The 118,464-nt window shown below is 49.2% G+C and overlaps 3 protein-coding genes across 3 annotated transcripts; 2 read left to right on the plus strand and 1 right to left on the minus strand.

Moving 5' to 3' along the window:
* The first annotated feature begins 10,121 nt into the window (after positions 1–10,121).
* ZNF469 (zinc finger protein 469) lies at positions 10,122–22,631 on the plus strand. Its single transcript, XM_029283216.1, has 6 exons — positions 10,122–10,782; positions 10,837–16,578; positions 17,812–18,236; positions 18,576–18,933; positions 19,078–20,987; positions 21,639–22,631. Exons 1-6 carry the CDS (start codon positions 10,122–10,124, stop codon positions 22,629–22,631), a joined length of 10,089 nt encoding a protein of 3,362 aa, XP_029139049.1.
* Positions 22,632–36,262: 13,631 nt separating this feature from the next.
* Positions 36,263–100,745, plus strand: ZFPM1 (zinc finger protein, FOG family member 1). The gene is made up of 12 exons (XM_015811394.1): positions 36,263–36,388; positions 37,877–37,933; positions 41,539–41,686; positions 65,567–65,698; positions 71,237–71,314; positions 86,698–86,831; positions 93,227–93,332; positions 95,193–95,402; positions 96,426–96,650; positions 97,073–97,168; positions 97,863–98,018; positions 98,482–100,745. Exons 1-12 carry the CDS (start codon positions 36,263–36,265, stop codon positions 100,743–100,745), a joined length of 3,732 nt encoding a protein of 1,243 aa, XP_015666880.1.
* Positions 100,746–112,590: 11,845 nt separating this feature from the next.
* Positions 112,591–114,696, minus strand: LOC107283476 (thyrotropin-releasing hormone receptor-like). The gene is made up of 3 exons (XM_015811395.1): positions 114,314–114,696; positions 113,574–113,994; positions 112,591–113,001 (listed from the first exon to the last, which is right to left on the minus strand). The coding sequence occupies exons 1-3, from the start codon at positions 114,694–114,696 to the stop codon at positions 112,591–112,593; spliced, it is 1,215 nt and encodes a 404-aa protein (XP_015666881.1).
* Positions 114,697–118,464: the final 3,768 nt, after the last annotated feature.

Raw genomic sequence — 118,464 nt, forward strand, 5'->3', positions numbered from 1 at the left:
TAACAGCAAGTGTAAACATATTTCTTATACTAAGATGTTCAAGCACAGCATATGATATGTAAATACACACATTCAATGCAGTTATAATAGTTTCATATACTTGGTCAGGTTCTTAACAATAATCCATTCCTATAGGTTATACAAATAATGTAAAGCAATATTGCTTGACCATTTGCTGTAAATGCTGTAAATCCCAACAGTGGATTCCTTGTTTGCTTGAGAGGTGTGGTGCTGGGTAAGAAACAGAATAGGCCCAGAGCAGAAACCTACAATCTGGATGGAAACACAATATTTCCAAAGAAGCAGATGGAAGCCAGTTACTTAAGAACTTGGTAAACTAGTCGCTGGATCCGAACAAAGCAGTAAAAATAGCTTAGCCCTTGCTAAGCCAAGAATAGACTTAATTTAGCTGGAGGGTTGCAAATTCAGCATTGCCAGAGTTTAGTCACCAGGAATCTGTTAGTGGGACCAGGCTGCGGTGAGGTGATCTGGACATTGATAGCTGAGGAAAGGATTCCTCCCACTTTGGCATAAACCAGAGCCCATGTCCAGCCATTTCCATCTGTAGGTTCTTGTTATTTTATTCCTGAACTGTCTTCCCCCACCTGGAGCCTTCCAGATGTGTTAAGATTGTTCCAACACATCTGGAGGGCACCAGATTGGGGCAGAGTATGCTTTCTCCCTCCCCACTTCCTTCCACTGCTCAGGAAAAGAGAAGATGGATAGATGGATGGGTGGATGGATGATGATAGATAGATAGATAGATAGATAGATAGATAGATAGATAGATAGATAGATAGATAGATAGATAGATAGAAGATAGAGAGATATGATTGATAAATGATAGAAGATAGATAGACAGTTACACAGATAGTGATAGATGATAGAAGATAGAGATAGAGATAGAGATAGAGAGAGATAAACAGTGATAGATGATAGAAAAGAGAGAGCTAGAGAGATAGATAGTAGGCAGATAGACAGAGGCAGGCAGGCAGGCAGATGTTTGGAAAAGCAGCTGCCCCTTCCAGAAGCTTGGCACCCTCCCCCGCCTGCCTCTGGATCGCCAGGCCCAGCGTGCCGGAAGCCTCAGCTGAAAATACTTCTCTGGCATGCCTCGTGCCAGCAAAAGGAAAATATTTTCACAGTCCCCATTCTTTGGCCCTCTGAAATATTCCATTTTCATTTTTCGTGGGATGGAAGAAGAAAAACACACAGGGCTTCAAGGGAGGGGACTCGGCCTGCCGGGGAACGGAGCCGCCCAGCCAAACAGTGGCTGGGCTTGTCTGGCTGATGAATATCGGTCTTATTCCGCCGGCCTCTGGGATGGACGTCGCCTGTTTCCAGAAACCCCAGGCATCCCTAGCATTTCCCTTCCTCGGATTTTTTTGGGGGCAGGCCGGTCTGTGGCGTGCCATTGTCAGAAGACGTGGGTTGCGTGAAAGGCGGGCTCTGTGCTGCCGGCCCTTGGGGCAGCTTCTGAAGACGGGCCCGGCTTGGCTCGGCCCTTGGCTGCACGAGAGATGCCCCCAGACAGATCGCCCATTCAGGTTCTCTTTCAGGGATGCTGAGGAGGGGAAACTGCCAAATGGCCCTCCCCTTCCTGATCTTCCTTCGGCTTCCACCGTTTCAGCCCATGTTTTGCAGGTTTGTGTAAGGGGGAAGGGGGCAAGGTGGGGGCAGAGGTGGCCATGGGAGCTGCCTCCTGGGCCCAGGGCTTCCCCAGACAGCCCCCCCACCTCTGCAGGCTTTTCCTGGCCGGGAAGGATTCCCACTCCTTGGCCTCCCCTTCCACCCAGTTCCGGGGATGACTGGCAGAGCAGTAAGGAGCAGAAAGGCTTCTGTGCTATCTGGGAAGCCCCTTCCTGCCGCTTGCCCAGGTTCGGTCTTGTGAGTTAGACTGGGGAGTTGTCAATCAAGGTGACTTGAACCTTGGAAAGAAGCCCCCATCCCACCCTTGGACCCAGGGCCCTCCAGAAGGGCTGGCCTGCCCATCAGAACAATGGGGACCCTAGTCCACCGTATCTGGAAGGCACATTCTCTGAACATCTAAAAGTCCTTGTACTTGGGGGATCCAGTGCTTGCTTGCTCCCTCCCTCCCTCCCTCTCTCTCTCTCTCTCTCTCTCTCTCTCTCTCTCTCTCTCTCTCTTTCTCTCTCTCTTTCTCTCCCTTCCTTCCCATGTCTTTTTCTTTTTCCATTTTTTGTTCTTCTCTTTTCTTTTTCCCTTTTCCCTTTCCTTTTTGTCTTCATCTCCTTCCCTTCTCCGCCCTTCCCTTCTATCCTTTCGCACAATATTAGTGGAATGGCCCAGTGTGTGTGTGGAGGGGGGGGGGTTGTAAACCCTAAATCTAATTTTATTTCAGTTACATTTAATTAAAACTGAATGTACTTGATCCTATTCTTCTCCAGCTTTCTATTTCATAATTCCTTCCCTCTGTCTGGGATTCTCAATGGGAGAAGCTTTGGGAGCCCTTCTGCTCCTCTGCGGCAGAAGTACGAGAGTAGCTCCTTTTATCTAACATCCTCCCCACCCTTGTCCTGCGCGCGTCCCTCTCTCTGCCCCTCTTTGCCCCCACCCCAAACATCCCTGATCGGCATCCAGTGTCTCTCTCTGGCTGTGGGTGCAGGAAGCCTCCCTGTGTTCTCTCGAAAGTGCTAAGCTGCATTTATCAGCATTTAAGCCTGGCGTGGCACCACGCCAGCCTTTAAAAGTTGGATTTGGCCCCAGCATTGAGTTTCAGCCAGATGTGGCAGAGCTGGCAAGTTTAGCAGACACGTGGGGCACGAGGAGTTTGCAGGACGGAGCTGGCAGGGCAGTTGACGTTCAGGGCCAAGCAGCAGGCACTGCCCAGCTCAGTGGCCCTGCAGGATTAATTTGGAAGAAACCGATCAATAGAAGAGCAAAGAGGACGGGGGGGAGAGAGAGAGAGAGAGAGAGAGAGNGCCTTCCCCCCCCCCCCCCCCCCCCCCGCAGACACTCTGGGTGCCATAGATTCAAATACTGTTTTTCAAAGGGAGAGGTGATAAAAGAAAATCAGAAGTGGGCTTGCTGCAAATTATTTGGGAAAACAAAAAGGGCTTCTTTAAGTAGGGAGCAGAGGAGAATTTGAAGAGGTGTGTGTGTGTGTGTGTGTGTGTGTGTGTGTGTGTGTGTGTGTGTGTGTGTGTGAAATGGATCGTATAAAACAGAGATTCCCTTCTGCAAAATGTTTGTGAAAGTTGTAAAGGTGATACTAATGTATACGTTGCACTGGATTCTTTTACAAGCATGAGCAACCTTTAGAAACAATTTGCAGAGTGGATGTTCTTTCTCTTTCTATGTTTTGACAGTCCAGTCCAGGTTCTGGGACACCAAGTGATGAATGTTCTCCATCCCCTTTTAGCGTTCCCTGATAGAAATGTCAGGTCCACGATCTGAGGGGCTCTACAGGGAGGTCACCTTGATCTCTAATCCTAAACTTGGCCTGTGACATTTCACTTTCTCCTTGGTTAGAGTTCCTGATGCATAAATTCCATCCTCTGATGAAAGGGGACACGTATTCGGTCATTCCAGAAATGCCGGGCAGGCTGGAATTCATTCCTGTCCAAAACTGACTGATTGTTGTTAAACAGTGGAAAGACGCTGCAAAAGCTGTAGAAAGGAGAGAGGCTTTTTATGCTTTTGTTTGAGGGTTCTAGCCACATATCCTGTCCCACTGGACAATCCTGAAACAAATCCATCCCCAGAAGTTTGATTTTGAAAAGTTTGACAACTTTTACTCCTACAAAAGGAGGGTAATTCTCCAATTAACAAAATAACAGAATTGGAAGGGACTTTGGAGGTCTTCTAGCCCAACCCCCTGCTTGAGCAGGAGACCTATGCCAGGGTGGGAGGTGGGCTGTCCAACTTTGGAACTTTAAGACTTGTGGACCTAAACGCAACAGTTAGGAGTTGCTGTTAAGAAGACAAGCAAGGCTTAAAGTCCTCTGCAGACTTATGGGGGAGTCAAACTTGAAGCAGAACTTCCTATGAAATTCCACCTGGAAGACTTAAGTGGGCGGGAGGAATAGTATCCTTGTATTTCAGTGCAGTTGGTTAAATTAACGGACTGTTGCAAAAGGTTTCAATCAACGGAAGATTCTTTCCCTGAATGGACAGCTCCATTCACAAAATCTGGGATTAGATCAGTTTCAGGATTGTCCAGCAGGACGGTTTCATTCTTCATTCCAAACCAGGAAAGAGAGGCAGCATTCAGCCGGCTTTGTCTCCATCTGCTGGAAATTTGCACAAACTCAAAATCACACCAGGCTGTTTCTCCCAGCCTGCCCTGTCCCATTGCTGCCCAGTGTTGCTTGATCAGATATGGAAACCAAAGTTGAAATAAGTGGAGAAGGTTTGGCAGATGCGTTGAGGCTGGGACGTGATGGATGCACGTGATAAACCTCTAAGCTGTAGGTCGGTGTTGCTCACTCTGAGGCCTCCAACATTGGTGCTCCAATAACCAGACTAGCTGGGAATTCTGGACATTGTAATTCCAGCATATGGGGAGGGGAGGAGAGAGATGGAGGGGAGAGAAAGGCTGGTGTGAATGCAGCACATTTGATTTGATGGGGAATTGCCTCTTCTGTCCATCTTTGAAATTAAAAGTTAGGTTAGACTACGGGCAAAGGGCCCATCATAGCAACATCAGTTCTTCTGTGTTTTAGAAGCCAGCTCTCCAACTCTGACTTTCAACATTTCCTTCTTCTCAAACTCTGTAAAAGTTCTTCTCCAAACAGATGTTGGTATTTGTTTGCTTTTCTTTCTTTCTTTCTTTCTTTCTTTCTTTCTTTCTTTCTTTCTTTCTTTCTTTCTTTCTTTCTTTCTTTCTTTCTTTCTCATATATAGCCACCCATCTTTAAAACAACTCTGTGCAACTCATCGCAACAAGGAAGGGCCTGTTGGCCTCAGAGCCTGGCATCTGTTTTATGCAACAGGCCCAGTGAACTTTGCCTCCTGGGCACTGGAAGTGTGGGGCTAAAAATCAGGGCTTACTGTGATCACCATCAGTGGAACATCCATATCCTGAAGCAGTGTACCCGAGCTTTCCAAGACATAAAGAACATCCTTTTGATGCCGCTTGGCACAAACATGGATTGAGGAGGCAAAACCTACCTTGCCCGATAAGCAATTTCAGAATCCAAGTGCAAGAACAGAGGGGGATCCTATCTCACCTAACTAGATTTATTTCTCCTTCATTGTAACCGGACAGTTAGTGGCAATTGTTTATGTGCATCTTTGGAATAAGCACATATACTCTGTACGTGTGTGTGTGTGTGTGTGTGTGTGTGTGTGTGTGTATGTGCGTGCCTCTGAATCCTTGTTGGTCCTGGTGATTGTGTGGACTACTGTAGTCTCGGCTGTTTTCCTCATGTCTCCTAGCTATGTAGTATTACAACTCCCATCATCCCCAGTAGGGGAGATTGTACGAAAGATGCTTTTGCTGAAAAGGCAGATTGCAAGCACAGTCACGGCTTCACTTAGAGACGGCTTTGATTAACAATCCAATTGCCAGTCACCGTCGTGGTCTCTGAGTGAAGACTCTCTGTAAAACAGAGGAACATGGACTCCATTGAGAGAGTCCAGAGCGGAGGTCAATTTGATGTGCACAACCATGCTGTGAGATGGCCGGATGGGGAAGAAGGGGTGACCATCGGTTGCTGAGTTGCACTCGAGTCTCCCCAGCCCCACAGTGGGGGGCAGGGAGTGTTGTGTTGTGTTTCTGCCCTCCCCACTGGTCCTAAACCCTGATCTGTTTGGTGATGCGATAAGCCCTGAAACCCGTGAGGGGATAAAGGCAGCTTCCTCTTCAGCGGAGTGCAGGTCTCCCTCCCAACCCAGCTTTGGCTGAAAAAATCCAGATCACTGCTGCTAATTGTGCGCAGGGCGTCCGAAATGTAACTTTTTTCCCAGCAGCCCTTTCGCCACACTTACGAAACAGATCATTCCTCAGCGAATGGCAGGCTTGAGAAGCAGAATTATGGACATTTCTTTTCTTTAATTGATGCCAAAATAATTCACTGTCTCTCAGCATTGGGGTTCAGCAAAGAGGGCCGTAGAAGAGACGGGCAGCAGCTCTTTTTCGGGTCCAGAAGTACTCAGTTGCCTGGCATTTGACTGAGGGGATGCTGCAACAGTCCAAAGTCTGAGGACCACTTATAGGTCTCTTTTTTCAGTGCCGTTGTAACTTTGAATGATGGCTAAATAAATGGTGGTAAATCATGGAGCACTTGTGCATGGAAAACCTGTCAAAGAGCAATGTTGGCACTGCCACGAGGGGGCTTCGTGCCCCTTCCCTCCCTTTGCCCTGAAATGCCCTTTTCTGTGGCTGCAACCAGCCTCGCAGCCAGCTCATCTGTAATGCCACTCGAACTCACAACCGACACCCCAGCCCGTTTGAGGGGCGTTTGAGGCTGGGGTCGCCTTTAGCCACCCCAGGTCCTTTTTCGGGCACGTCCAGCTGTGCAGCTGTGGGAGAATGGATACTCCAACCCCCTCCCCACCCCCACCCTCCTCGGGGCTCAGCAGAGGCTGCGATGTGAGGCTGCAGCCCCGGCCAAGCCCAGTGAAAATTCCTGACATATTTTTCACCTTCCTTCCAGCCAAGAACGGAGCCTTTCACGGGAAGTGAAGCCGGGAGCCTGCAAAAGCCGAGGGACCGAAGCCTTCCAAGGTATCGCTGGCTGACCTGGGGAATCATTGGTGCGGGGGGGTCTCTTCCTTGCCCCCTAGGCCCATTTTTATTCTTCCCTGTGCTCCTATCTCGCCTCCCCATATTTTCCACCTTCTCTGAGTACAGATAGTCCTCGACTTACGACCGCACCTGAGCCCAAACTTTCTGAGGCTAAGCGAGACATTTGCTAAGTGGATTTTGGCCCAGTTTACGACCTTCCTTGCCACAGCTGTGAAGTGAATCGCTGCCATTGTTAAGTTAGTGACACGGTTGTTAAATGAATCCGGCTTCCCCCACTGAGTTTGCTTGTCAGAAGGTCGCAAGAGGGGATCCCGTGACCCCAGGACGCTGCAACCGTCGTAAATATGAGTCAGTTGCCAAGCCCCTGAATTTTGATCGCCTGGCCGTGGGGATGCTGCAACAATCGTAAGTGTGATCGTGTCGCTTTTTCCAGTGCTGTTGTAACTTTGAACGGTCACTAAATGACCTGCCGTAAGTCGGGGACTACATGTAAAGACTTTATCCCAAGCCATCCTGCCTCTCTGCTGCTTTAATCCACCTCACCAGCTGTCTGGAAGCATTTTTTCCCCCTCTCTCTCTTCCCTCCTCTCTTTCTCTCCTCCTCCTCCTCCTCCCTCCCATCCTTTTTATTTTTTGCAAATTAAAAAATGACAACAACCCTCTCGGGCCTTTTAAAGAAGAAGAAACTGAATGTTTAAGCTGTCTAGACACCACAGAAGGATTGGAAACGGCACTTTACAAGAGAGGAAGCAATTCTTCATAACCTTAAGCCAAAGTTTTGGAGTCCAAAAGCTTCTGTTTAACCTGCCTGGATATAATTTATGGCTTGATGAACCAGTTGCTGCTTCTCTAGAAAGGCGGATGGAAGGGAGGCCGTCTCCTCCCCCAGCACCCCGCAGGGAGACGGAGGGAGGGGGAGAGCTTCTTTGACTTCTAAGGTTGCTTTCCTTGAGTAAGGAAGCGGAGGGAGGGGGGGGGTTCTTCCCCTTCTGAGCCAGACCCCAGTGCCCTCCTCAATTCTCCTTCGGTGGGTGCAGGAACCTATTGAAGTCAGACATCTGGCTGAGTTAGGCTTAGGAGATCCTGGCCCAGAGATGCTCGTCTGTCTGTGATCCGGTTCACACATTGCACCTAAGCCCAAAGGTCATGAATTTGATTTGAAATGCTATCCAACCTCGCCTTTCAGGGAGGATTCAGGAAACCACAGTTAACCAATCCATGGCTTAGCCTGAGGCAGGATTCTGATAAGCAAGACCAGGTTTTGGGGATCAACTTTGGTGACTAGGAAAGGGGAGAGATGCAGCTGAAGGCAAAGCTCCTGCTTGGCTTGCAGGAGATTTGTATCAAATCCCTGCTCGAAGGAGTCAGGAAGATCTTCTGGGGCCGGCAGAGTGGACGCTGCTGGACTTAGAGGGACAAGAAGCTTGCCTTAGTTCAAAGCAGATTCCTGGGCTCCCTCTGTTTTTATTTTTTTGCTTTTTTAAATTTCTGGGACCTTTTTCCTGTTTACAGTCTGTGCTTATTTCGGCTCTGTTCCCATTTCGGACAGTTTTTGAACTCCAGTGCCTGAATCAGAAGCCAAGCAGTTGTTTGTTTTGGTTCCTTTTGCTCTAATGCAAAGTCTGTGATGTAACCATTGTACATTTCTTGGATACCAACACTTTTTTTTTTAACTATTCCCAAAATGTCTCCTCTTTGCAGCTTGATTAGGCCTAGCTAGCATAAGGGCAGCCCTTGTGGCCTCAGCTGGGGAATCTTGGCCAGGAATATCCTTGCAAATTTAAATTTAATTTCGATTTGAGCAGCCGTGAGTGGGCCAACCATTACCGTTTTCACTGGGGCATAAACCATGAATTGTGGCCAATGCTGACAGTGATAGCATCAGTGCTGGCTAACAGGAAGGAGGAGCCGGGGGTCTTTCTCCGCTGCCAACCCTCACCATCTGGAATTTTATTTGGGCAGGCAAGCGTGAAAAATTTGGAATTTGTATTAAAAAGTACATGAGAAGCAATGAGTCTCAAAGGGGCGCAGAAGATGGTTTGAGGGAGAGCGGAAAATAAAAATAAAGAGCTTCTCTCTGACAATTGCTGGCTTATTTTTAAGAGTTAAATTAATTGCTGGAAAGGAAGATTGGAGAGACACAAACAACTCCCCCCTCGGGGGTGTCTCAGAGAGAAAATTCTTCTCCTCTTCCTTTTTCCTAGGTTCCTTTTCCTGAATGCACCAATTTTCTCAGATGCGGGGACACGACGTGGCCTCCATAGGCAGCCCAGCCTCCCCACTCCTTTCGTGCCCCTCAGTCCCAATTATCCCTGCTTGGGACGGGAAGGCTGTGCAGAGAGTGGTGAGGATGGCTGAGAAGATCTTTGGCTGTTCCCTCCCTCCCATCCAGGACGTGGCACAGAAGCGCTGCTTGAGCAGGATTGCCCTGGTGGGAAGGGGGAGCAGGAGCCATAGAAATACACCCAGTCGGGCTTAGGAAATCAACGCTGGGAGGCAGAGATTTTGCCTGACAATAAGCCTGCAGGCAGAACCCGTCTGTCATCCACCGTGCCAGGAGAAATATCTGGTGGGGCGAAGAGAAGGGCCTGCCACAGCACTCCGCCGGCTCGCCTCAAGGGGCCTCTCTCTTCATCCTGCAGCTCAGCCCCTTTGCTGCTCTTTCAAAGCGCTGGTCTCAGGGTGGCTCTGTTTCACTCTCCTTAGCTAGGACAGGCTGAGCCAGAGTTAACCTAGGCACGGTTCAAGGAATAAACCATAGTTTCCTGGATTTGCACAATAAGCTAAGCTGTGAGTCCTCACTGACTAAGGCTTGCATATTGCCCTGTGTCCAAAGCCATCTGAACAACGGGGGGGGGGGGGAGGAGAGCAGGTTGTGTGAATTTATGAATGAAGGCAAATCTACGTGTCCCAGGATAGTGTTGCAAGATCCAATTTGGGTTGGTCAGCAGGGCCAGAGGTTTAGTCTTAGTCCTCCTCAGGGAAATTCTTCTTCTGGCAGCCCAGACGAATACATCTCTGGTCCCAGTGACCGATCCAGATTGGATCTGGTGTGAATTTAGTTTAAGAGTCTGTAAATCTTTGCCTTAGTTCTTTCTCCAGAAGTCAGTAAGAAAATGGACTTTAAGCTTTGAACAATGCCTGATTATTGTGAATCCAAACTTTCATGGGGCCCAAGTCTCACGTGGACTTTCTGTCTTACAGGTCTCCCGTGGAAGGATGTGATGAGTCCTGCCCGTGTAGCCTCCGCAGAGCCTCTCCTGCAGCCAGGATGGACAGAGGAGCTGTTCAAGAGGCGGCGATGCCTCCCGGCCCCTGGAGAAGAAAAGAGAATCTAAAGGATGGGGAATCTTTGGGCTGAGGAGCTGAAGGAAACAGGCTCTTGCTAAACCTGGTCCTTAATGACATCATGGGAGAAACCCAGCATGCTTATGCCACCCGTGATGTTGAGACTGGTGCCCAGGACAACGTTCTCAGCTTCGAGCCGTTCAGCAAGAAAGATCCGGGTGAAGTTGAAAGCAGGCTGCCCGACAGCTCCAAGTCAGAAGGTCAGAGTGGGAGCCATAATGGGACTGACTTGGTCAGCAACAAGGAGAAGGAGCCTCACAGTCAACGGGAAGCTGTGATCCGCCCCCAGAAAGCAGGCAAAATAGACTTCAAGTCCCTCAGCAACCGCCCCAGATTTCCTGGGGCCGGCCCGTGGGGTGCTGCCAAAGGGAACCCCCTGTCTCCCCCTGGAAGGAGCCGGGCAAGAGATAGGAGCAGCAGGCGGGCAGGGAGGAGCGAGCGGGGCCATCAGCAACTCTACCGGCTCACCATCAGCAATGCCAGGCCCAACCCCACCATTGGTATTGCTTATCCCCAGCAGAAAATCACACCACCCAAAAAGGTTGAAGCTGACCGAGGACCGGTCTTGGGGAGCTACAGGTTCCACGTGCCCAGCCTCCCCGAAAGAGATCTGAAGCTCCCTGAAGAAGAGCTGAGCTTTGCCTGCTGTTTTTCAGAGGCTCCCACCAGCCACATCTCCAGCAACTATACCTCACAAGCCACCACTGCATGTCCAAACCATGGTTCAAAGATACAACCACTGGTTAGTGTTCTTCCTAAAAATCCTGGCACCAAAGGGCAGCTCCCTTACCTGGAGTTCCAAGCGAATGGAAGTAACTTGTGGCCTTCACCAGAGAAAGGCTACCCTGGTGCTAATAATGGACTCCCGAAGCCGAGCCCGCATTGCTTAGGACCTCTGTCCTTCCAGTACCCCTTCTCCCCCTTACCTAGCTCGGCCTCAGATCCATTCCAAGGTGAGGCTGACCCCCAAGACTATGTTGACAACATCTCGTTGGCCACCAGTCAGGCTTCTCATGGTGCTTTTGCCTTCCATTCTTCCTCCCGGGACTGGAAGGAGGAGGTTCTTGGCAACGGCTCCTATGACAATGTGGAGAGCAGGACGTACGGGCTGACTCCTCCCCCTGCTCCATTCCACCTGCCACAGACGCCGGGACACTTGCCGTGCTACAAAGGAAGGAATGGACCTTCCACTGACCACAACGGTGCTATCTCTCCTTCTGGTGCTATTGACCAAGTTCCAAGCACTTTCCAAGAAAACCAAGCTGTTTTCCCACCCAGTTTACATGCCTCGAGTACGCCAAAGGCCGTGGGTAAGAGGCATTCGTCTTTGTCGAAAGACGGCGTAGCTAGTCAAAGGATACTGGATGTAGGCAGCTCTCTACGAAGGAACGGGCTACCAGTTACTCTCCCGCAAGTGCACTTTCAAAACAAGGCTTTCAACGAAGCGTCCAGCTTGGTGCCTTTTGAGAAGAGCCTTTCCAGCAGCGTTCAGGCCCACCCCCGGCTCCTGCAGGCCTGGGAGGGAGGCAAAAAGACTTATTCCCCCATGGAGCCAAGCTCAGCGGGGTGTCCCAGTCCAGAGGGCAGCCAGATCTCCTTTGGGTACCATTCGGGTCTTGGCAAAAAGGCCTGGCAGCATCTGCCTCTCACCTGTGGGGTGCCTGGCCAGAATAGACTCGAGCTGTCCAGAAAGTTGGCCAGCCAGAAGCCTCTTTTCCCCCTCAGCACCTCAGAGTGGGAGGGAAGCAAGAAACTGCCCCAAAGCCCCACCAGCTATCCCAGTAAAGCTCTGGTGGCCGAGGACCTGTCCCCTCAGAGCTGTAGCTCAGCCAGCAGCATCTGTTTCGAAGGTTCAACAGATGTGGAGATGTCCAAGAGCACGACTTTCTTCCTCAGCGTAAGCCCAGCACGGCCTCCCATCCCCTCTCACCACCCACCCAGTCCCAGTTTAGGATTGCCACCATCTACCTTAACTCCATCCCCAAAGGGGTCTCCTCTCCCGTCCCCCACCCCCAACCTCAACAGCAGCTGTTCCTCTCCCTCCCTCACATCCAGCAGCCCTCCAGGCCACAGCTTTGAAGATGAAGCTGCCTTGGCTGCCTCCACCTTCTTCCACCACCAAGGCCACCACCCAAAGGATGGCAGTAAACCCTTCCAGGCCTCAGAGCTGCTGGGGGCCAGCTCAGTCCCCTACCAGATGGCCAGCCCCATCAAGGCCTTTCACCAGGAACTCCTCTATAAAGGTGTCTCCGTGGACAGCCATTTCCCAAAATCCAATGTGGAGGCTTCCAAAAGGTTCCCAGAGGGTTTTGAGAGTGAACTGCCTCCACCACCTTACCCATATTCCTCCTCCCGTCACTTCCTGGCCAGCTCACTGAGCAGCACAAGTCTTGACCAGCTGGATGTTTTCCTGACTTGCAAGCAGTGTGATCAGAACTTCAGCAACCTTTCCTCTTTCTTGGAGCACCGTCAGTTCTGTGGCTCTCACGTGGTCCTCCAGGGTCAGGCCAAGGACTCTTCCCGAGGAGCAGAAGTCAAGAAGCAACATCATGCCTCTCCTGAGTCTGCAAAGCACACCCAGACTAGTCTGGGGGTGCTCCTTCCTCCAGATCCTCATTTGCAACTGCTTGCTTTGAACAAGACTATGGACTTCCTGGTGGACATAGAGGGTAAAGGTGAATCCAGAGATGATCCTCTGAAACTGAACCAGCTCAATGGCTTTCCCGGAAGCTTCTTGCCACTCAACACTTCTGACTTGGAGATCGATGATGCTAAGCTAGACAGTTTGATCACTGAAGCTCTGAATGGACTGGGATACCAGTCGGATAACCCTGAGATTGACAGCAGCTTCATAGATGTGTTTGCTGATGAAGACCTGGTATCTGTGAAGGCCACTAATGCTGGTGGGACACCTTTCAAAGCAAAAGAGAACTTGACTTTAGGGAAGAAAGCCAAACATGTAGGCATGGATGAAAGCGTGAAAATGCTCAACTGCTGTGACAACCATCCTAGTGGGGAGCTGGCCAAAAGTAGAACATCAAAGCAACCTACAGAGAGAGGAACAAACTGGCTTTCAGACTTTGGAGAAGAAAGACATGAAACATTCAAGAGCAGAGAATTGCCTCTAAATAAAGCCCTGGAGCCAACAATATTTGGGGCAGCAGAAGATGACACAAGTGCCCAACAGAAAGCAGGGAAGAAGAACAGCCGTGGTCCTTTGCTGCCTATGAAGCAGGGGAGCCAAACTATGTCAGATTTGAGGCTGACCAAGAACCTTCCCTGTGCTTCTCCAAGAAGTGAACTCAAGCCTGATGGAACTCACAGCTTGGCAGAAAGTACCACGCTGTCCAAGAAAGATGTCAAGAAGAGGAAGCTGCGGAGTGGCAGTTGGAGCAAGGAGCTTATCCATAAAATTGTCCAGCAAAAAAACAAATTCCATAAATTGCACAGCCAGAATAGCAAAGCGGTGTCACTTTCCTTGCTCACCAACCGGTTACTTCCAGAAACAAAGGACAATAAATTTTGTGAGTATGAATACATGTCAGAATCAGATGAAGAGAGGGTGGAATACGCCAAGCGACACTGCAGGAGAAAGCTGGGCTCCAGATTCAGCGGACGGCTCAGAAGCAGTTTGAACAGAAGGAACCAAGGAAGAGGAGGAAGGGAGAAGGGGACGGAGCCAATATGGAGGTATGGTCCCAGAAGAGGACAGGAGGAACCCAAAAGACTTGCAAACAAGGAGCTGGAAAGGACAGATGGTCCTGTAGCAAGAGTGAGGAGGAGAAGCAGTCGGTCCTCCACAAGCAGTTGCCAGAGTCTGAGCATGTCCAGTGAGACCAGCAACAGCCCCCAGAGCACTGAGAGGGGGGATTCAGACACTGAAAAAGAAACTGAACAGAGGAAACAGTTCCTGCAAATTTCCAGATGTGTTGGACCACTTAATGTTCCTGAGAATGAAACCATAAGAAGAAGCCACAGTATAGGCTCCGACTTTCCTGGAACGCCAAGTACGGTTGACCCACCTCAAACTCAGCCAGTAGATAACCAGAAATTTCAGACAGACAATCCAAGCATTCCCCAGGACACTGCCCTGAATCAAGATGAAGGTGTGCTACAGAGCAGAGAAAAGCCACATCACCCTGAGGCCACAGCTGGAAAAGGTCCCACCGTGGTTCTTTCTCCTGAAGGTTCTGACCAGTACCATGGAGCCTTCTGTTGTGACATTGAAAAGCCAAGGATGATGCCAAAAGATGCAGATGGGGCAGGAGGCCATCACTGCCCCCGATACGCTGCTAATAAAGGAGGGATCTTGAAAAACCCAGTGGAAGAACTCACTGGTTCTCCTTCTGTAGGCAAACACAGCATTCCCAATGAAAAGAGCACCAGCTATGAACAAGTGGACCTCAAGGACCTGAAGAACCAGCAGGAACTCATTATGCCAATCAGCTGCTTCAGTGACAATCCTGGGAGCAGAGAGATCCCTGGGAAAGGTGTCAACACATTTCTGGATGCTGCCAATGCATTTTATGACTGCAAAGAATTATCCCACAGCTACGAGACACCAAGTCTGTTCTTGGGGCCTGCAGCCATGGAACCTTCCCCTAACGAAAATGCGTACTTGTGTCAGGGAGACTTTGATGTGCCCTCGTTCAAAGAGAAGCATGATGGCATCCTGGCCTGTGAATCAGATAATGCCCAAAGTAAGGTCCCCTCACCGCTTAATTTTGATTCATCGTCAGTATTTTTAGAATTCCCTATAGCTGAGTTTGATGCCAACTTATATGACAGTGTGGCTTCAAGCAAGAATAATTACATCCCCTTTGAGTGTGCCAATCATCAGCTTAGCAAGATAATCCCCTTTGACCAGCAATATTCGTCTTTTCTGCCAGAAAAGGACTGGACTCTGATGGAGGATGTGTCTCCCATTTTGACAGAAGATACGCCCCAAATTCCTAGACTGTCTGTTGAAAAACCAACAGCAAAGAGGCACTCCAGTGAAATCAACCTGTTGTCTCTATCCAACCAGCTTTCTGATTATAATGTGCCTTTCATGAGTGGTCTATCAGAGGATGAGTTGGAGATTAAAAGGTTGGTCACTGAGCTTGAAAGCCAGTTGCAAGCCAACAAACTTACTCTGCAGGCATCTGAGGAAGACCAGGCTTCAGTAAATCACATCAGCATGGAAGCAAAAGAATCAACTTGTGAGCTTTTGTCTTTAAGACTGAACCAGGAACAAGATGGCAAAGGATTATTTCTACTGGAGGCTGAGTATGAGAATGCAAAGCTTCTTTCCACAGAGCCATTCAGCTGTGAAAATATAGCAAATGAGAAAACACCCCTTCCAGCTTTGGACACCAAGTATGGAAGTCCCAACGACCCTTGGCCATGTGCAGGGTCATTCAGCCTGTTACGGTCAGCCCCAGATTTGATTCTAGTTGGTCCTTTTAGCCCCCAAGGGCACCAAGACAAAATTGCTGAAAATCTGAAGGATATTGAAATCTCTGCTGAAGCTGACTTTGGGGAAATAAAAAATGCATCTACTAGAATCCTGCCAGATTCATGCCTTGAAGAGGTATCAAGCAGCTCCAGAGCTCCAGACTATCCTGAAGAGGTTATACAAAGTCCTGATTCAATCTTTCCCCGGTCTCTGGAGGACAGTGATTTAAATTCACATGAGAATTTGCCACTGAGACCAGATGTGTTCCCAAAGCTACTCTCAGAGGAGAAAACATGTGATAGCCCCACTGAGTTAGAATCCTATGGCCATGAATTTCCACAGTTAGATCCGGAATTTGACTTGCAAGACACTCTAGAATCAGATGAAAATTTGTCTTCTAGTGCACAAAACAAAAATCCAGAAACTCATCCACCCGACAAACTAGAAACTACAACTCTCTTCCAGAATAATGAAGATGAGCATCTAGGTAATAATGAGGAGACTGGAAGTCAAACAGTTTGCCAGACTTTAATGCTAGATGCCAAAGCTGACATTGGAGACAACCCACATTTTGATACGTTGACTTTTTCCAAGGAGGTGGATGGAGAAGTTGTGTTCAAGTCCACCACCCAAGAGAAAGCAGGTAACCCTCTGCAGCAGCTGCAGTTGTTTGTGGCCAGGACAGTTAAAAACAATGAGGAAGAGTTGGTGAGTTCATCACTCCCAGCTCAGCATCCTGTAGCTCACCTGCCCTCATGTCAGAGCCTTCCTCCAGAGCCAGAAGAGGAGCTTATGGACCAACAGCAAAATGAAGAAGTCGCCAGTGGCCCCATGTTGGGGAACAAGAGAGAGACTCTGTTAAAAAAGACTGAGAAACTAGCTGAGTTTCCAAACAAACTGCTTTCAGAGCCAGAGAAAGAGACAGAGCATTTTGATGAATGGGCCTCAGATGTCTCCAAAGACTCAGCCCCATTGAATCCAGCACAATGCACTAATGTTGTCCAGCAGCAGCACTTAAAGGTTGAATGTCTGGAAGTGAACGGTGGTGCTACGCAAGCAGATGATATCTCCCTGGAGTCCGGTGACCTCTCTCCACTCAGCAACTCAGAAGTAGCCTCGGTGCTAAGGGGGGGAAGAACGCAGCAGAGTCAAATTACAGGACTGGCAGGAGGGGATCAAGAAGAGAAGACCTTGGCATTTAGAGACTGCAGAGAATCCCCCTTAAGCCCTTGGTCATCCGAGAAGAAAACGCCACAAGGTGCTTTATCAGCCATGCTCCAAGTACATGTTGGCTCTTGCACTTCTTGGAACTCTGGGGACGAAGAGTTGGGGGCTGCCAAAGTCCACCAGGTGGGAGAGAGTGAAGATCAGCTGCAACATCTGCAACTTAACATGTCCTTGACTCCTATCTATTCCCCTGAAAATCAAACTGAGGATGCTCATCTCCTGCAGGGAAATGACTTCTCTTCAGCAAATAGCTCAGGTTCAACAGAAGGTCATGAATCGGAGAAGCAAATCAACTACTACGCAGAAGCCTCTCAGGCTGGACTTTCTCTGGATGTTGGCTTTGCTGATCAGAAAAAGGTGCTAAAAACAAGAAATACTATAGGCTCTGACTTTGGAGGGATTCAGTCTGAAGAGAGCACCAGTCAAATCACTGCAGCAAGTCAGCAAGTTGCCTTCCTTGCGTGTGGCTTCCCCTCCATTGCAGAGAAGAATGAAGTTCCTAAGCAGAGCCCACCTGGAGAGAAGGGATGTACAGAAACCCTTCCATTCTTCCCCTCCTGTGATGCCATTTCTCATCTGTCCCCAGAGATGCCTGGTGCCCTGGTTGAAGACCTCAACCATGACCTGCTGGAACCTCAGAAGAAGGTCCCTCTGGGTTACTCCTCATCTCTCTGCTCCAGCAAAGCAGCGTCTTCTACTGCTAAAACAAACAGATCTTTAAAGTTGCAAATGATTGACTGCAAATCTCCCAGAAAGCTTCCTCTGAAAAGCAAGAAACACTCTGAAGAGCTCTCGAAGCATCAACCCAATGAAGACAATGGCATATTTTCTGTGAGGGGTGAACCCAGCAGTCCTCAGGCAGTATCCATGCATGATATCTTGCTCAACCAGCTTCCATCAGGAACTGATTCTGTTGAGCTCAGAGGTAGAGTCTGTAATGAAAATGTGTCATCAACATCAAATCTCCACGGGGCAAAGGACATCAAAGGAGGCCTCCCGGAAGAAAGTAAAGATCCATGTCAATCGGGATATTTCCAGAAAGATGTTGATGTTCAAGTGGTGCCAGTTGTCCTTTTGACTAAAACAGCTGGTGACACTAGTCAGATTCCACCAAGGGGATCCCTAAGTGACCCACAGGATCTAGAAACTAGAAGCAATTTGGAGAATGAAGACTCTGCATTGAATGAGAATGTGAAAAAATCATCTGACTGCATGGAAGAATCCATTCCTGAAGACCAAATCTTAAGAAATGATCCTAAGGCTGGACAATCAAAAGCAAGGAAGAGGAAAGGGTTGCAGTTCACTTGCGATATTTGCTCCACTTCTTTTAGATCCAAAACTGGGTTGATGAGACACAAAGCTGTGAAACATCAGAAGAAGGATAGTGTTGCGTTGCCTGATGACAATTCAGCTCCCTTGGAAAAAGCATTAAAGACAAGCAAAGTGTTCCCCAAGAAAAGCATAAAGCCCTTCACCCAAGAGAAATCTAGTAACTCAGAGCTTTCCAAAACTGTAGGCCGGTCTTTTTCTAAAACCTCTGGAAGGCAAAAGAAGGAACCAAAGGCACAGAGCCAAGAAGGTATTAGCAAGGAACCCAATGGCCCAAATGCGATTTCATTGGACATCGCTCATGAATTCCAAACGATAGATGAAAGGCAACCCATCAGCTCACAAGCAGAGAAATCAGATGGGTCCGAAATCCAGTCTAGAAAAAACACAAGTACAGAAAAACTGATCAGATTGGTCAATATCAAAAGATCAAGGAGTTGCACAAGGCGAAAAACCAAGGAAAAACCGAGGCAAACAAAAATGACGTCTGACAAAAATGAGATTGCCGTCTCTTATCTTCAGGAGTCTGAGGTCCCTCCAGTTCATTGTAACACCACTGGCATCACTAATGACCACAGTCTGACCACCGTCACAGAAGAACCTGGGGATGGGCCAGAAGAGCAGATCCAGGTGTGTTTGCCATTGCTGCCTCAGCAGTCCTTGACCAACGAATTGGAAAACACTGTTGAGAAAATGCCTTCAGCTCAAAGGACAGCTGGACCACCCCTTCCTCAGAATGCGGGGGGCCATAGAGAGGAAGGGGAAGAGCTGGGACAAGAGGAGCATAGCCAGGAGAGATGGCCAAGTGGATCTGTGAAAGGAGGTGAGGATGAACTGAACCAGAAGCCATCAAAGAAGGGTTTCTCAGAAGAGATGAACGGTACAAGTCAAAATAGCCCATTGCTATACCTCACGAGCCCCAATACGTTTTCACCATCCTGTCCTCCTGGAACTGCTTCTGAAACAGGTTCTCCTAAACCCACATCTGAGAAAGCATCGGACGCTCTTTGTTCTGCGACTCCAGAGCCCTGGAAGAGGGAAGAGCTGCAGCCACAGAATGGGGAGTCTGCTGTTGATCCTGCAGTCAAACCAGATCTGCCGAGCTTGTTTGATGATGACTCCACATTTTCACAACTTTTCCCCAGAAATGATGAGTTTGCCCGTAGAAAATGCACACGTGTATATGGGAAGCGCTCCAAAAAGCCTAAAGCTGTTTCAGAGATAATTGCAAAACCAGAAGGCACACCAGATCCTTTTACGATCCGCATGGCTTCTGATCTTGGTGAAAACAGCTCCTTCTGTGTTACCCGGGAAGATCCTTGTGAATATGACACGATCTCCGTTGATGATGCTTTGATGCTCAACATGTGTCATGGGAGTAAAGCAATGAGCGGTGATGTTAATTCCAGACCTACCAAAGAGACAGCCCAGCAACTGGATACGGGGCAAAAGGAAGAAGTTAAAGATTTGAAAAACAGCAGTGTCTTTCTGTGCAAAGAGAGTCCAACTGGGTCTCTTCCATGCTTTAAAAGCTGGAATAACCTGGAGAAAGCAACAGAAAATAATTCTTCTGAGGGGCCATTGCATAACTCATCCGTGCAGCTTCCTTATGGGCATTCAGGAGCAGAAGACAACCCAGAACTTCCTGACCTGAAAGAAAAGTCCTACAGCACTAAGGAAAAAACATTATCTGCGTTCCCTACCATTGACATGGAGATGTTGAACATGAAATTTGAGACGAGTGATGTCTGTTTCTGCACCACTGGAGAAGATCAACTGAGTCCCACAAAGCATGACGAAGGTACCTTAGGTTTCAAGCGAACTTCACTGTTGCAAGCCAAGCCTGTAAAACGTAAGCTAGAAGAAGGGAAGACGGGGAAAACCCGTAATGATTTAAATCTCAAGAATAAAGACAAGCAGTATAAATGCAAAGTCTGTTTCCAGTGGTTCCTGACTTTAGGGGAACTGGACTTTCACAAGCTCAGTCATAATCCCTCCCCTCCACCAACATGCTACATGTGTGTCCAGAGGAAATTCAGCTCAAGGGAACAGCTGAGGGACCACTTAAAGGAGAAACACGCCAAGAACAAGGCTGGCCTCTGGGCCTGTGGGATGTGCCTGAAGGAAATCTCTGATGTCTGGATGTACAATGAACACTTGCGAGAACACGCCACTCAGTTTGCCCGCAAAGGCCAGGCTCAGAAGTCGGTCTTGGGCCTTGCTTTCAGTGAAGAGGATGCTGCTGTCACTCATTTCCTCAACTCCATCATTTGCAGAAAACCCAGCAAGATTTCCAAGCAGGCTGAAGGAGGGAACGGAGCACCTGCTGGCAGCGAGATCAAAGGTCCCAAAGAGTTTTCAGGACAAGAGACAGTGGTCCAGAAAGACTTGCCGGAGATCCCCTTCAGAATCCGGCCACCCACAGCCTCCCTCAAAGTCCCAGCTGTTCCATCTCCTGACCCAGCTCCCAAGGTCGAAGGGGCCCAGAAGTCGGTGCCCATTCATCCTGAGTGCAAAGACCCCTCTCGAGATTGCCATCACTGTGGGAAGCAGTTCCCCAAGCCCTTCAAACTCCAGCGACATCTCGTGGTCCATAGCCTGCAGAAGATCTTCTTGTGCCACAAGTGTCCCATGTTCTATCAGGAGACCAAGGAGCTCCGGAGCCACCTTAGCCAAGAGCATGAAATAGCTGAAGAAGCCGACATCAAGCACACCACTCTGTATGCCTGTGAGCTTTGTGCAGATGTTATGCATGTCATCAAGAAGTCTTTCATATGCAGCACTTGCAACTACACCTTCTCCAAAAAGGAACAGTACGATAGACACATGGAGAAGCACCTGGTGGGCAGCAGCAAGACCTTCCGTTTCCGAGGTGTGATGCGGCCAGGGCCCTTTGCAAAGTATGGGGAGGAGGGCATCAAAGAGGAGACCCGTGTAAGAGCAGAAGCTCCAGCAGTCAAAAAGAAGAAGGTGTCCCACCACCACAACTCTCCTGAACTAGCTTTGCCTGTGCACTTGGATGGAGCCCAAGGATCTCAAGAAGGTAGCCAGTCTCTGCTATCTGCTGTTGAGGCTCTGTCCACAGCCACTAGCTTGGCCGTGCCCCCTTCAGCTCAGCCCCCTAAGGAAACAGAAGGCCTAAAAAGGGATTTCTCCAGTCCCCTGGCTGAAAGGGGGACATCTCCCCTTCACTACCTACTCCCATCCCTTCCTATTGAGCCCCAAGATGACCCAGGCAGCCCAGAACACATTACTGCACTTTCTCCAGAAACATGGGCACATGCAGAGAGCCCTGGGGACAACCCAACTCTTTTCTTAAACTCACCCAATGCACTTAGCAGTGATCTTGCCAGTGTATCACCCAAGAAAACAACTGCTGCCCACGAAAAGCTGTCCCTGGCTTATCTCTCTGAGAAGCACAACAATGAACACAACATTCCAGAAAAGACAATAGTTAGCAGAAGGGTCGAACACGATATAGGGACTTGGGAGAGCCCATATTTAGAAGATCTTGCCAGCAAGGTGCCCAGGTTTTCTCCTGGAAATCTGGGGTCTTCAGAATGTAAGTGGTCTCCTGAAATACAGTGGAACAGCAATCCTGATCTGAATGGAACAGCTCCTCAAGAGGCTGTGAACAAGTTACATTTGCCAGAAACCAGTTTCCCTGAGTTACCTCTCAAGGACAAGACGTCATTGTCTACCCTAAACCGGTCTGCCAAGGAGGTTCCTTCCAAGAAGGTCATAGGTGGTCAGGCCAATGCTGAGGACACCCCTGGCATCCACTGCTCCCTAGATGGTGCAGAAGAGGTTCAGATGTGCCCACTCTTGAGAGACAAAGCTTTCCCAGAAATGGACACCACTGCTCACCCCAAAGACACCAGCTCCAGTGTTGGCGCGAAAGAGACAGAACTCAGTTTGGTCCGGCCGGTGAGTGGCCATCTGCAAGGCGAAGGGGCGAGTGCTCAGTCAAAGAACCACCATTCCGAGCTGAACAAGTTCCCAGAAAGACCGGCTGCGAATCGGCTGGCCAATCCTCACCCCAAAAAACCAAAGGAACACAACAAGTCCTCCCATCGGGGAAGCCCGGCCTCTCGAGAGAACATTGAAGGAGATGGCAGCAAAAAACGGAAAGGCCGGGTCCAAGATTCTGTGAAGGGTGACAGCGTCAAAAAGGCTGACTGGCCCACTACTGAGGCATTGGCCTTTTCCCCTCGACGGAGGGGCACCCATGCCAACAAACAGGCCCCTAAACTCAAGGGGTCTGTGACGGACGGCCAGGTTAGAAAGTTGGGGCTTGACCAAGGCTTCCAGAAGAAGGTGGAGATGGGCCAAGCCAATGGAGAGTTGAGGCGCAAGAAGGAGATTTTGGGGAGCAAAGCCCTCTACCCCCTCTTAACCAAAGACCCCTCAGCCTCCCTGCCCAGCTCTCTGAACCGCCGCAGAGCTGTCCAAGGTGCTAAAGTCCCCACTTCCCACAGTTATAGGACAGCTGAGTCCCAAACTCACCTCCTAAACCAACTATTTGGGCAGAAATTAACTAGCTTTAAAATTCCTTTAAGAAGAGATACTTCTGAGTAATTTATGAGTGACTTATGGTGATCCTTCGCTGCTTTCATGGGGCTGGGGGGCGGGGGGGGACAGAAATTATCAAAGCATTACATTCATTTGTGTAGCTCTGTTTCTCAGTCTTGCTTAAATGAACTTGCACTGCAGACTCTCAAATAGTTTTTGCTTTGTGTCTTACTAATCTACTTTAATTCACCTGATTTATCATGCAAAGGCTAGAACTTTGATGTTGCCGATGGTTCGTTCTCGCGGACTAAAAAACGGTAATCGCTTTGGGCAGAGCGAAGTGTCAAGAGAAAATGTTTTATGGCAGAAGTACTGAGGTTGTAAGGGTGCCTTGCAAATCCTGGGCCCTCTTTCTGTCGGTGTCTCTCTTATCTTTGGATAAAGAATTTGAAGACGTGAACTTCATACCAGAGACGCCTTATTCATGAGGTGCAGCACACTGTAGAAAGCATTGGTATCCCCCCCTCCCTCCCTCCCTCTCTTGGAGGCTTTGCACAAATAATCCTGAGTGATTTCATTTAATTGGGAACCAGCCTCAGACAAGATACTTTGAAAAATCATTATAAAATAAGCAGGCCACAATTTTGACAGACAGCCCTTCCCAAGAACGTTGTGTTGAGGGTGAATTTGTTCATTCCAGAGACTCTGAAATTGCTCGCCTCTCTTAGACCACTGTGTAGATGTTGCTGAAATGTTGTTGTTGTTGTTGTTTTAAAAAAAAGAGTAAGGGGTGTGGGCCCTTTAACCTAGCTAAACTGCACCTTGAAGATGTATGACAGAGTTGAATATTTTTTAAAAAAATATTGTTTTAATATTTTCCAGTGAGAAAACTGTGCCAAGACCACTCCTACTCCACATAGTAAGGCTTTCTTTGGGGAAAAAAAGAGAGAGGTTTTTTTTAGAAAAGCAACCCCCCCCCAAACCTAGTAGTTTTTAAAGGCTTTCTGTATCAAGGTAGTTGCTAAACCTGGTATGGCTTTACACTATACAGTTAAGTGGTGCTATTTTTTATCGTAATGTGAATTCTAACAGGAACACACACAAGCATACACACACGCACACAAACACACAAGTTAAAAGAGGAACGGAGGCCTTTATAAACTGACACGCGGGGGAGTGTGGTTGCGAACATTGCCCTGCAGTGCTCACAACTCTGCAGTGTGTTTTATAAAGGTTTAAATCCTGAGGTTTAGTTCTCAGGGTAGTTTTGGAGGGTCTGGGTCAGTGTTTCTTGATATTGGATCACTTTATGAGGTATGGACTTCAACTCCCAGAATTCCCCAGCCAGCATAGCTGGCTGGGGAATTCTGGGAATTGAAGTCCATACCTCATAAAGTTGACAAAGTCAAGAAACAATGGTCTGGGCTGTTTTTGGAACCTCGGTGGGGGAGAAAGAGCAGAACAGTGCACTGACGCAATTTGGGGTTCTCCCCCAGAATACTCTGCATATGTCTTGCAGACTAAATAATGTTTGCTTTTAAGGTCTTTTTTTTTAAGGAATTAAATGACTTTATCTTGTTAATATCTACCTTTACAGTTCACTGTTTTTTAAAAAGTTATACATTTGGGTGCAATGCATTATGTTAAAAAAAAGTTTTTATTTTGATATTTGTGAGAAAGCAGAGGAAAGTGATCATTTGGACTGTTTTTATAATGTTGGTTGGGTGCCCTTTGGACCTTTCTTTTAATATTGTCAAATAAAATAAGGGATGCGCATACAAGACGGTACTGTAAAACGGGGCTGAGATTTATGCTCTCAAATATAGTCCAATATTTTCCCAGAAATTTGTTGGTCTGTGACGTTTTTCTTTTTTTTAAGTATTTTTTTTCTCCTATAAGGAGATTTTACATAGATGTGGGGGAAAAAACACCACAGAGTAAAGAGAGTAAAAGAGTAAAAAAAGGGAAGAAAATATAAAGGAGTAAAAGGAAAAATGAAAGATAACAAAACAAGTAAATGAAAATATCTTTAAAAAGTGACTTCTGATCTCTTTCACAGTTACCACTTCTCGTATTGCATAGCATGGTTCCCTTCTTCCCATGAACAAACCTTTTAAATCAATACATTCCCAAATCACGTTCATTTTTGTTCATTTTCAGCAAAAAAAATCCATTTGGTTTGCAGTTCTTTTGGGAATGAGAACCGTCGTCTCCTCCAGGCTGCTTCCCTGCTGAAGGTCTTTCAGTGGAGGCTTTTAAGGCTGTGTGCTCAGCAGTGAGCTTCCCTTGTGAACAGGCTTGTTTTAAGGAAAAGGCTTGTCCACTTGTGGAACTCATTGCTACAGGATGTTGCAGCAGCACAACCAAGTAGTAAAAGAGGTGTTCAAAGCCAGTCTGTACCTGGGGCTGCCTGGCTTTTCAGAGGCAATTGAGAATTCTGATAAGCATCCATAAATCTAGAAAGAAAAACACCAAGAAGCAAATCTCAGCCAGTCCTTTGTGTCTCTGACCAGGCAAATTCATAATCAGTTAACAATTTGGAGCTAATGGGTTGGGACTTGCTCCAGAAGTTCCAGTTTTTCCTTTTGGCTGCTGCTGAACCAGATAATAATAATAATAATAATAATAATAATAATAATAATAATAATAATAATAATAATAATAATAATAATAATAATAATAATAATAATAATAATAATAATATGCTTTCTTCAAGCATGGGGTTCGCCTTGAGAGCCCAACCTGTTGCAAAATGAGGTGCCTGCCTGGGAAGAAAAAAACCCCCTCTGCAAATAGAGGTAGTCTTCAACTTACGACAGTTCATTTAGTGGCTGTTCAAAGTTATAATGGCACTGGAAAAAGGGACATACGACCGTTTTTCACAGTTACAACCTTTGCAGCAACCCCAGAATCATGAGATCAAAATTCAGATGCTTGGCACCTGGTTCATCTTTATGACAGTGATCCCCTTTTGTGATCTTCTGGCAAGCAAATCCATGGGGAAACCAGTTTCACTTAACAACCGGGTGACTAATTTATCAACTGCATGATTCGCTTAACAACGGTGACAAGAAAGGTCATAAAATGGGGCAAAACTCAAAATTTTAGGCTCCATTGTGGTCATAAGTTGAGGACTACCTGTATGAGCCACGAGGTCTTCCTTGCCCGGGGTGCCACTCTCTGGTTGGCTCCTTCATAACCCTAACCCTCTTTTTTGGCATCCACCTGGCTGGCACACAGGACCACCCTGCAGCCTTTGGGGATGCGGGCCGTTTTTTAAAACTCCGGCCATTGGCTCCCGGGCAAAGACCAAGACTTCCTGGGCCATCCTGGTCCTCTCTTTATGCCCTCGAGGTGACCTCTGCAGGCACATTCCCCAAGACTGGGAGTTGGCAAAGGCAAGTCACGGCAATAGGATCCCTTTCATTGCGACTGCCATTGAAACGTTTAAGCGCTGTCAGGAAGAGATAGCTCCTCGCTCTGGGCTCGGATCCGGCCACTTGGGGCTTGTAACGAAAACGGCAGGCTTAATTTGATTAATTGATAGAATTGTTTTCCAAACCGTCCCTTTGTTTATGGTGGCTGAAAGTGCTCACCGCCCTGTCTTTCTGCAGAGTGTTGCAAAGCAGAGATAAAGCAGTCCGAAAATAATTAGGATGGCTTAATTTAGGGAAGGGAGGGAGGGGAGAAAGAACTGGAAAGATGGCAAGGAAATGAAAAGGGGCTCCTATTTTTTGGGCAGTGGAATTGAAAAAGTTGGACCCCCCCCCAAACAGCTCCCCCCTTGCTAAATTGCAGCGCAGATGCAAAGCGAAGGAAGGTGTGTGCCCGATTCTTCCAGCTTTCTCTGGCACTAAGTGGTTTGGAAAGGAGGGCTTAGCAAGACTGTTTCTCAGCAGCCAGTGAGACAGGAAGGCGGATGGGTCTCCTGTTCCTCCTCTTATCTGATTGCGTGCTTGTAACACCAGGAGGAAGGATCTGCCCTGCCTGCAAACCCTCTTCCATGGTCTCCACTTATGGAGCCCTGAGTAGAGTTACTCGTCCGCAAGGAAAAGGCACGGGGGATTCACACAACATGCATCACGGGTCATGCAAAAAGAAAGGGTCGTTGTGTTGTGTGAACACCCTAACTCATACAACAGGTCCAGGCCACTACCCAGGATGGAGCAGGATTTAGTCTCCAACAACTCTGTATCTTTAAGGAGCTAAAATTATTCTCCCTAATAGTTGGGTTGTGCCTTCTGAAAAAAAATAAATAAAAGAGAGGTCCATCAAGTTAGGCATGCTCTAGGAACTTTTCCTCTGTGGCCTTTTGAGTTTTCTGCAGCCACATGTAGTAGGAGTGAAAGAGTAGAAGTGGACAGAGAGCCAGCTGGATACTCTTTGTAATAGGGCCAAGCACTATCAGTCCACAACAGTGATTGCCAACAAGTGTTGGATGAAGAGAGAAGAGGGGTTTTACTCCCTTCCCTTCCCCTGGTACGCTGGGACCCAGTTGAGTTAGTCCACAATTCTGAGTAATTAAAAGTACCTGGTGAAGTTGCCACCAGATGGGGCTGGGAGACTGGCCATGGACTGAAATGCTTTTGAAAGGAGATTGAACCCAGAGGGGGTTCCAAGATTCTGCGTGCTTAGTGCCTTTGATAACTCCTTCCTCCACAAACAACGGACCTCTCTGGAATGCCAGCAGCCGGGAACCTCCAACGGACCAGGGCTTCACGGATGGCTCTGGTGTTCTGGAGACCTAGAACAGGGTCTCCAAACTTGGCGACTTGAAGACTCGTGGACCAGTGAGGAGTTCTGGAGTTAACATCCACAAGTCTTAAAGTTGCCTAATTTAGAAACCCCTGACTTAAAACAGGACTAGTTGAGCCCTTTACCAACTCTAATCTGAAGGCTCTTTTGATCTCCTGGTGAACTTAAGACCAGGTGAAGGGAGGCTCTGATTATTATTCTGCAATTTAAGTTCTTGCTAAGGGGTTCCTTTGCAAGTAAAACAGAAATGCTTTTCTGAATGCGTAAGGTATGCGTCTCTGTTGAATCCAGGCCTAGCTGTTCCGTTCTGCACAAGTCGGTGTCACTTTTTCTCCCCCTCCATTACTAGGATAGGTTTGATTCCATTGACATGGATTTGGGGCAGCTGAGATCCCCTTTCCAGACTGGCCAATCCTTATCCAGGGTTGCTTATTCCTCCTTCCCCCACCCTGCCTCAAGGTCTGTCTTGTTGCATCTGATACATGATAGGGAGATTTCCAAGACCTCTTGTGATTGCAAGTAATCGGTCTAGACCTCAGCTCTTGCTTGGGGAAAGAAAAAGTCCAGTGCATCAGTCAGAACCAGCTCCCTAAAGCCCTCAGGTTTGCTGAGCTCCACTTACAGTTGAGTGCTTGAGATGGATTTGACACTCAGAAAACAGCAGGATGCCAGCACTGTAATTCCAGGGAGGAAGCAAAGCAGGACGACTAAAAATCAAATGCAGATTAATTTCAGCTTTTCTCTGCATAAGCATTGGCTACAGGGGGCGAGATGGGTAAGGGGAATCAGGAGATAACCTGGATCGCCAGCTAAACTTTCCTAGTAACTGAAAAAATGCTGGTTTTCAAATCTGCCAGGCTCTTCACAATGGCTCAGTTAAACAGTCAGGTGCCTAAACTCGGATGAATGGTTTGCCAAATGCATCTGTAACAGGAGACATCTCATTTGTGGCTTGGTCTCTTAACCCTCGTTATATTCTAATGTGTACATCCTCTTTCCTGTATGTACCCATCTGTACATACAGAGGAGAGAGTGATGCATTTGTAATGTTGGGACTCCCAGAAAATCTGGAGAGGCGCCTTGGAAGAAACCAAACCAGGAAGGGTTCTCTGAGGTCTCCAACTGAGAAATAGCCTGCCCAGCCCATGGAGAGGGGCCAGGCCCACCTCGCATGGTGCCCTCATCCTCGTACATGTTGCAGTGATCAGAAGAGGTTGAGTTGTTCTCAACCGTTGCATCCTAAAGTCTTCCACTTCCATGGGAAAAGGGTCATCGTTCTCCAGGGTGTCATGTCAGGACAGAGACCCAAAGAGGCCATTTAGGCTACCCAACAGGTGAGGCAGGGAAAAGAGACAGCCACATCTTTCTGGGGGGGTTCAGTGAAGTGGGCGCCAGCCACTTGCCAAGGCTGTGGGTCTCGGCACTTTCAGGAGGAGGCCCAGCCAGCAGAGGGCAGACTTGCTCTCTCCATCCCTTTCCATTCATTTCTCCCTTTTTGGAAGCAACTCATCCAATGCCATCGTAGTATTGATGAAGCCTGCCCTTTCACCCCATTTATTGGTCGATCCTTTTTGTTCCCATTTTTGTTCCTTCACGCAGTGTGCCCTTCCTGCCTTTCCCCCCCTCCATCCAACAGACGAGCAAGATTTGCGCAAGGACTAAACAATTACGTTCCTCCTAAGCAGTTCCAGGGCCGTTTGTTCCCCAACGTATTTTGGGATGTCTTTTTCAGGAAGCCGAAAGGCAACTCATTCTTCCCTGCCTTTGTCTGCAATAACCCTGGCCTCTTTGTGCAGTGCACCACCAGGGACAGATTGGTTTGGCCTGATCTGTTTTTAACAAAACCAGTGCTGGCTTCTAGTTATAACTTGGTTTCTAGATGTTCGCAATCTAGTTTTTGATTATTATCTTTTCCAGCATTTTCCCAGATATTGATGGTTGTTAAGAGGCACCTGGCCTCTTTGTGCAGTGCACCACCTTAGGCACACCAAGAGTGTCTCTGACCATGTGAAGGCTGCATCTTCCTCTGCTGTCTACACCACAACATGCCTGTTCTTGAACAAGCCCCCTCTTCCCTTACCTCATGCTGGCTGGGGAATTCTGGGAGTTGAAGTCCACAGCTCTTCAAGTGGCCAAGGTTGAGAAACATTGTTCTGGAGCACAGAAGCCATGCCAGGAAGTTGGGATGGAGGTGGGGTGTGTATCAGCTGACCACTTCCAACCCTGGCCTGACCATTGCTGTCAGTTGGGTTTGGCCAATGTTCAGCCATTTTCTCCCTTCTTTCTTTCTTTGCCTTAGGATAGTCCCCTGCTCCGCCAATCTGCTCTTCCCCTTCCTTGCCCTCCTCAGCTCCTCCCAGCCACCTTTCTGGATCCTTCTTAATATCGTCCCTGATTAATTGGCACTAATACAAATGTACACAGTTCCATAAAAATATGCCGTTTTGCACACAATGGGGATGGCGATGGCTTGTGTATTATCTCTTCTCTACAGGCATGTAATTCAGTCTGCGGGAAAACATTCTATTTATTGGAGTGCAATATGAATCTCTCTACAGACACAGTCAAGCAGGACCACGCACTCTGATGCATTGGCATTCTCTCTCATATAGAAATGGGAGGGAACATCAGTTGTGTGAGTGGTGATGGGATGGTGGCTAGGGGAAAGGACTTATTTTTCTGGTCAAGGCATAGTTTTCTTCTTGTGGTAGTTGTGTATATGGGAAGATCTGGCTCATGAAGTTCTCTTGAGAAATCTCTAACTGTAGAGAAGTTAGAAAGGAAGAGCTTGACATCAGCCAGGTAGACTCGGCTACCATGGTGATAAGGACACCATCAGAAGACCTGAAGGACCAGGTTGGGTATCTATCCTCCCGGAGGTCTGCCTACATGGCTCAATCAGAACAGAGCTAGAAGGAACCTTAGAGGTCTTCTAGTCCAGCCCCCAGCTCAAGCAGGAGACCCTATCCAATCTGAGACAAGTGGCTGTTGAGTTTCTTCTTAAAAATGGTTTGTCAGCCAGTTACAAATCCATCTGGTGGTGATGTTGTCTATCCCACATTTTTCTAGCTTATAGAAGTAGTAGGTTGTGGTCTACTTTGTTGAATGCCTTTACTGAAATCTAAGTATATTATGTCCATTGCATTTTGCTGGTCTGTTTAGTCACTTTGTCAAAGAATGAAATCAGATTGGTTTGGCCTGATCTGTTTTTAACAAAACCAGTGCTGGCTTCTAGTTATAACTTGGTTTCTAGATGTTCGCAATCTAGTTTTTTATTATTATCTTTTCCAGCATTTTCCCAGATATTGATGGTTGTTAAGAGTCAACACGGACTTAATGGCACATGATCAATCAGTCAGTCTCTGGGCAGGCAAGCCATGCATTTGCCCGAAGAAATCCATAATCCTGAAGAAGTAGCTATGGGCTTGGTGGTGGTCTCTGAGTTTGCGTCTTTCCTGCAATTGTTCCCAGGAGGGAAAGAATAGAATAGAGCTGGAAGGGACCTTGGAGGTCTTCTAGTCCAGCCCCCTGCTCAAGCAGGAGACCCTATACCATTCCAGACAAGTGACTGTCCAGTCTCTTCTTAAAGACCTCCAGTGATGGAGCGTCCAAGCAAGCTGTTCCACTGGTTGATTGTCCTCACTGTCAGGAAGTTTCTCCTTAATTCCAGGTTGCTGCTCTCTTTGGCCAGCTTCCGACCATTGTTTCTCGTCCTGCCCTCTGGTGCCTTGGAGAATAGTTGACCCCCCTCTTTTTTGTGGCAGCCCCTCAAATGAAAGATCAGCGAGCATCAGGAAAGCACACATCTCCCCCCCCCAGTCCCTCTCTGCCCCAAAACCCTCCATCCAAGCTCCGAGCACCCTATTTTGCTCAATCCTAGTTTAACAAGCCAGGCGCGCCAGCTGCCACCCATCCCCAGGCGGAGACTTTCTCCAGGCGTTCAGGGTGTCAATCACCGTCCGCCCCGCCCCGCGCGCCGTCGGCCCCGCCCCTCCACTCCTCCTTTCTTCCCCCGGGCCGCCCTATCCGGTGGGCGTGTCCGGCCCGCCCGCGGCCGCCCTATGAACTGGGAGCTGCCTGGCCGTAGCCACGCCCCCCGCCAGCGTTCGCCGCGCCAGCTGCCGCCCGGGCTCCATTGAGAAAAAGCGCGCGCGCGCAGAGGGCAGGTCTGGCGGCGGCGGCGGCGGCGGCGGGAGGAGGGGGCGGAGGAGGAAGAGGAGGCGGAGGAGGAAGAGGCGGAGAGCAGCCCGAGCAGGGAAGCCGGCGGCCGGTGCCGGGTCGCCAGCAGGGCGCCGCGGAGGGAGCCGGCCAGCCCGCCTGCCCAGCCAGCGCTGCCTCTGCCCGCCGCTCACCCTGGGAGCGCCGGGTGGGCATGAGCGCCGCCCGCCTCGCCCTCGCCCTGCCCCTGCAGCCGCCGCCGGAGGGACTCGGAGCCGCCGCCCCGCGATGTCCAGGAGGAAGCAGAGCAAGCCCCGGCAGATCAAACGTGAGCCCGCCTTTCCCCGGCCCGCCCGCCCGCCCTCCTCCCCCCCCCCTGGCCGAAGTTGGTGGGGGTCCCGGCTCTGTCCGGGGCGGGGGGTTCGCCTGGGCTGCCGGCGCCCCGACACCCGGACGATCCCCGCCGTCCCCACCGAGAGCCGCGCCAACTTTGCCTCCGCCCGCCCCGAAAAGCAACTTTAACTGCTGGCTCCGTTCGGGGGTCCCGCCGGCGCTGCCCCTCCGCCCCCTCCCCAGGCCCGGCGCGGCGGGGGCTTCCTGGCGGCTGCCCGGAGCAGGGAGGGGGGCCGGGGCTGCGGCTGCCCCCCCCGCTGCCCGCAGTGATTGACGGCGCCCGTCCCGCTGCCAGGCAGGCGAGCTGGGCCAGGCGGGGCCGGGGAGGCGCCCCCTTTTCCCCGGGCGGGGGTCGTCCTTGGCCTGCCGCTCCGCCTCTGGCCGCTTGCCCGGCGCGATCGCCGCCCCGATAGAGCCGCCCCGATGAGAGCCGCGATAAGCCCTTAAAATATTCCTTTCTGCGAGCCCCGCCGAGATAAGATCGCCCTGTCGGGACGGGCTGAAATTACGATCTTATCTCGCGCTTGACTCACTCCCGTTTCTTGCGCTGGGAAGTTTCATCTGGAGGGACTTTTGCAGATGAGAGAGGGAGGGAGAGGGAGAGGAAGGAAGGAAGGAAGGAAGGAAGGAAAGAAAGGGCGAGAGGAGCCGCGTGGAGCGAAGCGTGCGGTGGAACTCCGAAGCCGGCACACGGCAGACCTTAAACCTGGAGAGCTGATGCGGGAAGCCACATCCATCTGGGGCCCTTCTAAGCGCGCCTCCTTTCTTTGCCTCCTTTGTTCGACCTGACCCAGAGAGAGCCCACCTGAGTGGGGGGGGGGGTAGCCTCCCGGTTCCCAAGAGACCTGGAGTCAGGCTTTTCTCTTGGCAGTTCCTGATAAAATCCCTCTTGCAAAGATGCCAGGCTGACCCGGAGTTTCTGCTGTGGGAAAGCAGGTAGAGGGGGCTGCGGAGGAAGCGGGGGGGGGGGAGGACGGGGTGGCGGTGCCTTTTAGTATCAACCAGAAAAACTTTTCCACTGGCAGGTTTGTCTGCTTTTCACGTCCCTCCCTCTCTCTCTCTCTTTCTCTCTCTTTCCTTCCTGAACAGATCTCCACATTGATAAGGCCGATTGAGATCTCTGGATAGTGCAGTTCACCCCCACCCCGGTGATAATGCGCTTTTATCTTCACCAGGGGAAATAATTGCCATTCTAAGCCGCATCTACCTGTTTGCCTGCTCAGGTGATTTGTTCCAAAGATAAGATCCAGGCAAACTTTTTTTTCTTCTTCTTCAAAAAATTGGATGAAAGTTCTTCTTGTCCTCCATCCCCACCCCATTTGGATTCCATTAATTGTTTTCTGGATCTCTGGCTGTTCTTGCAATATTCCTTGCTTCTTCCTTCCCTGGGCTGATAATGAAATGATTCTCTGCCCTGAGCCAGATTTGTGTAATCAGGTAGATCTAGTGGATTGTTCTCAGTGGATTAAGATGAGATATTGGGGTGGGGGGCACAGTAAAGGTAACCCCCTAACAGAGGGCATCTTCTGTCATACAGGGTGGGGGAAGTGGCAGGACTCTAAACCAGAGGAAAGGCTGGTTTATTTGTTGACGTATAAATTTAATAATACATAATAAGCTCCTTTGTTTATGCTGCTGTCAGGCCTAAGCACCTTCTTCCTGGTAGTTCAGTCCTGGAGTTGATGGACACCTGAGAATTTCTGGGTTTAACCCTGACTGGAGTCCCCGAAGAAAGAGTTTGCAGAGGGTTACCTTAACCACAATCTCACCCACTTTTCTGAATGTCCACCGTACGCTGAACCACGTAGTAGGTTAATGTATGTTTGCAGAACAGGTATTATGCTAAGATGTTGGGTGATTCCGTATGTCAAGGCTGACCTGATTCAGATGTCGCACACTCAGCTGCAAGGTGTTTGCTTTCGACTTTCCATGAACCCGGCATAACAAACCATAATTGAGCTAAGGGTGTGAGTAGCACCAAAATAATCCCCACGGCTGATGTTTGATGCTTTGGGGATTGGTTTCTCTCCCCTTCTCTCCCCCCCTGGCGAGTTGGAAGTTGTTGGGGATGTGAATCAACCCCTTCAGCTCAAGAAAGCTTCTGCCTTTTAACTGAATGAGTTGGAGAAGGTGTTACTGGCTGCTTTGGATTGGGGGGGGGGGGTTTGCATTGGTGTAAGACACCGAAGACTCTGAGGATCTGGAGCAGCAGAAGACCCTGGCTCCTCCTGGGGTCTCAGTCCTTCCTTCCCAGCAGGTCTTGTGCTGCTCCCCTCTTTCGACCCACCTCTCTTCCTCTTTCCCCTTTCAAATCTGCTTTGCCCAGCAAGAGTTGTTAGCTTCCTCCCAGCCACATTAACTGGCAGCCCTTCCTAGCCAGCCCTGCCTGGCCACCTCCGCTTCCGAGGGAGGGGGCAGAGGGGGATCCGAAGATGGATCGGGCCCTTTGTTGAGCCAGGCAGTTCTGGGCTCCCAGCCTCTGCCTTATCCAGCCGCTTTCTGGAAGGGAGAAAGACCAAGGACTGGGATTGGGGGCCAGAGAGGGGTAGCCCAAACCAGTGGGGGGAATGCGGGGGGGGACGACCTCTGGCTCCGGGGCCCCTTCCTGGGAAATGCAAAGCAGGAAAATGCACGCAGAGGAGAGGGGGAGAGAGTTTGGGAAGGGGAGTTCTCATTTTGCTTGTTTGTGTTTCTTGTGTCCATCAGAGTAAAAGAGCAGCTGCCCCTTCCTTGTTTTGGCCAAAGGCCCGGAGGAGGTCATCTGGGTCTCCTCGGCTCAGAGCTGCTGAGTTGCTTTGCGGGCTTCCTGGCTGTGCTTCGGTTTGGCCGAGGCTCCCCCCCCCCTTGCCCGGTGCTGGATGTGAGATGCTGATAATGTTGAAAGAATGGGAGATCGTTTTCAGAGGGAGGAAGTCTGTGATGGGCCAAAGCTGATTAGATAAGGATCGGCTGCTGGACTATATTTAACCCGTGAGTTGGTGCCATTTTATATTGGATGGCTGGCGAGATAGGCAGCTGTTTGTTTGTCCTTGGAGGGATTGTGCCCGTTGTCCGAAAACACCGGATTCCAGGATAAATATCTTCCTGGCCCTTCCCTTTAGAGATGATCACGTCTGCCTGTCCTGGGACAATTCACAGCAGCCCCCCCCTTGAGATAAAAATATTTATCTCTTGGTGATCACCCATGGAGAAGACTTCCGCCCTTGTCCCGGCCACCTCCTAGGACCTAGGCTTTGAAAAGAGCTTTTGGCCCTTGACCAGGGTCTCCATGGGGAGCATCCAACCAGCCCTAATTTTGGTCCTTCCTGGAAGAGTAAATCTCAGAAGGCCAGGCAGATGTTGCCATGTGACCCGGAGCCTCCTTCCAAAATTAAGTCTAATGGAGCATAGGAGAATCAACCCTGTCCTAAGACTCCCCAGTCAAGACACCCCCCCCCAATCTTCTCTCCGTGGAAGTTCAGTAAGAAAGATTCTCCCTAGAAGCAGGGGTCTTCAAATAGCGTCTTTATATTTAGTTCCTGCGTAATTTTAATTGTTCCTATATTTGTAATTGTTTTCATATATTGCTGTTTAGTAGCTGTAAGCCATCCAGAAAATGAGATGTGTGGCATATAAACTTAATAGTGAATAAATAATAAATCTTCAGCTTCTAGAACTAACTCACCGGTTTGGGGTGCTTTCAAGGGAAAGGGGCACGGGACCAGGTTATTTGAGGGCCTGCCTGCTCCCATCAGATCTGGCAGGAGACCCCTGCGCTGGGTTCCATCTTTTGGAGTGGGGTAGAACCCCTCTTCTCCTCTGGTACCCACCCACTCTTGAGAACCCCATCCCTCCAAATATCAGAGTGGCCCCAAACCTGCCGGCTTTTTGCAAGGCCTTATAGATGGACTTTGGGATCCAGATGTGCAGCAGAGCTCATGCAGTGATTGTGGATTAGCTGCCCAGTCCTGAATTTGAAATGGGGGAAACCCTAGACCTGGAAATAAATAAATGAACCAGGAGGAAGATCAGCTCAGCCTGGCTGTGAGGGGCTGGTTAAATCAAGAATTTTGTGTTGGGACTAACAGCTGCAAGATTGATCAAGCTCTCCTGCGGGTCTCATAGAGGGAGTGCAACTCTTGTGGATTGTGGGGATTCGGGGCAGGTTCCTGAAATGAGTGCGGTCTCCCATTTGGCTAAAGCTCACCTGGCTGGCAAATTATTATTCAAGACATTGGAGACCTGGTCCAAGAACCTGGAGCTTGAAGGACATGTGACCCGTAGCATCTTCTTCGAGCAGCTGCTCACATGAGCCCACAGCCTTACCCATCTGCTTGGGGCACCCCTCCTCCTCCTCCTCCTCCTCCTCCTCTCTTTCTGGGGAGTTGAGAGAGAGTTATAGAGAAAGTAGAATGGAGGATGTCGGCTGGCCCCCTGAGATTAGGCTGCACCCTGATTGGATTCCCAAACACCTCATGATCTCTCCTACGTCACCTGTGGGACCTTTCAGTGAGAGCAGTGGCCATGGAGAATGGAAGGTATCCTTCCAAACCTCTGGAAGTCCCAGGTGGATTAGTCCAGAGGGTACTAAAAAGGTACTGAGACCTCAAGAAGCATCTTCCTGTGACCTTTTTTCCTGCTTCTCCCTCGGGCCCATCCCTGCCGCCTCCTTCCTCAAGGCTGGGTGGAGATTGGGACGGCTAATCCCTCGCCCTGGGAGAGTTGAAGGGCTTCATGAGCCCCCTGCCTGGTTTTCCCTCTCCTGAGGACCTTCTGGGCCCATCATTCTGCCCATGCCAGGCTCTCCCAAGAAAAGGGCTCCATCCTGATCTGGGCACAAAGATCCCCCCACTTATTTCTGGAATATGGGAAGAGGGTCTCACAAATCGTGACCAAAAGAAGCTTCCTGGCTAATTTCTTCCATGACTTGTGTGGACAGAATGGGAAGCTGTTGCCCATATGCTGGTGGTTAGCCATGTTAACTTGCTTGGAGGTCAGTGGGGCCAATTTGGTGACTTTACACACACACACACACACACACACACACACACACACACACACACGGGCCCTCCTGTGCTGCAGGTAATCCAAGGGGCAGGATGCCCACTAGCAGTTTGGCCACTCTTGACTCGGACTGCTGCTTCCTCCAGGGCTGGAAAGAGTTGAGTTGTAGCATTAAAGGCTGGTGGCAACTGGAAGAGGATGGTGGTGCCACCTTGGATGGAGGGACCAAAACATCCCCTTAGGAGGATTTTTGGTGTTTTTGATTTTTAAGGCCCCTCCCCCTGCAGTTTTGCCCTGGCAATTTGATACCTTGGCTTTTGGGCGGGAGAAAGAAGAGAGGAATTGCTGCCATCTGCCCAATAATTGTCGCCTTAAATAGGAGAGCTGCCCCCCCCTTCCTGTTAATCCTCTGTCTTCTCTTTCTTCTCCTTCCTGATCAAGTTTTTGCTCCCTTTGGAGGAAAAGCTTCAGAACAGCATCAGGACGCATCTGGCAATATTTGTTTTGTTTCCTTCGCTCTCCCCTCCTCTCCAGGCTCTTTTGTTCTGCTGCTTGATAGATGTGGACAGCTGATAATAGTAGAAAAAAATAAAAAATAAAAAAAGGGCCAGGAGCTGATTCTCAGCAGAGATAGCCGGTTACATTTATTAACTTCAAACATGGGCGTGTGGGCAGAGGAGGGAAATGAGGATGCGGGCGGCAAGAGTCGGTCCTGGGCTCTTCAAGGGGGGGTGCTGATAAAGCCTAGAGGGCGATCTGCTTGCACTTGGGGGGGCTGTGCTTGGGGAGGGGGTATCTGTGTGTGTGCGCACGTGCTTGCAGGGTGTTTTCTTTGCACACCACAATGGGCACCCCAATTTGGCTAGGTGGGTGGGGTGAAAAAATGGATGCATTGGAGTTCAGTAGAACTTCTCTCTCTCCCCCCTCCCCCACTTTCGGCCCCCTCCCTTCCGCTGTCGCTTTCTGCCGAAGAGATTGGAGGTGCTGATAAGCTGAGTTCTTGATCTCTCCCCCTGATAAAGATGGCAGAGTCAGATAAAAGGCGCTTTATCGCCGCCAAACAGATGGCAGAAGGATTGGTCGGCTGCAAGAACAGAACCTGGGAAGGAGAGCGGGGGGGGGGGAGGATGGGGGGGCATGGCAATTTGTTCCATTGCCAATGTGATTAATGCAGGCATTTTAATGATCGGATGGAGGGGGGGCTTTCCTTATGCTCCCTCTGAAATAGATAGAGAGATATAAAAATATTCTTTTTTAAAGGCTCTTGCCCTCCCTGGGTCTGTTTATCAGCCCCAGATGTGACTTGGTTCAAAGTAAGCTTTTAGATCCTAATCAGTGGTTCTGCTAAGTGTAGCAAATGTGTCTTTATAATAAATATTACATAAACATTAAAAAGAGGGCTATCCCCCCTCCCCCCCCCCCCAACATCCAGGGTTGGCAGTGCGCTCCAGCCAGCAGGATGGGCAACCAGAGATCTGTGCCTGGCTGCTTCTGGACTGGCTCAAACTCTGTCTGGCTTGATTTGAACTCACCTCTAGATATTCATTGTGGGTGTGGAGCTCCTCCTGGACTTGTGCAAAAAGTCCAGTGCTCAATAAGAGGGGCAAAGCGCCCACTTAGCCTGGCACTGGCCTCAGTTGTGGCCTGAGAAACTTTTTGCCCATGTCTGCAAACCCGGGAAGCGCTCCAGAGCAGCTCCTGAGTTTGGACTTACCGGGCCCTCCCGGATCTTTTTGGCTTTGCTCTGTTAAATAAGGAAATAACACCTGGAATGTTTGTCCTCCTCCTAAAGTGGGCTGAGGAATTCTGGGAGTTGAAGTGCACAGGTCTTAGTTGCCAAGTTTGGAGACAGACCCCTGGATTAGAACCATTGAGTTGCACACACTATGAATTAATATATTCCAAAGACTTTGCTGCAAAATGACCGTTTTAAGCAATATTATAAACAAGCTTATAATCCTCCAAAGCCAGCTCCTCCCTGTCTTTTCTTTAATCCTCGAAATAACTGAAATGAACTCAGAAGGAGATTATGCACAGGCACACACAAATATATGTGTATAAAAGTTGCCCCAAGTCTACCAGGGCTACAGAAGTTGGCATCAGAATTGGTTCTAGTACAGGGTGGCACACTGCCCTTGTTTTATGACCGTGGAATACACTCTGTCCATGCCCAGGACACCCCATTCTAAGGCAGCACATGTATGTCCCGGAGCTGAGCTGGCTCCCAACCTAGAACCTTGTTTGCTCCCTTGGTGGTTCTCAGCCACCCTGCCCCGAAAGGGCTTTGTGCTTCTTTGCGAGGGAATATGTTTGTTTTGCATGGAGTGTTTGTCTTTTCTTTTTGCAAATAACCAATCCAGCAGCTGTTTTTAGCTTACAACCCTTCCTTTCTATTTTGGTTTCTGGCCTGCCGTGGGAAGTTGGAGTGTTTTTGTGTCGTAATGTTTGTGACTCTCTTTGTTGACCGCAGCATGTTCTTTACAGCATGGGATGTTGCATAGCAAATAATTTTGTGCAAATAGCTAGCATCCTTTTTTAGGGGGTCAAGCGAGTGGGGTTCAAGGATGGGGAGAAAGGAACTGGTTGGTAAGCAAGTGGCTCTTTTTTCCCCCCAGGCGATAAACACAGGAATGTTTCCCTGCGTCTCTTCGGCTCACATTTATGTCTGAAAGTGTGAATTTAGCCCATAGTATTGATGGCAGTAATGAGGTGCTAATTAATACACAGTGGGGTGGGTGGCTGCTCCGGCTTTGTGGAGCCGGCTGTTTTTCCTGCACTGAGTGCTGACTTCACAGCTTCCTTCGGCAAAGGACCTACAAGGAAGTTGAGGCTTTGTCAGCAGTCTCAGCATCTTGCAAGACTAATGCAGACTGGAGGACACCCCACTGACGAGGGCACACGAAGGACCAGCTTCCCAATGTTTTGAGGCTGGTGGTGGGCTGGAGCTGAGCTGCCCAAATGACAGCTTTAAAAACGGGGCATTTTTGTTGGTGAACTTACGGTCCTGAGGCTCAAGAGTAGGCTTGCAGTGGCAAATTGTGTCCAAGGTGACTAAGCCAAGGGACCATACTAGACCTGCTGGTAGAAATCCCTCCTCCAGCAAAGTGGAATTTGGAAGGGATGAGGATTGGAGGCTTTGAGAATCTGCAGATTTCCTTGCCCGACCTGGGAGGTTGTGAAGGCTTTCTAATCATCTGTTGGATCTGACAAGACCTTGTTCCTAACATAGAACAAAATGAGGAGGTAGAATGGATTTGCATCTGCAGATGGAAAGCCACTTGTAGATGTTCTGGTTTATTGGGTTTTATAAATCCTTTTTAAATAGAAAACCAGCAAGCCTTTCTGCCTTATGGGCTTATTCCCTAAATGGATGGAGGCTTGTTAAATGTGTGTGAATCTTTAAAAAGGGGTTGGTCTCCTTATTCTTGCATTATGTTTTCTGCCTGTGGACTGGAAGGAATGTTTCATTCTGATTCTCCCAAAAGGCAGATAAAGCGATAAAACCCTGTTTCTGGGCTGTAGCATTTGGATGTAGGTTGAATCCTCTTATGCATATGGATGTGCATGCACAAGTACAAATTGTGTATGTGGGTGGGTGGGTGGGTGGGTGGATGGATGGATGGATGGATGGATGGATGGATGGATGGATGGATGGATGGATGGATAGATAGATAGATAGATAGATAGATAGATAGATAGATAGATAGATAGATAGATAGATAGATAGATAGATAGATAGATAGATAGATAGATAGATCGATAGATCACTATTTGGTTGACTTAGCAACCACATAGCTAGACTTTTTGAAGATCTGTCTCCAACCTTGACCATCAGGTCTTCCAACAGCATCCCTATTGTCCTTCTTACTGAGGTCATCCTCCTTGCTGCTGGCTGTCCTCTTCAGCTCTTCTAACTTTTCCAGTGTTAGAAATTACTCAAGAGAACTGGGTGAGCCGTACACACCCATCACAAGAAGAACACTATTCTGGAACCAGAAGAACACTCTATGTCCTCTCCCCTGGAATACCTGTCCTTTATGTTTCATGAGTAGGAGGAGCTGGCTTTCATTTGTCAGAATGAGGTCACTTCTTGGTTTCTGAGGTGTTCAGACTAATACAACTTTACTGCTGTTTCTGCTGTTTGGGAGGCCACAACCTCAGTTGGCAGCAATGGGAAGGAGCACAACTGATGCAAGCTGGGGAGGAAGACAAACACTCTTGCAGGTTGGATTAAAAATTTGTAGAGTTGGAAGGGAATCATCCTATCCTGTTTCCTGCAGTGGTCAAAGCAAAAACTATGAGAAGTGGATGATGGCTGAATGTTGGAAGTATCTTCCTATCTTCAGTCTCCGTTGGCTGCTCCGCAACCTTTAGGCTTCTCCAGCTCTTTGTCAGTCTTCTGGTCCTAATCATCCAGACCTGAGACCAGGAGTCTTTCCCTGTTGTGGCTCTCCTACAACTGGGAGGTAGGCTGCCTACACGAAGGGAGGTCTCCCAGCCAATTGATTGGTAGCCAGCCCTTGATTCTACAGCTTTCTTCCTCCGCCCTGGGAAGGATTCCTCTGTACCTTCTTTCTCTTCCAGCAAGCAATAAAACCCAAAGAGCACAGAAGGTGTTTCAGGGTGGAGGTTTCAGCCTCTCCTGTGGTGCTCTGACCAGCCTGTCCCTGGCTTTTCTTTGTAGCCATTAGCCTGGAATGGAGTGGGAGCTGTTGGCACGGCCACACTGTTGCTGCTGGCCTGCCCGGCAGCAGAACTTGTCCTGCAGAATGACGAGGAGGTCCTGCCCTTTAGCAGCTTCCTGGCACCAGAGGTGCCTCGAGAGTTCAGATGTGGTTGCTTCCAGGTTGGGCAATGGAATGTTTACAATTAGGGCTGCGTGGTTTGGAGCGGCAGAGAGAGAGAGAGAGAGAGAGGATCTGGCTCCAGCTTGCAGCAGTGTAAGAAGCCTCCTTAGAAAACGTGGGAAGACACAAAGCCAGCAAGCCAAATTTCACAGGTCGCCGTGAGTGATCTGGTTTGTTCTTAATAAATAACTCTTGCATGTTTTGTTATTTGGCACGTGGCTGGGTCCAGCTGCCCACACAAGGCTGACTGTGAAACGCCCGTCCCTTGGGAACCCTGTCCAGATCCCTCTTCTCCCCCTTTGGCTTCTAAAATTGGAGCAGGCGTCCTCAGTACCCCGTCAGGCTGACTCGCGATAGTGCCTTGGTTTTCCAAGTGAGCTGGTGGGAAACTGTGCTTGGGGGGGGCACCGGTTACCAGCAGCAGTATGCAGATGGTCCTCGACTTATAACCATAACTGAGCCCAAAGTTTCCATTGCTAAGCAAGACAACTGAATTTTGCTCCATTTTACAACCTTTCTGGCCACCGTTGTTAAGCGAATCACTGCAATTATTATGTAAATCCAGCTTCTCCACTGATTTTGCTGGTCAGAAAGTCGCAAAAGGCGATCACACGACCTCCCACCCCCCGGGGACACTGCGACCGTCATAAATAGGAACCAGTTGCCAAATGTCCGAATTTTGATCACGTGACCATCAGGGTGCCGCAGCGGTCATGAGTCACTTTTTTCAGTGATGTTGTAACTTTGAACGGTCACTGAATGAGTGGCTGTAAGTCGAAGTTATACCTGTATACAAAACTGTGCCTGGCCTGGACCCTGCCTTCCAAGCGTTTCTCTGCCAGACAGGAATTGTATAGCACACGTTTGCAGGATGCCCAGCTGGTGAGGGCTGCGTCGGATGTGCCCGTGTTTCGGTCGGTGAGAACCCTCCCTTCCCCTGCTTCTGAGTCACCGGCCACCTAGGGAGCAGCCTAATCCTTTGGGCCGTGGTAGGCGAGGTGTAAGAGCTTCAGGAAGAAGCACGGATTGTACCAAAGCAGAAACCTGATGGTTATCTTGCATCTTCTGGTGGGTCTGGCCCGGCACTGAAGCCTTGGCCAACCAGCGCTCCTCTAGGGATGAAGCCCCTTGGGGGTATTTGGGGGCAAGAGCCAGTTGGGTCATTGGGGAGCCCTGAAGCCTGGCCAAGCCGACTCTTTCCAACTGGGATCCCCGTTTGACACATCCCTAAAACGGTAAGCGATCCAGGAGGACGTTTTTGTATGTAGTGAGAGGCAAAGAAAGTTGGATATTTACATTTTTGCTTCTCCCAGTGGAGTCTCATCCTGGCACTGGTCAGAATCTCTTTGCCAATCTCAGAGTGTGTCAAAATAAAATCACATGGCATTTTGGGAATATCTACTGGAAGTTTCATGCAAGAAGTTTCCAGTGATTCATGCTCATAACTTGCAACTGGGGTTTGAAATCCAGATGTTTACCTCGTGTTTTCATGTCCTTTTTGACCTGAGCCGGAAGCCTGTCACAAAGCAATAAGTGCAGGCCGGAAAGTTGAATTTGAATCTGTGTGTGTGTGTGTGTACACTATTTGAACTAGTCTGTGATTGCCACATTAGAAGCAATGTGCCTGCCCATTAAAGCAGATCTGAGTCTCCATTTTCTGAGAGAGCGTTGGCAAAGAACGCTGCATAGATTAGCTGGCAGATTTCCTAACTGGCAGTTTTTTCAACTCATTCACACAGCGTACTGCAAAGTTTAGCTCGCAACCACATTTTCCTGAATTACAGATTGTCACAATTCTGCCTGCTAGTCTTCCAAGAGTAGAGGCCAGTCACTAAGTTCCAACAAGCCCAATTTCAGCAACCCTATCAGAAACCCTGATACCAAGCCACCTCTGATCGTCCGATTAATTAATGCACATATGTGATTCCTGGCTTGCCGGTGTAAACTTTTTGCTTTGTGGGCTGTTCTTAAGGCAAGAAGGTGGCAGGGTAGGGGGTCTCTCTCTCTGAGGGAGGGAGGCCTGGTGACCAGTGGTTGGAGGAGAGGCTGGTTGAAAACGCATCTTTTGTGTGGAGGAGTGAATAAAGAGTATTGTATTTCCTGCTTGCAAAGCAGAAGAAGAGCAGATTCCTGAATTCAAAGTGAGTGATGTATATTATCAGTGAAGGAAAGAGACGGGTAGGGCTGGTCACCTTTAGGTTGGTGAGTACCTCTTGAGGGGACCCCCTATAAATTTATGTTTAAATTTATATTGATTTAGAATATTTATATCCTTCCTCCCTCCCTCCCTCTCCTTTCTTCCTTCCTTCCTATCACCACAGTCTCAATGGTGCAGGAATTGCAAGTAATATGAGTGTTTATAAAAGAAATTTCTAAGGCTAACCAATTCCAAAATGAATGTGGGCAGCTGGCAGCTTAAAAAAACAAAAAAAACAAAACAGAAGATCAGGAAAGGACAAATAAGTCTGAAGAAGACATTCAGAGTAAGAGGAAGAATATGTGAAATACTGAAGTCATAAACAGCATTAAAATAATTTGAACTGGACCTCTTTTGATTCACCAGGAGCTCTCTGGAGTAACTTGGTTTTCAGGGTTTGGGGAAAGCTGACACAATGAGCCAACTGTACTTTATTATTAAGGTTTAAGGCTGCTGGTAGTTTATTTTAATATATTAAAACATCTACAGTATAATGGTGATTATGGAAACAATAAGGCTGAGCACTCACGGCCTAGGCCAATGCATGGTTTTTTAAGCCCCCTCCTAAACAGAACTACAGTCCCGGTGACAGGCAGTTCCATCCCCTAGATCTTATCTTTGGAGATGCTCAACAGGGGGGTCTCAACCGTGCTCACCTGGAGGGACAGATGGCCCTTCTGTTGTCTCTGGAATGGTGGCATGACTGGACCAGTGCTTTGATTTGGGTCTCAAGGAAGAATCCCATCTCTTGATTCCTCTTTGAGCAGTGGAAGAGCCCCCACATAGCCATAGGATGCTGGTCCTGCACAATTTCTTATGGGTTTCCTCCCTGGGCACAGCATTCCCCATAATGCTAGCAGGCATCTTGAAAAGATCCTGCCTACAACTTGGTCCCTTCCCAGTGGAGGCCATGAAGGCAAGGTGAAGATAATGCCAACTAAAAGTTTAGGAGACTAAAGTATCTCCCCTTTAACGAAGCTAAAAGGGATCAGGAAGTCCCATGACTCCATAGACTTGAACTCATGCAAATTCTGGAAACCTTTCTTACTCCTAAAGCTACAAATCAAGGTTGTCCATTCCAGTTGGATGTGCAGAAATTCAGAAATGGTGGTGATTTTTTTTAAGGGGCTGGAGAAATGCATGGAGGATCAGGTCCCCATAGTGTTTCTACTGTTGGTGGCTGTGTTTCCTCTCTGAATACCAGCCTATGGACTTGGAAGACCACAGGGAAAGAGGACAGGATCTCCCCATCCATGTTGGTGAGCCTCCACATGCCTCTGGTTGGCCAAAGCTGGGCTGATCAGCCCTTGATCTGAATAACTTCAGAGCTCTTGCAACAGCTCTAGAAATGGGTTCACTAGACCTTCCCATAAGACTCTCGATTCCCACATTCACTAAGCCGATTCCCACATCCACTGAGCCACAATCTGTTGTAACAGTAGTTGTTGAAAGTGCCACAATAGCTGGCTTCCCATATAGAACCAGGGCCAGACCAACCATGCTATGGCTTTCCACCATATGTGAGGACAGCCATTGTGCTGTGACATGGGAATGTTCCTTTCTGCGATGGTGTGGCAAAATTTCCCAGGTTGAACAGAAACCCAGCTGTCCAGACTGGCCATTTGGAGTAAAATGGCTATGGAGATTCTCAGTCCTCCAGGTTGTCCCACAGGTGCTTTTTCAGGAGGCCACTGGACTTTCTTTGTTTTTCTTTGAAGACGTTTCGCTTCTCATCCAAGAAGCTTCTTCAGCTCTGACTGGATGGTGGGGAATGGAAGGATTTATATTCCTTTCAGACAGCTGGTCATTTGCCTTCTTTTAGAGTCATTGAGGCCACTTGGAGGTTTGTCTGTGTCCTCAGGGTCACCTGAGTGGTGCAAAAGGAAGTGGAGCCTTCTTGGAACTGCTGAAAGGATTGTGTCGTAGACCAGGGGTCCTCAACCTTGGCAACTTTATGACTTCTGGACTTCAACTTCCAGAATTCCTCAGCCAGCTTTGCTCAGGTTTGTTGACTGAGGAATTCTGGGAGTTGAAGTCCACAAGTCTTAAAGTTGCCAAGGTTGGGGACCCCTGTCATAGACTGGAGATAGGTGATGTCATATCCCTCCCCCTCTGTTGAGGGAGGGCTGTTCAGTTTTGACATAGATGGCCTCTTCTATGCAAATGACCAGCTGTCTGCAAGGAATATAAGTCCTCCCCTTCCCCACCATCCAGCCAGAGCTGAAGAAGCTTCTGGGATGAGAAGCAAAACGTCTTCAAAGGAAAACAAGAAAGTCCAGTTGCCTCCTGAAAAAGCACCTTTGGGACACTTGGGAGAGGAAGAAAAAAGATGACTCTTCATTGTTCTGTAGCAACGTGTTTTGGGGAAAGGATGAAACAGAGAGAGGAATGCAGCTATTGACCTTGGCTGGAATAGGGTTAAGGAATGAATGTTTCTGAGTCATCCCAGATAAGCCCACTGCCTCTTCCTCCTCCCTCTCCCTCCCTCCTCTCCAAAATATCTGTTATCTCCTCCCTTCTCACATCAACGAGTTTGGGTGACATTTCTGATTTGCCAGCGCAGAAGGAAATGCCTTTAATTTGTTAATAATCTCTCCGACTATTGCCCTGATGATTGCTTATTATGAAAGCTAGCACATTTTCTCCCTCCCCCCCCCAAAAAAAATCTGGGACTTAGCCAAAGTCGGGCGTGGGTGTGCATCGGCCAAAGCATCCCTTTTGTGAGACTGGATACCTCAGTGGGTGAACAGGCTGCAGAGGCTGCCTGCAACTGCGTTCGTTGCGTCATGCAAAGGGCTGGATTTACAGCTGGCTTAGCATCTCGTCTGAACCTGGCCAGTTATGGGATATTCAGAGTTAATCAAATCTTCATTTAGAAATCAAGCCAGGATGTTGCACGATGCTGAGAAAGCTTGCATGCACCTCAACAATCTGCCCCAAAGTCCTGCAGCGTTATAGAAGTGAATACTGATTTAATTTGCATCTGAATGCAATTAGAAAGAGGTCAGAATAAGTTTCCTCTTGTCCTGTTAGCTTTTTGGGGGTGGCAGCCAGCTCAAAAGCCAAATCTGAACCCGGCGCTCAAAAATGATGAAGACCTCTGGCTTATCCGAGCATGTGAACATGTTTTTTGACTTGGGAGCAGAGTAGAGGTGAGCTAGTGCAGAAATATCAGTGTCGGGATGCTACTGCTGATCATCGGCCGGAGACGCAAAAGCCTGTTACTGCTGCAGAATTAAGTGGCTGGGATGAACGCCCTGCACAGGCAGTTAGGTTTAGCAGCCAGCGTCAGGATTTTAGGAGTCAGTGTGGTGTGGAAAGGGAGGGTGCTGCGATTAGGGGTGCAGCCGAATTGCTCTGGGAGATTTTGGACCTGTTGCTGCTCTTCAGCCCAGCCAAATACTGAAAGGAAGGAGCTAATCTAACTTGGTATAAGCCACCTTTTTTATACTACTCAGTTAAAGCAGGATCTAGCAAGTTCAGAACAAGAGGAAGGGCTGCTTAAGGGCCCCAAGAATGGCAGAATTGGGTGTCTTTTCTTCCTGCCCCCAATATTGGTCTGGCTTTGGTCATCTGAAGACTTCCTTCAGCCTCTCTGTTAAAGAAGGAAGCCGATTGGTTGGCTGTGAGGCTGGCAAAAGTTCTCGATGTTTCTGTAGGCCAAGCTTCACTGGATGATGTGGGAGGCTGTTTCTCCCTCCAGACAAAATGTTCTGTGGGACCCCAGACCCCACCCCACCTGCAAACTCCATGACTCAGTTAGTGCCACCTTATCCAGGATCTCCTCCACTGATTCCTTTGAATCTTCTTCCAGAGAAATATCTTGGTTAGACAGCAGCAGCAAATTGCAAAACAACTCTTTCTGCATGAAAATGCCCTAGGAAATAAAGATGGGTAGGCAAAATGTTTAGATGATACCGCAGGACCCACGGTTATTTCTCAAGTGTGCTTGCCACTTGTTCCTTTTTAATAATGCTGTTCTTTTGTGTGGTCCCTTGGTTGTTGTGGCTGTGGTTGCTTTCTTCCTGCCTTCTCTGTTGTACAGGCTCCTGGAGATCCCTCTGGGGAAAAGATGGGGCAAAGGAACTGCTCCCACGAGCCCACAGGCAGCACCCTGCTCAGCAAGCTTGGGGAGGGTGGAGAGAAGGGGGGGTCTCTTTCCTGTGTCCAAGCAAGAGGAGGCGAGGGAGAGAGGGATGGTCATCCAGTGGTGTCCCAGCACTGGCCAGTCAGCCTGGCCTGGTGAAGGTGTCACTGGCGTAAGTCTGCCCTGGCGGCTTGGGTCACTGCTGTCAACAGACAAAGATGGAGTAGGCCCCAGAGACCGGCAGTCCTTTCCCTGCCTTCTCATCCAGGGACCTGTCTGGGAAGGGAGTTGTATCGGCTGAAAACTCTCCAATGTACAAAGCAGAGGGGAGGCATTAGAAGCAGTGGTGGGATTCAGCCGGTTCACACCAGTTCGGCAGAACCGGTAGCTAATTTTTGGTTGCCCAGGCCCAGAACGAACTTCCAGAAGCGACATCCAGACAGAGAATTGGTTGTTCACATATTTGAATCCCACCACTGGTCAGAAGGTTGTGTTGCGAGACGGGATTCTATCACTCTGCCTCCCTTGAATTAGCCCCAAGGGGGGAATGTTTTTTCAGACGCACAGCCAGTCCAAAAAGTCAAGATGGCGGCCACAGCATGCAATGAGAGCTGCACAGGGGGCAGGGCTGCTCCAGGTGGACAGTTGCAGCCATTATCTTAACTTTGTTGACCTCCCTCTCCAGATCTGAAAGATCTGAGCAAGCTCTTTCTCTGCCTGGTTTAGCTGTTCGGAGGAGTGAATAGGTCTCTCGCCTTATTTGGAATCTCCAGGAGTTGGGGGGAAGGGATACCCCAAGTCTGCTTTCCACCCCTGAAGTACTGGAGATGTTGGAGTTCAGCTTGCAGGGTCCTCAACCAGGTGGCCTCTGAGGTCCACCGGGGTTAAATAGCACCAAGTTGACCACAGCAAGGAAGATGACTGGCTAAGGGGGAAGCTTCCTAGTGGGGTCATAGGGAGAAACAAGAGCGGGGCTCTCTGGAGGGCCCCCAGTTCCAAGGGCCAGCAACAGTTTGGCCTCCATGGGATCCCCTGAAACAGCCAGCCAGCTGATTGGAGACGTCTCCCTTGTCTTTACAAACCAGCCACGCTCCAAAGAAAACCGACCTCTGGCTTTGGGGCCATGCAGGAAAAGGAAATGGCCCAGCCCAGGAGACAACAAGCAAATGTCCAGGCAAACCTGTTCCTTTGCTTGGCCCTGCGTCTGGCTTGACTCATCGGGTTCTCCTTCCGGCACAGCTCCCCCCCCCCAGCCCTGGTCCCCTTCGCCCCTCTTTTCCTCCCTTCCCTCCGTCTGTCTGCCTGCCTGTCTTGGGCAGCTGGAAGGAGCCCCTGGCGCTCCTCTCCCCAGCCAAGGCCCCTCTCTTCTCCCTCGCTCTCCCGTGCCGGTTTCAGCGGATATGATAATGCGGAAAGTTGAACTGCCCATTACCGCACCACTGATGGGTGCATTGATAAGGCTTTGATAATGGGGGAGATTAGCAGCGCTCAGTAGCCAATCGCTCAGCCCCTTCCCCCATTAACATTCCCCACCACCGGCCGGCTGGGAGCTGCCGATCTCCTCCATTTCCACTCCTCCATGAGATAAGAATGGAAATACTGACTTCATAGCTCACTGATTAAAGTGTCTGGATTTCTTGATAATACACAGATAAATTATGTTTTTCAAAAAGAAGGTAGGGACGGAGTGGGAGGGGAAGGGAAGGGAAGGGAGGAAGAGCCTTGAGTCCCTTCTCGGCTCCCCCTGCCTGCCCCCCTCCCTCCTCTTGTGCTCTGCCCCACGTTCCCACCCGGCATCAGGGCTGGCTCTGTTGTGGCTCTGCAGACACTGGCAAGATTTTGCAAACACTACAAAGAGAGAGAGAGAACATGGGCCGCCTTTCTGCTGGGGAAGGGGTGTGTGTGTGTGTGCGCGTGCCTGTGGGTCTGGGTCTATGGGTGTGTATCAAGGGTGGGTGTTTAGCAATGCAGGGATTGCATCTGAGAGATACAGAGTTTTGCACCCTCAAGGGCACAAGTGCAGCGCCTGTTGTGATTGGACACCGGTAGTCATCCCATGGAAGACAAAGGAAACCTCACTTCCTTCCATGTGGCAGTTCCAGATCTTCTAGTAAAGGACCCATCCAGGAGATATGGATCCAGGCTGGCTTCCTTTCTCCAAACATTGTCTGAAATGGTATAGGCTCTCTGCTTGAGCAAGGAGTTGGACTAGAAGACCTCCAAGGTCCCTTCCAACTCTGTTATTCTACTATATGGTGGGAACACTGAACAACTTTCCCAAATCTGGCCTGGCACCCATTTCCCCTCCATCCAGAAATATCCTTGGCTGGTCAGGATGGAGACATAGCCAGGCATCAAACCTCAAATGGCAAATACCCTCTCAGGGCTACCCATAAATCCCCAGATTTGGCATTCTAGATGGGATAGTTTGGCTGTTGCTTGGGAGGTTTCCTCCTCCTCCTCCTCCTCCTCCTCCTCCTCCTCAGAGAAAGGAAGGCTAAGTGTCTTTAAATCCACAATCAGACATGAGATGCACCCAGTTGCTTACTTTTTATGGGCTGCTAAAGTCAACCTGAAAGCCAAAAACGAGCACCCTGGACCAAAGACTTCAGTGATCTGAGACTGGAGCTATGGCTGAGACCTGGATCCCAAGAAGGTCCGTCTTGCAGGTGCAGGATGAGGCCTCCAGCAGGCCAGAGGTCAACAATCTTTCCAAGCTGCCCTAAAGCTGTAGGAGAAACCTCTCCCAGCTTGGTGCTTTACAAATGCATTGGAGCATAGCAAACCTCTGAAGGCTATCAAGTTGGGCATCAAGCTAGAGAATTTTTTTAACAACCAAAAAAAAAGGTTCTCTCAAGTATGACACAACTTTAGAGGGTGAAGGTGCCCCTAATCCTGGCCATTTCCAAGCCTCCCCTCTCTTTTCCACCTTCCCTGCCCTTTTAGAGGCACAGATCTTGGCTGCGTGGAGATCTCCACAGTTTCATTTTGAATGCTTGCAGCACCTTGTGAAGGCAAGGGTACCTCTGGACTTGCCTAGAGAGTCCTGAAGCTCTGAATATCGATTGCTGAGCACGGGTTAAGGGTAAGGCATCTGCCATGTCCTACCTTGATATGTAGATAAAGAAAACCACAATTCCATGCAGCCTGCCCCAGGCTTCCTTCCGAAGACTAGCAGAAGGTTTTAACCTCTGGGGCATCCTGATTTTTGAGGCGGGAAAGAGTGGCTTGGCAGACCCCTTATTTTGGGGAGAAAAAAAGCAATTCCTTGGGTCCTAGAGTCCCTTAAGGAGATGGGAGAGGATCCATTTGCAATCCATCTAGAAATGTTTCTTTAGAGCAGTGCTTTGCCATCTTGACTGCTGGAAGAAGGGCAGACTTCAAAGCTGGCTGGGGAATTCTGGGAATTGAAGTCTGCTCATCTTCCAGCTGTTAAGATGGCAAAGCACTGCCCGAAAGATAATCCTTTTTTTTTTTTTTTGGGCCTTTCAGCCAATCTTTGTCACACCATGCTTTAAGGCAACCTGCAATTCCACCTTTGACTTCCCAGTGCAGGAGGACTGTGTGCCTTTGCAACCCACAAATAATCCCTTTGAGGGGCCGTGGGCTTTATTTCATCTTACAGCACAATAAACCCAGGTGGTATTAAGCCCGCTGACCTTTGCAAGCAGGCCCTCCCATCTGCGATGCTCTCCCCACTAAATTTTCTAACTAAAGAAGGAACAGGATAAAGTTCATTTCCAACCCGTTGCCCCATTCCAGCCGGGCTGTTCCTTCTCTCCCCCTCTGCTCTTTTTTAAAGGAACTGCGATAAAAAGCAGAGATAAGTCCAGGGCTGTTTTGTGTAGGAGTTGATATCTTTGTTATCTATCTCTCTCTTTTTTTTTCACTCTCTGAGCAGCTCTGTTGTTTTTTACCCTTATCTCGCTCCACCAAAATGCCAAGAACACAAAACACACAAACCCTGGTGCCTTGATAATTCATGGAACTGGTGATAAAATGTTACCATTAAATTAAAATTGTACATTATTTTTTTTTCTTACCCCCCTCTTTCGCAAATGAAGTCAAAACAACTCTGGGAACAAGGCACATCACACACATACACACAGATCATGGGAAAGGAAGGAGAGGGGGTTTGTCCTTAATGTGGACAAACATCAATATTTTGGGGGGTTGGAGTGTAAAGATCTGGATTAAAGGGCCACAAATGAATATATTAGGAATAGCAAGTCTTGCGTTCCAGCCTCACAACATCCTTGTAACCGGGAGTGTCTTTTTATATTTTATTTGAGGAATTCTCAAATGTTGGGTTTTTTTTCTCCTAATTCTCTTTGCTTCATATCTGTAATTGCGGTATACAGAAGCCTCAGGCTGGCAGCAGGGAAACAATGGGAGGTGCCTGTTTGGGGAGTTGGCATTTCCAGAAAAAGGTGTCTCATTATTTTTGGAACTAAGGGGAGAAAAGCAGAAACTCTTTTAAGCACCAGAGACATTTCTATTCATTATGAGGTCCTAAAGAAATCTCTGTGAGAGTTGACGCCATTACATTGTTTTCCATGAAGCAAATTTGCCACCCAGAGTCACTGCAACAGGGAATGGGCAACATATAAATTTAATAAATAGAAAGATTGCACATGCCATCTCTGAACGGGCATCTTTCAGACCTTGGGGGCTTGCAGTTCTCAACATCTTGGAAGATGTCCCAACATACATGTTGGGTACCAGTTATGGATATAGAATTGAGTTGAATTCAACAACTTCCCTTGAGGGGGGGGGGGGTGCAGCCCCTGGGCACTGGTGTCTATGAAGATTCTCAATTATCCAGGTCATGGCTGTCCCGAAAGTGCTTTTTCAAAAGGCAGTTGGATTTCCTTGGTTTTTTTTCCTTGAAAACATTTTGCTTCTCATCCAAGAAGCTTCTTCAGTTCTTTTTGGAAAAGCACCTTTGAGACCTGGGCACTAGTGTTATTCTAGGATTCGTGTGTGGTTATAAGCAACTTGCCATCTGAAAGGCTTTGTTACAGCATTGGAGGCTTTGGAGGGGGAAGGGCACGTGGAATAGATTGGATAGTGTTGATGATGGTGTTATCCATTCAGTCCCGTCCAGCTCCTGGCGATTCTATGGGCCAGGTGTCTCCACGTCTCCCGATCTTGCACTACTACTTTGAGTTGTTTCATGCTCTGGCTTGGGGGCTGGGGGCAGCTTTGATGGTGTTGGACAATCTGAGGAGCATCCAAACTCTGCTCCATCCATTAATCCATTTTGCTCAGTTGGTCCTCCCAAGGAAGAGAACCCTGGGCTTGAAAAAAATATATCAACAATTTGATGTTTGCAGGATGGGTTCAAAGGGAAAAGACTACAGGGTGAATCTCTCTTCTTTCTGGCTTCTCTGCTTCCTCCCTGAATCGCAGCCTCCCCATCTCCTCTCCCCCACCCTCCCCCACCCAAGCCTTGCATTAAAAGTCGCTTCCGATCCATCTGATGTGCCGGAGAGCCGCAGATAGCTCCATTAGACTCCTTTCCTCCCTTAAAATCTATCAGGGCCTTATCGGGGCCCCATCTGCAACGTAAAATCACTTCCCTGCTATTGGCCTGCTGTTTTCTTTCTTATTATTCCTCCCCTTTGCCTCTTGCCCCTTCTCTCCTCGCTCGGCAGCAGCGTGACACCATGAAGCCCCCCCCTCTCCCTCTCTCTCACTATTAGTATTAGGAATCGTGTCCCCTGAAGTGAAACAATCTTTTGTAATCTATCAGTGGTTTATCGGTCCTATCTGAGAGCCGAGAATGGCCGGCCCCTGAGATGGCGCCACACTCAGCCCTGATAACGTTACAGAGTTCAATCTGTGATGAATGTTAAGTAACTGCACCCGTCGCCCGATAGGATGTGGACTTGGCAGAGGGAAAAGCTCTGCCTGAAACCAATCTCCTGATAGCAGGAGGGGAGCTGCTTTTTCTCAGCCAGTGCTCCCCACCCTGTCTCTTTCCTCTCCCCAGAGCTTTGGGGCAGGCGGGAGGCTGCGGAGGGGGACCAGCCAGAAGTTCAGATCTTCTCCTGACCTTTGGCCACCATCTTGTCTGGGTGGCTCTCAAGACAGGATGGGTTCCAGGGAATTTTCCTGGGTTCCCGGCTCCTTTCTTGAAGACTTGAGCCGGAAGGTCGTCAATCGCAAGCCTGTGTCTTCTTCCCAACTTTGGAAAGCTTCCCAGAAGGTCTCAGCGTGGCTGATTTTGTGGAAGGAGCAGACACAGCGCAGTGTGTCTGTGGGGAGGGTGTGAAAAGAGAGGAGTGGGAGGCTGCTGGCATAGAGAGAGAAGAAAGCATGTCTACTCTAACAAAGAGAAGGACCAGGGGTGACATGATAGCTTCCAATATCTGAGGGGCTACCACAGAGAAGAGGGGGGGGTCAACTTATTCTCCAAAGCACCAGAGGGCAGCAATGAATGGAAACTTATCAAGGAGAGAAGCAACCTAGAAATAAGGAGGAATTTCTGATGGTGAGAACAATTAATCTATGCTGGCGGGGGAATTCTGGGAGTTGAAGTCCACCCATCTTAAAAGTGGTTAGGTGACCCTGTCTTAGAGTCTAGAAAAAGGTCAGCAAGTGACAGCTGTCAACGCTGCTAACATCGGATGTTTTTGCATTGACAACAGCTGGAAATGTAGCCATCTTTTACCTTTTGCTTTTAGAGTTAGATGATGCTAGGAGGGGGGATGTGAACAAGAGTCCAGTTAGACATAACAACACTAAACCTAGTGTGAGAAACAAGGTTATTGTAACCAGAGCTGATAAGGAATTGGCTGACATCTTTATTCAGATGACCCCAATTCCCTAATTCACATAAGTTGACATGATGCTTGAGCCATGATTGTGCCTTTCAGCAGACATCCCATGGCTGTTCTTCACTAGGTAAGAAAAAAGGGTGCACCTTTGGAATAACACATGTAAAAAGGCAAATGTTTTATACATTCACTAATTTTAACTTTCAGGCAAGCCGAGCCTTGCCAGCATCCAACATTCCTCCACTTCACCTCTAAGCATGAATGGTTTGAAGGTGGACTTGGAAATCCGGAAGAGTAAGAATTAGTTTTTTGGTCTGCCATTTGATGAAAAGAAGATAATGGTTCTATGACAAATACTGATTGGAATCTAGTGATGGTTGATCCTTTTGTGCTCAGGAAGTGATGTTGTTATTTGGGAGAACCATGGAGGGTTGTGTCCTCCCTGAATTTGATTTAATCCCTATGAGATGCTTTCAGTTGGGTAACCATCAGAACTTGTAGCGAGATTTATATATCATGGGAAGAAATTCTGTCTCCAATCACGTTTGGGAATGGAATTGTTTTTTTTCAAGGAGCAAGTGGTTTATTAGGTTGCAATTTATTAATTGCAAATATAAGCCAACATCACTAGTACACTGAACCGGGCCAACCATTAACCAGGTTTAGATCTCCCAATCAGTAACTGAGTCATTTGGCGACCTCCTTGAGTCTCCCTTTCTCCTGGAAGGGTCTGGCATCGCATGAATCCTTGCACCTACTGGCAAGGCTTCATGACCTCATCACCATCCCCTTTGCCATTGGCCTACCTAGAAGGTTGCAGCAGGTATGACTTGGTCCCTACAACCAATCCGTGTTGAGGAGGTGGGTTCTGGGCAGCTGGGCATGAGTTTGAGAACAGAGAGCTTTGCTTTTTCAGCTGCTCATTTTCTCCCGCTCTTGACTCCTCCGTTTTGGCAATCCCACAACACAACACATTGGACCGCCCTGGGGTGGAAGGCCACCCTCACCCCACAAGGATTAGTTAGCCTCAATTTGCATTGTTTTCTTTTCTTTTTGATGTTCCCAAAATGCATTAACCTCCAAAGTGACCCACTTAAATGGGTTGTGGGAACCAGGCCATCTGGTCCTAAGAAAAAAAACGGAGTCAAAGCTAGGATGGAAATATTCCCGTTGGGGAAAAAAACAGTGCTGTAAGGGAGCAGAGGGAAGCACTGAGGGTGAGACCAGGTGGAATATTTGTAAGTTATGGAAAAACAGCTGGTCAGCAGGGTTTGGGTCTTGAAGCCCTTCCAAGATGACACCAAACATGGGACCCCTGAAGGGGGAGAGCAGTGAAAGACATGGATGTTGCAAAGCAAACCTTCTCCCTTCCATTTGTGGCACGTTTGTTTTCTGGGTATGCATGGAAGGGAGGCTGTCCTGTTGTCGCAGGGACCCACATAGTGGCAGCACCAATTTGTTGTCTTCAAGCTTGGCAGATCAAAATGCGTAGATGTTAAGACAGAGGAACGATCTTCGCTTCTGGGATGGGCGTCATCCGCGCATTATCAGTTGCTCACACCAGACCGATAGGAGCATATTTATCTTGGGAAACGTTTTCAAGGGTTTGGAGAGGAACAGGAGAGCTCGGAACAAGCCAAAATGCTCGGTGCCAATGCTGGTGTGATCATGATTGGAAGGGGCGGGTGGTGGTGGTTCATTCCCCCCCCCATCAATGTCTCCCCCCCCCCCCAGGAGGCTCAAAATCCTCATTTGGCTGTCATGTTTTTCTCCATTTTACTTTTGCTTCATTGAGAAATCTAAATGTTCCAAGAATACAAGGCTGTTTTGCTTACCAGGCTGTGCATGGAAATAAATGAGGGGGAGGGGCTGCTAAGATGGATAGAGCTGTACCTGTTGAATGTGAGAAATGGGGGGAGGGATGTTCAGCGCTGTGCTCCTAGGGATGCAATGATGGTCGTTAGTATGAGGACCAGTTTCAGGTCAGTTTTTTCCGGGCCGTCATAACATCAAATAGTGGTTAAATTATGTTGAAAACTACCTGTATTTTCCATGCTGGGGGGGGGGGAATATCTTCATAGGAAGAAGCTTGGGTTCTGCAGAAGGATCACAGCTGTCCCATCAAATTGGCTCATAGCCAAAATGGAGAGAGTTGAAAAGAACAGGAAGGACAAGGCCCTTCTTCTCCTAATATATGTTGACCAAACTAAACCTGGACACTTCTTCTTCCTCCAAGGAGCATATTTTGGTATGTGTGGAGATATTCAGATGCCCAAAACTCCTTCTTGTTAGAATTTAGAATCAGAATAGAGCTGGAAGGGATCTTGGAAGTCTTCTAGTCCAACCTCCTGCTCAAACAGGAGACCCTATAGCATTCCAGACAAACGGCTCTCCAGTCTCTTCTTAAAAGCCTCCAGTGATGGAGCACCCACAACTTCTGAAGTCCAGCTGTTCCACTGGTTAATTGTCCTCACTGTCAGGAAGTTTCTCCTTAATTCCAGGTTGCTTCTCTCCTTGATTAGTTTCCATCTATTGTTTCTTGTCTTACCTTCTGATGCTCTGGAAAATCAGTTGACCCCCTCTTCATTGTGCTATCATGTCCCCCCCCCCAGTCCTTCTTTTCTCTAGACTAGCCAAACGCAAATCCTGCAACCGTTCTTCATATGTTTTAGTCTCCAGGCCTTTAATCATCTTTCTTGCTCTTCTTTGCATTTTTTCCAAGGTCTCGACGTCTCTTTTGTAATGTGGTGGATGCAGGTATTCTAGGCGTGTTCTTACTCTTCAGACTCATCATCATCTAAAATTCACCCCGTGTGTGTTGAACTTTCTAAAACTTCATGCATCTCCTCCTGCTGGCTTCTTGGGAGGTGGGCTTGGTGTTAGAAATGGGGGCCAGTCTCAATTCTACAAATCCATTATGCATCAGGTCAAGAGGATCCTTTGAGTTGCCAGGAACCTATGGCTAACCCGTTTCACTGGGGAATCCTAATTTCTCATCCCGCTTCTGAGCCACTCCTGGAATTCCCAGCCAGGATGACCTCCCCCTCCCCTCTTGAGAAAGGCTATATTAATAGCCTTCAAGGGTGAGAAATGTGTCTTGCTCCTCACCCCCCCCCCCAGCCTTAACAGTCTTGCTGCCTCCAGAGGGAAGGGAAAACCCACTGTGGGCAGTAGATTTCTGATCCTTAACAAAGTTGGCATCCTGTGGCCTCTTATCAGAGCTGTGTGTCTGGCCGAGAGCTTTTATTATCTACCCAACATCCCTTTGGTGGTCTCCCTTGCTGTCTGTTCATTTACCCATCTTTAACACAGATAGGCATGTTGTCAGCACTAAATTGATTGGTCCTGGGCTGCTTCTGTGGCAGGAGGCCTCATTCAGCAAAGGAGCAGCCTGTGGAATCATGGACAACCTCTTGATCAAAGAGGCCTTGAGCCTGAGAACCCAATGGTGTATCTTTAATGTTTTGTGAACTGAACAGTTTTCAGACAAACGTGGAACACCAGTGTCCTGCTCGTGATGTATCTTCCACTTTGCAGCTACCTTTGATCAACTCATCTCTTTAGTCACATTCTCATTCAAAACCTTGTGTTGTCTCTTTGCTGTCAACAAGTAGTGTGTGCAACCCACTGTCTCCCAACCCCCCCCTGCTAACACTAATTTAATAAATTGATTTAGTTTCAAGATAGAAAACCCTCAATACGCCTTCTCAGGAGCGAGAACTTGGTCCATCGAGTCTCCTGGAAGGAGCCAGATTTTTCCACCCTGCTTAGATATACTGAGAATTGATCTTCTGTGTAAAAAACATTTCTCTGCTCAGTACCAGGCTCTCAGAAATACCATCCATTGTGTAGTTTTCTTCTGAAGTGGCTTCTTGTTCTTCCTTTTACAGTTCAGAAGGACAGTCCAGGGATTGTTGTATAACTCTCAGTTGGCTTGGATCGTACCTTCAACCAATGTATCTCAATCTTGGCCACTCTAAGATGAGTGGACTTCAATTCCCACAATTCTGGCTTGGGAATCCTGGGAGTTGAAGTCCACACATTGTAAGGTGGCCAAGGTTGAGGAACACTGCCTTAAATACTCCTTAAACATTCCTGGATTGTTTGGTAGTGGCACTTGCATGAAGACTAAACATAAGTGAAGGCACTGTCAACTGAAGCACTCACAATTTATTCAGAGAAAGCTAGAAGCTTCAGATACTGTTTAGCAGACTTGCAGTAAACTTGCAATTTCTTTCAACACTCTACAAGTCAAGTAATCAATCCAGGAAAATTAAGCCATTTGGGGCTATACTTCTTATTTGGATTGGGGGGGACTTGATCATTTGAAAGTTCTTTCCCATTTCCAAAAAGAAAAAGGAAATGGATTAATGTCTCCAGAACAAGAGGACACATGAGCCAGCCCATTTCCCTGATTGACTGGTTGACCCAAAATGTCTAGACTACGCTCGTACAGCCCAGAAAGAATTCTGCTCTGAAGAGTTTGCTAAACTTCTTATCCTAGCAGGGAAGATCTCCACTTGTACTGTTTATACAACAACCACACCTTAGGACAGAGGCAGATTAAAACTTATCTACTACAGAACAAGGGAGAATGTATTCCATCTCCGTCTTTCATTTCACGTCAAGCCACCTAAGATAATATTGGTCATGTGGGGGAATTCTGAGCTTTGCTGAGAGCTGGGCCAAGCCAAATGGGGCAGATACAGGAGAGATGTTGAGATGATGGCCCACCTGATCAAGGGAAGGTCAGTGGCCTGATGTTTTTCAAGGGGGAACCCAATCTGAAGTCGTAGCGATGGTGGTGGATCATGTTTCTATCTCACCAGCTTACAAGTTTGTATTGGTAGTGGCCAAAGTTTCTTCTGTTTTCTCCTTGTCATAGTCTTGGGAAGGAGTGCCCTCTCTGAAGTTGCAAGACTGAACTTCAAACCTGTATTTCTCTCCTACAGATTGCCCTTATTTTTGTTTGCTAATTGGATGAGAGTAATTAAGAATAGCAGCTCTGGCTTGGGGTGATGTGAATGGATAATTAAGGCAACTCTGCTGGAGGGAGGGGGAGAGATTCCCAAATCCTCTTCTCTCTTTTCCCGTCCATCTCTAAAGCAATGTTTCTCAGCCTTGGCAACTTTAAGATGCGTGGACCAACTCCCAGAATTCTCCAGCCAGCAGAATCCTAGGAGGTGAAGCCCACTCATCTTAAAATTCCCAAGGCTGAGAAACACTGATGTGAAGTCTGCTAAGCCATCCCATCAACGGAAGAATCTTTGTCTGGTGGGAATGACCTCGGATAACTGCTGGGAGCAAGCCTTCCTTCTCCCCGAGACTTGGCTTTATCTCTTAGGGGAGGGTATATCTTGGCTATCACAGCCCTGCTCTGCTTGTGATCTCCACGTTCCCTTCCAGAGAGAAGCCGATTTTCATGTTGAAGCCTTTGCAGGGACGGAGTAGATCCTTCAGCCTAACGTTTCCCACCAGAGGACTTTGCAAAACCAAAGGCTTTTCTCACCCCTACAAAGCTTCCCTCAAATTGCTCCCCCCAAAAACAGGTGCTCTGCAGTCCCAGAGACATACCGTCCCCCCCCTCACCTCCTAGATGGGGAGGGAGAAGGGGAGTTCTCAGCTTTGGCATGGAGTGGCTGCCTCCCCTGATCTCCAAGCTGGTGGGAAAGTTTGAATCTGTTGCTATTTTCTATTCTTATCACTGCGTCTTATCTGCGAGTTCTTGTCTGCAGGCTTGGTTTGGGACTGTCAGGGTCTTTCTCTTGGCAGCCTGGAAAAAAATCCTCCCCCCTCCCTCCCTCCCCCCCTCTCTCCAGATAGATTTTTTTTTTTAAAAAAAAAAAAAACTTACTGGATAAATGAGAAAGATCAAGAAAGGTTTATTGTTCAGGCGACAAGAGAAGTTTGGTGTGAATGAAATGATTAATTAAATTCCTAATAGAGATTTGGAGTGAACATCTACCTCCTCCAACGTCCTGGAGGAGACATTTCATGCCAATAGAATAGAGAATATTTGGAACTCAGTTGAACTGTGGGGTCCTTGGTGCCCTCTGAGTTTGGGGGTTTTCGTTCACTTCATTCATCATTACTTAACCAGGTGACACCATCAGTGATCTGGACTCCCCTGTCCCACCTTTTGTGGGGCAGCCCCTGATGGTTTTTCAGAGAGGAAGGACTTGGAGCCAACTCCTGGCTCCTGCTAGGTGGAGAGACCCACTGAAGTGGGAGGGGCACCCGAGGGAGGTGGGGCACCTGAAGGCCCCGGAAAGGGAAGAATGGGGTGGAAAGTGGAATCCTTTCCAGCTACAGGCACAGGATGTTGAGGTGTGTAGTCCGACACGTCTGGAACAGAACAGGTTTCCTGGAATGCTGTTCTTGGCGCAAGAGCAGTACTGTATTTTAAATAAAATGCCTGGCTGTGTTTATAGGAGAGAAAAGGAGCTGCCTTAAACCCATAGTTTGATTTCAGTTGGCACCTTAAGCTGAAGAAAATCTTTGATTATTCTTTCATTGGTGAAAAGAAAGGAAAGGAAATATTGACACAAATGCCCGTGTCCTCCTGGACAGTACCTGGTTTCTCTTTAACCCCCTCATTTTAAAAGAAGACAAAACCAAGATTTAACATACAGGGTGCCCCTTTCTTCCCCACTCGGCCGGCATTCTTAAGAGCCACCCAGTTCGCCCCCACGAGGCTTTTTTCACCTCTCACTGTCGTCCCATAGCAGAGCCACCCACAAGCCAGCCATTCCTTCGCAATTAGGAGCTGAGGAGCTAAATAGGAATATAAATGCAAGTCCTCAAAATGCCTGTTTTCAAGGGAATTATCTTGGCTGTCTTGGGTTGACAAGCCACCTTTTTTAGTGTGTCGCACGCTCGGTTGGCGGTACCTTTTGGACAAAAAGGGGAAATTGTTCATTCGAACTGGCCTTTGTGAAGGTTTAGAAAGGAGCTGGAAGGAAGGCTGAGTTGACTTGCCAGGTCTTGGGAAGGGGGCAGAGCCTTGTTTCCCTTTATTGGGGGACAGATGTATGAACAAAGAGTAAAACGCAGCCCTGTCTGGGTGTCGGAAAGAGAAAAAGGCGTGCAGAATTCTCGGTAAAATGTATTTTTTTTGCGTTTTCACATGAAGAGGTGTTTGGGAGAGTCTCCTGATGAACAGTGTGTATCTCACTTCCTGAATTTGCAATTAGCCCCATCTTGCTTGTTTCCTACCCTGGAAAACCAGATTTTCCATAACTCTTGAATCCTCTGAATTCTAAAGTTTTTGCTACATTTTAGGATACCTTCTTTAAGTTATGTAGGATTTGAGGTAAAGACTCAGTGAAACACACCAACAAAAAGTTATGTACAAGTTAAATAACCTGAATTCTCAGTTTTGGCTGAAAGGGGTGAAAAGTTTTATTTTCTCATCCAAGACTCTAGAGCTGCTAAGCTGAGTCAGACTGAAGGGATCACTGATAAGAACAGACCGAGATGTGAGTGGGTCCCCATTCCCAGCAACAGTGTTTTCTTTTCAATAGGAGAATTGGCTGTAAAACAGGGCAGGGGGCACAGAGGTGAGGAATCAGATGTGCCACAAGGAAGGCCAATAGCAATAAGCAAGCAGAGTTCGTTGTTCTGTCCCAAAACAGTTTTAAAGTCTCTGCTCTCCATCACTGATTTCCATCTCCTTCAACAAGGGAGATGGTGATAAAGAATAGGTAGCACTGATGTTGTTTCCTAGTTTGGTAATAAAATGTCCGCAAGAAAACCACCAAGCTCAGAGAGCACCAAGGACCCCACAAGAGGTAGCATACAAAGTCTTCTTGAGGTACTGGGAAGTTTTGCAAAAGTGGTTTTCTAATTATCTTTCAAGAACTAGCCAGGTTTGACCCTGATTAACTGCTGAAATCAGCCAGAGTTGGCCAGGTGGTGGGTGCAGCTGCTCTGACCAGAAATTAAAGGGAATGGCCTTGTCCCAGATCCATCGGATTCATCCTAATAGCTTGTGGGACTCATCTCTCCTGCCCAGGAATGAAACCCCAGGGCTTTGCAGATACATAGCACATATTCTTCATCCAGGGTAGACGTTCTACCCCAGAGCACAGTCATTTGGGGATTTTGCAAATGCTGGGCTTCTCCTCCCTCTGCATATGGACACATTCCCACTCCTCCATCTCTTCCCCCCTCCCCACAGAGTTAATGGAAGGGGCAGAAAGCCAGTGAGCATCTGCTGGGGTAACTTGGCCCCATCATCTCAGATTTGCCCCAGTTCTCCCTTACAATGGCTGCAATTTAAAAAAAGAAAGAAGGTGGGGGGAAGGGAAGGAACCCCAGTTTAATCGTCTGAGCGGGAGAATCTGGGAAGTGAGTGTGTCTCGGCGCCCCTTCCCTCCCTGTAAAGCCAGCCTTTAGTAATTCAGTTTTAAAGCATGAAAAAAGGGAGTTGATGAAATTCCACTATCAGCACTGAGCCAATATGCAAAATATCTCGCCCAAAATCAAATAGCTATTATGTTTTCATTTCCATTTCAGCGTATTTGCTTAATGAAGAATAGACAGATCAGGCTGACGGAGGGAGTCTGCATGAAGTGATAACTCCTCTAGGCTCCGAGCAATCCCGTAGACAAGATGCCCAACTTGGCTCCCTCCCTCCTTCTTCCTCCCTTGCACCTCTTCCACACTCTTCCCCTCTTCTCTCCCCTTTGCCTGCCTTCCTCTCTTCCAAAGGAAGAGCCCAGCTTTGTCTAGGGAAGCTGGGGGTGGGGGTGGTGTTCGGGGTGTGTGTGACAGAGTCTCTGGGTGCATATGAACGCAGAGGGGACCTCTGGAATAATAGCTTTCTGTTTTTCCCCAAGGAAAAGAGTTGCAAATTTTTTATGTGGGTTCTGCCAACCTGCCAGGGTTCTTGGTTGAGTTGTATCAGGCTCCCCAAGAGATTCCCTGATTATGTAGCAACAGTTTTTAAGTCATAAATTATAAGCCTCAAAGGGGTTACACGTTGTGTGAAGTTGTGGTTTTCTGGATAAGCCACAGTTTGTGGAGTTAACTTATCAGGCTCGGCCATAAATCACAGATCTCTAACTGCATCCTGGCGGAAGGCGAGGGGCAGGTCCAGCCCCCCACGTAGGAGTGGTGAGACCTCAGTTTTTCCCTTCGGAAGTAAATAGAGATGTCAACCCCTGGACCTGGGCAGTTTTTCAGGGCACCAGGGGATCCCTCCATCCACCCCTTGGCCAACCTCTGGACCTTTTGCTGAACCTTTCTGCATCCCAGTGTTTGTAGTGTATTTCCTAGGCTTCCTTCATGGCCAAAAGAGCAATAAACTTGTTTTCAAAAATCAAAGTGGGGTTGAAGACTATAACGTACACCAAGCAAGGGGGTTCTATGTTGGGCAGCGAAGATGCCAGGGGGAGGCGTTTTGCTCCACTTCTAATCAGCCTGTCCCGTCCTCTTTCTTGAAAGGAGAAGGTCCTGTACCCTGTAAGGATGCCACTTGCCCCTCGTGCCCCCCCAGGAAAACAAAGCTCCCCCCCAAGAAGCAGAGAGAACCCCCGTGCCTTTTTCCAGACCTCAGCCACTCTCTGAGACTTCAGGCATGTATATTTACTCCGCCAGAACAAAGGCCCCATAATCTATACAAAGCAGACAACAATGAGCGTGAATAAAGAGGCTGCCAGAGAAGAAAAGGCAATTTATTCTAATGCTACTAATTTCTGTTCCAGCACAATTAAAAAAGCTCTGATAATATTCAGAAACAATCGCGAGCTAACAAATCGTTTCTCTCACTGTAAATTCGTTAGGCTAATTTTTTCTTTCACGCCTTCACGCTCCTGGTTCTGATAAAGTTAACCCGCTCGGTCCTTCCCTATTTCTTCTCTTGCCCGCTCCCCTTCCCCAGGGATAGGGGGACAGATAGAGGTAGCCGGAGGGCAGAGGTTAGAGACCCCCACGGCCCCTGGACCAGCATCTCCCCAGTGAACCTGGCTCAATCTGGCAATAACTGCTAGCATAGCTGGTTTTGGACTCTTCAGATCAGAGACAATCTTGTTTGGGACGCCCTGATGCTAGAAAAGCTTGGAGGCCTTGAGAAGACCCATGTTCCCTGTCCTTGGAATTGTGGCCCCCTGAGTGCCAGCATTGTCTATAGACTTGAGGAGGATTGAAAAATATTTTTCTTCCTGATTATGAGTTCCAGTCCTTTAAGGTTCTAGATCGGGCATGTGAGCCTTCTTCTGAACTATGAAGCCTGGTCCATTATGAGGTCTATCTGGAGGCCTTCTTTAACAGCATCCTGCCCTTGCGATCATTGTGGTGCCCCATGTTGCTTCCTCGTCTTGCCCTTGCAGCCCCAGTTGCAAAGAGTGTGTGTGTGTGGGGGGGGGTGTCAGTCTTCCCGATTGGCCATATCAGAAGCAAGGAATCCGTAAAGAAACCGAACATGTCAGTAGCCTTCACCGTCATGTATGTTTGGGCATAATGCTCCCTGTCTCTTGAGTACTTTTTTTTTTTATCAAGTCTTCTACTGCCATGACCACAACCTGTGTGCCTCCATTCCCTTTTGACATGGCTTTAAGCTGTAGCTCTGGGTCCTACATTTTGGCACCATTGTTCTGATGACGCCCCCTCAGAACAGGTGTGATGCCAAGATAACGTAGGAGTCTTGCAAGGCTACCTTTAGATCAGGGGTGCCCAATGTTGGCAACTCTTATGACTGTGGACTTCAACTCCCAGAATTCCCCAGCCGGCCATGCTGGGTTTTCAACGAGGCGGGATCGGCCCCTAACCTAACTCCAGTCTTTCCGTTGCTCCTGCAGGCGCCTTGGGTGAGATGGACGAAGGAGCCGGGGGCCCTCTGGAAGACGACTGCCTGTCCGAGAAGGAAGGAAGCACTTCAGATCATGAAGGATCCTTGGAGGGCGACTCTGCCGGGTCCCCGGGCAGCGAGAGTGAGTGCCTTGGCTGGCTTGCCCGGGGGGGGGAAGGAGGGGGGGCAGTTTACCCATGCCCAAGAGCACCCTTACGACCACAATTGGGGCCAAAATTTCCACTTAATGTTAAACGGGTTTTGCCCCATTCTACGACCTTCCTTGCCTCAGTCATTAAGCGAATCACTGCTCTTGTTAAGTAAGTCACACGATTGTTAAGCGAATCTGGCTTCTTCCCCATTGAGTTTGCTTGTTGGAAGGTCGCAAAAGGGGATCACGTGACCCCGGGATGCTGCGACCGTCATAAATACGAGTCAGATGCCAACCAGCTGAATTTTGATCACGTGATCATCGGGATGCTGCAACGGTTGTTAAGTGTGAAAGGCAGTCGTAAATCACTTGTTTTCAGTGCTGCTGTAACTTTGAACAGTCGCTAAACTACAGTTTATAAGCACCTGTAGTGCTCTTCTACGTCTGCCATCTGCCCCTCCCCCAATATATTTTGGTGTTTTCCCGGAAAGGCTCCGGTAGAAAAGTCCAGACGGACGGTCTCCATTCCAAAGAGAGGGACAGTCACTTCTCCCGGTAGAGGCTCTGGGGATCCTGAGTTTCCTGAACTATGACCTCCTTGCCGGGGGGGAGGAGGGGGCAGCGGCTGCCAACGGCTGCCCAGGATTGGCGGCACCGCAGTTACAATCGATCCCTGCCCTTCTCTAACAAAGCGCCCGCGTCTATTGTGGCTCCTCCTGGAAAGACGGCCAGGGGAGTGCTGACCTCGGACTTTCCTCCTCCTTTGCTCAATATTTCCACTTGCCCGCAATTAACAACTTTGGCAAGTAAGGTCGTAAGATGGGGCAAAACTCACTTAACAACGTCTTGCTTAGCAACATAAATTGTAGCTGTAACTCAAGGACTATGGATTTCTTGTCCCGCTCTGGAACTATCTTTCCCCCCCTTTGCGTTGCAAGACAGTCACACTCCTAATCATGGTGACCTTTTGATCCGTCAAAGAGCCATCCCTCTCCTACCTAGGGGGCTATGCATGCATGTGGCTGGACCGTGGGAGTCGTGTGTATTGCATGCAGAAATCACGAGCAAGCATGCCTCATTTATTGTCCTTCACCCAGCGGTCAAAGCGGGTGGATATTTGGGCAAGTGGGCATGGGGTTTGGGGCTGGGGGCTGGGAGGAGGCTTGTGAAAGGCCAAGGGTCAGGCTCAGTGGCAGAGTTCGATCCACCCAGCTGGTCTGCAGAAGGAAAGTGGGGGGGGGCTTTATCGGATGTCAGAGCTCTCTTCAAAAGCCTCTGGCGGGGGTGTGTGAGAAAAGAGCCACAGAGAAATCTCTCCCTCCCGGCTGAGCGGCGCACCTGGCACTAGCGCCGTGATAAAAGAAGGCGATAGTGCGTGATAACGGGCCGGCTGCAATAACTGTTGCTCCCGTGGTGCATAGCAAGAAGCTTTCAGCGGGATGGATAACAATCAATATGCCAGCCACTTTGATTTATAGCCCCAAATAATGGGACTTTTATACCCGCCGATTGATTTGATATTAATCATCGCCTCCCCACCCTCGTCACCTGTATTAATAATAATGGCCCGTGCCCGTTGACGTCACGCACGCACACAGACCCAGCCTGCTAGGTGCCGTTTATGGGGCCTGTGGATTGGAACAAGCCTTCGAAAGGCAAACATGCCCTGTGCCACTAGTCTTTCAACTGGCAGGTAATGGTGAGAATAATGGTTCTCGGTTGTTCTGAGGGCAGCCCAGGTAAAACTGGCCCAGGAAGGGGCTTCTCCTTGGGGTCAACCAGCCGAGGGTGGGCCTGGGTTGGGGGCAAGCCCAGCTCCCGTACTCCCTAGGTTTAACAGTTGACGCTCTCTTGTTCCTGGTCTCAAAGTTATTGAGCAGGAGCCTCCAGCCTTGGCAACCTTAAGACTTTGGACTTCAACTCCCAGAATTCCCCAGCCAGCCTGGGGAATTCTGGAAGTTGAAGTCCACAAGTCTTAAAAGTTGCCAAGGCTGGAGGTTCCTGCTCAGTAGCTTTGAGAATTCTAGCTAGACAACCTGGAAGTCACAGCTGATTCTGCTCAACCAGTTCTTCACTTGTGCCCACTAAGATATGTGTGCATGGGGAGAGGGTAGTTATCACAGATCTTGTACTGGTGTATATGTGTATGTGTGAGAGAGAGAGAGAAGTGGGAATGGACTTCCATGTGGCCATTCATCAGCTCCTTCCACTCGCTTTCTGGCAATTTGTTCTCTGGAGAAAATCCTTTCTTCATATCTAACAGCTTCAAATCCTGTTTTGAGAAGTTTCAGTTGATCCTCCTGCTATTTTAGCACTGCAGTTGTTTTGGAGATAATCCTTTAACTGCTAGGGGAAGCTTGCATGATCGTTGATTTCTAAGAGTCCTCCCCAAATTTGTTTGTCGTTCTGTTGTTTTGTCTTATCGTGGTCATCGCTGTTTTGAAGTATTGTTAGCCATCCATGAAGGGGAAGGATGTGACCTCTGCTGTGGCTTTAGGACTTGGTGGCCCTCAAAGTAGGCTTGATAAGCTTGTTATTTGTGAACCAGAGGAAAAGCATAACAAGGACACAACTCCTTCATCTTCTTTGTTGACCAAGTACCGTAAATACAGAAACCAAAACAAGGGTTTCTTTTTTTGAAATTGTGGTTTTGGATCATCAAGTGCAACCCAAAATGTTCTTAGGAAGCCATAAAATACAGGTAGTCCTTGACTTACAGCCACAAGGGAGCCCAAAATTTCTGTTACTAAGTGAGACATTTGTTAAGCGGGTTTTGCCCCATTTTACGACCTTTCTTGCCACAGTTGTTAAGTGAATCACTTAATTCCTTGGATCAAGAAGGTGGTTTCTCTTGTTGTGGATCATGTCCTGAATGAGAGCACTAACTGAGCATGAAACAAATGGGGCTTTAAATCTGTGGTTCCTTTTTGATTCCCACCATTTTAGGGGCTGATCCCCAAAACCCCAAATTCAGGGTCAAATTTCGACAGATAATAATAATAATAATAATAATAATAATAATAATAATAATAATAATAATAATAATAATAATAATAATAATAATAATAATAATAATAATAATAATTTAATTTATACCCCGCCCTTCTCCTCACCGGACTCAGGGCGGCTAACAGCCTTATAAAACCACAATACAATACATATCTATATTAAAACCAAATTAAAAGAANTCAACTGGCAGGTAATGGTGAGAATAATGGTTCTCGGTTGTTCTGAGGGCAGCCCAGGTAAAACTGGCCCAGGAAGGGGCTTCTCCTTGGGGTCAACCAGCCGAGGGTGGGCCTGGGTTGGGGGCAAGCCCAGCTCCCGTACTCCCTAGGTTTAACAGTTGACGCTCTCTTGTTCCTGGTCTCAAAGTTATTGAGCAGGGGCCTCCAGCCTTGGCAACCTTAAGACTTTGGACTTCAACTCCCAGAATTCCCCAGCCAGCCTGGGGAATTCTGGAAGTTGAAGTCCACAAGTCTTAAAAGTTGCCAAGGCTGGAGGTTCCTGCTCAGTAGCTTTGAGAATTCTAGCTAGACAACCTGGAAGTCACAGCTGATTCTGCTCAACCAGTTCTTCACTTGTGCCCACTAAGATATGTGTGCATGGGGAGAGGGTAGTTATCACAGATCTGTATATGTGTATGTGTGAGAGAGAGAGAAGTGGGAATGGACTTCCATGTGGCCATTCATCAGCTCCTTCCACTCGCTTTCTGGCAATTTGTTCTCTGGAGAAAATCCTTTCTTCATATCTAACAGCTTCAAATCCTGTTTTGAGAAGTTTCAGTTGATCCTCCTGCTATTTTAGCACTGCAGTTGTTTTGGAGATAATCCTTTAACTGCTAGGGGAAGTTTGCATGATCGTTGATTTCTAAGAGTCCTCCCCAAATTTGTTTGTCGTTCTGTTGTTTTGTCTTATCGTGGTCATCGCTGTTTTGAAGTATTGTTAGCCATCCATGAAGGGGAAGGATGTGACCTCTGCTGTGGCTTTAGGACTTGGTGGCCCTCAAAGTAGGCTTGATAAGCTTGTTATTTGTGAACCAGAGGAAAAGCATAACAAGGACACAACTCCTTCATCTTCTTTGTTGACCAAGTAAATACAGAAACCAAAACAAGGGTTTCTTTTTTTGAAATTGTGGTTTTGGATCATCAAGTGCAACCCAAAATGTTCTTAGGAAGCCATAAAATACAGGTAGTCCTTGACTTACAGCCACAAGGGAGCCCAAAATTTCTGTTACTAAGTGAGACATTTGTTAAGCGGATTTTGCCCCATTTTACGACCTTTCTTGCCACAGTTGTTAAGTGAATCACTTAATTCCTTGGATCAAGAAGGTGGTTTCTCTTGTTGTGGATCATGTCCTGAATGAGAGCACTAACTGAGCATGAAACAAATGGGGCTTTAAATCTGTGGTTCCTTTTTCATTCCCACCATTTTAGGGGCTGATCCCCAAAACCCCAAATTCAGGGTCAAATTTCGACAGGTGTCCTTTAATACCTTCTGTCTTAAGGTGCTTCATGCAAGTTCAGTGCCTTTTGTTTTCCTCCCCAGCTCCCCCCCCCCCCATTTTTCTGTGGCATCTTTCCTGATCTAGTGAACAGAAAAGCCTGTTCCTTCTTGTGGGGGCTTTGAATTGGCATAATAAATAATCATAATATAGGCGTCAAGGATTTTTCTCACCCTGTTCCTGTCTGAATCCTCCCTTGCTTGGCAGCCGACTGTCTCCCTTCCGAGGCCTCTTATTTATTTGTTTATTTGGCTCCAGGTTCTTTCCTGAATCAAAGCCAAATATTTGCTGAGGGTATATTCGTTATATATTAAGTTTATAAGGCCACCCAATTCCATAAGAACCCCAGGCAGCGGACAATGATAAAAATCACTGCCAAAGAAAAGAAGACATAAATAGTTTCGCATCAATCTTTTTCCTGTGGGTCCTTAAACATCAGATGGCCCAGTTCTTCTCAACATCAGAGTCCTAGCCCGGGAGGTGGACTGCATCAAATCACAGTGAAAGTGGACAGATGATGGTTTATTAGATGGAGAAGTGACTTGGAGAGCAGATGAGCAAGGGAAAAAAAGTTATATATAGCTTCCTTTTCTTTATAAAGTTTTTTTGAAAGTGTGGCCCCCATTCTAAGGTTCCAGTCTCGCCTGATGTACAGTCCTCTTCTAAGAAGTGATATCTAGGTTGGGAATCTCACCTGTTGTTTGGGAAAACCAGCCTTATTTTTCCTAGCCCCTTTAGTTCTACTTCCTTAAATCATTTCCTGCAAGGAAGAAGAAAAGGTAAAGGAAACCATGGGAAGACTAAGGAGGGACCCTAATGGGAGATGGTCCTTCATGGTTCCATGCCTCATCTGGAAAATATCTGAAGGCTTTGCTTTCTGGTGCCCACCGCTAAGCCTTTATGGGCCCTCTGGTTGAGATGAAGCCAGGCGAACAGCTGAGCAGGAATCTCCTGCCCTAACCACTGATTGTATCTTCTTTGTGGGTTTTGAAATGCGATTGTGATGTTTCCTCTTTTGATTTCAGGGGCCGAGTCCAAAGAGGAGAATCTAGAAGAGTCAGATAAGACACAAATGCCAGAGACCGATCTGTGGATGGGGCCAGGTAAATCTCCTCTCTTCGCTTTCTCAAAAGCACATGGTTCTCGGCATGGAGCATGACGGGGAGCATGGAAGCTGCCTGCCACATCCAGCTTGGTTCTGCCTGACTTGGTTCTGCCCAGCTGTGAAACTTTATACAATACCAAGCTTTGGCCTATGAATTATCTTCCCAAACTGATATTTAAAAGCCTCTGTTCACTTGTTTGGGACAGCTCTGAAGGAAGGGGTCCCTTTTAAGAATCAACAGACTAGAATGGGAGAGTTAGGGGAGGAAGTGCCCCATCTGATTGCTTTCTCCCACATCACTGATCATGACTGTTTGTTTTCTGTAACTGGAGGCACATCAAAAAGCTTCCAAACTCAAGCTAGCTTGGGAGCTGTGACTATCGTGTGACTATGCTAGTTCAGAGGTTTAGGGAAGCCGGATCCTGCTTTTGGTGTTTGGTTTGGACTTTAAACTGTAGGCTGACACGGTATGCGGGGAAACGGTTGGGCGTGCCAGTCTCCATCTGTTAACAGAACAGTAAGGAAGTGTAAAAACAGAAGTTCAGATATATGTGAGATACGCAGTGGCTCCATTCGGGGTGATGGGCACGGTAGCTTGGATATAAGTGAAGTAGCTTGGAGCAGCTCTTGTGCCTTGTGAAAGTGTGTGTCTCTCTCTATGGCAGGAGATCTCGGGCTCAACCAAAGCCTGACGATTAAGGCTGCCTGTAGAGTAGACCAAAGGGAGTGGAAGGGACCAGGGATCTGGTTGTCCATTGGCTGCTGTCATCACACGGCACCCAACTTGTAGGCAAAGGGTCCTTGGAAATGCCTGCTTGTTGGAGAGCATCTTTTAATGTACCACCCAAAGGTCAAATGTGGTCCTTGGTCCACAAAAGGATCCTGACACAACCTTCGTCTTATTTGAGGACGCCCAACCTATATTGAGCCAGGCTGTGAAAATGTCTTCTTTCCATCTGGAGCCATAGCTGGACACCAGAGGTCTCAGGACATTGTGTGGGCCAAGTCATTTGTCTGAAATGGTGTAGGGTTCCTGCCTGAGCAGGGGGTTGGACTCGATGACCTCCAAGGTCCCTTCCAACTTTTTTTTAATTATTATTATTATTATTGTTGTTATTATTATTATTATTATTATTATTATTACTACTACTACTACTACTACTACTACTTTCCCACACAGTTAAAGGCAGCTCCTTGTGTATTTCTCCATCTTTTTCCAAGCAGCTCAGAGAAAAATGCTTGGAAAATGCAAGGTTCTATTTTACCTTAACAATAACTTTGCAAGACAGGCTAGGCCAAGAAATCAAAGAATAGCCTTACAGCATCTTTGAACCTCTCAAATCATATCATTTGCATGGATGAACATGCATGCATTTGTACCCACATCCATGTTTAGTTCTTCTTTCATGACTGGTTAAAAAAAAATCTATGCTCACCTAAAATTATTTACAGGGCTTATATACAAAATGAAGCCAACAGAGAGAGAAGGTTCTCCTTGCAAAAGTCAAATTTGCTCCAGTTTCTGCTCTAAGAGCTTGAATGCCTCCATCTGTTGTTCTCATGGGTTTTGTTTCTTGAAAGGAAGGGAGAATTACTAAGGAGACCCCCCCCCTGCTCCTCGTTCACCCGGGTCAGTTCGGAAACACACCCAACCTAGAGATGGCTGGCGTGGAGACTCCTTCCATGGCCTGAAGGCATTTTTCCACTCTTTCCCCAGCTGTTTTGGAATATCTTTTCTCCCAGCATTCCTCTGCTTTCCCCTTTTCTTTCTTCTCCAACTCCCCTTCTCACATCTGGCTCCTAGTCCAGGAAGGGAAACGAGTGTTCGCAACCTGGCTGATACCCTTGGCTCTTCCTGGATGTGTGTTGACCGGAAATAGATCTGCAGAAAGTCCACAGCTTCTCCTTGGTTATCTGCTCTCTCCCATCCCTGACCTTTGCCCTGTGGGAGCCAAGCCTGCTTGGCCCCTGATCGTCGCTGGTAGTGATGGTCCTTGGCCCACATGCCAGGACGTCCTTCCCACCACATTGTAAGCATCCTGGAGGACAGCAGTTGGCATTCCTGGCCCCGGTGGCTTTATTCTTCAACCAACAGTTTGTCGAGTCTTCCCTGTTGACTGAATGCTCAGTTTAAGAATCTTACCTTCACTGAGGATGACGCAAGTGAAAACTATCCGGCCCGGGTCCAGAGGGGAAATCCCATGCTTTTCCCCCAGGGCCAAGCGCCACCTGGGAGAAACAAGGAAGAATGAATGGAAAGGGGTTGCAAAATCAGAGAGGGAGGCTCAGTGTGCTGCAGGCGGGAGAATTCTGGGAGTTGAAGTCCACACATCTTTTAATTATACTTTATTAAATTTCTACCAAGAAGAATAAGGAAACTGAAAAAAAACGTAGGGAGGGGCAAAGTGTAAGGGGGAAAGGAAGAGGGGGAAAAAACAACAAAAAAAGCAACTTGCATCTTTCTTTGATATAGTTACAAATATAAAATACATTCACCTTTTGATCTGAAGTTCAGTAATACGCCGTGTTTCTATCATCAGAAGCAATTGTAATGGGCACAAAATTAATGCAGCGCTTCTTTTGGTCTCAAGCAAAGAAGTCCAAAGTGGTTTCCCCTTAGAAGCAGAGCTGAAATCCGCACATCTTAAAGTTGCCCCCGTGGAGAAAGACTGGCATAGATTGTGCCACCTCGGTTGGAAATGTCCCAGAGGATAATTCTCTGCTGGGACCCCAAAAGGCCCCCTGGGACCCCAAAAGCCACCGGGGCCGAGTTAGTTAGGACCCCTGATATGTTCAGAGCCCAGTCCTTCCCTGCTGGAGAAATCCTGCCCTCCTGCCTCACTGGTCTGTACCTTCCCTGAGGCGGAAAGCAGGCCTAGAAAAGGCACACACACACACACACACCCCACTGCCGCGACTGAACCCCGTTTGGCTCTGTGCGTTCTGCATGCAAAAGAGATTTTATTATCGCTCCGTCCAGCCCATCTCCACTGCGGTAATTGGAGTGATATTAATTTCTGTGTGGCTGGGAGTCGATCTTGGTCCGGCGATACGGGGGTGATAGAGCCCTTCCTTTCTGCGCTAACCGCCACGATAGGCCTTCTATCAGTCCCCGTGCAGGCAGCGCACTTATCAGGAGGAGAATGGCAGAAAGAGGGAAGGAAAGAGGAAAAAGAGGACACTGTCAGTAGAATTTCTTCTTTATCTGGCAGGATCCGCCGTGTGTCAGCTCTGGCAGGCAGGAAAGGCTTGGAGACACAGAGAGCAGGCAGGGCAGCTGGGAGTTGGGCTTCTGTTCCTGAAACTGGCAAGTTTGGGCTATTCCAAACCTTCCTTCCTTCCTACTTTCCTTCCTTCCCTCCCTCCCTCCCTTCCTTTTTCTGATCTTCCTCCCTCCCTCTGATCTCCCTCCCTCCCTTCCTTCCTTCCTTTCTTCTCCCTCTCTCCCTCCCTCCCTTCCTTTTTCTAATCTCCCTCCCTCTTCCTTCCTTCCTTCCTTCCTTCCTTCCTTCCTTCCTTCCTTAGCAGCCTCACTCTCCTTGCCCAAGTTGGCAGAGTTCAGCACAGCCTCCCTCAGGGGCAGCAGCTGTGGGGAGATGCCTCTGCAGCCTCTGGAGAGCCCTGAGGGACCAAGAGTGCGTTCTCCACTCCCAGTGAGGTGCAGCTCCAGCTTGGCAGCGTCTTATGCACCAAGTTCTTGAGACTACTTTTGGGTGCCAGCTGTGGCTCCCCTTTGTCCCGAGAAAAGTGCCACAGATGGCTTGAGGCTGAGGACTGCCTAGGCAATTCAGACCCATTTGTCTTGGTGGTTGGGCTCTGCGTTCAGGTCCGTCTCCAGATGCGCCTATCCGGCCAATCACAAATATTCTGTTGCTGCTGCTGCTAGGATGAAAGGACGAGGCTCTTCTCTGAGAACTGCCTCGTGTCTGCAGAGAAACAGCTGGATATAAAGCAAGTCAAAAAACAGGCACATAAGCCAGTCAGGTCATCAGATGCACCTGAAATACAAATCTGAGTGTTGGATGGGAAGGGACAAGGAGGTCTTGGAGTAGCTACGGGTGAGGAGAATTGTGTGGAACCTCCATGTTCAGGGGAAGTCTATCTCTAAAGAGCAGCTCATTGGCGGCCAACCCAAAAGCACTTTGGGTCCCTCTCCTGAGTTGGCAGAAGCGGGCCAGAAGAGCCTCATTCTGAAGCCACCTGCCATTCATGGGGGGCCAGGTCCCCTTGTTCCCCGATGCAGCCGTCCCTCTCCAGCCCCAGCAGCTGCAGCACAGACCGGGGGGGGGAGCGGAGAGGGCAGGGAGAGTGCTGTGCCGCCGCTGCCCGCTGTGCCAAGCATAATGCAAGAGTCAAGGGGGAGGAGAGGGACGGGATTATTTTTCCCTTCCCTTTTTAATCTTCCGTTTGACCTTGCTCGCTGGAAGGGTCTAGGCTGCTTTAAAATTCCGATATGCAAATCTGTGATAGCTCCAATTTATAATCCTCAACTTGGGCACTGTCGCAGCGGATGAAACAGCCTCGTGCCTTGGTTTCCCCGTCCCTCAGGTTGGCAGCTCAGCCGCTGGAGTTGTCCCCAACCGGGAGGGGGGGCGCTTGCCTGCTCCATCTCGGCCCCCCGGGTGGAGCTAAGATGGAAAGAGGCTCCCTTTGCTTGGAGCTGCTTAGCATCTTCCTAGAGAGGCCCCAACAAGCCAGCAGGGCTGAAAAGAAAACTGGGGTTCCAGTAAGCGCCCCGCTTCACTTTCCCCCTCGCTGTAGAAAATTCAAGGGGTTCTTGAGGACCAGCTCTTGCCTGGGCTTTGGGAAGAATAGAAACCAGGTGCTGGTGGGGCTTTTGGGTCTGGGCGGTGCTAGATTTCATGTGTGAAGATCTGCATCTAGCGATAGTGGTTGACTGATGGTTAACCGCTTGTCTGAAATGGTATAGGGTTTCCTGCTAGAGCAGGGGGTTGGACTAGAAGACCTCCAAGTTCCCTTCCAACTCTGTTATTCTGATTTGACCCTGTCCAGCCTGTTTGTACCATTTCTGAGCTCCTCAATACTGGTTCATAACCTGGGCCAAGTTAGCCGTGCTTTCCAATCAGTTGAACGTTTAATTCAGTCACAGCCTGTTGGTTGAATGGCAAGAGGGATGGAGAGACCCAGGTCCCTTTCTCTTTCACTGGCACGTTCAGCCAAGGTAACCACACCCTTCCTCTTCCTCCTCCTGTCACAGCTCTTGACAGATTCTCGTTCATGGCACACCTTTCACCTGCTGCCAGTTCAGGTGAAGTCGAATTTCTGAGGAGCTCAACTCCTGATGACTCATGGATGCATCTGCGTAGTTTCAGCTTTCTGGGATGGTTTTCAGGTGCTCGGCCTAGTCTCCAGGTTGGGATTCCCTGGTGGTCCCATCCAAGTATGAACCACATTAGGCCCTACTTAGCTTCTGAGCTCAGAAAACACCCAGTTGGTGCTGCCACCTCTTGAGATTCTCCCAAATTACAGGATGCCAGGGCTGAAGAAAAGGGGGGGGGGGGGTCCAGTGGGCATTTTGCCCCCATTCTGTCATATGAAAAGGGATTTGGACATAGACACAGTTATTTTGCATGTGTGCTAAGTGGTTTAATTTAAATCTGCATGTCTGTAGAGATTCTCAACCATTCATGTCATGGTTGTCCCAAAGGTATTTTTTTCTAAAAGGCAAGTGGACTTTCTTGGGTTTTTTTCTCCTTGAGAATGGAAGAAGCTTCTTGGATGAGAAGCGAAATGTTTTCAAGGGGGAAACAAACAAGAAAGTCCAGTTGCCTTTTGGAAAAAGCACCTTTGGGTTAAATCTACACGATTGTTTTGGGGAACAAAACAAATGTTTCTGTAGCTTGTTTTTTTTTTTTTTTGAATGCAGCCATTTTTGAGGTGATGGCCCCCACCCTGCATCCTTGCCCAGAAAAGTGTGGGAACCAGTATTCTCTCTCTCTCTCTCTCTCTCTCTCTCTCTCTCTCTCTCTCTCTCTCTCTCTCTCTCTCTCTCTCTCTCTCTCTCTCCCTTCTCTTTCTTTCTTTCTTTCTTTCTTTCTTTCTTTCTTTCTTTCTTTCTTTCTTTCTTTCTTTCTTTCTTTCTTTCTTTCTTTCTTTCTTTCTTTCTTTCTTTCTTTCTTTCTTTCTTTCTTTCTTTCTTTCTTTCTTGTAAGCACCTGCACTAAACGTAATGGTGCTGGGCTGATTAATTGAGGTGCCTTTTAAAGGTGAAAAGTGCCTGTTTATCAGTTAATGGAACTGATCCGTGGACCGAGCGTCAGAGCCCTCCCCTCCAGCCCCGTCGATCTCAAAGGGCAAGGCGATAGCCATCTGCTCAGCTGCCCCACGGAGCTCTTGGGAGGCGGGCCTCTCTTCCATCAGCAGGTGGGAAACTGAGGCAGGGAGAGGGCTGTTTCAGGGGGGGAGACCTGGGTTATGTGTCCCTGGAGCCCATGGGCCTTCCTAGGGTGACCAAACAGGGGCGCTCCAGGCTCCCCAACTCTTGAGTTAGAGGAATATGGGAAGAGTTCAGCTTTCACCCCCACACACATGCACATACGCACACAACACAAAATATCCAGGGGATGAAGTGTGTGTGTGTGTGTGTGTGTGTGTGTGTGTGTGCTCCATTTTGCCTTTTCAGCTAAATTGCCGCATCCCGCTAAGCCCAAAACTGCCAGAAAGTCTTTGTCGTTGCTATCTCCTTTAAGCCCTGTGTCTTTTTTTCTCTTCCTTTCTCCAACTTCTATTTTTGCCCCATTTTTCACTCCCCCCAACAAACTCTCTTTCCTTTCTTTCTTTTTTTATCTCTGTTGTGACTCCTGTCTGAGTAATCTCTCTCTGCCTGAAGTTTTCTATGCAAACCTCAAGGTTGATTATCAGGTGGCCCAGTGGAGAGAGAGGGAGGGGGGCAGGACGGCCCCTTCTGATGGACGGGGCGGGTTGCGTTGCCCATGATTCTCTTGATAAGTGTGTGTGTGTGTGTATGTGTGTGTATGTGTGTGTATGTGTGTGTGTCTCTGCACACCACTTTCTTCCTCTTCTCATTGGTATGTGTGGGTGGGAAAAATTATTCCAGCTATTTTTCTTTATCACTTGTAACAGAGTTTTACGCTAGATAGTTATATTTGTTTTAGATTACCAGGGGGGAAGAGAGCCAGGCAGTGGGAGCCTGGTGCATGCTGGGGGATAACGTGGCCTCAGTCCACCAGGCACGGGATGTTTAACACACTGCCACCCACCTTAGACAGGCTGCCCATACCCTTGAAGGGCTGGCACTAGCCAGGGTGGGACAGCCCACTATGGACCCCAGTAGCCATGCTCTGCTTAGCCCTCTTGTGAGGTTCTGGCTGGACAGAAAAACATGGATGGATCAGCCAAGGTGCCTAGAGGGGGCATGAACTCCCCCCCCCCGGCCATCTAGATGAGAAAGTTGGAGGCCCAGCGGTCAACGGAGACTCCAGAGTGGCCCCATTCTTCTAGCCTGGCCATTCACAGCATCAGGATAACTGCAGTCCCAACTGCCGCATCTCTGACTCTTTCTGGCATGCAATGTTCTGCCAACCAGTGTGGCATGGGGCAAGCCAAAATGGGAGGGATTGAGCCCCCCCACCCCGGTTGAGCCTTTTTGTATTTCTGCTTCCTTGGCTGGAACCCTGCTCCATGCAGGTTGAAGGCTCCAGGGAAATCCTCCAAGCCCACTTGGGATCTTAGGCCAAGGACAGGAGAAGGCAGAGGGCCAGCAGCCAGGACGATTAGCCGGTGGCATCAAATGGGAGGAAAAGCCACCGAGGGCTGCTCGTTGGATGAGACACAATCGCCCCACCCTGGCAGGGGAGATAGGATCGCTGTTGCCAGGGTATCACCAGCCTCTCCCAAGGCCATCTCCTGCTTCAGGTGATGCTATCGTCCAGAGCGTCCGTTGATGAGAATTTCTCCCAAAGGATCTGTACAGGGGGTGGGGTGGAAACTGAGCAGGGCTTGGAGAAAGAGAGCGAAGAAGGACACCCCAATGATCGGTGGGGGGATGTGGGGGTTCCTTTAGGAGATTGGGAGGACTTGGCAGGTTGAAAATTGTGGGTCAAGCTTGAAGCCAGTTGAGGGGAGAGGAAGGAGGGGACACAGGCCCAACCAGAAGCGTTCAGACCTCCTGTGACCAGAGGGAATCTGGCTTGGGGAGAAGGAGGGGAGAGCCTCTCTGCTAATCAAAGGGCCCCATGACCGGTGGGTCTGAATGCAGTCATTCAGATGGCTGTCCTTTTGCTCTGGGTTCTTTCTGCAAGCAGCCCTCTTCCCTCTGCCTTCCCCACTTCTTAGCAGCCCCCATGCAATATTCCCTCAACTTTCCTTCTGCACTTCACTTCCCTCTTCTTCACTGGAAAACCTTTCCTAAGACCCCTGGCACCAGCAGTGTCCAACTGAGAGCCTGTGGAGAAGGAGGATAAACACACACACCCCTCTCAAATGCGTCTCACTCCCATTTCGCTTTCCTCTCTTAGGGAAAAATAGAATTGAAAGTTCTTTGGCAAAGCAAATCCTCTCGGATTTTGCAAAGCCTTAAAGAAGAGTTTGCCAACCTCGGCCACCTTCAGAGGAGTGCTGGGGAATTCTGGGAGTTGATGTCCACACCTCTGAAAGTTGCCGAGGTTGACAAACACTGCCTTCCTTAAGAGCATCAGCGTGCGGACACATTTATAACAATTTCTTTCATGAGTAGGGCTGGGAAGAAGACTCACCTGGATTAGCCTTTGAGAGGCTTTCTTGCTTTATAGCCCCCACCCCAAAATTGCATGTGTTGTAATTTGGAGAAGCGCCTGCCGGCCCCCAGCCTTTTCCATTCTCCAAAACAACCCTGCCTGGCTGCCTTTGCAGTGCAGATGTAGCACCCCTCGGACAGGCAATTCTGCCTCCAGCCCAGTGTGCAGAGCTGCCCCTGGCGAGCTGGACCTTGGAAACGTGAAATGTTTTTTCCTGTCCTGGAGCCCCAGATCCGACTTAAAAGTTGTGGCCTTAAATCATCTTGATCGTGCATTAAAAAAAAAAAAAACAATCCAGGGCTGGGCTCCAGCCTTGGCAAGGGCGCCCTGATGCCGCTTTCTGTCCCCTGGGATCGACCCTTGGCCTAAAATTCCTGCTTTTGAGTTGGTGCCGATGCGCGCTGGGGGCGGAGAGACGGGCCTCGGTTGCTACACAGGCTTGGTAAGAGCTCCTCCATTAATGGGGTCAGGGTTTGCAGCGATAAAGATTTGCTGTTGTTAACTGTGTCAAAAAATCAATAAATCCCCAGCGATGCTCGGTTGCGATAGCAGGAGAGAAATCCCCAATAGCAGCTGCACGGGCTTGGGCGCATGTTGGCTAGGGAGGGGGGGGAGATGACGCTTTTGCCGAAAACAACCCTTTCCCGGAAGCAGAAGGAGGGCGGCCGAGGGTCTGGGGTACGCCACTCTGCAGCCCTCTTTCCAGCCCTCTAGACCGGTTGCTCTCTGCCAGCCGGGATGCCCTTTTGAAGCAGAGAGGAGAGCATGGCGAAGCAGGTACCCATGGAAGGCAGTCTGGACCATCGGCTGCCCAGTTGCCCAGGTGAGGGACAAACTCTGCCCAGGGAGAGGAAGTGGGAACTGGAGGGGGAGCACGAAACGGACCGTACTTTGCCCCGCTGGGCCACCTTGCTGCGTAAGCCTGCGAGGGTGCGAATGTGCTTCCTTTCAGGCTGGCACCATGTGTGGCTGCGGGGCCATCTTGATCGGCTGGAGTTGACTCTTTTTGTCCTTGAGCCGCCTGGCAGTCGGGAGGTGGAGAACTTGTGTTCAACTTTGGCGCTTTTTTTGGCTCTTCTCCGTTCACAATTAACCGGGGTCAGAAAAGACCATTGCGATTTGGCTTTGGGGACTGAATATCAGAGTGTAGCTCCCTTTGAGGTTAATTTTCCAGGAACAAGATGCAGCTCATGGCTGGTTGTGGGTCTACTCAGCATCTTCTGCCTGGTGGGCCACCGGCTGACCTCTTCACCCGGAGAAGAAAGAGGAAGGGTCTCCCCAACCCCTCTCCTTTTCCTTCTCTTGTTTTCAGAACGGATTTCAGGGGTGAGGGGTGGGGGCTTCAGTTATTCCAAGTATTGCCCCTGATTATTTGGGCAAAGCTGGGATAATCCCTTGAGCCCCTTGAAGAGATTTTTCTTTTGTGAAGGGAGGTGAAGAGTGAAGGCAACGGTGGTTGCCGGCAGCTTTAAAACTCTCCCAATCACCCCCTCCATCTTATCAGGCGATTGTGCGTCATTTTGCTAGTTGAGTTGTCAGGATTGTGTGAGGGTGTATGTGTGCTTTAATGTTCCAGCTGCGCCGGGTTGGCTGTTTCCCAGCTTCTAAAAATTCAATCTTAGGAGGCCACGTTGGGTTTTGCCCTTCATTCACACCCAGCAGGACAACCCATCTTCCAAGACGCAGTCCTGAGCAGCCTCTTATTGACTGTTCCCCAGCACTGGGTTCAAGTTACCCTATTCCTGGAAGCTTCCCTGAGCTCTTCTGGTTTTGTTCTGAGGTTCCCCTTTGTCTTTTGTGGTACTAGCTGGAAGTTGAGTTCTCCCCATTGAACTGATCAGTAGGCAGAAGAATCACTACTCCTCGTTGTTCAAATTATGGGCATTTGCTTAAAGCTAAGAGAGGGTGGCTGCTTCAGTTCAGACAGACAGAGTGGTGTGTCAATTGAAGAGAATCTTTGTAGTTCAGGATTGAATTGTGGGGATCTTGGTGCTCTCTAAGATTGATTGCTTCCTTGCAGACGTTTCATTACCCAACTAGGGGACATCATCAGTGCACTGATGAAACGTTTGCAAGAAAATAACCAAGCTCAGAGAGTACCAAGAACTCCACAGAGTGTTAATGGCAGTGGGAAGACCCACCACCAGAGGATGGCTAGTCTTCATAAGCTTCTGAGTTCTTCTCTAGTATTTGGCTGAGCTTCAGCCAGACCAGGAACACAATAAGATTATGACGGTCTTTTAAAGTCATGTCATGGATTGTAATGAACTTGGATGAGGTTGAGTGGATGCAATTGTCCTATGCAGGACTGGGGGCGTGGGGGAAGGGGTGCAATGAGATTTGAGAGTCTCAGTGGAGATAGTTCCTTTGGATGCTGGTTTTGGTTGCTAATTATCTCTGCTTGCATAGCGCTTACAGGGAGCAATCTAAGAGAAGTTGGTCTTCTTTGTTTAGGGGGGGCACTGAAATTTAAAGACAGGATGAGATGGTAAAGGAAGAAGGACCAGAGGTTCTTTAGTAGGCATGAGAGGACCTGGTTTTCTGTTTGACTCCAATCAAATGATAAAGTTTGGCAGGTACACTTGCCAAACCTTTCCTCGTATGCTTTCTGGCTGGATAAAGTTGGCATGGCATCCAATTCCCAAAATTGGTTCACAGCTGATCCTTTTGGGGTTAACAACAGCCAAGCTGATGGGTTGGGCAACCTGGGCTCTCCTGCAGGCTGCTGATGTTCCCGGCGTCCCTCTCCTTTGGCCAGGTGGGCTGGAACTGCTGGCAGTTGTAGTTGAGGGCCATCTGGGGGGTGGCTGGTTTCCCAGCTCAGGGGTGGCAGTAGGTGAGATCACACAGAGAGGCCACAGAAGGAGCCAAGTCTCCTCCTATGAAATGCCTGGGGTCAGTTGGTGAGCAGCAGTTGGAAATGGGCAAAAGGGCAGACTTCACATGGATGTTTACTATTCTGGCATTCAGGTTCTGCCGTTCTCCTAGGACAGTGTTTCTCAAGCTTAGCAACTTGAAGAAGTGTGGACTTCAACTCCCAGAATTCCCCAGCCAGCTATGGAAGAGTTGAAGGCCACACATCTTCCAAGTTCCAGGTTGAGGAACGCTGCTCCGAGGGATTGTGCCATTCCACAGGATGGAGAAGTAACTCCTGTCCTTTTCATCTTCCCAATTCTTGAGGTGGCTGAGAACCCCCCTATCTGCTCCCAGGCTATTGTTCATGTTGCAGCCCATCCCCCTGTTCCCCCTCCCCATAGAGTTGCATTGTCTAAATGATACAAATTAGTCACATCTGCAGTGGATGGAGCTAGATTGGGCCACGGAGGAGTTGTGGGGAAACCAGAATCTCTAAGAAGGTTCATCTGGATGGTGGATGCAGACAGAATAACAGAGTTGGAAGGTCCCAACCCCCTGTTCAAACAGGGGACCCTAAACCATTCGGGACAAATGGGTGTCCAATCTCTTCTTAAAAACCTCCTGTGATGGAGCACCCACAACTTCTAAAGGGTAGCTTGCAAGCAACCCAACCTGGGTCACGATACAGTACTTCTGAACTGCTGGCTAGCCTGCGTTGGGTTGGGCCCACATCCCCTCCCAGCCTCGCTGAGGTCTCTGGGCTCCAAATGCAGCCACGGCACCCCCTTTCCAGCGAAGGTCCTTCTGTGGAGGCCCCCAAGGGACGCCAGCCTCCTCAAGCAGCATCTCCTCGCCATCTTTCCTCTTCCCCTCCATTCCGCTTGTAACTTCATTATCGCCGGCACACAGACCGATACCAGCCCAATTTGGTTAATGATCCCGGAGATAGGAATTATTCTGATAACTTTGGGCCAGCTGGCTTTCAGGAACCAATCGGAGGGTTGCTTGGCCAGGAAGCTGATGGGGAGATAAGATAAGGGCAGAATTGTATTAACCTGCCGGGTGGTGAAACTGAGCGCCAGCGCCACCGATCCCGAGATTAGGGGCAGCCAGACGCAGGCGCACACCCGCCAGCCGGAGGGGGAGAAATGGACTTTGTTCCTTGCGATAATCGACAACATTGTTTTGGCCATTAGGCCTGGCCAAACTATTAATTGATGTGTCCTGATCGTGGCCAGTTGATCCGGGAGGCGGTGCCTGGAGGAAAGCTCAGATGGGGGCTCTGCCTGCTCTTTGGAAGTGGGGTCCGTCCATCTTGGTCCACCTATCTGTCTGTCTGTCTGTCTGTCTGTCTGAAGTCCAGGCTCTGCAGAGATGGCCCTGAGCTAGAGACCCTGGGGTAGGAATCAGGAATATCCAGGCCTTGCTTTCAGGCTGAGGGTCTTCTCAGCCAGCCATGTTGGTGCCCACTGACATACATGTCAGCCCACCATCAGGAGACCAGCACTGCCCATTGTGCCCCTTCCTTCCTCCCTCCCTCCCTCCTTCCCTCCGCCTGCCTTTTATCCATCCATCCATCCATCCATCCAACCTTTCTCCTTTGCACACTAGCAGAGATAGAGGGAAGGGGGGAGGGAAGGGAAGGGAAGGGCCCCTCCTCTGGGCTAGCCCTATTTTTGTCTCCTTCTGTCTGGAACGGTTGCCTTCTTTATCAGCCGCCGAGTGTTTTCTCTGGTGAGGATTGATACACAGAAGATGCTCTGCTCTGACATGGAAAGTGTCAGCCAGAGGCTCTTATCGTCCAGCCTTGGTCTCCTGACCCAAACGAAGCTGATTAGCCAGCAAGAAGCCGAGGGAGGGAGGGAGCGAGGGGGCTGCTGGGTATCCCAGGAGCCGGCCGGAAGTTGGAGCTCCCAGGCAAAGTGGGAAGTGTCTCCTCCGGACCTGCCCGTGGCAGAGATGGAGATCCCTACGCACTGTTGCAAAGGCCCTGTTGAATGTCCTCTTTCAAATAGGGACACAGGGTTGCCTCCATTTTCCTATAGAGTTCGGGTGGGGGGCGACAAGGATCTTTGCTTTACAGGCTTTGGGTAGTTTGGTGCACCTCTTGAGTCTACAACCGTGTTTCTCAAGCTTGGCCACTTTAAGGCAGCTGGACTTCAACTCCCATAATTCTCTAGCCAGCATGGTCCTGATGAGACTGGCACACCCTGGCCAAGATGAAAGTTGGCGGTGCCCATGAGGTGGGCAGAGACGGCTAGCTGTGGGCCCCCTCTCCCCCCTTCTGATAAACCCTGGCAGTGGGGACTTCTCCCTCCCTTCTTTTCTTCCCCCTTTGATGTGGGGAGAGGAGAAATCTGATCTCAAGGATTTGTTTCCCAGGCAGGTCAACGTGGACCCCCAACCAGCCCTCTGCCGTGCCTCCGTCCACCTCCTTCCCCTGCAGAGGGTTTAGAGAAAAGAGGGGGATTGCAAGAATGCTCACCCCTTCCTCCTTTCCCAGATGTGGAATGAGGAGGGGGAGGTCTTGCTTTAGCCTGCCTTGAAGTATTGTTTAACTGCCATCTTATCAGCAGGCAGCATGATGGAGGTGCAGCTAAAACATTTTTAGGCCAGTCTTCCCAGCCAATTTACATGTTATCTCCCCCCATTAAACCAAGAGGCTTATCAAACCATCAAGGCTATTACAGCTCCAGGCTGCCTCAGCCAAGGGTCCTAATGAAGCCTCAGAGAGGCTCCCTTTTCCATGGAGAGATGCCAGCAACTTTGTCCCCTCCCCAAGAAAACCCCTCTCTGGCAGGGGTGTCCAACCTTGGCCACTTTAAGACCTGTGGACTTCAACTCCCAGAATTCCCCAGCCAGGCAGGGGTTTCCAATCTTGGCCACTAAGACCTGTGGACTTCAAGTCCCAGGCATGGCTGGCTGGGGAATTCTAGGAGTTGATGTCCACAGGTCTAAAGTGGCCAAGGTTGCACATTCCTGCTCTATGGAATAATCGGAGAGGATCCTGAAGAATGGGGTCCGAAGCAGGATTTGGGGTGGGTGATCCCAGCAAGAGGGTGTTCCCCAGGCAGAGCAGAGAGCGTCCTTGGGCTCTTTGCAATCTGGGGCTCTTTGGTTGGGTTGATAGAGCAACCTGCCAATTTCTAGGCAGAAGCCTGGGATGGGTGAGTTTGGGGTGGGCACCAGGTCAAGTCAAGTGGGCAGATATCCAAGATGCTATAATCTTCGTGTGACCCCTGAAGATCAGCGGCACAGTGGTGGAGCCTGGTACACAGGTAATCTGGGAAGGCCTGGAAAGAGCCCTTTTCTTTTTTGCCCCTGCCATTTTTTTCTTTCCTCCTCCTCCTCCTCCTCCTCCTCCTCCTCCTCCTCCTCTTCCTCTTTCCAGTGAGGAAATGAGCAAGACTTTTCTAGGGAAGATTGAGTGATGGCACACAAACTCTTATGTCTCACCTGATTTTCCATCATTTCTGAACTGGTGACCATTCCCACCTCAAATCTCCCAGTTTAAATATTTGGCCTTGGCAAAGAGACCCTTCACCCTGTCTGTTCCAGCAAGGTGTTGTCCCCAAAGCACCGTCTAACTGGCAGAAGCACCTTTTGCCAAGTTGAACTGCCCACTGAGTCTGGTGCGCCTCGGTGCCATGGCACGGCGTCCCTCAGTGGAGCAGCTCAAATAAACCCCTGGAGGGATCATCCAGGGTGCCGTGCAGGCTCTTCGTTGAGCCTTCGGACTTCCCCCAACCCTCCCTTTCTTCTCTTTCAGACGAGTTGGAGCTCCTGACCTCCCAGGCGGAAAGCAAGGTGTGTGCCAAACACAGCCTCCCCGGTGGAATGTTTTGGGGCCCGTTCCCGGGAAATATCCACAGCGAGCCGCCTTCTCCAGGACTGACCGAGTTGGTAAGTTTCCCCCAGATAGGACAGTTAACTTAGTGGAGAAGGAACAAGCCATCCTGGACCCTTCACTTGAGGAACAGTCATGATAGGATTACAAACACCTCAGGAATGGAGGGGCACCCAAATACACAGGGTGCAAGGGAGTTGTAGTACCAACATATTTGGGTGCGAGGAAGTGCAACCGCTATCCTGGACGGCTGTTAAAAAGGAGTTGGCCACGGAGGGCGCATTCCCTCTTTTCTTCTCCGTCTGACTAGATCCCGTCTCTGGCAGGACCAGCAGGAGTCCGGAAGCGGCAGAGAAAGGGACCTCTGTGGGCGAATCATTTCTCTCTTGGGGTCCTCCTCCAATAAAAATATTGCAAGATCCCTCAAGCCCCAGCGCTAAGGCCTCCAAGGGTGTCCCTGCAAAACGTCCCCCCACCTGGCATGATTTATGAGCTAAGGCCGAGAGCACTGAAGTGCCCAAATCCAGAAAGGGAACCACAAGGCGAGGGGGGGCCCTCCGCCTGGGTGCTGGAGGGAAGCAGGAGGCTCCACTCTGGGCTGGGGGCCTGCTGGGGGGGGGCTTTGCTTGTCTCTGGGATGACTGCGATGCATCCTCTTTCTCTCTCCAGCGCCATCCCGGGAATCTTGGCCTGGGCAGGGTGAGGGCTTGGGAGCCGGTCCAACTTTTCCCTGTCCTTTTGCGAAGAGGGAGGAGGAGGAGGAAGAGTATCGGGACCCAGCGTCTGGGCCTCCCCACTTTCTCCCCCTCTCTGTCTCCCTCTGCTCCCCATTTATCTTTTTTTGTGCTGAATTAAATCCTTGATTAACCCTTATCTTGCCAGTTTGGCAGCTATCTCTTCTGTGGCGCCGTCTGTCCAGACAACCGGTACAGGATGATTGATTCCTTAAAGATAGGCTGCAGCTTTCTTCTGATACTTCATTTATTGTCTAAATATTTTTGCTCCTGTTTCAGCAGCTTCCCTTATCCAGCCACATTGACGATCCCCAGTCCTCTTGTTCACCTCGTTTCCACTCTCTTTTCCTTGGTGTTGCCAGGGGGGAGGGAAGACCCTCCTGCCCCCTCAGCCTTTCTCCATTTTTGGCTCTCTGGAAGCCTCAACTTTCATCAGTCCTGGGCAGGAGGGGTTTCCCAGTTCTCTCCCCGGAATATTCTGGGAATGGAGTGGCCCAGAATGGAACATGGGTCCTTGGGGAGTGGGCGGCAAAACTACTGGCCCCTCCTTGGATGCCTGGCAGGTATCAGCTCTTAAGGAGCATCTCTCAAACTGGATGGGGCCAGTATGGCAGTGCAGGAACCAACTTGTGTCCCCATCTCATCCAGAACTTTGGCAAAAGAGATCCATTTCATTGGTTGGGAAGACCCTTCGAAGCAGAAGACGAGTAATTGGTGGGCCTTTGTTCGTGGGAGGTAGATCTGCAGTGAGGTCCTCCAATGATTCCAGTTGGATGAGGGTCTTGTAGACAAGGAAGTTGTCCAAAGAAGGAAGAAGGAAGCTGGGAGAGGTGGTAAGATGGCGGAGCAGAGTTCTTGAATAGACTGGCATACAGAGATGAATAAGCATGGTGAAACTGGGCAGAGCAAAACATGTAGCATCTGGGTACCAAAAGCAGACCCTGAAGATTTTGGTGTAAGATGGAGGAGGAAGTGTGGCATGTGACCTAGGGGTCAGAGCTGGATGGCAAGTAGACCAGATTCCCCAAAGTGCAGTTGAAAAATTGGATGGTGCTTCCTCTGGAGAAGAAAATATTCCTGAGTGATATGATTCTGATCATCAAACAATTGCAAGGCTGCCATTCAGAGGAACAGAATAGACTTCTCTGCTGCTCCAGGGCTACTTCTAGTGAGGGTGAACTGAGAAGAAACAGGTTTGAACTGAACATTAGGAAAAACGTCCCAGCAAGTGAGTTATTCAGCTGCAAACCGAGGTGCCACAGGAGGTGGTGGGCTTGCCTCCCCTCGAGATATTGAAGCAGAAGATAAAACAACACATTGAGAGCAGGATTCTGATTTGGAGGCCCTGGCTTTAAAACACGTGATGATCTAAAGCACAGGGGTAGGCAACCTTGGCTCTTTTATGACTAACTCCCAGAATTCCTGAGCCTGAATTCCTGAATTCTGGGAGTTGAAGTCCACGAGTCATAAAAGAGCCGAGGTTGCCTACCCCTGATCTAAAGCAATATTTCTAAGCCTTAGCAATTTTAAGAAGCATGGACTTCGATTTCCAGAGTTCCCCAGCTAGCTGGAGAAGGCCATGCCTCTCAAAGTTTCTGAGTTGAGAAACCCTGATCTAGAGGGATGCTTCAGAGTCATTCTGTGAAAGTCCTCTTCCCTGCACCCCAAATACTTCCGGCTGTCCAGTATGCTGGACTTGGGTGGTGCTTCCACGAACATCTGGTTGGCCGTTTGGGGGATTCAGAACGCTGGATCAGATCACAGATCCCAAAGCTGCTCCTGGATGGGAGCAAATGTACTCTGTACTGAAAACCCACCACCTCTTGAGGGCACCTCCTCCTGCTTCTGGCATGATTCAACCACCCTCTGCAGGACAGAAATGGCTGGGCTTCTTTCTCCATGCCCCCTTCCTGCTGGGAGAGCAAATCATGATGAAGCCTAGCAGTTAGCAGGGTGGCAGGTTCTGCTCCTCTCCCTTGTTTAGCGAGGGGTCCGGATAAAGTGTCCCAGGCGGACGTTACCCAGATAGAGTTTCCGATGGTTATCAGACCCACTGGAGATTCAAGACACTGACCTCTTTGTTAGAGGGGAAACAAGGAGAGTTCTCAGCATCACAGTGCTGCCCCAGGCCCACTTCCTGCGGAGGGTCTGGAGTGGAAAATGGCCAGAAGAGAAGCCACAGCTGGGTTGTCAATGTGTGTCTCTTGTAGACTCTGGGGCATGTATCAGGATTGTAGGCCAAAATGGGATACTGCTTGGAGCCGGACCGGCCACGGGATGGGCCTGAAGGAAACGTGGCAGGTGGGTCCTGTCTTAAGCAAGGGCTGGGGAGGAACCCTCTTGCAAAATTGGAGGATCTGGAGGGGGTGCGGCCCTCTGAACTGAGCCAGGTTTGGCCCAGGGGTCTTTGGGTTTTGGTGCCCTTGTGGTATGTGTGTCCCTTTTGTGGGTGCACAGACTGAGGGTCCTACTCCAAGCAGTTTCCAAGCTGAAATCTAACATAAAGAAAGCCCAGAGGAATTATATCGCCTGCTGACCTCGACTTTGTGATCCCCATCGTATCTCCAAGTGTGGGATGCAAAAAATAGTGGCAAGAAAAATATACTACTAAGAAAGGCCCACTAGAGAGGGGTCTCCAACCTTGGCAACTTTGCAACCTGTAGACTTCAACTTCCAGAATTCCCATAGCTGACTGAGGAATTCTGGGAGTTGAAGCTCACAAGTCGAAAAGTTGCCAAGGTAGGAGAGCCCTCCCCTAGAGAACGCCCTGCAGTACAGGGGACGGATGCACAGGCCGTGGCAGATGTGGGCAGCGATAGGCATGCAGGCATCAAAAGGCTGCTGAGTCAGGGCACCCTCGCACCTGCACCAGGTGTGGAAACTTAGTTTGGGGCAATTTGGAGGCTTTTATTTTTCAGAATAGACAATGAAGAAGAAGAGAACCGCTTAGTTGTGGCAAGGGCTATATGGGTTATTGTTTGGGAGGGTCTTTCCAGTTTTGGAGGTGGACAAGGCGACATCCCAAGTTGGATCAGGCTTGGCTGGCATCTGTCCCACACTCAAAGGGCTAAATATGGCACTGAGGGGGCCGGTCAGAGACGCCAGGCTGTGGGGAGGGGGAGAACCCAAGTGCTGAATCAGCTGATCTCCCAGTTGTGCCCCACCACCCCATTCCACCCACGTGGCAGCGCTGCCCCTTCCTTCCTTCTGCACTGGGGTGGCTCCCGTTTTCTGGCACGTGCAATCACACACACAGACGATGTAGGCCGGCTGTTATTTTTGTATCGTCAGCAAAAGTGTGTGTCTTCTATGTGTGGGTGGGTGGGTGGGTGCAAAAGAAAAGAATAAGGAGCTTGCACGTGTGTGTATTATCAAGCCTTGAGCACTCTGCTCCTTGGAACGATAAGCCTTAAACCGACCAAGACTGTCAGTCTGAGTGGAGGGTTTAGAAATATTGGGATGGATAATTAGATTTCATATCGTTACTGCTGCAGCCATTGAAGGATCAGGCAGATTAATTTTTTCCCCTCGCCCTCCTTCCTTCTCATTAATATTCATTAGCGGCCCAGGAGGCAGAGAGGGGCGAGGGCTGAGCAGGAGCGCAGTGGGGCAGGCGGCAAGGGGGGGGAACAGCCCAGGACCTTCCTCCTCCCTTCCCCTCTCAAAGGGGGCACATGCCGCTGTGCCACGCACTGTCTTTTCCTCCAAAGTCCTGCTTGGCCTCATGTGCTGGAACGTTTTTTTCATCAGCAGCTATTTGGAGGAAGTGTAAATTCGAACCTCCATATTCAGCAGCAGTTCACCTCTCCCCTGACTGCCAAGGAGGAAAGAGGCGGTTCTTTGGCCCCTTTCTAGAAGAGTCCATGTCTATCGCATTAGAAGGGACAGAATATTTTTCTCTAGTTGGGATCATAATTAGCCACCCTCGTTCAAATAGGGCCTTGAAATAGAAGGGCAGACCCCTTCAGATCTCCCTGAAGGGGTGAATGTTGGCTGCTGCCTGGGTGGAGTGTTTCGAGGGGGGGTCTCCTCAGCCCACAGGGGTGAGGGGGAAGCAAAAGGAAATCTGCCTCTTGGGTCTGGGCCCCAGAGTGCCTAGGGTGGGTCCGTAAGCTGCAAACCACATTAATACCCAGAGAGGAAATTGCTGAGAACCCGCTGGTTTTCGCTGGAATTTGGCAAAGGGGTACATTTTGTTTTGATAGGGCCAGTCGCTGGAACAAGATGCACTTAGTTATTTGTAGTGGGGAATGAAAAACTGCAGGATTCCCAGGGGCTGTGTCCCGTGAGGGGGTCCATTGGATAGGGGAATCTCTTGTGGTAAGTAGGGGGCTCATCCGTGGCCCCTCTGACTCTTTCTCTGTCTCGAAAGCAGCATCAGAAGGACCCAGGATGGATGTGGGGGTCTTCCAGCTGTTTATTCTCTGCTTTTGATTCCCATCTACCTCTTAGGTTGGGATCATAAGGTCATCCTCCAGTTCTCTGCACCCCCAAAAAACAGCCTGTGGGTGCCCCTCCCTGGACAGGACTTTCCAATTGTCTCTTGTGCCGCAAACCGGACCGGGGGTGTGAGATAGGTGGGAATTCAAGTAGAGAAAATTCAGGATCGATGCTTAGACCACCTTGTTCTCCAGAAGCTTTCCAGCCCTCCTCTGAGGGTCCTGGGGGCTCAAGCAAGGTGGCTTCAGGGTCCATACCTGCCCATCCTTCCCATCACTGCTGAACATCTGTGGCTGCATCAGCGGCACCTGGGGCTCCATGGCAGGTTGGAGAGTCACAGTGTTTCCTTTTGTCTTGCAAAAGTGGGGCCCAGCTTAGCTGACTGCCCCCCACTCCAGCAGTCCGGCCTCTCCTCCTCCTCCTCCTCCTCCTCCTCCTCCTCCTCTGCCCCCTCTAATCTCTTTTCCTCCCAGCACACCACCGAGGTTAGGGGTGAAGTGGCTGCTTCCTCCCCGACCGGCACGGCTTGGCCCGCGGGTGACGAAGAAGAGGAAATAACAAGCTTGTTGTGTTCGTGCTGGGGCCGCAGTGGCCGCCGGGTCACTTTCCACAAGGAAGGGGGCTGTCCTCGGGCGGAGGCCCCCTAACTCCTCGGGGCTGCCCTGGCCCTGCTGGGCAGCCGTCCGGAAGGGAAGTGAGCTCTGGGCTTCACTCTGTGGCCACGTGGATCACGCCACCAGGCTGCTGGAGCGAGGAAGGAAGCCACCCACTGACCTGGGCAGGCGCAGGAGACACGTGTCCACATACCCCAGACACACACACACACCCAGCATTGATTGCTTGAGTCAATTCGTATCTCTGCCTGTTCGGGTGGCGTGACGTGCCGTGGCGCGCCAGGCAGCTCCGTTATCACCCACTGGTCCAAGGCTGTCGCCGTTCTGGCTCCCTGAGGGTGGTGCTGGGTGAAGCCAGGCCAGCTCTTGAAAGGGGAAGGGGCACCAGTTGAGAAGATGAACCCGGGCGGGGTTCCCATCCCGTCATTGCAGCGCATTTGTGGGGGAAATTTGAGCATCTCCTGGAGCATCTACAACGGCAGCCTTCCCAACCAGGCTGGTTCCAAATGTCCGGGCCAAACTTCGAGACCTGGCCAGCTCATCTAGATCCTCCAGTGGTGGCCGGTTTTTGTTGTTGTTGTTTTTTGCTGGAGTTCAGAGTGGAACCTGTTTTGAGAGAGTGACTGGCATGTTCGTTCAAACCCACTTCTCTTCTCTTCTCAGCTGAACCCGCCCGTGACCCTGATCCTGCAGGATGACACGTGCTGGCTGGCCAAGCTGTCCTTGGTTCCTGGCGAAGGGGACGCCAATTCGGTGATCTACAAGAAAGGTCAGCCCTTGAGCAGTGAGCCCTGCCTGATTTGGGGTGGGGGGAGGGAAGAGAAAGGGGTTCATTCCAGTACAAGCAAAGGATGCTAAAAAGACCCCCTCGAAGGAGAAGTACCTATTTACTTGTTTTCAGGAGCTAATTCTCCCCAACTGGTGTCTGCATTTACTAAAATCATGCTGTTAACTGTACAGGTAGTCCTTGTCTTACAACTACGATTGGGATGCGAAGTTCCATTATTAAACAAGGTAGTCATTAAGTGAGTCACAGACCGTTTTATGACCTTAAGGGTCACTTCAACCATTGCAAATTGGTGCCGATTGCCGAGCACCCAAATGTTGATCACATGACTGTGGGGATGCTACAATGGTCATAAACCCAAGAACCCAGTGGTCACTTTTTCAGTGCTGTGGTAACTTTGAATGGTCGCTAAAGGAATGGCTGTAAGTACTTAGTCCATCAGTATATTTCAAGCAGCAAAGAGGGGCTGGCAGGGAGGAAGCATCCTTCTATTCGGTGGCAAAATATGGAGGAAAGAGCAGAACTAGGGAAGTGAATGAGTTGGAAGGCACAGATGTAGCAAATGAGCACCCACAGGCACGAGGGTTTAGGGCAGGGATCTTCAAACTTGGCCCTTTTATGACTTGTGGACTTCAACTCCCAGAATTCCTCAGTCACAAGTCATAAAAGGGCCAAGTTTGAAGACCCCTGGTTTAGGGATTAAATTGTAGCTCTGGGAAGCTGTTGGGAAGATGCAGATTTGAAGAAAGGGTGGTGGGTCTACAGTGCTAGATGTTTTCAGGGGTAGCATTCCAGGCAGAGCCCAAGGAAGGGATATGGGCAAGGGGCTTCCGAGTGGACAGGTCAGGCGTGCTAAGCTATCGGAGAGAGAGCCATAAAGATCATTGTGCCATTTTTTTGTGAAAGTGTGGTCCAACACTGCCACCTCTCTTTGGCTGTGTGCATTGCACAGAGCAGTCAGTGCAAAGTTTCAGAGAGAATCAAACAAGCTTTCTGAAACCGCTGCTAAAAAGGACAGTGATGCTCCTGCCTGTCCTTTAAGGCTCTTGGCTCAAGTGGTCATTCTTTAATCTGAATCCTCAGAGACACCAAGCTTCTCAGGGACTAAGCAACTTCATCTTATGTTTTGGATGTATAATATTTAATCAGCTTCTTTGAGAGTTTCTCAGGATAATACCAGCATGTTTAATAATTGAACACCATCCCAAGAAGGCAGAAGCCACTTTTTACATTTAATGAATAATGACCTCTCTGATGCCCCTACACAATGTGTGTGTGTATGAGCGAGTGTGAGTGTGTGTGTTTGTGTGTGTGTGTGTGTGTGTGTGAGAGAGAGAGAGAGAGAGAGAGAGAGAGAGAGTATAAAAATGTGCACATAATATTTTAGATATACCTTTTATTCCCCTCTTTATCCTTACTGTTGGACAATCCAATGAGCAGCTGGTGCTCAATATATTTTTCAGGTCATTCTGCTGTTCATCAGAGTTGTTGCAGAATTCAACTCAGAAATCAATTCAAATTCCACTGCATAACATTTATTCCATAGCTTCTCTTTCTCCATGCACCGGAAAGTAGACCACCTAGAGTCTTGGCCTTGGGATAGACCTGTGAGACAAGCCAGCTGCTGCAGCTCCTACTGTATTTTACAACCAAGAGTGGAGCCCAGGGAGGGTGATTTTTCTCAAGGCTGCTTGGGAGACTTTAGGTCCCAACGAAAGGACATCATCTCTCTGGACAAAATTGGCCATTTCACAGAGCAACAGAACTGAGGCTGGACGATACTGCATCTGAAAACTTGTGGTTCCCATAATTGTGTTATTTGATCTCCTTCTCAATTTCCAGATGACTCCATTTGGTGTAAAACCACCAAGCCTCTTTCCGAAGGAGATGCACTGAAGGCGTTTGTCATGGCCGAACCGGTGGGGATCCCCAACCACACTGGGAAGACCGAGAGTGGGGAGTCCGCTCCCCCTGTCGCTCTGCCTTCCGAAATCCAGCTGCTTCCCCAGCAAGCGGGGATGGCAGCCATCTTAGCCACGGCAGTTGTCAACAGTAAGTGATTGGTTAAGGCCTTCCTGCAGCCATCCCTGCTAAGAGGCCTGAATGCCAACTTCTGGGAATTCTGGGAGTTGAAGTCCACGCATCTGGCATCTGCTCTGCTGCTGGATTAGATCGTCCATCCCAGCCTTGGTGTTGACCTCAGTGGGGGCTCTCACTCTAAACGACTCCTCTCATCACTTCAAACACCCTTCTCAGTTTCTGTTCCACGTCTGCCCATCATGTGCACACTGTAAATCATGGCAGCCCCTCCCCAGGTCCTGCTGGACTGCCTCGTTGTGACTGGTGGAGTGTTCCTGGGAGGGGTGATCAAAGAACATCAGGAAGGTATAAGTGCCAGATGAGGTCACCCAGAGCAGACACAACAACTTAATGGCATATAATCAAATCATCACAGGTAGTCCTTGACTTACAACTTACAATTGGAACCAGAATTTCCATGGTTAAACACAGTTGTGCCCGATTTTACAACCTTTTTTGTCGTGGTTGTTAAGTGAATTACTGGAATCACACGGTCACTGAATGAATCTGGCTTCCCTCATTGACTTTGCTTGTCGGAAGCCAGCTGGGAAGGTCGCAAATGGTGCTACAACCATTGTAAATACATTCCAGGTGCCAAGCACCCAGATTTTGATCACATGACCATGGGGGAATGCTACAATGCAAGGATTGGTTGTAAGTCTCTTCTTTTCAATGCTGTCATAAGTTCAAATGGTCACTAAACGAATGGTTGTAAATCAAGGACGACCTATAGAGATGGAAATCTAGCAGAAAAAGAAGCCACGGCTTTGTTCCTGCAATCATCCCAACTTTTGGGCCCAGAATTAAAAACCAATGACGGCTCAGAGCCTCCCCTGAGCTTTGGGTGGCTGGGCCTCGTGGGGGCCGGTCTAATGGAGGACCTCTGATCATGAGGGTTTAGCCAATCGCTCTCCTGCCCCGAATCCACGCCCTTCGTGGTTCTCTGGCTGCAAAGGAGACTCTCCTCCCCTTCTCTGATCCTCTTCTGCCTTCCAGAGGACGTCTTTCCCTGCAAGGACTGCGGCATCTGGTACCGGAGCGAGCGGAACCTGCAGGCTCACCTGATGTACTACTGTGCCAGCCGCCAGAACGCCGCCTCGCCCGCCCTGGACGAAAAGCCCAAGGATGCCTACCCCAACGAGCGCATCTGCCCCTTTCCCCAGTGCCAGAAGAGCTGCCCCAGTGCCAGCTCCTTGGAGATTCACATGCGCAGCCATAGCGGTAAGAGCTGTGCCACGCTTGGGAGGACCCAGGTTGGGTGGGAAGGGGCAGAAGGGCCCCGGGGGCTGAGGGGCCCCAGTTCAGACACAGAGGCACCCCAGCTTTCAAAGCTCTCAACCTGCACACGTTCGAAGTCTGGGACTGATAGGAGGTTAGCTACCGTTGTGGGGTTATTGTCTAATATAAAGTCTAATCACTGGCGGTGAGGTAGGGAATTTCATCTCAGTCGTGGGCATCTCCTGTAGCCCTGCCAAAGTCCAACTGATTTCTTTAAGATGCACCCGTCTTAAGAGGTGTCCTGACCTCTCCGTCACATTGCAGAGCTGTGCAGGAAACCGTGGACCAGCCCTGCCATTTTTGGGCAGGAAGACACCACCGTTTTTGCCCCAAGTCCTGCAATTCACATCTGGCTTCTTTTTCAGGAGAGAGGCCGTTTGTCTGCCTCATCTGCCTGTCTGCCTTTACAACAAAAGCAAACTGTGAGCGACACCTCAAAGTACACACAGATACCCTGAACGGTAAGTTGGACTCAGGGCTGGAAGTACGACATGGAGTGGATCCTTTTCAGAGACCCATTCGCTGTGCGCATGCTACTCTTCCTGGTTCACTCACTCTTGTGCAAGGTCCAAGCAAGGCTCCCTTGCTGGCGGTGGAAGCTTCTGTTCTGCCCAGGGGGGGGCCTACTCCCAAGAGTTCCTTCTCGTGGTGGTGGATTTGCAGAAAGCCCTGGGCTTCTGTAATTGGACAGAAGATGCTGGCAGCGGAAAGCTGTGAAAAACAGGGTGGTCGTATGGTAGGACGGAGAAAAGTGTTGGCCTCTGTTAGATGCCCCCTGGAGATGCCATGGCTCAGTGGCAGAGCCTTTGCTTGCCTTGCAGGAGCTCCTAGATTCAGCATCTGTAGATAGAAGAATTTGGCTTGAAACTCTGGAAAGTCATGTCTACTCTATAGTTTTAAGTTCATTTACTACTACTTCTAAGTCACTTTGTCCATATAAGCTGCCTCATCCTACCCGCTGTACACCAGCGTCAGTAACCCCCAGTGTAACTGGAGTCAAGGCTATTGGTGGATCACCAGCTTTGCATGCAGATACCCCCAACTTCACTACCTGCTGGCCACCATCGACAAGTTTGTGGAGAGGTCCTGGCAGCCCAAGTATAGGTAGTTTTATGCTGTTCAGACCAAAAATCAGGCAGTTTCCTGTGCTTACAGGTGTCTGCCACAGCTGTGGCTTCATCTCCACTACTCGGGACATCCTCTACAGCCACCTGGTTACCAATCACATGATCTGCCAGCCTGGCTCCAAAGGAGAGGTCTACTCCCCAGGCCCCACCATCCCTGCTTCCACCACTAAACCAATGGCCCTGGGTAAGTGAGGGAGGTCCAAAGATGTCCTGTTCTGGTTAGAAGGTCCAACTAGGGCTGACAGAGTTCTGAGGAACCTGTTTCACAAAGTTGCATTTTTAAAAAAATAAATAATAGGTAGGGAGTGAACCCGCTGGTGAATTCTAGCAAGTGTCTGTAAGTGGATTGGTATTGGCAACAATTGATCAGGTTGCCTGCTTAAGTTAATGTTGGGATCACACGAGAGATGGCTTCCTCTGGATTCATCCTGATGGATATGATCTTGGAGAGCAAGAAGATCATGGAGTTCCCAGAAGATGCTAAGCCAGATAATTTTTGCTTGATTTGCGCAACTGATTTATGCAGTCAGTAAATGATGGTGACATATGAGCCCAGTCACACGCATGTGAGCCCGGTCGCCATGGGCATTCCCACAAAGGCTCACCCCTTCTGTTTGTCTTCCCTTCTGCAGGCTTGAGTTCTCCAGGTTCGTCCTCCACATTCAAGTGCAGCTTCTGTGGCTACGTGGCCAATTGCTTGACCAGCCTCCAGCAGCACGTGGCTTTGCATAGCACCGCGGCGACAGCTCTGCCCAACTCAGAGCCCAAAGCTGTTCAGCAGAGCCCGCCAGAGGCACCCGCCAAATCCCCTTTACAAGAAGTGAGGGGGTCCCCTGCAGAGGAAGCGAGAACTGGGTCGCCTTCCCAAGGAAAGAGTCCCAACTGGGTTGATGGGGCACCACCTGTGCAAATCAAGGAAGAGCCTTTGGATGAGGGGGAAAACCCTCAAGGAGCCTCCCAAGAAGAGGCAGCTCCGGAACCGGAGGCCGAGCTGGATGCATCCCCCAGTGTGCCCTCGCCCCACAGCCTGCACTCTGTAAAGGTGAAGTCAGAGATCACCAGCCCCACGCCAGGATCCAGCCCGGTGCCCAGCGAGCTTGGCGCCAGCACCTCCGGAGGCACCGTCTTTCTGCCCCAGTACATGTTTGGCCATGAAGCCACCGTGATGCCCCAGGCGTCGGAGATCTTGGCCAAGATGTCCGAGCTGGTTCACAGCCGCCTAAAGCAAGGCCACGGTGGGGTGCCACCTGTCCTCTTTCCAGGCACCCCGGTGCCCAAGGGTGCAACCTGCTTTGAGTGTGAGATCACGTTCAACAACATCAACAACTATTATGTCCACAAGCGTCTTTATTGCTCCAGCCGCCGCCTCGCTGAGGAGAGCCCCACTGCCCTGCGCAAGGCCAAGATGTCTCCCGCCACTGCACCCAAAGGCCCAAGCGCTGCCGGGGCACGTCTGTCACCCGGAGAGAGCAGCGCAGCCCAAGAGGGGGAACTGGAAGGAAATGCCACCCCTCCCGCCCTAGAGATCAAGCAAGAAGTCAAAATGGAGGAGGGCGGAACCAAAGCCAGCCCCTCCCCTGAGACAGATGGAACTGGGCGCATCAGCGAGGGGAGCCCAAGTCCAGGCGCCAGCTCCGTGGAGGAACCAGAAGATGACCCCAACCGGACCATCTGCGAAGCCTGCAACATCCGCTTCAGCCGCCACGAGACCTACATGGTGCACAAGCGCTACTACTGCGCCTCCCGCCATGACCCCCCCCTGCGCCGGACCAGTGCGGCCGGCAAGCTGCCCTTCCTCCCCCAACCGATTCGCACACGCAAACGCCGCAAGCTGTATGAAATCCACAACGCCAGCAGCCAATTGGGGGCTGCCCCAGAGGTCCCTCGCCCCGAGGCGTCCCCTGTGGTCCCTGCTCTCATTTCGGTGGTCAAGGCCACCCCGTCTCCCAGTTCGAGCCCAGACGCCGAGGGCCCCATCGACCTCAGCAAGAAGCCCCGCCTGCACAGCGGGAGCCGAGTGCTCCCAGGGATCCTTCCCCTGGCGGACTACCACGAGTGCACAGCCTGCCGGATCAGCTTCCACAGCCTCGACAGCTACCTGGCCCATAAGAAGTACTACTGCCCAGCCACGCCCTTGCAGCCCAGCACCATGGAGCAGCTGCAGAAGATCAAGGGGGCCACCCCAGCACTTCTGAAGCCCCAAGAAAGCCCAGAGGGTCGGGCTGAGGAACCCGAAGGGGTAGCAATCAAGGTGGAGAAGGTGGCGCCTTCCTTGAGCCCCGTGGCTGCACCAGCCAGCTTCTCTGCTGTAGAGCCACTCCAGCAGCAGCAACGCTACCTGGAGGGCAAAGCCCAGCACCTCGCAGGTGCCAAGGTGCCCCTGGCTGTGTGCCCTTACTGCCCCATCAATGGCACCGTGAAGGGAGACTTGGTAGAGCACTTCCGAAATACTCATGGACTGTTTGTGACCAAAACAGCAGCAGGGCCCACGTTGATAGAGGCCACCCGGACGCTGGCCGATAGCAGCCCGCTTCCCTCACTGCCAGCCACCTCCCCGCCACAGCCAGCCCCCAGACTACCCAAAGACAGCTTCAATGGCAAAGAGGCGCCCATCCCTCCCCTGTCCAATGGGAGCCCTCGACCAACGCCTTCTCCACAGCCCCTCCTGCCACTTTCCCCCTCTGTCCCCTTGCCCCTCTCTCCCCTGCCCGAGGCCCTCCCCAGCGCCCCCCCTCCTGGGTATACGGACAAAGGTGCGCAGACCCCTTCCGGCAAAGGGCTGCCCACCCCCGTGGCCAACGGCAGCCACCGGTATTGCCGCCTTTGCAACATCAAATTCAGCAGCCTGTCCACCTTCATTGCCCACAAGAAGTATTACTGCTCATCACATGCGGCCGAGCACATCAAGTAGCATACCAGCCCGTCTGTCTTTTGTGCCCGAGCAGCGTTGGCCTTCTTGGGAGTGCAGGCCTCTTGCCAGTCATGGCAGCCGAGGGCACTGCCACCCAACATGCTCTCTGCCCTTTGGTCTGGAACCAGGGAAGGTTTGGGTTTGCATGAAGAGCAGCTGTGGAGGGGGCCGAGAAGGGGGGAGAGGAAAACTTGAGGGTGCTGCAGGGATCCTGCCTAGACTGAAGCCCAGAGCCCCGGTATGCGTCCCCAGGGACTATTTTCTTCAGCCCGGGTGCCCTTTCTCCCTGTTCTCAAGGCCGCATTGTTCAGGATTGGCTGAGGTAGGATCTGAACAGCAGAGATGAGCTGCAGGTAAGGAGCAGCAAGACCTGAATGCCACTTGGAGGACCCATTCCCTCCAAAGCTCAACACGGCTCATTTGCAGGAGAGAGTCAGAGGAGTCCGTTGCTCCATCTTCTTTTTTTAGTTTCTTTGTCACTCTCTCCCACCCACCCAGCCACCCTTATCCCCATAGTAGTGATTTTGCTGCCAAGTAGCTGCTACTGCAGGGACCCAAGAGAAATTTCGGACAGCCCTTTCTGGTTGCAGAATCTGGGTCTCGGATCAAGCACGTGCATGTTTCCCCTTGCTGTGGGCCACGACTTCATTGGGGCAGCAGATCTTTCTTGGCATGCCTGGTGCCCCCATCTCCCTGCCCCCCAATGTCAGGGCCCAAGATCAGGGGGTGAAGCCAAGGGCCCCCAATGGCTTAGAGATGAAGTCCCGAGCACAAGGGGGCCCTCAGAGAATTGGGGGTTCCGATGCTGAAGATGAGGGACAGCCATCAAGATTCACCCGTAGAATCACTGGGCGTTTCGTACGGGTGTCCAAAATGTCTTCAATTTCAATTCTTTGGTGAAACACCAACTGAAAACAAAACTGAAATCATCTAATGGTGCAGAATCCTCTTGTTCTGGGAGAAAGGCTGCCTGCATCCAGCCATCTTTTTCTGTCTCCCCCCCCCCACACACACACACATTCCTTTTTGGCTCCTGGCATCCCCTCTTCAGTTGGCCCTGGGCCCCGTGCCAATTGTCCAGGCCTTCCCTTCTGGCATGAAACAGGAGGGGCAGAGCTGGTGAGCTACAAACCCCCCCTGTCTTTCTGGGAAGGAACTCCCTGTTGGCCCCCAGAACAAAAGGAGAAGAGGAGACCTTTCATAGTTGGGAGCAGATTTACACCTTGTGCATGCTCAGAGACCTTGACTCTTGGCAGGTCTGCCCATTTTAGAAAAAGGTATGGAGCTAAGTCATTCTGGAGCGCAAGGACTGCTGTCCTGTTTTTCCAAAGCAAGACCCCCTCCCACTTTTCAGGGAGGTGAAAGGTCGTGCATTCCTCCCCCACCCCCACCGCCATGGAAGCCTGCAAGGGGCAAAGGTTTTTCAGGGTTCCTCTTTGCAGAGGAAATGGGATAAGAGAGATCCCAGCAGTGAATGATGCCCCAGCTTGCCTTCCACTTCTCTGGATCGATTATGTGGGGCACTCTAAGGTGTGGGGCAGCTGCTGTAGCCTCTTAGCCCAGCAGAAACCCCCTTGGAGTCCGTGCCCAGCCCCTTTCCCAAGCATTTGATACTGGCGCTTGCTGCTGCCCCAAGAGTGCCATCCTGAAGGTTCTTAATTTTGGGGCGTCCTGCCAGCGGGTGGCCAGCAGCTTTTCCTCCGAGGGCTGGGGACCCTCCCTGCTGAGGGAGGCCAGCAGGCAACCTTGCCTGATCTAGGGGTCCCTCGGCAAAATTGGGCAAATTGGAAGAGGCTGCCTTCCTTCCTTCCCTTTCCCCGTTGTTGTCCGGTGGATTGTGTAGAATTAATGTGGACTGTAAATGAAATGCAGACAAGACAGCACTGAAGGGCAGAGGGGGAACCCCCCCTGCTTGGGAACTATGTGTATAAGCCTGTACATAAATAAATGTTCATTAAATCTGTGTCTCGGACTCGAGTTTTGCATGGACACGAGGTGGGGGTGGGGTGGGGGAGGAAATTTAGGGCCCTTGGTCAGTGGATTCGAATCCTGAAGCTGGAGGAAGAGGTCCAGCCAGGTTGGGCAGATCTTCTCCCCCAGGCGTGACGATGATCACGTTATCCATTCAGTTGAGTCCGACTCTCAGCAGTTCTATGGACCTGGTCTCTCCACGTCTCCCGATCTTGCTCGGCTTCTTTGAGTGGTTCTCTGCTCTGGCTGCATCAGCTTTGATGGTGTCCAGCCACCGTGTTCTTCGAGGGCCGCCTTTTACCACTAACTTCCAAGCGTAATTGCTTTCTCCAGTGAATCTCTCCTCCCCCCCCCCCCCGTGTGACATGGCCAAATTAAGTGAGACGGAGTTTTGTGATTTTGCCTTCTAGTGACACGCCTGGTGTTACGTGCTCCAGGACTTGCTTGTTCGTCACCTTTGCTGTCCAAGGAATACGCAGGAGCACCACGGCTCTCAGGCATCAGAGCTCAAACGAGTTGGGGGTTTTTTCCTGCTTTTTTAAGGTCCAACTTGTAACAGGTTCCCCTCAAGGGAGAATCTTTGGCAACCCAGAGAGGTGCCTGATGAAGCCAAGTCAAGTTATGAAATAACTCTGCAAGCTACACCTTTTCTCAAAGGCCAGGAACTCCGATGGTGCAAGCAAGTCGGGGAAGGAAAGCAGAGGAGAAACGTGGCTCAGATCTTGTGCAAGGAAACTGCCAGCCACACTGCCTGCATGGCGTGATTCTGGCCGCTGGACGTCGCCAGAGCCCTGCTCCTCATCCCAGCTGTTTGGGAACTTGGAAGGGCTCACAAAGACCCCCTTGAACCCAGAGCTGTTCTGGTGAAGGAGTTTCTCAGAACTGAACCATCTTTTTAGCTGGAATTTAACCTGGAAGCCTTTCTGAAGTCCTCAAGTCTCTGGAATGTTACCTGGGCAGGTGGAGAGCATTTTCCCGTCGCAATGGCAGCTCTATAATTGGGGATTTGCTTCAGGGCAGAGACTTAACAAGTGATATTCTAGTTCTCTAAAGGATAGGGATCAAACTGCCACCCTGCTCCCTGGACAGACTGCAAAATCTACTTGCCTTAAACCCATCATCCAGCAGCTCCTTCACTTTAAAATCCTCTCTGAGTTTTGCCCATTGTGCCAGGGAATCTTAATCGCCTGTTTTTATTAACAGCGCTGTTGTTTAAATCCTGTTTCTAAATCTATACCAACCCAAGGAGGAGCTTTCTAAAAACAACCGGAGGCATCAAGATACCAGCTGGTGCCAACTCATTCCTGACACAACTCTCTCTTCTCTGCTAAAGCTGAATTTTTGAATGCTTGACCTGCAGGAAGACTGCAGGTAAGGGAGGATACAATTGGGCAGGAATGAAATCATATTGTTTTCTATGAGGGGTAATGGGTATAAAACGCTGGTCTTTTGCAGGACTGGGTGCTTCGGTCACATTCTGGGTCTTGGAAATACTTATTTTATCCCCTTTCAACTCCCTGGCACCTGAGGGTGGTCACAACGAGCCAAGGGGATTGGCCAAAGACCGGTCTTCCTGCATCAGACCCCTCAGCTGATCCAAATTCTTTTCTTCAATTTTTCTGCCTCTGCAAACTGGGGGATGGGGACCCCTGTGGCGAATGGCTTTGATCCCTTTCAAATGCTATATTAGAGCTGATAGTTACTCATTAACTGTCCTGGAGAGAGGCAGTGTTTTGACGTGCGCCAGGCCTCCTGGTGTTCTGCGAGATGCTCTCCTGCAGCCTCCCTCCTGCCTCTCCGGCTGGCTGGCTGATAGAAAAATATCAATATATATGGGAGGGGGGAGGATGCCCAAATTCCAGCTCTAGTTTCATCACCATAAATATCTTGGCGGATGGGTAACATTTTGGATTTTGTCTCCAAAAAGTGCTTCTGAGGATGAGGATTCACACTACACTGGGGATACTTGAGGCAGTTTATGATTGAAACTCAATAACAGGAGTCAAATATTGAAAATGAACAATGTTTTGGGGGAGTATATACATCAGGTGAGATCAGCTGCTTTAAGGGAGAGGGCCTCCAAACTTGGCAACTTAAGACTTGTGGAGTTCAACTCCCAGAGTTCTCCAGCCAGCTAGGGAATTCTGGGAGTTGAAGTNAAGTCCACAAGGCTTTAAATTGCCAAGTTTGGAGACCCCTGCTTTAAGGTATTGGAGGAAGACTTACCTTCTTATTACTTACAATATTTCTGTAGCTGCCCATCTTCTAAACTCTGGGTAGCTCCCAAACAGATGTTAAATTCATGCTCCCACCCATACTGAAGCCCCTTCCTGGAGATCAAATCTGAAGCAATGCTTGGCTCTAGCATCCAACGCTTCTGGAGCCTGAATGTTGCTAAATTGGCCTTAAATTAGTTTTGCAATCCACAGAGCAATTTGCTCAGGTTTAGCTTGGCTGCTCTCTGCAGTGAGTCGGCATCACCTCGCAGGGTCTGACCTTTCTGGAGAAAATAAGACTTTAAGTTTGGAGAGCTGGCTGCATCCCTGGAAGATATGAAATGCCCCTTGGTCAAATGACAGAGACCCCCCCTCCCAGAGGAAGCAGCAGGAGGGGGGTGCCTAGGATGAGTCATTCTGTTGCAAGATTGAAGCATGTCAAAGATATTTTTTTTATATACATTTATGGCTTGAAGCAATGCAGATTAGAAATGGGGAGGATTCTTTAGCAAGGTTTTCAGGTATTGTGGCCCCACCCTTGAAAGAAAGTTAAGGACAAATAAGAATAGCGCCAGTTTAGATAGCAATCGGTTTGAGGAGGTTACAGACCAGAGGGTAGTCTGTGAGGAAGCACAACCTTTTATTGTATTGCACTGTATTTTAATATCATGGATTAAATGAAGAGGATGATTCTGACCAGATTCACACAACCTATGTTATGTTGATCCAGTAGATCAACATCTTCTGCCCCTCGACTTAGCCCATCCAATGCAATGCAGGGTCCAGCCAAAGGCCTATGGAACTGGTCTCCCAACACTGGGCTGCACAGAGCAATCATGCAATCTCTAATTCCACCATTCAGGATAGAGTTTCGAGGCTCTGACGGCTCTTCCACTCAAGCTGAAGAAAAGGGGATCCGAAATGAAAATGAAAAGGCTGTAGCCCTCCCCAGGAACCTCTCTCCTTTTTCTGTCGATTTGACCAAGCAGTCCACAGCCAGGGAAGACATCTCCCTACCCAAACCAAAGTGGGTCTCTCCTTCGACTCCCCCACCCTGCGAAGACCCTCAGCTGCCAGGAGACCCTGTTGTGGCCTTACTCTGGACTCAGCAATCTGGTCATGAGGAAATGGCTTCTGACAGGAGAAATGTCAATGGGGAATCAGCCTGTGCTTTGAACCCTCTGAGTCCAACGCCCTGCTGGGATCCTTAGCTTGGCCTAAAAGCTGGAGAGGCTGTAATATCAATCACTTGATTAGATACGCTTGCAGTTCAGAAATAAATATAAAAGCACCCTGCTTTCCATGGCAGACATCTTTTTCTTTTCTTCTCTCTCCCCCTGTGGGGTCCGTGCTGAAAAAGATTTCTCCTGCAGCTCCCCCCTCCCCCCTCTTTTTCCACCAGATCAAAATAGCCAGCTCTTAATAAAAGCCTCTGGGCAGCCGCTTGAAACGGCCCTTGTTCCTTCTGTTTATTGGTCATTTCTGATCTTCAGCCTCCGAAACACCCACTGACATTTATTGTGCACAAACTTGGAGGAGACCATTATGGGTGGAAGTAATTCAGCCCGTTGCTTGTCGATCTTGGTTTTTGTCCTGCCTGGGTTTTCTCATCTCCTCACCTTTTCCGTTTGGGTGAGTGGAGGGGGGGAGGAGAGCCCTGCTTGGCTGGCTTGTTTTTCAGCCAACATTTGTAGAAGGTGCTTGGCTGTTCCTATGTTTCTCTTCTGAGTTTTCTCCAGAGTCCATCCATCCATCTATCTATCATCTATCTCTATTCTTCAGCAAAAGGTGGCTACGGTCCACCAACCTGGACCTATTCATTCCGGACAAGTCCACAGATTAAATAAAGCTTCCGTTTTGAAAAATCAAAAATCTGAGGCAGTTGAAACAGGTAACCACAAACATCCACGTGACCTGTGATTGAATTTCTCCTTCAAGGTGGAGCAAAGGAGGTGGGAAATGTTTTGCTCTACTCTGATTTTAACTGGCAGCTTCTCCCTCCCCATTTCAGCGCCCCCCAGCCCCTCTCGCTCTCTGCAACAGAAAGCCCAGCAGGCTGAGGTGGGGTGGCCAATTCAGCTCTTGAATGGCCTCTCCAACGTGTCCGTGTCATTTTCCCCAGCTGTGGCTTTGCTCTGCTGTGCAAACACCGTTCCAGAGATGGCTTTGGTCCCAGCTGGGCTTCTGTCCGGCCCCCACAAAAACTCTTTAAAAAGCAATTTATGGAATCGCCACTGATGAGATGGTTTATCCCCTCCCTGTGTTGACTAGGAAGAGATGGAGCTGAAAGGCAGCTGCAGCAGAGATGGTTAGGCAGAGTTTATTCAGGTGAGGGGAAAGAAATGAAGTGGGTCTCCGTATGGCACCTGCCTCCCGTTCCTTGGGAACCTCTCCCTTTCGGGTGCCCCCCTGGGTAGGAGTCAGAAAACACTGCCAGCCTCCCCTTGGCAGAATCACCCTTGGTCATTCTTGGGGTTGTTGAATGGTGAGGGCATATTTCTCCCTCCTAAGTCCTTGAAATGAGCCAGCCACCTCAGAGGCTGGGGGTTGCACTCCTCCTCCTCGGTCCTTTCTCCTCCTTGCTCCCCAAAGCTTTTCTTGGGGGCTTGTCTTGCAGATGGGCCTTGTCACAGGATCTGTCTCATGGGGAGGCTTTCCTCCCAGGGCTGCTCAGCTCTGAGGCAGACTGAGAGCTCCAGAATTCCCCACAGCGCTGAATTAATCTGCATGATTCACAGCTGATGACTCTGCCACCAGATTTAGCAGCACAGAGAACAAAACGGGGGTCTGTGAGCAGCACAGACTCACTCCCTGGCACGGATGCAGCGGGTCTTGCAGCCCTCCATGGGGCAATCTGAGCTTGAGGAGGGAGGAGGGCATTGCAAGCATCCCACTAGTTAGGGTGCCTGACTCCAAAGTATGTAATTCCACAAGTCTAACTCAGGCTGTGAACTGGGAATGGGGATTCTAAACCTCCATCCCCAATTATTCAATCCTGGTTCCCCTGCATTTGGAAAATTTCAGCTCTTTGTGCCAAATGTTTATGAATTCCAACGCAACCTTGCCAGGAGCTCGCCTGCAGTTCTTTTGAAAGCATCTGGGTTTATTTCTCCCTTTTCTTTTTTAACAATGGGCCTTGCAGAGGAAAAGTAAATTCTTTATTGCTACCCAGCCAAGCAAATAAAAGTGTGTTGTTTTTTTAAAAAAATAAATCAAAATAGAAAAAACCTATACAGTAACAAGTGGGGCCAGAAAATGCAAATTCTTTCTCCCTGCCCCCACTCCATTTTGTTTTTCAGGACCATGGATAGTAACCCAGGATTGCCTTTTGCGGCCACCAGCCACAAATTTTGCCAAATTCTTCCACTGATTTCCCATTACATCCCCATCACAAAAACCTAATGCTAGTTGTTCTTTCTATGGGCACTGCCTGACTTTGCTCCCTGATTTTTTCCCCTCTTAATCTGGACTATTTGCCATCTCACACCATGGTGTACCTGGGTTTTTTATGCCTTTGAGTTAGTGTTGACTCCTGGTGAGACCCTAGATGAGTCCTTGAAGTTTTCTGGGCAAGATTTTGCCAGTGGAGGCTCACTGTTGCCTCCTTTCTGCTCAATTCCATCCATGTAGCTTTCTTGGCAACTTTCTAGAGGAGGTTTATGATTGGCTTGCTCTGGAATGTTTTCCTGGCATCCCAATCTGAATTTTCTGGCAGGATGCCATCCCCATATTAACCTGGCATGCTGAGAGTACCAATATATTTCCCAAAGTGGTTTTCAACATCCTATAAAATCAGTTTATCTCTCTTAGACCTCAATTGCTTCTCTCTCCCCCTTTCTCTCCCTCTTTCTCTGTGTCCCCATTAATAGATCTGTAAATACATTTGGTGCATTGAGTTCCCTGAGATTTTTCCACAATTGCTCTGAAAGAATAGCTTTCAGGAAGCAGCTGTGAATGAGAGACTTGGGGTCTTCCTGGAATGAAAAGCCACAAAATTTAATCAAATGGCTAAATTGCATTTCCTCCCTTTGGAGTTTTAGATTGAAAATGCTGGCTGGCTGGCTGGCTTTTTCTTACCTTAGTTTGAGGAACAGACATGAGATGGTTTCATCAAGGCTGAGGCTGTTCTGAGAGACTAAAATCTGCCCTTCTAGCGTCCTTTGCTTTCCTGTCCATAAAATGGAAACTGTGATTTTCTTTATAGGTTCCCCATCAAGGGAGCAGAACAAAGCCTGAGTGCTTTGGTCACTCAGAGGTAGCAGCCCTGAATGCCACTCACAGCTTTAAGCCCCGGCTATTATTCCTGTAATTTGATTTGCTGGAAAAACCGCCGTGCAAAGGGCACCGTCCGGCTTTTATTCTCTGCCTGAAAGGCTTTTGGCTGTTGTGGGGCTGGTTTTATTTTGCCTCTTAAATACTCCCAGGACCCAATTTAAGCCAGCAAATGGGATGGCAGAGTTTTCCCCTGAAGATTTTCCCCTTATTTCTTGTGCAAACCATGAGTGAGTTTATTCTAAATTCAATTAGAAGAGTCTAATAAGCTGGGTGAGGAGACGGGTGAGCGGTCTCTGGTGTGCACGACGAGAGGCTGCACGCGAATCTCGAGGTTTTGCTGAAGGTCAACAGAGCTATCTCTTTCCAAAGAAGGCGGACATTAATCAAATCCTGTCACTTTTACCATTTATTACAAGATTTGCAGGGCAGACCCAGCACGGAAGAAGAGAAAAAAAAATCACAACAGAGGCAACCTTTTTAACTTCACATCAGGGGGGAATCTAAGCTGCATACACAATTCACTTCCCTTAGCATGGCATCCTCCAGATAGGCCTGTTTTTCACTCCTGTGCTTACAGGGAGTGATAGGCATTGTAGTCCAACAGCTGGGAGCTGCCAGATTAGGTTAGGAAGAGTTGTTGGCAGCTCCCTGCTCGAGTTCTCCACAGCCCCAGTTGGTTTTGTTGGTAGGTTGAATCCATAAGTGGAGTCTCCTCTTTAATGCCACTATGAGTACGCCGGTTGAATGTTGATGATTGAAATGATTCTGGGGGGGGGGGGTGTTTATTCACACTAATGCAGAATCTAATCGGGGAGCAGCAAGTATGGCAACTTTAGGACTTGTGGATTTCAACTCCCAGCTATGGCTGGCTCAGGAATTCTGGGAGTTGAAGTCCACAGGTCATAAAAAAGGTCATATTTGCCCACCCTTGGTCTGGCTTGAGTCCAGCTATTATTATTATTTTTTAAAAAGGAAATTTGGATTTGACTTAACTACGACAAACCTTTTGCCAGCGGCCATCACATCTGCAACTGGAACAGAGTCTGGTTCAAGAAGACCCATCCTTCTTCTAAGGCTGGCCGAGGAATTCTGGGAGTTGAAGTCCGTAAGTCTTTAAAGTTGTCAAATTTGGAGACCCCTGTTTGAAGGAGAACCAATGGACTCCTTTGGGGGTTTAGCATTTGAAAGCAGTCACCTCCTGTAATGGGTGCAAATTTTAAAAAGAGAGGTGGCGATGCTGAAACAAAATCAACAGAAAAAATCAAAATCAAAATTGCTCTCCTCAAATCAGAACCTTTAGGTCACCAGGGGTGAATTTAGAAACTAACACCTTAAATCTAAAAGCACCAAAATTGCCCCAGATATCTTAATTTATTGATGGACATTTCCTAATTAAATGGGACATTAATTTGGAAGCAAATAAAATATTCCACTTTATTTTTGATTTATTGACCATGGAGACAGATACAAAGCCCATCGTTCCCTGCAAGGCTGGAGAGTTTATTTCTCTCCCAATGGGTGCCAGTTTTAAAAAGTTTCTCCAAGATGAATGATGCACAATTTTCCCAAGTAAAAAGGATTGTTGTGAGCTCCTTCTCACGCTGTCCAGAGACTTTCCTAGAGCGTCACAAGGCAAGATAGTCCTTCATCCATGCATTCAGAAGAAGCTCTTGCAAAATATGGTTCTGTTTGATCGTTTCATCTTGAAGATGAGAGGCTGCCTGTTAAGGCAATTTGTGTGTGTCATGCTAATTATATCTCTTATTCATATAACGGGAAGCTCATTTTAATAATAGCTCAAACTGTACATTTTGCGTCAGAATTCCCGAAAAAGCTTTCTCACAAAGATTCTTTTTCTCAGATGGGTAGGTTTTTGCAAAAGCTCCCTTTAAATCATCATCATCATCATCATCATCATCATCATCATCATCATCATCATCATCATCATCATCATCATCATCATCATCATCCCTTTCTTGCTCTTGACTCCCTTTTCTTCACCTCGCTGTGAATTTCTTTCTGCAATATGGCTAGGCTTGCCACTGTGATCCTGACTTTGCTTGAAACCAAGTGCAAAACTGGATTATTTTCACCATGAGACAGACAAAACCTCCTACGGCACCCAGAGTTTTTTTTCTGCATAAAAACGCACTTTGCATGCTTTGCAGGCATAAAGTCTTGCAGCTTGGTACCATAAGCAAGATGGAAGAGCTTTCTACCTTTTCAATTAAGCAAATTTGCCTGAAGATGAAAAGCAGCACTCAACTGGAAAAGACAGCATTTTCCCTTTGGCGAGGGAACAAAAATAAGTTGCTTTTTTTCCCCCCTTCCCAGTTATGCCTGGAAGAGAGACTTTACCCATCACGGCTTCTGAAGGAATGAGAGCTCCAGACTGGTAGCTTAATTCTGATTTGATTTTATAGAATTGGAGATTAGAATTTTATGAAGAGATGGGAATCTTTTAGATTTTGCTTTACATTAATTTGGAAGGTGTTCTTCTCAGACCTCTCAAACCATGCTGACATTTTAATACACTTAGAAAGGCCATTGAGATAACTCCAGCATTCTATTCTGGCTATCCTGATATACCCATTTGTGCTCACAGATCATCTGTTCCAATGAAATGGATGATGACGCAGCAAAGTCCGTCCTTTGACCAACATTTTGATCTTCAAAGAAGGAAAGAAAGAAGGGGGGAGGCACAGAAGTTGGACTACAGAAACACTCCGTCTGTGGGGACTTAGATTTGCTCATTACTAATGTGCAACAGTTGAAGTTAAATAAAAGGTAATAAAAGGCTTGGTGTATCAGATAAATAGACCATCTTGTGCAGCATTCTTGATCCTTGCAGTGGGCAGCAAAGCACCTCTGTGAAGGGCATGATCAGGGCACGGAGATAAAGACTTCCCCCCTCCCCCCATCATTCCCTGCCCTGAATGGTAAATCTGGAGTCATTTATCTCTCTCATTCTGCCTGGCCTGCTTTGAAAGGCATCCGAGGGGCTGCCCTCCCAACCAGTAGGGTCTGCTCCAGTACAGATGGAGAAGGCTCCACTCCAAATTCCTACCTTGTTCTGGAGAAACCCACAGTCCCATTCCAGTAAAAGGTGCCCCTCCCCCTATGCTGGTGGGCTTTGGAAAGTCACCTGGCCTGCCCTGGGCTCTCAAAAAGAGAGATCCTGAAGGGTCTTCCTCTGTTTCCCTCTTTTGGCCAAACCCAGGGGATGATTTGCACCAATTGTCCCTTAAATTGTGGGGGCTTTTCCTGTTCAAGAAGTCCATAAAACTGAAACCTGCAAGTCCCTCAAAGGCATCCGCTTGTGTTGGGGCGAGACGAAGTACGTTTCTGGTGTGGCAAAACAAAAAGGTAGGGCCTTGGAGCCTTCAAAGCAGGCTGAACTGCATCTCCTTCTCTTTCTGGCTCAGGGTTTGTTGTTCAGCCTCTGCTCCGGTGGTCCCAGCCAGCCTCCCCGCTTTGTGGTTGGCCTGCTGGCCGATGGGGCCAACCTTCCTGGAGCTGTCATTGCCAGAGGCTGTGTGAAAGCTACGCTGCCGCTGAAGTTCCTCCTCGCTATACTTGCAAAGCTTCTTGAAGGCCAGACGGAACTTCTGGGACATGAGGTTGTAGATGATGGGGTTGATGGCACTGTTGGTGTAGATGCAGATCCTGCAGAAGAGGACAAACCAGCGGTCCAGGTAGGGGTGCTCCACGAAGGAGTTCACCAAAACCAGAGTCCTGTAGGGCATCCAGAGTAGGGCGAAGAGGGCCACCACCACAGCCAACATCTTGGTGACCTGGAGGAGAAAGGAGGAGCTCAGAGGGCTTCAGAGGAGATGAGACAGCCTTGTAAGGCTAGCCACAAGGCCGGGGAAGGTGGCATGTCAAGCTTTGAAATTTAAGACCAATGCAATGGGGCCTATGGTCACAGCACATGGTAGCATCTGTCCAGCGATAGCTAATCCCAGAGTGCTAAGCAGACCTGAGTAGAAATTGGCTAATATTTCAACTTAGTTGTACTCAAGAGGAACGAAAGATGCTTTATGTTTGCATGGACATCTACAAATGGTGAGGGTGAAAGGACCCCCTGCATGGAGGAGGACCCTCTCAAGTGCTACCTCTTGTTATAGTTGCAACAGTGGTTCTCAACCTTGGCAACTTTAAGATGTGTGGACTTCAATTCCCAGAATTCCCCGGCCAGCCAGGGGATTAGGGAATTCTGAGAGTTGAAATCCACACATCTTAAAATTGTCAAGATTGAGAAACACTGGCTTATGAGGTCAAAAATCACAAACCTTCCAGAGTGGTTGCAGTGTTTTTTCCCCCTCTGCCCCAAATGGACTCTGGAAACTCAGCCAGGTCTGCCCACCTGTTTCCTGGAAGAGACCGGCACTCTGGTTCTTGAACTGCCAGCTCTGCTCGGGCCAACCTCGGTGCCGTTTTTCTCCTGGTTGCTTCGTTCTCGCCAGCATTCACTGAGGCCAGCAGGGTGGTGCAGGGCATGACTCTGGAGGAGGACTTTTCCAATGAGGCCATAGAGCACAGTGGTGAGCAGCAGAGGTGTGATGAAGAAGAGGGCGAAGTCCAGCAGGTAGATGGGCAGGTAAAGGTTGCGGGAGACCTTATAGCCACACTCCAGCTGCTGGCTGTTGTTAGCAGCCACATCCACCAGGAAGAACCAGAGCATGCAGTACACCGAAATGAGGATCCAAACAAATGCCATGATGCGCTTGGCCCGAGACACGGTGCACATTGTCTGTGCCTTCATTGGGTGGCAGATGGCAATATATCTGGGAAAGAGAGGAAGGAGAGAGAGGGATGTAAGAGAGCATGTGATCTGAAAGGCAACATGGGAGAAAGAGTCACCTCCATCTAGCAAGGACTTTTAAGCTGGTTCCTTTGTCTGGGTCACTTCCTGCCTTGTGCAGAAGGGGCCACTGAGTGGCATCTCATGAAGGATACCATCTCTTGTGTAGCCCTTTGCACAAACACATTTGGGGAGTATCATTCATAATGTAGAAGAGAGTATCTACCTGGCCCTCAGAAGGTCCCTTGTTCAATATGCAGCATTTCCAGTTAGAAGGATCAGATACTGAAATCTACCCTTACCTTTCCACAGTGAAAGCTGTAATAGACCAGGAGGATGCATTAATGCCCAGGTACTGAAAGTAGGTAATGCCAAGGCACCCAGCAAAGCCATAGATCCATGTTCCTGCCAGGCTGTCAGAGATGTTGGGCAGGCCAGCAGCCACTAGAACGATCAGATCAGCCACAGCCAAACTAACCAAGTAGCAGTTGGTCGGAGTCCTCATGTCACGGGTGGTCAGAACGACGGTGACCACCATGGCATTGCCAATAATGCCAATTCCACATATGGCAAGCACCAGGAAGACTGAGATGGTCTTGTATTCAAAGATGCTGAATGGGAGACCGCCAATCCCCAAGGAGATGTTGGTGGGGGTGTCTACTTTGCTGCTGCTGATGTTCTCCATGGCCAAAGTTAGAGCAAGACACTGCCTGGGGTGGTTAAAAAAAAACAAAGTTTCATGAAACAAGGGGTCCCCTCTCCCATCAAGACCATCAGAGGTCTCCATTGGCCAAACAGGGAAGTCCTGGGGACGTGTCAAGCAGATGTGAAGCAGAGGAGCACCCAAGTACGATGTCCCTTGCATGTACTAGTCTCTGCCTATCCTCAGTCACAACTGGTTTCAGAAGGCTCTCAAACACCAGCCACACATTAAAACAAAAATGGTAAAAAGAAACCCCACCTAAAACAGAGGTGAGAAACGTGTAGTTCTCCCAATGGTGCCAATCATCCATTCCTGACATGCTTCCCTTTTGGCTCTAGGAACATCTGGGGGCCACAGGTCCCACTCACTCTCTGCCCCCTTTGTCCTTCCAGGTCTTCTTCCAGGTTCCCAGGAATTTATTTCTATGGGGGAAGGAAAGCTTGCCTCGGAGGCACCCCCATCCACATTCCTGAGCCTTTTCTTTCTTTCTTTCCTTTTTTTCTGCTTTTTCTTTTTTTGAAGTACATTCAAGCATTTAAAGTAATTGGCTAATGATTGGATTAATCCATATAAAGTGAGATAATTGACCAATTTGGAAGCATTCAATCACTGACAGCTCTTATTGGACACCCTCCTTCCTTGCTTTGTGTGTATGTGTGTGTGTCAAAGAGTGGGTATGTAAGAGAAATGTGAAGGGGGGGAGGTCTGCTGTCTTTTGATCTTAAACCTCATTTTAATGCTATCTTTCAGCACTCTCAACTCAATGTGCAAAACCCTACAAAAACTTCAGGCAGCTGGAGAAGCAAAGATGGCCTTCCACTGACTGGCTGGTCATGTCAGGAAAGCAGGGAGAGCAGCTTCCAGCCCTGAGAGTAGCTATTTCTTTGGGGCTCCTATTGGAATATTTTATTCTACTTCACAGTTATTTTTGCTTGGTTTAGATTTTACCCTACAGTCAAGGACTGTACCTTCCAGGGATACTTTGAACTGAACTAAATTGAACTGAACTGAATTAAATTGAATTGAATACTTTATTTGGCCAAGTGGGACTAGATACACAAGGTATTTGTCTCCAGTACAGATGTACTCAATGTCCATGCAAAGCAACAGAGACAATAATAACAACAACTGGAGCACCACTTGAGCACCGTCGGCTGTGACAAATTCGCCATCATTTCAATTGCAAAAGGCAGCTTTACTCAGAACGGCTTCCATCCTCCGATGAGATCTGTGACACCATCAAACGTCCACATCTGCCTATCCCAGGTCCTTGGAAAGGACTCAGTAGGTAGACAAAAATGTCAAACCCAGACTGAACATCTGGCTGACTTGCCACAAATCATCATCATCCCAATAAAAAAGGGAAGCAAAGAAGATAAGGGGGAGAAATGATAATACTACAGCCACACCATACGGGTTAATAATCATAGACCTTAGGCAGAACTGTGAGAATTAGGGGTTCAGCAGAATGAAGGCATGAGGGGAAAATCTGTCCCTGTGTCTAATTGGGGCAAGGTTCTGGAAGTGCTATCAAGGAAGAGCGAGCATGGACCTCATTTCACGTTAGACGACTTTCCAGTCATAAATCCAGCTGCTGTTTGCAGAAGCAGATGGAGACACTCACAACAACTGCCAAACATTTTAGCCCCGTGAAGCCTATTTGGCAAACCTGCCCCAAAGCTCTGCTCTCCCTAAAGCTCGTTTTCTGTTCCCCCACTTTTTTTCTGAAGGGAGGGGAGAGCACAACAGCCTAGCTGTCCCAAGCCTTTATGTCGTGACTACACTTCCCATCCCCTACCCTCCGTTCTCCCAGTTGAGGAGGATGGCAATTGTGGTCTGCGATGTTTAGCAGGCGACTGATGGAGAAAGTATGGCTAATAAATAGAGCCTGCAAAATTGCTGGGCTTGGTTTAAAATAAAAAAGTGAAACTTTATTCAGCCAGCCTTGCTAAGAAGGCAGCAGATCATCCAGTATCTGAAAAGGGAGCTTTTGGAGGAGAGACGGATCCCACAAGGATTCCAAGTGGCCGAAGCTCACCATTTTCTCCAAGCTACTCTGCCCAAAAGATGGCTTACTTGAATGCCCTGCTTTGGGATCTGGTTGATCCCCTCCCATCTCTTTGCTTCCCCTCCTCAACAAGGACCAGGAATTCCCCCCTGCCTTTTTCACCCTGACCTGACCCAGGAATCTGCTGCATCTTGAGAAAAATCGGTCATGGACTTTGTAGTCTTTTGAGGCAGGCAGATGAAAAGCGCACACTCTCCGCAAAGGGATGCCTTCCTATCCTCCTTTGCAATCACACACACATATAAACACAAAACACACACAGACACCTACCTTGTGCCACCAGCAAACTTTTCCTGCAGAACTCGTCTTTTTCATGCACCCCCTTCTGAGCCTTCTCGACCATGCAGAGGAGGCAAGGATGTCTTCCCCCTCCCCTCCCCTCCCCCCCCACCTCAAGCCCACTTTGGTGGAGAAGCAGCAGCTCCCAGAAAGATGCCTCTTAACAGCAGCTGCCTCCAGCTCCTCTGTGCCGCTTGGGGAGGGGGGTTTCTGCTCAGGGATGCGATGTGGGGGGGGGGGACTGCCCATCAGCTGATCCAGCTCCCTCCACAGACTAACCTGTAAGCGGAGAGACCCTCTCACTGCCTGCGAAAATCAACACAGAGTCACACAACTTGCAGAGAAGCGCAATCAGACAGTGGGCAGCAAATCAAAGCAATGCCAGTGTTTTGCTGCTGGGTTTGTGTGGCCACATTGCCTGATTAGACAGAGGGTGTTTTAGGGGCTGCCAGGGACTGACGGCACAAGGGAGAAATGCTTGGATTTTGATCCATCCTTAAATGCAGAATTTTGTGTAGGCTGATGAATTTTGCAAACTGACAAAAAAGGGCCCCGTTTCCTTCCATGGTGAGATTTGTGGGATTCATGCTTAGGGAGCTCCCCCACCTTCCTCCCCAGGACATAAAAATCTGCAAACTGGAGCCAAGCGCAGAGAACGTCAGTGGGGTGCCCTCCTTTCATTAAGCCATGATGTGGTTTGCTGTCTGTTTGGCTTGGTAACCCTAATTCTGCATCCTGTTTTTTATCTGCTTTGACGCGTCTGATTGTAGCCATCCTGGCCTTTTAATGATGGCATATGGCTTTATGGATTACTGCCTTGTCGTAGCGAAGGGGCTTGCGTAACTCAATGAAGCTATGAGCTATGCCGTGCAGGGCCACCCAAGACGGACAGGTCATAGCAGAAAGTTCTGACAAAATGTGATCCACTGGAGAAGGAAATGGCAAACCACTCCAGTATCTTTGCCATGAAAACCCCATGGACAGTACTAAAAGGCAAAAAGATATGACGCTGGAAGATGAGCCCCTCAGGTCGGAAGGTGTCCAATATGCTACTGGGGAAGAGCAGAGGGCTAGTACTAGTAGCGCCAGAAAGAATGAAGCGACTGGGCCAAAGCTGAAAGGATGCTCAGCTGTGGATATATCTGGTGGTGAAAGGAAAGTCCGATGCTGTAAAGATCTTTTCTCCATAGGGACCTGGAATGTGAGATCCATGAATCAAGGCAAGCTAGACGTAGTCAAACAAGAGATGACAAGACTGAACATCGACATCTTAGGAATCAGCGAACTAAAATGGACAGGAATGGGTGAATTTAACTCAGATGACCATCAGGTATACTACTGCGGGCAAGAATCCCTCAGAAGAAATGGAGTAGCCTTCATAGTCAATAAAAGAATAGGAAAAG

This window comes from Protobothrops mucrosquamatus, unplaced genomic scaffold (assembly GCF_001527695.2).
Source record: "Protobothrops mucrosquamatus isolate PMUCROS unplaced genomic scaffold, P.Mucros_1.0 scaffold41, whole genome shotgun sequence".
NCBI classification, from domain to species: domain Eukaryota; kingdom Metazoa; phylum Chordata; class Lepidosauria; order Squamata; family Viperidae; genus Protobothrops; species Protobothrops mucrosquamatus.

What these genes read in the sequence shown, in the direction of transcription:
- LOC107283476 (XM_015811395.1), bottom strand. Translation starts at nt 114,696, where the DNA reads ATGGAGAACATCAGCAGCAGCAAAGTAGACACCCCCACCAACATCTCC. An exon ending in ACAGCTTTCACTGTGGAAAG is followed by an intron (nt 113,995 to 114,313) that starts GTAAGGGTAGAT and finishes TCTCTTTCCCAG; the next exon opens with ATATATTGCCATCTGCCACC. An exon ending in CGGTCTCTTCCAGGAAACAG is followed by an intron (nt 113,002 to 113,573) that starts GTGGGCAGACCT and finishes TTTCTCCTCCAG; the next exon opens with GTCACCAAGATGTTGGCTGT.
- ZFPM1 (XM_015811394.1), top strand. Translation starts at nt 36,263, where the DNA reads ATGGAGGATGTCGGCTGGCCCCCTGAGATTAGGCTGCACCCTGATTGG. An exon ending in CGGGTCCCCGGGCAGCGAGA is followed by an intron (nt 65,699 to 71,236) that starts GTGAGTGCCTTG and finishes TTTTGATTTCAG; the next exon opens with GGGCCGAGTCCAAAGAGGAG. An exon ending in AGCCACGGCAGTTGTCAACA is followed by an intron (nt 95,403 to 96,425) that starts GTAAGTGATTGG and finishes TCTGCCTTCCAG; the next exon opens with AGGACGTCTTTCCCTGCAAG.
- ZNF469 (XM_029283216.1), top strand. Translation starts at nt 10,122, where the DNA reads ATGGGAGAAACCCAGCATGCTTATGCCACCCGTGATGTTGAGACTGGT. An exon ending in CACTGCATGTCCAAACCATG is followed by an intron (nt 10,783 to 10,836) that starts GTTCAAAGATAC and finishes CTGGCACCAAAG; the next exon opens with GGCAGCTCCCTTACCTGGAG. An exon ending in GCATCAAAGAGGAGACCCGT is followed by an intron (nt 20,988 to 21,638) that starts GTAAGAGCAGAA and finishes CCTGAAATACAG; the next exon opens with TGGAACAGCAATCCTGATCT.